The sequence below is a fragment of the Furipterus horrens genome, unplaced genomic scaffold, assembly GCF_987537825.1.
Source record: "Furipterus horrens unplaced genomic scaffold, mFurHor1.1.pri manual_scaffold_1, whole genome shotgun sequence".
NCBI lineage: Eukaryota > Metazoa > Chordata > Mammalia > Chiroptera > Furipteridae > Furipterus > Furipterus horrens.
Window position 1 is genome coordinate 132,979,078 of NW_028327171.1, and position 144,179 is coordinate 133,123,256.

A 144,179-nucleotide genomic window follows, 5' to 3' on the forward strand; every position below is an offset into this window, starting at 1 on the left:
GATAACAATGGTGAACTGAGAAGGTCCCTTGGGGGATATGATTCATGGTGAGTCAGGTGCATGTGGAGGCTTGATCCAGCCCTATTGTCTTCCGTCAATAGGTCTTCACCAGGCTCCAGCTGGAATAGCAGTGGAATTATGTGATGTGGATGTGATGGAAGGAAAGGCACTCAACACCAATGTTCTTTCATGATGCCTGGCAGCATCAGTTACCACTGTAATAACTGGCCCTGGGTCCGTGTGTGCTAGCTAACCAGACAGATGATGATGGCAGTTCAGATGGGCTGTGGTCTGGGATTGTTAATTGGTCTGTGGGTCCTAGGGAAGAAAATGTGGAAGAGGGGCCTAAAAGAGAAGGAGGGCATCATCACAGACTTTGTGCCCATCCCTGTTTGGTTCAGGGCACAGCCTTAACATGACCTGCCTCCCAGGTACCAGGTCCTTCCCATATATGATGACTAATCCTTTCTGGAGAAGGGCTAAATATCTATGGTGAGCTTCAGACCCCCGCCTGCAGAACTGCACTCCTGTGTCTTCTTCCTTACCCCATGCTGCCCTCCTTGCAGGAAGAGAAGTCCTCTATAGGAGAAAACAATGACTCTCTCTCCTTTTACTTTAGAAACATGTACCTCAGTGTTGGGCCTTCTGCGCTGGCTTTGATTCTCCTTCAGGTTCTATCCACATAGTGGCTTCTGGCAGCAGTAAGATTTTATCCTATCCTACTATCCTAATCAGAGAAGGAAAACTCTGACTCCAAAAAACCTCCGCTGCCTTGCGGCATACCTCTTCAGGGGAAAGGCTAAGGGAGTAAACCCCGACAGAAAATCCGGAGCCGGAGTCCCTAAGGCGGTTTGACGTTGTAGTCAACACCGGCAACTCCTGCGGCGCACCTGAAGCCAAGCTGTATTGACTCCGTCTTTCCCTTGGATCCTTCAGCTGCGAAGAGAGGGGGGGTCTGCTGCATGGGCAACAGCAGACCCTCCATATTACCCTGCCCAGGCTCTGTAGCTTCAGCGTCATCACAAGATGTCGATTCAACACGGGAGGAGACAGATACCATGTCACTCCCGAGTCGGACTGCACAGCCATTCTCGGCGGTGCAGATAGACTCTTGAGAAGCTACACCATCGTCTCTCGAGACGGACGGCTGCCGACGACGACTATCCTAATATCAGATTAATAGTTCCGCTTGATAAAAAAAGCTTCTATTTTTTGATAGTTCTAGCAGAAGCCCAGGGCTCAGGTTCATGGGTTCAAAGAGAGCCAGTCAGTGTGGTCAGGTGCTGACAGTGCTATGAGCATCAGGGGCCACTGCAGACTCCAGCAGCTCCCCTTGTACCGGCTAAATGGAGACAGGGTTGGGGAGGAGTGGCAGATGTGACTGTTTTTGTTACCTGGAGGAGGAATAATAGTTGACGGATATGAGAGATGTCCACTACTCTCACCTTGAGTGAGGAGGGGTCTGGGAGAGGCCAGAGCTTTTATTTTGGGAGCTAAGTCCCAGGGCTTAGTAGCGGTACCTGGCCCGCAGCCAGCAAGTTGCATGTTGAGTCCAGAACTGTAACCTCTGAAGTTTTACTCAGCTGCAGAGACGAGGTTTTGCAGGAGAGGTGTCAGTTTTGCCATTTCGAATGGCCTTGCCTCTGATAAAATCTTGATCTTGGGAGTACTTTTCCATTTTCTGGCCACAATAGGGCACCAGACAAAGCAAGTCTCAGACAAATATCTGTATTGTTTGTGGTGTGATTGTGACTTCCTGTCTTCCAATTCAGTTTGCTGCCTTGCTTTTCACTGTCTGGGTCATTTGATATTACATCTGGCACTTCCTGTTTTCTTTAAGTTTCTTACTCGAGTCATCCGACTATAGAAACCAGAGGTCAACTTCTTCATAAGTGTGCTGGCTTTAGTCACTTGTTTTGGTGTACTAATTGAGATTTGCGTAAGGAAAGCTGTCAGGTGTCTGCTGGTTTTCTCAGCTTCACATACTTCCCTATTTATGAGTTTTTGTTTTTCAGACATTGGGACTTTCTTGCCCTTGTGCAGACATGGTGGTGGTGGGGGATGGCCCCTCCGCCCCCAGCAATTCCATAGTGGTTCTGTCTCCCTGAACTAGAGCTCCAGAGCCCCATGGGTCCGGCTCTCAGAAGGAGTCTGCTGCAGGCACCACAAGAGTGGACCCCGCCTGATGCCTTTCTCTGTCTCCTTTCCCCAATCTGGGATTTCTCCACTTCAAAGAGGTTAGCTCTGATGAAATGCCTCTAGTCAGGCCAGCAAAAAAAGCTACTAAATGCAGATTTCCTTATTTTTGCCAAAGATGGAGAAATGCTTTAGTCACTTGACCTTTCTTTCCTCATAATGGCCTTTATATCAAGAAATAGAATATGAACGATATCACATACACAGTTCTCTGGCCCTCTGAGGAGAGGCAGCCTGCTGGTCTGAGCAGCACCAGACTTACCTTATTTCTGTTTTGGTCAAAATAGAGGAATAGATTCAGGGAATTTCCTAAGGTAATGTGGAGAGAGGATATTTTTTCTTCCCTAAAGGCAATGGCAGCTTTTAGGGGTTTGGGGAAAGTCTATAAAAACATTGAAACAAGCCCTAAGTCTTGATATCCCACCCTTTCTCTGTGTGAAGTCTTTGCCAGACAAGGGGGCGGTTGGTCAGGGCAGTTGTGAAGACTTGGAACGCCATCATGGGCAGTTCCACTATGTCTCTGAGGCCAGAGTTGGAGTTCATGATGACTCAATTCCTAGAGCAAGGGCCGCCCAGGGGCATAAGGGATGGAGGTGAAATCTTCTCTCACACTAACTTATCTCAGGCTCAGTGATCACTAGAACTGGGAAAACGTCTGGCCTCTGGTGTTTCTGCCAATACTGGCACAAGAGTGAGGTAAACCCCTCTGTCTCTGACTGCTCCCTTCCCTGTCTCTTCTCTGGGTGACGATGGAAGGGCAGGTTGGAAGTCTGTCCATCTGTGCAATTCTGCATGTGTGAGATGTGAGTGCTCAACAACCTGATGAACTCTGCCCTTTACATTCCTCCATCAAAACCGAGTGCTTCCATGAACTCACTGAAAGAGAGTCAATACTACTAGGTGTCATGACTTAAAACAAACAAATAAAAAACCCCAGCAAAATCCCAGACCAAAACAACCCTTATTTCTGTGTTCTGCTTTAAATGACCTCATTTCTTCTCTGAAGCCACCACACGAGGTTGGAAGGACAGGCGTCATTGGATGGGAGAGTCAGACGGAGAGGGAAGGGCTTCCAAGCCCAGGGTGGGTTTGGAACACTTGAGTTTCATCTTTGGTTGACCAATGAACAAAAGCAAATAAAAAACATCCTTTCACCTAGAAACACAAAAGACTATAATGTGACTGAGGTTGCTAGGGAAGCCATCGAAAGCAGAAGGAGCCATTGCAAAATCATTAATACCACTGGGGGGGGGGCAGGCACCTGGGGGTGGAACGGGAGCTGTCTCAGTCTCCCTAATTCCTGCTTGCACCTGTTCCTGCAGCTTTGGCAGAAATCAGCCAGGGGCTTTAGGAGTTTCTTTGGTGCCTGTAAGGAAGATAGCAGCTAACCATGGGCTGGACTCTGCCTCTGTATCCCTTCTGCTTCTTCCTTCTCCCCATCCCCAACCCCACACCAGGTCTGATCCCAGCCCCCTTTAGGAGGTCATCTGAGAAATACCTCTGAGTCTAAGAAGTCTTGTCTTCTGGATGTTCTGCTGAGCACTCTCTATAGCACAGCAGAGTGATTAAGGGCAAAACGACTCAAAGCCCTGCGTTCAAGTCTTGACTCCACCATTCTTACTTACTGAATGACTCAGGCTAAGTACTTAATCCCTTAAAGTCCCACTTGATTTATGAAACTAATGTTTTGTATGGATTTCTAAGAGTGTTTTGTACAGTACCTAGCAAGTAAGTACTCAATATAAGAAAGCTATTATTAGCATTCTGCTAGATAGATACAGTCCAATTTTTCCAATCCTATGTGAAATTCCAATAATTGCCACTTTTGATTATTAGGATAGTTTCAGTGCTATGATTTTTAAACATCTTCCCTTTCAAAAATATATGTGCCTCTAGCTTAGTATTACAGGGGAGCCTCCAAACGAGACAGACCTGGGTTCATGTTCTGGCTTACCCATTGATCTGCTGTGTGAGCTCACTACTCTGAGTCTGTTTTCTCATCTGAAAGCTGGGCCTAAGAGCAGCTCCTTCAGACTGTATTGTATTTATGAGACTTGTGGAAAAAGGGCTCAATGAATGGTCATCCTTATTCCCTTTCATTAAGTACCTATTATGTGCTTAGTGTTTTCATATCTGATTTCTCATTTTATCAACACAATAATCTTATGAGGTAGTTCTATTATTATTTCTAGTGTATATATAAGGAAAAACTGATGCTTAGAGAGGCTAAGGAACTTGAACTTGACTGAGGTCACATAGCTAAGAAGTGGTAGAAACTGGATCCTGCCACATTGCTTCTCATCTGAGTCCTATACAACACATGTTTTACCCCAACCCTGAGGATACTATCTCTTTTGCTTTTGGCATTTCCAGTATTCATTCTTCTCTGGGTGTATGGCTCTGTCCTCAGCGAGGATGTCCACAGGCTTCCTGCCCTCACCTCTATCACCTCTGCTTCTTTCCATCCTTGTCTTCCCTCATGAGCCTTAGGCATCATACGTTCTCAGTGCTAGTGGCTTGCCTAGCCCATGGCAGACCTTCCTCCAATGTGTGTAAAATTAGTAACTGATGAATATAAGGTGGTGACAGAGGGGGTTTAGGGTACAGGGCCACCCCACGCTGTCTGCCAGCCTCCATCTCTGTATTACCTGGCACAGATGAGCTGCTTGGGATGTCACAATGGTGTCTGTGGCCTGTGGATTCCACTTCCCCCTGAGTCATCAGCCTCTCTGCGTTCTCTTAGCTTATCTGTCTCTCATTGGCAGGATGGCCCAGGTCCAGTTCTGACATGGGGTCTCTCCCCTCCTGCCCCCTACCTGCATACCCTTTATATGGTTCTAACTCACTCAGATTCCAGGCCATACCAATTCTCCAGAACTCTGGGTCTGGGACCCTACTGCTGATCACAGCCACTGGCAAGCTTCCAGACATACATGCATTTGTTCATTCATTCATTTATTCATCCATTCAACCCCCCATTTATTCCCCCACTGATCTAGGTCCTATAGGTATCAAATAAAAAAGGCACTCACAATTAAGAGTAGAGTTTCCTAAACTTGGATTTGCCTTAGAATCACCTAGAACAGCTTTTACAAATACAGATTCCTAGGCCCCACCTGAGACCTACAGAGGCAGAATCACTGGGAACCTATATATTAAGGTGCTTGCAGCATGACTGAGGCACAGGCAGTCTGGAGAACCTTGGGTTTGGGAGTTCATGATGTAGCAGATGCCCTGAGAAGGCACAGTAACCAAGACAGGGCTGCTGGAGGGAGAAGTTCCCCTGTCTCATCTCTTGTTCTCTTAGTCCTGCAGCACTTACTGTTTCCTGGGGCCCTCGTATATAAAACTCCTGGCAAACACTCTGCTTCTGGGGACAGGGACAATGTCTGTTTTTCTCACTATTGTGGTCCAGTGCTTACAACAGAGCCTGCTATCTAGTATGGACCCAGTAAATATCTAAGAATGAATGAAAGACTGAATGAATGCATTCCTGATTCCCTTTAGATATGTGATGGGCCCATCAGCTCATTGTTTCCAGGATGCTGTGAGTGGATCTGTGTCTGGGAGGCAGATGGGGAGAGCACCATGCTGAGATGAGGGGCTCTCTTGGCTCTGTCACCCAGTAGGCCTCTGTCCAGGCTGGCCTCTGAGGAGAAAGCCAGCCCAAATCTCAGTCTGTGATCCTGCCAGGACAAAGGAGAGTGCTGGGACCAGAGTGTGCCTAGTCCTCTGGGAAGTGTGGAGTTTGCTAAAGAGAGATTGGTCTGGGCTGAGCTTTCGAGCAAAAGGCTGGCACAGGGTAGTCATTAAAATAGCAGTTGACCTCCTGGCAGCTGAAAGGAGGCCCCGTAGACCTCAGTCCTCCCCAGCCAGCCCCCTGGGACCCTCAGAGAGATGCCCATCCATCACTAGGGTCCCCTGAGAGGGCTGCAGGCGTTTGCTGTGAGTCAGTTATGGAGCTCTGTTTTCAGCACAGATCTTGTCAAATTCAAGCTGTCAACTGCACAGATCCTGAAAGCCTGTCACAGACCCCTGGGGACACACATGGGGCAGGTGACCTTGAAGGGGCTCTGCTGAGTGTGGGACTGTGGTGATAAGAGGGACAAATGAGAGGAAGCCACCTGGGCCAATAGCCCATTGTGCTAGTCCACACCCCCCGCCCCCGTGTTTGTCCTTGAGGGACGTCAGGCAGCTGAACTGAATCTGGTCCTCCCCCTTCGCCCTGGCCTGCCTCTCTCCCTTTGTGCCGCCACTCATGGGGAACACGAAGGAAGGCAGAACACGGAGCAGGTTATGGACATGGCCGGCTCTGCCAACTGGAAGCTGTGATCATGGGCAAGTTACTTAACCTCTCTGAATCTGTTTCCTCAGGCTGCAGTGAAGATTACACTGTTAAGCACAGGCCTGGCATGTAGTAGTTGCTGAACGATTATCAGCTATTCTTAGCATTTTTATGGAAGCACAAAGCAGCTTGGATTCCTTGCTGGTGTTCCTTCATTTCAGTAGCATTTTAACTCTGCTTGGACTTACGACACCTTGGTGCACATTTAAAGATGAATAAATGGAGGCGGAGCTGGGATTGGAGGCCAGGTGTCCAGTCTTGGTGTTCACAGGGTCTGATGGGAGACAGGGAATCCTGCCAGCCTCATGTGGACATAGCCACTCCAGCTTTCTTCAGAGGACCACATGCTGGGCTCCGGGTGGGCCTTTCTCCTGCTCTGTGGTGGAGGGCAGGATCTGGCCTGATGGATGGGCTCTCCTCAGGCCATGCCTAGGGCTGGGACTATTTCATCTGGGGCAATGGGGAGCTCTAGATCTGGGCCACAAGTTGAAAGCTAAACTCACATTAGGTAAAAAGAACCATCTGAACAGGCTGTGAAATATAAAGGTCAAGAGTAAACATGAACTCTGATGAATCTGGAGGCTGGGGAGGTGAGAGGAGGAGCAGCAAGACTGAGGAAAAGGAAACCTGCCTAAGACAAGGCTCAGCATGCATTGATGTCTGTGAGGAAGTCCTTTTGGATCTTCTGCAATGCCCTGTTTAAAGGGCCTCTAGTCTTCTGAGAAGGCTTCTCTGGGAAAAGCCAGAGTCCCTTTACCTCGAACCTGAGTTGAGTATTGGCTGCTGGAACTCATCCATGCTTTCCTACTCAGGAAGAAACATTTCTAGTTGAAGGATGCTAGATAGATATGGCAGGACTTCCAGACCCTCAGGCTGGCTCTTCACCAGCACTTATGAAGCACTGTTGGGTTAAGGTGAGTTATAAAAAGTTGCAGGACCAGAGCTGTTGGCCTGGCTCCTCCACTTCAGTGGAGGGTCCCTATCGCCTGCCAAGGTAACAGCTTGCAAGTGTCCCTCGAAAGGGCTGTTGTCCCTTGATCTTCCCCTGAGATCAGACAGGGCAGTTAGGGGAAGGGCAGTTAGAGCCAGGCTGTAACCTAGAGTGGCCTTGAATTGTGGGCAGTGGCAACTGTCATCCAGGAGAAGGGGTGGTGGGTGGACGGGTGAAGGGAGAGAGAGGCTAGTGGTGGCTGGGCAGTCAGCTGGTTATCACGAGTTATTTAAGGGCACCTCCTCCCTCTACAATTACTCAAAGGCACAAGCTGCATTTCCTATTGGCTCTTTAAGAAAGGCACATGCCTTGCAAAATATCAGGGCAGAGTGGAAACCCAGAGAGCATGACCAGATGCAACTCCCTCTGTGCTGATGGTCATATAACCTCCAGTGTAAGCCTGCAAGTGATGTGGCAGCTTGTTTGTGTGGGTGCCCCAGGTTACCCCAATCCCATCCACCTATGGGGCTTCCTAAACAGCACTGGGCTGCCTCTGCTTTGGAGCACATTAGTGACTGCAGACTGCTCATTTTCTCTCTCTCTCCAGGTGTCAAAGTTTCAGATTGGATTTGTGTTTCCCAAAGTGTAGTTTTGTACAATTGACAACACACAAGCTGAATTTAGGTAGTGTGAAGACAAACTATTTTATATATTTATCTTAATGCTTATTAGAATAAAATTTAATTGGCTTATCAAACTTATGATTTCATTTATTATTGCCTGGGAGAATGCTAAGTTTATTTAACTGAAAACAGTGAGTCAAATGGAAAGAAAAAAACTCAGGTAAATAGTAGTATAAGTTAGATCTGTCTACTGGAACTATAAAGGGAGCCAAAAATGTGAACTATAGAGGTAAATTAAAATTTTATATTAGTCACAAAAAGAAAAAGAAATAAGTGAAAGTAATTTTAATAATAGATACTTTATCTGATCTGATACATCTAAAATGTCATTTTGATTTGTAGTCAGTAGAAAAATTATTGAGATATTTTTATTCTTCATAATAACTCTTCAAAATCTGATGTGTGTTTTGTACTTACATCACATTTCAAGTTTGAGAATCACTGCTTGAAATCTCTTCCTACAGTATTTAGGCTACTCATGGCTTGGTGGAGAAGTCCAGGTTGGAATTTTGTAGGCCTTGTCATTTCAGACATAAGCACTAGAAGAGGAAGGAAGCATGGACTGTTTCCACCCCATGATCATGAGTAAACTAATTGGAAATGCTCCTGAAATTGTCACAAAGGACTGAGCATAAACCTAAAACTGCCTTAGAAGAAATACCAACTAAACTACAACCAAAGCAGGCATCAGCTCCTTGGGCCCTAATGACTATCATTTCCAAAAAAGCTCTCACTCTCATTCCCCATTTGTTATCCCTGCCATTTTATCCCCTGTAATGCTCTCCAGGGACCAATTAATATTATCTGAATGGAAGCATGACTCATAAGTGGAAATGAGCTTGTTCTGGATCGGATTTCAGTGTATGTGCGTAAGTATATCCGTGTGTGTGTTCATGTGTGTGCGTGCAAGCAACATTACATCAGAGGGAAAATTGCTTGTACCCAGAATCTTAGGTCTCATCAAGAAAGCCATCCTCCTACCCTAGTCCAGGAATAAATCCTTTGGGACTTATGGATTCCAGATGGAGAGGTAAAGTGAACTCAACTCACGTGAAGGAGGGAAACAGGAGAAGGATTCACAGGCCTGAATGCAATAAAAGGTAGGACAAGGATTGAAGAGAAAACAGTAGAATCCTTGAAGTAAAGGGGGAGGGAATTTAAATTCATTAAAGGTATATTCTGTGCCAGGCATTCAACATTTGTTACCTTTTAATGACCCTACACAGGAGATATTTGTAGTCTCACATAACAGACTAAGATAGCAGGTAGGTGGTAGAGATGGGGTCTGAATGATTAGAAGGCTGTCCAGAGCTAGTGTTTTTTTGAATGCCAAGTGCTTTCCCAAGATAGCAATTACTCAGCCTATTTCTGAGTTCACCATAAATTGCTTGACTTACTCCTTGTGATAAAAAGCTTAAGCAAGTAGATGAAGTTAAACTGTGTGTCTTTGTTGAAGATAGATTCCTACTCTAGATTTCTATGTCCCTAGAGGAGTCTGGCCCCTCCTTGCTAGCACTAGTTCCCACAGTGCCCTTGTGAAGGAGACCCTCTCAGTCTGGGCACAGCAGCATCATTAACTGGGTTCACACACACTGTATCAGCCAGGGACCCACTGGGAGGCAGATGGAACACTTAAAGGGATGATGTAGGACAGTTGAACCAATAAACAATTTATAGGGTTCTGGGGAGGGCTGAGCAACAGGCAAGGGATAGAGAAGCACCCAAGTGAAGCAATCAGCACTCTGGGCCTGGAAGAGCAAGCAGAAGAAGTGTTTCCTCAAACCCAAGGAGAACTGTAGTTCTGGGAGAAGGGCCCGGAGACAGGCGCTGTGAGTGTAAGTAGAGGCATGCAACTCCTACCAAAATAGCAGGGAGAGCAGAGAATCAGTCCCCCAACTTCTCTCCTTTCACCCTCTGATCTTGTGCCTTGGCAAATGGGACTCACCAGCATATGCCCAATACCTGTAGACTGGTGCCTGGCACATAGTACGGGCCAAATAAGTGTTGGCTGTTATTCCCATCTTTGGTAACTGGGTCCCCCTGCCTGGTGCTTGCCTGGGGCTGTTCTTCTAGAGAATGAATAGAGAGCTCTTGTCACTGTGCTGAAAACTAGTAACAAGTTGGTTTGGAGAAGTGGAATTTGCTGTTTGAGCATAGTATGGGTTTTCACTCCCATACTTGGCTGTGACCATATTCAAATTATGAAGGAAATTTTTGTTTGGTTAACTGCTTAGTTAAATGACTCTGAATTGGACTGTCTTTCTGCTAAAAAATGTGTAGACTGACCCTAGATCAGGAGGATTTGTGCATTGATTAAGAAATCAGGAGAGGATTTGTGCTGAATTTTCTGCATGTGACTTCTGACTGATGGATGCAATCAATTCAAATAGGAAACACCATGGGATGGAAAGGAGACCTGTTCTGCTGATTATTTTTCAATGGGACTCCCACCTCCGTCTAGCCCCTGAGCCAGTGTCCTCTCTTCTCTGCCCCACTCTGTTCTCAGTGGGGACTGGCTCCTGAGGGCTGCATTACCCAGATGTTCTTACCAGCTGGCTGCCAGTTGGGTTTAGCAAATAGGAGAATACATCAGAAGATTCAGGATGGGAAGAGAGAGAAGTTGGATTATTTCTCTGTTCTAAGTCTCAGGCAGTGGCTGCATCTTTTCATCACTACTATTCCCACTGGGCAGCTGTACTGCAAATTTCCAGGTCTTACCAGGCTCTGGTAGCACTGTTTCCTCCTTGAGTCCCTTCAGTCCTTCATATGGTTATGGTTTCCCACTGGTGGCTGGTCCCTGGTTGCCTCACCATCCTTGGTTTGTTCCCTCAGCCTGGTCCACACCTCTATCAGGAGTATTTTCATTAGAACCATCTGCGATGGTTTGCAGCTGCATACTTGCTGATTCTGACTTTATCATGGCCTCTTCTAATCAATTCCCACCTAGCAGGTGCTCAACCAAGAATCTTGAATGGAGTGGCTCTGTGGCATTTGGGTATCCCAGGGAGTGTGCCCTGTTTTCTTATGTAAATATGATGCTGTTTTTTATGTGTTAAATGTAGAGTAACTAGGCTCTAAAATTTACTTCAAAGATGAAGAAGGTATTCTATGGTAGATTCTAAGGCCAAGATATATTAGAAGTGATCTACAGTGTTGTGCAGGCCTTGTCATTCACAAGTCATCAAAAAGGTAGTGTGTTTTAGTGGTATTTAACCTTCAAAAGGTCAGAATAGTGAGGATGGATGCTTGCTACCTCTTGTGTTTACAGAATAATTCCAGACATTCAATGATTCTTGTACTTTATTCAGTTCTGTCCATTTTGGACTGGGGACTTCATCCCACTTTAGACCCCCATGGTGTCAAATAAGGGAAAGGAGAAATTAGGGTTCTGGTTTCTTAGCCCTTCATGATGCCATTGTGCAGCCATGACATACTATTCTATGCCTGTCTCTCTAGAGGCTTCCTTAGCTGTTGTCCTTAGCATTTGGCCTTACTTGAAGCAAAGCAAGCTGAAGGGAAAGTTAGCTTTGAAACTGTGGACCCATTGAGGTTAGAGTGGTTTCCTGTCCTCATTAAGAAGAATCATATCTGTCACGTTTGTTGATAGATGACTGCTCCTCCGAGTTTTGCCTGGTAAAAGAACATGGAGATGTATGGGATTCCCATACCCTCCAGTGCCCCCCCCAACCCCCCCGGAAATGAGCTATTCCCAGAAAGCTCCAGCGTCTTTAATATAGGAGACATATTTTGGTGCACATGCCTTGAAGTCAGTCCGTCAATCTGGCTTTGTTTAACTTCCCTGAGAAACAGTGCCATGGGAAGAACTGTTAAATGTTTCCATAACATGTTTTGAAAAGAAGCCACTAGAAGGAAAAAAATTTTGCCAAAAATAAGTCACTCACACATCATAGCGCTTTCGTTGTTGTTCATTATAAACAACTGAAAACCCCAAACCCTCAAACACAAGTGTGTCCCACATTGTACGCCTGACATGAGGAGTTTCATTTAGAAGGACACACACAGAACAACTTAGGGCACTCAGGGTTTGCAGTGGAGACTAATGATGGCCAAGAGCATGATGGTGGCAGGCTGAGTTACTGGAGCCTTGGTGCTCATTGCTCCCTCTTCCTGTCCGCTCAGCTGTCCCAACCTCAGTCTTGCTCTGTCTCTAGCTGCCAGCTGCAAACAACTGCCCTTGTTCTGAGGAAATAACTTGGACCCTTTCCCATCAGCTCCAATGTGTTTTGCTCTTGTCTACCTCTCTGATTTCATAGTTTTTACTCTGTCCCTTCTCTGGTCTCTTCTTTCAGCAACTTCTCGGCCTGTCCTTTTGGAATTCAATCTTCTGTTCTGATGCTCATCTGTGCTTGAGCCTTAAGTGAGAAATCCCTGCTCCAGTCCTGGGGTCTCTGGAACCTCAGCATCTGGGCTCATCCCCAGCCCCCTTGCTTCCCCCTGCCTCCACCAAGAGTGTGTGGAAAGAAAAGGCTTAGACTATTCTTGGCCTCAAAAACTATAACTGGTTCCCCATGATAAGGGAAATGCAAATTAAAACCATGAAATACCTTTCACATCTACCAGATTAACAAAAAATTAATTAAGTCTGATGACAACAGGGATGGTGAGATGTTGGCATAAGGGAACTCTGGTGGGAGTACAAATTGGTACCGTCACTTTGGAGGACAATCTGGCAATTTCAATTGAAATCAAACGTATGCTCTTGTTGTGAAATATTCATTCTGCTTGGAGAAACTATCTTATAGGTATACAGATTTGTGCGTGTGTATATACATATAGATGTATGCACACACATACATGCACACACATATATATGTACGTACATACACAACTGAATACTGCTCCTGCCGCAGATAAAATAAATATACTGAGTTGACTTTTTATCAACATGTACAAATTTCAAAACGACGTTGAGTGAAAAAACAAGTTGTTAAACAACATATGTGTGTGTTACACACACATATGTAATATATAGATGCAACTATATTAAAATGTAAACAATAGGGTTTTTAGTCAATATATTCATATTTGTTAAAATACAAAAATGTACATGGGGATGATATAAACCAACTTTAGATTAATGTTTACTTTTGAGGAAGGAGGAGAAAAGGAGGAATAAATGGAACTATATTTGGCATTTTAATTTCTTTGAAATGAAAGTGAAAGAAGGAGAGAGAGGTCTGAAGTAAGTCTGGTAAAATATGTTTAATGTTGGTAATGGGCTTATAAAGGTCTAGTTTGTTATTTTACCTACTCAGTATGATTGAATTGTTTCACATTTATAAATTTAAAACAATAAGAAAACTATTTCTGGACTTCTGGTCAAGATGGAGGTGTGGACAGACACACTGCATCTCCCTCCACAACTAAGAAGGAATACAACTACCTCAAAACTAGAGACAACCAGAAGTTCCAGGAAATCGAGCTGCATGGAAGTTCAACAAACAAAGATATAAAGAAGAAATACTTATCCAGACAGGTAGGAGGGGCGGAGCCAGGGTGGAGAGGACGCAGTGTGGTGGTAGCAGCTGTGGCAGCAGTGGCAGGCCCGTGGAAAGCACAGGCACATGTTTTAAAAAGTGGGGAGGGACACCTGGGGAGCATTCCCAGTTCCTGACCAGACCATGCAGCTCATGGTCCCAGCTCCAGAGAAAATTAAGCCTCATTGCTTCTGACTGTGCAGACCAGTGGGGGTTGGGGTGAAGAAGAAACTGCTGGTCTCTCAGTATAGTCCACTAGTTTAAAGGGCCCCCATGGTCCTAGAATGTCCGCAGAGCCACCCACTCTGGAAACAACGGCCAGGGCAACAACTAGAGAGGCGCCAGTTCCATACAAAATGAGAGAAGTGCCTGGAAAAGGGGTGAGTGCTGAGCAAGCAACATTGTTCTTTTCTGACCTCTCCCCCACATACAGCGCCACAACTTGGTGAAATAGTTCGCTCCCTACTGACTGGAAAACCTAAGGCTCTGCCCCTTACAACGTAACAGGAGCAACAGCCCTACCTAAGACACAGAGGCAAACAAACACAGGAGCCTGTCAAGATGAGGAGACAGAGAAGCATGGCCCAAAAGGGGGAATGGATCAAGGTTCCAGTGGGAGAACTAAGCAACGAGGAGATAGCCAACCTAACAAAGGAGGAGATTGCCAACCTAACAGATGAAGAGTTAAAAAAACTGGTGATAAAGATGATCACAGGCTTGACAGATATGCATAAGTATGACAAACATATAAGGGAAGAAGTAAAGGCTGTGCTAAGTGAAACTAAGAAAAATCCACACAAACCTATGGTGAAGGGAAGGAAACTGGGTTTCAAATCAATGATTTGGAACAGAAGGAGGAAAACAACAGTCAACTAGTACAGAATGAGGAAATAAGAATTGAAAAAAATGAGGAGAGGCTTAGGAGCGCCTGGGAAAACGTTAAACATGCCAACATCCAAACCATACAGGTGCCTGAAGGAGAAGAAGAAGAGCAAGAAATTGAAAACTTATGTGAGAAAATAATGAAGAAAAACTCCCCGTATTTGGTGAAGGAAATAGACATACAAGTCCAGGAAGCACAGAGAGTCCCAAGCAAGCTAGACCCAAAAAGGACCACACCAAGACACATCATAATTAAAATGCCAAGGGTGAAAGATAAAGAGAATCTTAAAAGTAGCAAGAGAAAAGCAGAGAGTTACCTACAAAGGGGTGCCTATAAGACTGTCAGCTGATTTCTCAAAAGAAACTTTGCAGGCAAGATGGGACTGGCAAGAAGTATTTAAGGTGGTGAAAAGCAGGGACTTACAACCAAGATTACTCTATCTAGCAAAGTTATAATTTAGAATGGAAGGGCAGATAAAGTGCTTCTCAGACAAGGTAAAACTAAAGGAGTTCATCATCACCAAGCTATTATTATATGAAATGTCAAAAGGAGTTACTTAAGAAAATCAAAATTATGAGCACTAAAATGGCAACAAATTCACAACTATCAACAACTGAATCTAAAAAATAAAAACAAAATCCAAATAAGCAAACCAGAATAGGAACAGAACCATAGGTATGAGGATCATTTGGAGGGTTATTAGTTGGGAGGGGGAAGGGGGAGAAATGGGGAAATGGTAGAAATGGGGAAATGGTGCAGGGATTAAGAAGCATAATTGGTTGGTACAAAATAGACAGGGGGAAGTTAAGAATAATATAGGAAAGGGTGAAGCCAAATAACATATATGCATGACCCATGGACATGAACTAAGGGGGTGGGATTGCTTGAGGGAAGGGGGGTAATGGGCAGAGGGGAGCAAAGGGGAAAAAACTGAAACTACTGTAACAACATAATTAATAAAATATACTTAAAAAAAAAAAAAAAAAAAAAAAGAAGCACAGGGTCTCTGCAAGCCAGGAAGGGTTCTCACTAAGACCTAATTGTGCTGATATGCTGATCTCTGACTTCCAGCTTCCAGAATGGTGAGAAATAAATTTCTGTTTAAGTAAAAAAAAAAAAAAAAAAAAAAAAAAAAATTCTTAGTCTTTTTAACTATTATTAAACCTAATATCCCTTATGCTATAATTGCATTTTAAGGAATCTAAGTCCAGTGACTATACTAAAAACCTTTTAATTATACCCTTTAAAACAATGGGTGGACAATACGTGAATTAATCCCAATAAATCTGTTAAAATATATATATGCAGAAAAGAAAAAAAAAAAGAAAACTATTTCTCAGTCTTACTGATGTCCTGCTTAATTGAAACCAATTTGAGGATTCATAGAAATAGACTTTAAAGTGGGAACAAGGCCTGTGAGAACATCTGGTTAACCTCTGTCTGGTTCCAGATTCTCCTATGACTAGTCTATGGCCCTGTGTGAACACATGCCCTGACTCAAATCTCTGACAACTGGAGCTTCCCCCAAATGAAACTCTTGGGAAGTTATTGCCTTCATTGCAATGGGCCTTCTGCTGGCTTCAGGTGAGAGTCACAGTTCCTCCCACCCTCAAGATTTCACCACAGTGGACTTGGGAGCTGCTAGGAATCAGGAGCCTGGGGCCAGCCTTGGAGGGGAATGAAGGAAGAAAGAGGAAGCTGAGGGGCTGGGGTCAACCCTCAGGCATTCCTCTTTGGAAAGGCTGGCTGTGAAGGGACTTGCCAGACCAGTCCTCCGAGAGGAGGAAGCCTGGCTCTCAGGGCAAAATTCCGTTGATGTACAGAAAACTGTGCCCTTCATTGCTGCTTTCTCAGGCCTCACTTCCCCAAACGCAGCACGTGCACAGCTGCAGTAGCCTGGCCTGAGCGCCCTGGGATCTCGGCTTGCTCTGAGTCGGTGACTCACAGGGACCCTCCAGGGTGCCCTCCTCTTCCCTGTCTTTTGTAAAATAAGCTGGGAAAGGAGGTCACATGCCTGATTCCCCTCTGCCTTGCCAGCCTTACAGAGACAGCCTGGTACTAAACAAAGCTTCTTCTGATTGTCCTGTGCCTTGTTAAAATGTAGCCAGTTTGACTGCGTGGTGGGCACACAGTGCAATATACACATCTTGTACCATAGACACGTACACTTGAAACCTTTAAAATCCTATTAACCAATGTCACCTTGATAAATTTAATTTAAAGAAGAGTAGCTAGACTCAAGGCCTGACTTACAGGCACAAATGGAAGCCAGTGACCACTTTAATTTTTCAGTACCATCATTTCCTTACTTTTGGTGAGCTGGGGTTTTTTAATTAAAAAAAATTTTTTTAAGAGAATGGTAAAGGATTTGGTTTAAAAAAAAATCAGCTGCCAGGATAAGTTCTGGAATTAGTTCAGACCTTTAACTTAATCTCTTTCATTCTAAATGTTTTAGAATGAGAAACTTGAGATTGCTGAGAACAGGGCACAGCAGCTGTGGTTCTTTCTCAGCAGAGATCTCAGTGAAGTAGGGAGAGAAGTGATGTGGGGGTGGCTGTAAGCTTGGCTGCTTGAATGTCCTCACCTTACCTGTTCTCTTGTTACAGGTTCACTTCCGTAGATCAGTGCTTGTCAAACCTGGTTGCATATAGGATCCCCAGGAGCTTTATATAACGGGAGCCCTACCCCAGGTGCACCTTAGACCCACTGAACCAGAATCTTTGCAAGCGGGACCTGCGCATCTACTTTATAAAACTCCCCTGGTGATTCTAAACAAGTCAAGTTTGAGAACCAATGCTATGCCTTGAAATATCAGAGAGGTGTTCTCAGGGCCCTGTGAAAAAGAGCAAATGTCAAAGGTTTTATGTTAATAATAACATTGAGGACACATGAGGGCTTGCCATTGGCCAGGCAGTGTCCCAAATGTTTTCTGTAGATTACCTAATTAAAATTTTAGAACAGCTCGTTGAGGTAGGTTATTCATTTCACAGAAGTTGAAAATGACTTACAAACAGGTTAAGGAACTTGCCCGAGGTGATGGAGCAGCAATGTGATTCCAGGGGCCCTGACTTCAGAGGTTGAACTAGGCACTGATCATATTTACTAAGGTGGAAATTTTCTCCCTCTCTCTCATTCTCTCCTTCTCTCTCTCTCTCTCTTTTCCCTTCTCTCTCTCTTCCCCCTCCTCTCTCTCTCTCTCTCTCTCTCTCTCTCGCTCTCTCTCTCTCTCACACACACACACACACACAATTTCAAAACACTTTTAATTGTGGTTTTTTTAAAGCTGGTCTTGCAAATCCATTTCTTTTTAGTTGATATCCAGAAATCTGAATCCTCTGAGCTTCCTGAGTATTTGTGTTTCACTGAGTGAGGCAAGGGAGGCATCCCCCCTAGTATTGGAGGGCAAAGGGTCAGAGTTGCTTTTATTGTTGCCCCTCAACTTAAAGGCGGAGAAGGCAGTGAGGAGAACACCCACATTACTTTAGGAGACCTGGAAAGTTGATGAAATTTCTTGTTTTTCAAGCCAGTGTGATGACGTAAGGAAAAGAACAAATGAGATCAGGGTTTATCTCAGTTTTTCCAACCCTGAGCTGTGTACTGTTGAGCAAGTCACTTCCTCTCTCTGGGCTTCTTCGTGTGAGAAAGAAGGAAATTGAACCAAGTGTTCATTAAAAGGCCTTACGTCTCTAACTGTGGTCCAAAAGATAAATATCGTCACAGCAGCCTTCCTGATTTCAAAGGTCTCAGCAGGCTGGTCTGTTGCCGTGGATCCATTTACTGCTGCCTGAGCATCCTATTTGCAGGGCCAGTTTTCCCCAAATATGGTGAGTGATGTAATAGGGAGCAATTTCCTTCAGACACTGGACAAGTCACTCAAGTAGGAACAGAGGGCCCAGAAATAATTGGAAAAGACACACTTTATTATGTAATGAAGAATTTGTATATAGATTTTAACTACATATGGATAAAAGTTGAAATAAAAAGAATATGTGTAGCGCTGGCTGGGGTGGCTCGATTGGAGCATACTCCCATAGATGGAAAAGTTGTGAGGTCGATTCCCGGTCAGGACACATACCTAGGCTGGGAGTTTGATTCTCAGTTGGGGTGCGTATGGGAGGCAACCAATCAATGTTTCTCACATCAATATTTCTCTCTCTTTCACATCGATGTTTCCCCCCTCTCTTTCTCTCTTCCCCTTCCACTCTCTAAAAAACAATGAAAAAATGTTCTCAGGTGAGGATAAAAAATATACTTGTGCAAAAAAAGTCAACCTCATGTTGGATTTCTGGATCCAAACTGGCTATGGTGGGACTGGACATGGTCGCAGTGAGGAGAACTGTGCTGCTACGTGGAGCTTTGGGGGAGAGGCCAGCTGTCTGTCCGAGCAGGGCACTCAACCTCGTGTGCCCTGACACTCGACTCAGGAGATCTGCTTTGAGGTCATCAGAAGTAACTGACAGTCTTGCCAGCTTGCAGTGAGAAATCTTTCTTCCCTTGCAAAGTTGCACCTGCCATTGGGGAAGAATCCTTTGCCTTGCCTAGAGGAGGTGGATTGGGACAGGAGAGATGGCTAGGTAAGCACAGGGTAAGGTCAAAGGCAGAAAGACAACCTCAGAGAACATTTTTCTCAGACCATGTTGTAGATATTGACTGCCCAGTGACCATTCCCACATTCCAACAGCACCCTAGTCCCCTTCTCAGGATTTTACTCTGTATCATGTTTAGGCTTTGGTCCAATACAAGCTCTCCTACCTTAAAAGTGAAAGGTTCCTCCTAATGGAGCCTTCTGCTTGCTCCATGGTATACGTTCTCCCTCAGGACTTTGCTTCATGAAGGGGACTAATGATTAGAGTTCGTGCTAGGGACAGCACTCAGGGGAGGCTGTTCAGTAGCTTCTGTGACCAAGACCTTCAGGAATGGCCAGGCCTCATCTGTTCCAAGCCTGGTCTGCCATCCCCTGGGTTGCGCCTCTGTACTTTTCTATTCTCCCTTCGAATAAAACATGCCTCCCCCCACCCTATTCTTCCCTGAAATAGCTCAGTGTCAGTTGCTGTGTTTGCAGTCAAAAACCTTGACAGACACAGGTCCTGGTCAGACCTGTGGAGCTCTCCTGGCCTCACGCAGGATACACAGCCCTAATGATGAGGCTCTGTCTGTCTACCTGTCTGTCTCTCCCCTGGAAGTCACCGGTAAACACTGCCAACCTCTGACCCTGAGCTCTTCCTTTCTCCGTGAACTCACCCTCTTTCTGTTTCTGCTTCTCCAGGTGGCAAACAAAGCAGGTGATTCGTTCTCCATCTGTTAGATCCAACTGTATTTCATTCCTGTCACCTTGAGAGGTGTCTTAGGTATTCCCAGACTTGGGGCACGCACCAGCAGAAACTCTTTTAGGTTATTTGTCCTTCTTTCTTTCAGTGTATTAGCTAGCTTCATCAATTGTGCACGAATTTCACCAACCTCACTTTCCAAGGGCAATGACATTTGCAGGTTCCTGTAAGCCACTTCACTTCTAATCTTTCTGTAACATCTAAATATTTAAGTTCATCTTGAAATGATTAATAGTCCTTTGGTAATTCTGTTTTCCATGCTTCCTGACTGTGCATAGCCTTTTCTGTTTAGGCTCATGCATAAGTATCGACTCTGTATTATACTATATGCTCTGAATGATAAGCTAGAAGATTCGAAAAGGCTGGTTTCTTGTCTATAAGGGTTTATAAACCTATTGTAGACATGAAATAATTATAGAGCAACCTATACTTTTGATATCCCCCACCCAACCAATGGTCTGTGACAATGGTTTTCAAAGCTCTAGCTGTTGTGTGATGCCTCCTGGGGGCTACCTGGGAGGTGAGGTGGTGAAGAGGGGGCCCACCTGTTGTTCTGCGGCTATCACTGGAACAGAGTTATCTGCCTTAAGATAAACATAATCATAAGTGCCAATTTTGCTAGCTTGCATGGAAGGCTCTTCCTTCCTTTGGAAAGAAGCTTGTCTCTGCCATTGTGGAAGAACCCTCTGTCCCAGCCCAGGGGAGGTGGATTGGAACTGAAAAGGTGGCTAAATGAGCATGGGTGGGGTCAGGTCAGAGGCAGAGGGACAGCCTCAGAGGACATTTCTTCAGACAAAGGTCTGAGGACTGCAGGATCCAATGTTTTTCCTGGTGTACAAGGCCCTTTGCATTCTTGCCACAGACTACAGATCCGGATCCCACGTCCTGCCACCCAAACCTCCAGGTATTTCCTGACTGTTGGATCTCTGTGTCACCCTTCCCTTCCATGTGCAGCTCTTTCAGCTTTTCATGAATCATCAGTACTCCAAAACTATAGCTCACCTCGATGGTAAACTCATCAAAGGTAGAAACCATGTCTCATCTGTATGGACCCCTAACAACTAAGTGAGGACCTGGCACATGTTTGTTGAATTAAGGACTGGATTTCACTTTGCCATCTGTAAGTGTAATCAGACTGGAGATGAATAAGGTCATTACTGGTTGGGGTGGGTTGGGAAGACTTCTTGAAAAAAAAAAAGTCAGGCTTCTATTAGGCCTTTGGGAAATGTGGCATATTTAGATTCATGGAAAAGAAGAAGGAGACCATTTCAGGCATGAGTGGCATTGCTGAGCAAAGACTCAAAGCTGGGTTTATGAGTGTCCTGTAGAGCAGTAAAGAGCTGCAGAAAAAAAAAAATCGATGAGGGAGCATTTAAAATACACCCATGCTGGGACCCCACTGCAGACCAAGTGAATCAAGAGCCTCTGGAGTGGGCCTGGGCCTCAGGACTTAAAGCTTCCCTGATGAGTCTAACATGCAACAGGGTAGAGGACAGTCCTGGGACTGTCACATCAGATACAAGGGGTATAAAGAGGGGTTAGGTTTGAAGAATGGAGACCCCTGATGCATCTCTTCCATTTTTGGCCAGAAATTTTGTACTTGAGCCAGTGAATATTAGGGTGCTTTCACCTACGGGAGCTTTTCATGTTTTGCAAACTAGTTTTTATGGCAGGTTAATCTGGTTCAGAATTAAACTGAGGGGAGTGGGAGGCTTGGAAAACCAGACAGCACTATGACACAAAGTTCTAGGCAAGAGGTCTGCTCCCAGGTGGAGGAGCAGAAAAGAGAAGATGAATCCAAGAGACATCGAACAGGAAGAATAAATGGAACATGATGAAAAGGAAAAGAGAACATATTTTCTAATTAGCTGTGGCGGCAACAATCTCTGTATACAAACAGTCCCAGAGTTCTGTAGAAGAGGAAGCAGGGAATGGTATTAAATCTCTATACCAACATTCCTCCCTCCCCCATAGTTTCTGATTATTAGGAGCCCTTTTCTTCGTTTGATCTTAACATCTGCTGAACTATCGTTACCTTCTATTTCCTTCATCCCTGAGGAACTTTCTGAAAGGGGAATCTACAACTGCTGTCCTCACTTCCTCATTACCCACACTCTCTAACTCCTACTATCTGTCATCTACCCTCAATCTCTCTTGATGGTTTCTGGTGGCCTCCCCAAAATTTAGTGACTTTTTTTTTTTTTTAACTTTTTCTACTACACCGGTTGGCTGCATTTCACTTTTCCTTAAAGCTTGACACTCCTGGCTTTGGTGCCACTGGACACTCCTGGTTTTCTTCCCACTACTCAGATGCTCTTTCTCTAACTAGCTTTTCCTCTCACACCTACGTTAGATTCCCTTTCTACATTTTCACTCTCTCAGCACCTCTCAAGTGTTCCCACGTTTCAATTTTTCATTTCCAACAGTCCGCAGGATATTGTCCACCAGTTGTCCCCTCTATACCCAATGCTCACTGCTATTGCCATCAGCAGTATTTGCAAAGTCCTTTATTGCTTAGCAAGTGCTTTACCTATACAGTGTTTCACTTGAGCTCCATTGTTCTCCCAACACTGCCTCTTTCATTCTGCTCTCCCCTGAATTTGACTCTTGACTTTGGTGCTTGCTAACTGAAGCCTCAGTTTCTTAATCTTTAAGATGTAATCTTTCATACCTGTATTGTTGGGGTGTTGTGAGCATTAAACAAGAAAACACACATAAAAATGCCCCACTTCTTTCTTGAAGGCAGAATCTCAGTTTTATTTTGTTATGTTTTCCTCACTAACCCCCAGAGGAAATACTCCTAAAATAATGGCATGAACAATTTCAAACACTAGAAAGAGAAATTGCCTAAGCAATGATTTGAGTAAATTTTGAGGAAGTGGCAAATTTCAACTGGACTAGGTCTGAGCTTATTTTTCCTTCTGAATACCTTTTCAAGAATCTGAGGGGAGCTATAGGTGTTTTGGGTGAGGTGTCTACTTTTTGGAAGGGTCTAATTTTTGACAAGATTTGCTCAGTGTGATGTACAAAGATAGCAATATGAGTGCCTTTGCTATTCATGGCCTTGAATGTCACGGCAAGGTCTGTCTTATCAAGGGGTATCAAGTGTTTGTCAGCCTCTGAGTTGGAAGAGGTGATGCAAAAGTTTTACTGTCTAAGCTAGTCTAAATATTTTTTGTCAATTTTGATTTATGAGTTGTTTTAGATCTTTGAACTGCTGAGCAACCCAATCCATAGCTTGCTACTTGGATTACTGCCTGTAAGTATTTGAGGGGCTGTAAAGTGATAAGATCCTATGGCATATGGGCAATAATCAGAGAGTCCCCATGACAGGGCTGCCAGAGACTTACTTGTAATATGATGTTCTAGCATAACTGCGAAAAATTACTTGGCCTTGAGAACTAAAATGCATGTAGGGTTATTCAGGAACTATGAACACCACATGGCCTTTCTTTAATGTATCATTCTTTATTTACCTTTTTCAACTGCCAATAGCGATTTGGAATATTGTAGTCAAAGGTTGTTGGACTTGGTTCCAGAACTACAAAGAGAGTGCCTGACTGTTTGTTTGAAATACTTTGGTAGACATTGTGAAGGTATTAGATCAAATGTGGTATGAAGTGAGGAAGTGGACTGTAAACACGCACGTATATATTTTGCTTCATGTATGGGAAAACAAAAGGCAGTTTTCTAAAAATGTTTTCACTAAGCTTAGTCACATTCTGTGATTATAGTTAGAACATCTTATTTTCACTATGTGGGTGGACTTCCAATAAAATAGATATGAATACTTGATATTGGTGACCAAGAGGCTACGGAACAAATAATGTCAGGATAAGCTGGAAACAACTTAAGTTCAGTTTCAGTAATCTTTGTATTCCTTGCATCGAGAAGTGAAATTTATTATTTCATCTCTTGAATCTGTGTGATCCTATGATTTGCTTACCCCCACTCCCCCCATAGGATGCTGTGGTCCTTGTATAGCTTTGGAGCTTAATTCTTGAGAGGCCTTATAGCTTCTGCTCTGTCTTCTTGGAATGCTGCCCTGAGTCAACCACATGAAGAGGCCACATGGAGCAGGGTTACACCATCCCAGCTGAGGCCTCCTGGACCCACCAGCTGAGAGCCAGCATCTACCTGCAGACATGGGAGGAAGGCTCTCTCAGGTCATCTGTGGCCATCCAGCCCCAGTCAAACTCCAGACAACTGAAGTCATGTGAGTGACCACAGGTGAGATCAGAGGAAGATTTGCCCAGCTAAACCCAGATCAGATCGCTAACCGAAAGAATCATGAGTAAATAAGAAAAAAATTTAAGGTCATTTTAAGCCACAAAATTTTGGGACTGTGTGTTATGTAGCAATAGATAACTGACACAGAGGAGAAAACAGGCAAATATTATTATCATTAAAAGTTAATTGAGAAATACTGCTTAAATATATTGGACAGTGACTAGTTAGATCCCAGAAGTTTAGAGCAGGAAGAGACTTCCGAAGTGATCCCTCTGATTCTTTTGACTCCTGACATCATTTTTAGGGATTCATGTTTTGCCATCCCCATGAGATGAGCTGCTCTTGGTGAGCTGGGGCCACGTTTTATGCTTCTTGGTATCCCCCCCAGAGTGCTCAAAGCCCAGGTCTTGAGCAAGTTCTCAGAAAATCTTTGTTGCTTTGAAGCTGGGTTATATGGGAATTAGCATGAAGGTCCTGCAGTGGGTTCCCAAGGGGGTGTGACCCAGGGCTTGTCAGATGATTATTGTCATTTGTAGTTTAGGTTTGCTAGGCATCTTACATTCTCTTTCTGGGGTGTGTTTTAGAGATAATCGGGTTTGCGTTGCCAGGAGTGGCATGGTTATGCACATTTGTAGGTTCAGACCCAGAAAGAAGGTCAGAGGGGATGGTTTTTACAACCACAGTTTGTGTCCCACTTATTTTTGATAACAGTAGACACTCTCACTGATGCCTTAGTCCAAACAAATGGACCAAGGTGTTCCTGCCATTGGTATCCATAAAGGACATGGAATTGGAACTCAAAAGTCTGGTCAGTTTAGAACTTGGAATCCTAGGCTTTGGGAACTTTCACTAGAGGGACCCAAACTGCAGGTTACTATGCCCAGTTAAGGAGAGTGTGACAGTTATTGGCCTGGGGGTTGGTCAATAGTAACTGTTCTTTGAAGACTCTTGCAAAGTGCTCTTAACTTTTTCAAGAACTTCCACAGCATTCAATTTTCACCTCAGTGCTGGGGAAAAGAAGAGGTTACCATATATTTCCAAGACAAGAAAATAGGGAAGCAAGTGGCAGTCCTGGGATTAATCCCCAGGCCTTCTGGCCATCAGTTCAAGTTTTCTCCTACAGACCAGATCATATCAATGACTGTTAAAAGGTGGCCTTGGGCCCCGTGATTCTATTACAAGCCTGGCCAATTGTGTTATACTACATTTGGGATTCTGATTCTGTACTTGTGGTAGACATGAGATGCACTGTCCAGATGTCTAGACCTTCCTTTAGGGTGAGGGATAATTCACCCAGCAGTGAGGGATGTGGTCAGCAAACAGCCTTTAGCACTCAGCTCCCTCAGGGTCGGCCTTAGAAGCTGAGAGCTGCCCCTCCTAAGCCAAACCCTTCCCAGGATAGTCAGTATATGATGACTGACCAAGGCAGGTTATACAAATCCAGCAGCTATTTTTGATTGATTTGTGACAGCTCTGATTAGCAGTATTTGATCTAGAACTTTCTGCCAGGTTGGCAGAGGCATGGCTAGGTCTGTGTCACTGTTTGTCTTCTCCCTCTGGCCAATCCTGCCTCTGCCCCCTTCCTTCCACAGGTGTGGGTTTCTAGTAAACATACTACTACCCCTTCCACTGTGTCTTAGCATCTGCCGCCAGAGACCCAACCTATGATAGTACCCTCTCTTTTCAATCCCATTTGACAGAGATCACTTTCAGGATTTGCAGAGAAGGGAAGCTGTAGACAGCCCACTGACATATTTTGAATAGCCCATGCAATGTTTACAAAAATGAGTCAACATAAAAATATTGGGAAGTCACATGTAAAATCTGAATTTCTAACTTTTATTTTAGAAAGTAGATGATCTGAACTTCTGGTGGAGGCACAGGTAGACACGCTTTGCTTCCTTGTGCAACCATAGAAAGAATTACAACCAGATCTCAAAACTAATAACACCCAGAACCATCAGAAAATGAGGCTGTATGGAAGTCTGACAACCAAGGATTTAAAGACACATTCATCCAGATGGGTAGGAAGAGTGGAGTCTCAGAGTTGGGCAGAGAGGCAGATTGGTGCAGTAAGGTGACAGCAGCAGTGGCAGTGGCAGAACAGATGGGAAGGATATCTTGGGAGCTAGAAATCCCAGCCCCAGGGCAGATCGCACAGACCAGGCTTCCAGCACCAAGAAGATAGACCCCCTTTACCTCTGGCTATAGAAGTCAGTGGGGGTTGAGGCAATGGAAGGAACTGCCAGATTTATGCTGCTTAAAGGGCCAGCACAGTCTTAGAATGTATGCAAACCCACCCACTCTGGGATTCACCACTGGGGCAGCAGCTGGAAGAGTGCCAGTCACACATGGGAAGGAGGTGAGGTGACTGGAAATGGGGCAAGCACCAGGCGAACCTCCAGAAGCCAGGTGGTGACATAGTCCACTCTCTGAGCCCCTGCCACACAGCCACAAAGTGGTGAAGTGGGTTGCCCCACCTTAGCAATTACCTAAGGCTCTGCCCCACACAATTTACAGGTGCCTTTTATACATAGGCCACTCTACCAAGACAGGGTGTAAAACATCTCTACCTAATACACAGAAACAAACACAGAGAGGCTGCTAAATTGAAGAGACAAAGAAATATGGCCCAAATGAAAGAACAGAACCAAATCCCAGAAAAAGAACTAAACAAAATGGAGATAGCCAAACTTATCAGATGCAGAGTTCAAAATACTGCTGTTCAGGGTGCTCAAAGAAATTATTGAGTATGGCAAAAAAAATAAAGGAAGAATTGAAGGTTAAACTAAGTGAAATAAAGAATAATCCACAGGAAACCAATAGAGAAGGGAAGGAAGCCAGGACTTAAACCACCAAAGTGGAACATAAGGAAGAGATAAACATTAGACAAGAACAAAAAGAAGAAACAAAATTCAAAAAGAACAAAACAAGGATAGGCTTAGGAACCTCTGGGACATCTCCAAACATGCCAACATCTGAATTACATGGGTACCAGAAGGAGAAAAGGAAAAGAAAGAAATCGAAAACTTATTTGAAAAAATAATAAAGGAAAACTTCCCACATTTGGTGAAGGAAATAGACATACAAGTCCAGGTAGCACAGAGAGTCCCAAATAAGTTGGACCCAAAGAGGACCACACCAAGACACATCATAATTAAAATGCCAAAGGTTCAAGATAAACAGAGAATCTCAAAAGCCACAAGAGAAAAGCAGAGAGTTACCTACAAAGGAGTTCCCATAAGACTCGGCTGGTTTCTCAAAAGACACTTTGTAGGCAAGAAGTATTCAAAGTGATGAAAAACAAGGACCTACAACCAAGATTACTCTAGCCAGCAAAGCTATCATTTATGATGGAAGGACAGATAAAATGCCTCCCAGACAAGGTAAAGCTAAAGAACTTCATCACCACCAAGCCATTATTACAGGAAATGTTAAGGGACTTATTTAAGAAAAAGAAGAAGATCAAAACCAGGAGCATTAAAAAGGCAACAAATCCACAACTATAACAACTGAATTAGGAAAGAAAAAACTATGTAAACAACCAGAACAGGAACAGAATCCTAGATATGGAGATCATTTGGAGGGTTATCAGCTGGGAGGGCGAAGGAGAGAATGGGGAAATGATGCAGGGAATAAGAAGCATAATTGGTAGGAACCAAATAGACAGGGGGATGTTAAGAATAATATAGGAAATAGGGACTTCCGGCCAAGATGGAGGCCTAGACAGATACGCTGGGTCTCTCTCCACAACTAAGAAGGAATACAACTACCTCAAAATTAGAGACAACCAGAAGTTCCAGATAATCAAGCTGCATGGAAGTCCAACAAACAAAGATATAAAGAAGAAATACTCATCCAGACAGGTAGGAGGGGCGGAGCCAGGGTGGAGAGGACACAGTGTGGTGGCGGCGACAGCAGCAGGCTGGCAGAAAGTGCAGTCACACATTTTTAAAAGTGGGGAGGGAAACCTGGGGAACCTTCCCAGCTCCTGACTGCGCAGCTCACAATCCCAGTGCCAGGGAAAATCAAGCCTCATTGCTTCTGATTGTGCAAACCAGTGGGGGTTGGGGTGGAGGAAGAAACTTCTGGTCTCTCAGAAGAGTCCACTTGTTTGAAGGGCCCCCACGGTCCTAGAACATCTGCAGACCCACCCACTCTGGGAACGATGGCCAGAGCAACAGCTAGACAGGTGCCAGTTTCATACAAAACTGGGAGAAGTGCCTGGAAAAGGCGCAAGTGTGAACCCATGGCCTTGTTCCCTCTCAGACCCCTCCCCCACATACACCACCACAACATGGTGAAATGGATCACCCAGACTGATGAATACCTAACGCTCCACCCCTTACAACATAAGAGGTACGACAGCTCTACCTAAGACTCAGAGGCAGACAAACACAGAAGCCTGTCAAGATGAGGAGACAGAGAAGTATGGCCTAAAAGGGAGAACAGATCAAGGTTCCAGTGGCAGAACTAAGCAATGAGGAGATAGCCAACCAACAGATGAGGAGGTCGCCAACCTAGCAGATCAGAATTCAAAACACTGGTGATAAAGATGCTCACAGACTTGATAGATATGCTTGAGTATGGCTAACGCATAAGGGAAGAAGTGAAGACTATGCTAAGTGAAACTAAGGAAAATCCACACAAAACCAATGGTGAAGGAAAGGAAACCGGGGTTCAAATCAACGATTTGGAATATAAGAAAGAAAAAAACAGTCAACCAGTACAGAATGAGGAAACGAGAATTGAACAAAAATTAGGAGAGGCTTAGGAACCTCTGAGACAATTTAAACATGCCAACATCCGAATCATAGGGGGTGCCAGAAGAGAAGAGGAAGAGCAAGAAATTGAAAGCTTATGTGAGAAAATAATGATGGAAAGCTTCCCAACTTTGGTGAAGGAAATAGATATACAAGTCCAGGAAGCACAGAGGGTCCCAAACAGGCTAGACCCAAAGAGGACCACACCAAGACACAAAATAATTAAAATACCAAAGGTGAAAGATAAAGAAAGAATCTTAAAAGCAGCAAGAGAAAAAGCAGAGAGTTACCTACAAAGGGGTGCCTATAATATTATCAGCTGATTTCTCAAAAGAAACTTTGCATGCAAGAAAGGACTGGCAAGAAGTATTCAAGGTAATGAAAAGCAAGGACCTACAACCAAGATTACTCTATCCAGCAAAGCTATAATTTAGAATGGAAGGGCAGATAAAGTGCTTCCCAGACAAGGTAAAGCTAAGAGTTCATTATCACAAAGCCATTATTATATGAAATGTTAAAGGAATTTATTTAAGAAAAAGAAGATCAAAACTATGAACACTAAAATGACAACAAACTCACAACTATCAACAACTGAATCTAAAAAATAAGAACAAAATCCAACTAAGCAAACCAGAGTAGGAACAAAATCATAGGTATAGGGATCATTTGGAGGGTTATCAGCTGGGATGGGGAAGGAGGAGAAATGGGGAAATGGTGCCGGGACTAAGAAGCATAATCAGTTGGTACAAAGTAGACAGGGGGAAGTTAAGAATAATATAGGAAAGGGTGAAGCCAAAGAACTTATATGCACGACCCATGGACATGAACTAAGAGGGCTGGGATTGCTGGGGAGAGGGGGATACTGGGCAGAGGAGAGCAAAGGGGAAAGATTGGGACTACTGTAACAACATAATCAATAAAATATACTTAAAAATAGAATAATGTAGGAAATGGAGAAGCCAAAGATCTTACATGGCTGACCCATGGACATGAACTAAGAGGAAGAATTGCTGGAAGAAAAGGGGGGTACCAGGTGGAGGGGACAAAAAAGGGGAAGAATTGGGACAATTGTAATAGCATAATCAATGAAATATACATTAAAAAAGGAAGTAGATGATCTGGGTACATCAGCCCTTTATTGTTGCCAGTATTGGTTTGGAGTTGAGCAGTGACTTCCTTCTTCAGAGAGCAGGATTCTGGCTTGTCACATTTCTCTGAGCTTCCTACTAACTAGTAGCTGTCTACTTTCATCATTTACTTTAACTTCCTGACCCCTCTGGACATCTATGTATTTTTCTTTCACAAAAATAAAGGGCTCAAGAGGTGGAAATCTTCCCCACTCCACCATTTCTTGCGCATCCTACATAGGCCTTTAATAATTGAATACCTCTTGGTTCAAGGCCAAAAGAGCCTTTTTCATGGACGCTGGGGTTTAGCTAAGTGGTCAGAGTTCCCACTGCTGGCCCAGGCTTGCCTTATCCTCTGCCACTTGCCGCCCCAGCAGAAGGCAATCTCAATGAGGTTCACTTCAGATACTGTTCACACCAAGAAAGCACATATATCTCTCTTTAAAAAGTCTAAATATATTTTTCCACTTTTAAAGACATGTTCAGTATTAAATATTTGAGAGAGATGCTCTTCAAAGGCAATTAACATTTTTCCAAAGATAAATATCTCTCTCAGTGTGCCCTTAGGTTCATAGTAGACCTCTCAAGCTAAAAGAACAGAATAGCCAGGAACTCCTCAAACAGGACCACCCTACCTCCTTCTTGTTACCTGTACTGCCTGTGGCCGGGCATCAAGGACTACCGATGGTCCCTTTGCCAGTCAAGTCTGCTCCCCACCACATTCCTCCCAAAATAAAAATCACCACTGCTTCTTAGAGGGATCATAATTATGAGACTCAATTATATAGCAAATCATACATATTATACACATAAAAGCCTTAATTATATAACAAATTGCTTTGAAATGATTGTTTAAATTATATTGGCAGGAATTGGGTATCTGAATATAATGAGTTTCATTGATTATAAAAGTGTCTTCTCTAAACTGATATAACTGCCTCTGTTTGTTGCTGCTCAAAATACCAGCCAGCTGGAAGACTTCAAAAACTTAGTTAGAACTGTATTCAGAGTATATAAAGGAATTGGCTCCCTCTGTAACTTCTATGCCTGGGTGATAAGGGTCCCTAGAATAGATCTTTGGCCCCAACACGAACCAGCTGCTTTGGCAGGGTTTCCTGTCAGGGCATGTGTGACTGGGAGGTCTGCAGTCTGGCAAGTCAGAAGATCTGCTTGGCTTGGGCAGCTTGGCTTGGGTGTCCTAGAGGTCCAGTCCTCTTTTTTTCCTCAACTGCTCAGCCCATCTGGCGAAGAAAGCCTATGTCTGTTTGTTGGGCTGTGCACTGTGCTGAACTGTCCATGGCTTTCCTGAGGCTTGGAGTGGTGGGTGCCAGGAGTGTGTTGGAGTGTCTGATTGTCCTGTGTGAATCATGACCATGGGGACTCATGGCAGGGGACAGGCTATGGTTTAAGACAGAGAATTAGGAGGGGTCCAGACCCCGCAGCCCTTGAACTGGCCACTCTCAAAGCCAGAGCACTTGGATGGACCAGCAGAAGGTCTTAGTAGCCAAATGTATTCAGATTTTACCAAGAGAGCCTCAAGGGAACTTTGATGAATAAGGGTTACACTTTTGGCCACTGTGGACTAGTTCAAGCATTGGCGAACTTCTTCTGTAAACGACCAGATGGTAAATATTTAGGCTTCGCAGACCATGGATTCTTCTGTCACTGCTGCTGCTGCTCCTGTTCTTCCTCCTTCTTCTTCATGATTTGAACAACACATTAAAAAATGTCAAAATCATTCTTAGCTCATGAGCAGTGAAAAAACAGGTTTCAGGCTGGATTTGGCCCCAAAGCAAAGATTGCCATCCCTGCTTCTCCTAATATATTTGGTGATAACTCAGCTACTGAGATCTCAGAGCTGGGTAGCCATTTTGGAAAAAGTAGACAAACACTGAAGAGTCTCATGGCCTTCTTGGATGCTTTGACAGATCTTCCAGTCGATGGTAACTTCTCCTGGCAATGCCAACAGCTCCTGCAGAAACTTCTTGGCAGTTAGCATTTACTATCTGGCATTGGTAAGGATCATTTCATGTGTTCCTGTGGGCCCATACTGTTCTTCTTCACCTCCTTCCCACTCAGTGACACATACTCTAAGAGCCCCTTGAGGACAGGAGAAGTAGACTATCAAACACTTCATCTCCTGCCCGCAACCAGTACAGTGTCTGCTACACAGCACTAAATAATGTGGTGACTGAGCCAATGCCTCTTGTACTCCTCTGGTGCCCATCTCTTTTTCTTTCCCCACAGGTGGAGAAGTTGAAGATATTTTGTCCCTGGTGGAGCTCTTGGTAACACAGGGCCACTTGAGTGTTTCCTAAAGCTACTCTCTTGGTTCTGAATGTTACTCTGCCTAAACCCTGCAGCAACCTTTGTGATCTGCTCACAAAGTGTGGAATGTGGCTGCCCTCTGGTTGGGAGAAAACCAAGAGCCCGTCTGAGCCAGACTGTGGTTCTGGGCTGGACCGACTCTGCAAACCTGCTGTCCTCAGATTTCTGGACTATTGAGAAAGAAGCAAGGAGTACTGTATAGTAGAATCAGAAGCCTGGACTGCTGCCTCCCAAGGCCATGTTTCTGGACTCAGGTGTAATATGATTGGCTTTGCCCTGTGCTTGTAGAAGTGTTTGCCTCTTAGCCTAGGGGTTCTCATTAAACTCAGAATATTTGGTTTCTTCCCAAGGTAATTTAAGGATTGGTTCCTCTCAAAGATTATCTTTTTAATATGACAAGATTGACAGAATGCTCTTGGGTGCTAGCAATAGAAGTCACTGACTCAATTGGCTTGAATAGTAAGAAACGTCATTATTTTACATAACAAGAAGTCCTGAAGTAGGGTTCTGTGGTGTTAGTTAAGTCATTAGGTCTAGCTAATGATTAAGGGCCATCCACAGTGTGTTGGCTTTGTATTTGCATCAGCTTTCCTCATGAGTGCAAGATGGCTACCATAGTCCCAGGTATCACATTGTCATGACAGTATCCAAGAGGAGCAAAAAGATGCATGTATTCTTTGGTTTACAAGGAAAATTCTTTTCGGAAGCTTCTTACTTATTTTCTCTCATATTTCTTTAGCCATAACCGTGTCCTATGCCCCTGTCTAAACACATCCCTGACATGGGCCATGATCCACCATAATAGGTTTAAACAAATCAATTCTAATCCTCTGAGGGTGGGGCCAGACTTCCTGGGAGCAAAAGATCCTGCTGAAGACTATAGCCACCTGCAGAATGTTAGGGTTCTGTGTGGAGGAAAAAGTGGGGAACATCCAAAATATCTAGTATAATCAAGACTTCCTTGAATCTTCCCCCCATGAGATGCTGAAAGACCCAGAGCCTCTTAAAGTTCTAAAAGAGAACTTTTAGAGAAGGCTGTTTGAAAAACACCTATAGCACTACCTTGAGTTATCTTCTCTTGCCCTATCCTGCTTTTACAGAAGAACTGTGTGTCTGTACAAGCCCACCCTGGCCCTTGGTAACATGACTTTGGAGATAGCTATGACAGGCACTGTTTATTGAGCACCTGTTATATGTCAGGCAGAGTGGGAGGACTTTATGGTTTCTAATCATATGGCTATACTGGAAGGGCTGCACGATTATCCCCATTTTACAGACTGGGAAACTGGAACCCAGAGGAGTTCAGCACAGTCTAGATATGGCTGAGTCAGGAGTCAGCAAGGACTTTTTGAGCACCTGCTTTGATCTAGGCACTGGACTAGGTGCTCAAGATGCAAAGAAGAATCAAATCTGGTCCCTGTCCTCAGAGAGGACACAATCTGCTCCTTTCTGCAGGGTCACCATGGAGAGTGTATGTCTCTTGTGCAGCCTGGAAGACAACTTTGAGATGAGGAGATTAGGCACTGTTGTGTGCCTTCTACCTGACGCTGTCCTGCCATGAAGGCAGGACAGGCCTGAAGCTTTGACGACTGTCATGATAAAGGGAGTAGGAGCATGGGCTTGATGCCAGACTGCCTGATTCAAGTCCCAGCTCTACCTCTTCCTGCTTACTGGTGATTACTCCACTCTGTGCCCACATGTTGGGCTGCTATGGGTTTAAATGAAAGAGACTGTAAAAACATGGAAGAGCTCAGTGAAAGTTAGCAGCTATTATTACAGGCTTCTATTGCTCTTAAATGTACTTTTCTTATCAAGTAAAGACAGTTAGTGGCCCAGCCTTACGCTGTCTACCCCCACTCCAGTCTTGCAGCATCTCACATCCTCCCCCAGATTTGGGCAGTGTTACAGGTTACAACATGGAGACAGCTCCAGATTGCACCTGACACTTTGAGGTGGTTGATATACACTCTTTAGTGTGAATGTCAAGCTCATTAGCCAACTCTCCCTGAAGCTTTAATTTCCTTCTTCAGCATTTGCAGAGGGAGGCGGTAGAACAGAAAATCAGCTCTTCTTTGCCTCTCTCCATGAACTGGCCCACCCTTGTCTTGCCCATGCTGTTTATAAATACAACCCACTGTGCTGAGAGTCCCAGAAGGAGAAGTAACAGAGTGGGCAGGGGAATCCTCCTGCTAGGCTCTTGTCTCTTGTCACAGGCTAGGGCTGGGGCACTGGGAAGTCCCTTAGTTTTGGTTTCCTCTCCTCTGAACTGGGGGCATCTTGTCAAGTCTGGAGTCTCGTCGAAAAATCCCCTGGGGGAGGAAACGGAGATGGGTGTCTGTGAGATATAGGGCGTCCCAGACCCACTGCCACGGCAGCTGGTGGTGAGGAATGTGCTCTGCAGCCACGCACAGAGCTCATCCATCTGGAAAATTTGCTGTGGTGAGGTTGGCTGCCCTAATTGATCTTTGGGCAATAATTAAGGCCCACAAAACCTTGCTGGGCTTTGTGGTGCAAGGTGCTGTTAAGAACAAGATAAAAGGTAGGGCCTTGATTGAATCTGGGAAACAAGACCCAGGAGGACATTTTTCTTTGTCATGGTGTCGTGGGAGAGAGGAGAGTCCCAGAGAAGGATGAAGATGGAAGGGCAGAGGAGAAAAGCGGGTTTTGAGTAGACAAGAGACCAGGAAGAAAAGCAAATCCTCTAGAATTCCCTGTGCTTTTCATTTTCTTTTTGTAGTAAAAAGACACACTGTGAAGGATGGGTGGCAGGTTTGGGGGTGACACCCACAGCACGCCCTTCTTTTTGTCTCTGTCTCCTCAGGTGAACAATTGGTCAGTTATTCTTGCAGTGAGAGTTTGTTCAGAGGGAAAGTCTGCGGCCTCAAGGACCCCAAGATTCAGGGTCTGTTCTTCCTTCCCCTTCTGCACAGGACTTTGCTTAAATATCTGCAAGGAGAGGGCTACTGGAGGAAGGCCTCTAATGAGTTGCTTCCCCTCTGGCCCTCAGGCTTTTTACTGAGAGTTTGCTCTCTTTTTACTGTCTGCCTTTGGCAAAGCCGGCTCTCAGGGCTGAAATCCAGCCGAGGAGATCTGATTTCTCAAAAGCCATTTTGATCTTTTTACTTCAAAGGGAGTCCTTTTCACCCTGAGCCCCAGTCTGGTTGCCCCACACCTGCCCCTTCAGGCTGCAGGTCTGGCTGGGGCCTGTGGTCTTGTCTGTACAGGCAGCGTGTGGAGCCCGGGATCCTGGCACTGGTGCTGCCTGAAACAGATTGGGAGGTAGCAGGATTTGTCCTGGTGTTGCAGGCCCCTGGCACTTGGAGGTGTCCTGCCTTTTTCTCCATCTGGCTCTACCCCATTTATCTTCCGATTCTCAAAATTCTCCTGCTCCCTGTCCTCACTCATCTTATCAAAACCTGCTCTGGTGACTGGAACTGATCTTAACATTGAGGGTCTCCTCCTTCAAAGAGCCTTTCCTGTTACTGCGACCTCACCCCCATTCTACCCAAGGTGAGTGCCCTTCCTCAGGGCTGCTGCTCTATCCTGTAGCGCTCTGTGACTTTGCCTATGCAGTTCCTATCATGTTTTGCATAATTATCTCTTTCCTGTTCATGACCCTCAAGAGATGCTGGGGACCTTGAAGAAAGGGGCTCTTATTCCTCTGCGTTGGTCCTAGCATCTAGCCCAGTGCCAAGCACACAGTAGGGGCTCAATATGTATCCAATGAGTTAGTAAATTCTTCCCTGCAACTCTTTCAAACTGCCATAAGATTTGACTGAGGTGGTCCAGGGGCAACCCAGCTTGATGCAAGGACAAGCAGGAGGGCAGGGAGTAGAGCAAGTGGCACTCTCCTCTCCTACCACTGGTAATTTCCAGACTCAGCCCTTCTTTGTCCACAGCAAGTTTGCTTTCACCTGGTTCAAACTGACATACACATATATTAAATTATGTATTATCTATATCATTTGTAATATACATGATACAAATTAAATATTCACATGACACATATCAATATATGCACTCATATATACATATACAAGTATTTCTGTCAAAAAGATTCTGTTTAAAAAGGAGTTTGAAAACCAAAACCATGAGGTTTTTAATTCATGTCTTCTCTCTCTTAGTAACATTTGCTTTTGAAGTTTTTACTAATTACCACTTAGTAATTAGCTTTTTCCCCATTTAAAGCATTTGGATTTGCTGAGTGGATGGACGCATGACTTTTTGAGTAGTGGCTTCTTTGGGGTGTACCTGTCACCCATCCCCACCTCCCATATCGCAATCCTGGCTAGTATTAAAGAATGAAGAAGGAATTGGATCATCGCAAGCCACAAAGCTGTTAATGTCATTTATCACTGAGGGCTTTGTTATCATTGCGGTTTTGCTCAGCACCAGGCCAGCGGGAGGCCGCTGCCGACCGGGTTGATATATGAGGGATGAGAACTCTACAGGCACAGGCAAAGTGCTCGCTTCTTCCGCAGCCTTGCTAGGTGGCAGCTGTTTGTGCCACTTGTCATCCTCCTTTCCTCTGAGTTGCTACCCCCTCCCCTCCGCATTCTGCTGGGCAGCACCTCCACCCCTCTACTTCCTAATGGTTGACTCCTCCTCCCACCAGGGGTTCCCTCTGGGCCTGCCCTTCCAGGTGCAGGAGCCTGAGCTCTGGTGCTTCATTCCTGATCAAAACCCTGATGACCTCTGTCCCATGGTGGGATAGTGGTCAGAGCATTGAAATGGGAGTCCAAGCACCTGATCTTGAGTAGAATTACTCACCAGTCATGAGAACCTGGGTTAGGGATATAGCCTTTGGAATCTCAGTTTCCTGCTGATAAACTAGAATAAGCACCTCAACCTTCCTTCCATGAGGTGAGGCTCATCTGAAACCCAAGGTCAGTCTCTCTCAGCTTTCTCTGCAATTAGAATCTCCTGGGAAGGTTTTAATATCCTGATTCTGACATTGAACCCCCAAACCAATTCAATCAAACTCTCTGGGACTGAGACTTAGACACTGTTTTTTTTTTTTTTTTTAAAGCTCCTCGGGTAATTCTAATATGCATTCAAGTTTGAGAACTACTGTTTAAGATCAAAGTATCATAGACACTCAAAATACAAATGAGTTGTAAACTTCTTTATAAAAAAATGCTTTCCCTCTGAAAACAAAAAATGTCTGCTAACTAATAATTCAGTGATTCTCAGTCCTAAATTGGTTCAGAATTTCTTTAAGAATCTCCTGGAAGTTGTATATTCATTTCCCCAGGAATGCACATACTCACAACATTTTTCATGTTCACATAATTTTGGATTATGACGCCACCTTCTTAGTGACAGTACCTGCAACCATATCCAAAATTGCACCGTTACACCCCTCCACACCCACACACATTTCCTTTCCACCTCGCTGTCAGCATGAGCATCCTCAAGTCACTCACAAGGGCAGTTTCTCAAAGTGTGGTTCCAGGTAACTTCAGACACCCAGGATGGTATCCAGGAATCTGCGTTTTCAGGGGCTCCCTAGCTTTCTTTTGAGCACTGAAGTCTGAGAGCCAGTGGGCGGGGCCCTGGATGCTGATTCAGAATGTGCAGGGACAAACCTGTCGCCATGCTCCCACCGCCTCGCTCCTCCAAACCCTGCCCTGCAGATGAGAATCCCTTTCCATCCTCATATCAGTGGTCCTGGGTAAAATTGCTAATGCTCCAGAGAAATCCTAGGTATTTTTCAAGTGACTTTAGCAGTGTGTGAGACTGGGACAGTCTCAGTAGCATGATTTGAGAGACTTGGATTAAGTTCCCTTATCTGAGGAAAAGGTCCTTCCCGCCCTTCCCCAGTTATATGACTTGGATTCCATCACGGCTCAGTCATTCCATTCTTCTCCTTGAGCTCCTCACTCACCTCTAATCTGACAAATAGCAGCAGCAGCAACAACAACAATAATAACAAAATACATGAACAGTGGACATATTTGATTCCATCTCCTTGTTCAAAGATTTCCTTTGGCTTCCTATCGCCTACAGGGGGAAGCATATCCCCATTTTTTGTTACCAAAACACACTTCAAGATCTGGCTCACCTTTCTGGCCTTAATTCCCATGGCTGTCAGTACGTACTCCAGCAGGACTGAACTTCATGTAATTCCTGGAGCATCATGTGCCATTTCGTTCCCTGGGGTATCCTCTTGGATTGCTCATACATCTCTTTACAGATGTCACTCATGGCCTCCAAACTCTCAAATGACTCAGAGCCAAGCCAAGTCCTCACATGGTCTCCAAGGCCCTACAAAATCTGTCCATCGCCCTCCTTACCTCCCTGCCCTCATCTGCTACTTCCCTGTGTTAGTTTCCCTGAGTATCTGTGACAAAGCACCACAAACTATGGCAGCCTAAAACAACAAAATTTTATTCTTTCATGGTTCCTGGGGCTAGAAGTCTGAGACCAAGGTGTTGGCAGGGCCATGGTGGTTGGTGCTATCTTTGGAACTCATTACCTTGCAGTTCAAGCACTGCAGTCTCTGCCTCTGTCATCACGTGGCTTCCCCACGTGTCTTCACATGGCCATCTCTTATGAGGACATCAGTCACACTGGATCAGGCCCCATCCTACTCCAGCAGGACCTCATCTTAATTAACTAATTACATCCGCAATGACTCTATTTCCAAATAAGGTCACATTCTGGGGCACTAGGGGTTGGGACTTCAAAATATCTTCTTTGGGGTCCATAATTCAACCTATGACCCCCTCCCATTTCTTTATTTTGTTTCAGTCACACTGAGCTAGATATACCAGATTTAATGCATAAAAATACAGAACACCCAGTTAAACCTGAATTTCAAATGAATAACAAAATAACTTTTTTACTATAAATATGTCCCAAATGTTGCATGGAATAATTTTTTAGTATAAGCATGCCTCATTCACTATTTGGGACATACTTGTGCAAAAAATGCATATATTTACTGCTTATCTGAAATTCAAATTTAACTGAACATTTCATATTTTACCTGGCAACCTGTACTCTGGTTGTTCCTTGAACACAACAAGCATGCTCCCACCTCTTAAAGCCTTTGTCTTGGCTGCTTCCTCTGCAGTGAGTTCCCTTTCCCTAGGTTTCTGTGCTGCTCATTCCCTGACTGTCTTCAGCAAGACCTTTCTGGGTACCCCTCTTTCATACACACCCAACAGGCCCTCAAATAATGTCATTGTATTCAACATCAATTGGTTATAATATTGATGAAATTCTTTAGAAACTTAACTCTTGTTTAGATCAATTAGCCTGTGGTAAAATAGGTTTTGTTAAACATCATTTTGCCGCAGTTCCAAGACCATATCAATGTTAAGTGAGGACTTACTGTACTTCCTAGCCTCTTTTCTTGTTTTAATTTTCCCCCTTCTTTTTTTTTTTTTTTCAGACTTTATTTATTTATTTTTAGAGAGAGGGGAAGGGAGGGAGAAAGATAGGGAAAGAAACATCAATGTGTGATTGCCTCTTGCACACCCCCAACTGGGGACCTGACCTGCCACCCAGGCATGTGCCCCGACTGGGAATTGAATCGGTGATGCTTTGGTTCACAGGCCGACGCTTAATCCACTGAACCAAACCAGCCAGAGCGCCCCCTTATTTCTTACCACTATTTAATAGGCTATATATCTTACGTGCTGGTTGTGTTCATTGTCTGTCACCTCAGTATACCCCTTGGCCACAGTCATTGATTGGTTCAGGGATAGGTATTGGACCTGAGGCAGTCTCATTGGAGCCAGCCCCAGAATTTCTGCTGAAACTACTAATACAGAGCACTGTCTTTTCACCAGCATTTCTGAGAAGAATAGAATGTCAGTCTAGAGTTGCTGATAGCCATCTTAACACCATAGAGGGAGAGTAAGGGGTCAGCTCCTGGCCCCAAACCTATATGTGATCTTTGAGGCCTGACCATAGGCTGTTACGAAGGCTTTATGTCAGCTCAGGCTGCTATAACAGAATACCACTGGCTGGGTTGCTTAAACAACAAACATTTATTTCTCACAGTTTGGGAGGCTGGGAAGTCCAAGATCAAGATGTCCGCCAGATTCTGCTCATGGAGAGGGTCTGCTTCTTGGCTTGCAGACAGCCACAACCTCCCTGTGTGCACACATGCCCCTTTTGTGTGTATACACTCATAGAAGAATAATCGCAGTGCCTCTTCCTCACATGAGGGCATTAATTCCATTATGGGGGCCCCACCCTCATGACCTAGTATAACCCTAATTACTTTCCAAAAGTCCTACCATCATATCCCATTATACTGGGGGTAAGGGCTTCAACATACGAATTTGGGGTGGGACACAAATATTCAATCTATAGCACTTTACCTGGAAGGCCTCACAGGGGAAAGCTGCCCTCTGCAAACCAGACTTGGTGTACTGTTGGCTCTGAAGAGAGTTGCAGTCCAGAAATCAGGCCCCCATGGCCAGCCATTCTCTTGTGCAGTCCTGGCCCAGGCATCCCCCTAAGAGGTCTCTTTATTGGGGGTGGAGGGCTTAGCTGAAATCTTTTTATGGGGGAAGTGGGGAACCTTGAAGTCACTTTTCCCCACTCAGATTCAGTACTCAGGACTTTCTGCTCCTAGGCATCCCCACTCCCTCTCAACCCAGATCCACAGAAAGGCAGTAGCCTATTGTTTGTGGCTCCCTCAGCAGGTAGATGATTCCCCCCATCTATTCTGACAATGAGACTGTCCTCAGATGCTGCTCCATGGGGAAAATGAAACATGGTGGCACCAGCACTTTAGCCTCTTCCATATACAGTACTATGGTAGTAAGTAAACAAAGGCTGAAATCTTACTTTCATTTTACATTGTTGTTTTAATTGACTACCTGGCAGCTCAGCTCTTGGCAAACAGTGTCATGAGTGTATGTTCATAATAAAGCCTTTCCTATAAGTCAGCTGGGCAACTGCGTGGCCAGCTATCTGCTGAGCAGGCTGGCACCAAGGAGTAGACAAGAGTTACACACAGCAACGATGCTATTCACCCAGCTTTTATTGAATGTAGGTTCCCTCAAAGTAGGACATCAACATATATTAATGTCCTACTCATACTCTAACAATCTAAGAGAAATACAACACACACACACACACACACACACACAGCAATCAGTGGGGGATAATGAACCCAAGTCCTAAAGTCTTAGTCTGTAGGTCTGAAAGACAGCAAAGTGGGCAAAGGAGTTGTCAGTGTCTTGCAAGGAAGGTTCTCTGGAGCCAGGTGGGCAGCAGGGCAGACAAAGTCCTTAGTCCAGTGGGCAGAGCCTTCAGCGGCCAATGCCAAGGGAGATCAGCATGGCATGGAGCAGCACTCTGGCGTGTGGAGCTCAGCTGTCTCAGTAGTGGTCTAGAGCCTGTCTCAGTTATACCTGGAAAGTGGTGTACTTTTGGTACCCCTGATGCCAAGTGGGGCATTTTTCCAGGACCCTGCTCTGCAGATGTGGCTATTCTGATCACATGTGCCGATATCTTAGGTGTGTCTGCTTGCCAGATGTGTCTGCTCTGACTTAGGGACTTTCCCTCCTGAACCAAAGTTCTGACTGACAGCCTTTTTGGTTGACATGAGTGACTTAATTTTGTTTTATATACTTTATGCTATCTTGATAGGACCAATGCCATTTAATTGGTCCTGATCTTCACAAAAAGTATTCTTGAGAACAGAGTCAACATGGAAGAAACAGAGCTGAGAGACAGAGACAAGGAAGGGGGTCGAGAGGGGAACTGGGTCTCTAGAATATCATCTGAACTCCCCTAAATCTAGCTGTGCTGGAAGCCAGTGTAATGTCTGGACCTTTTTGTATTTTTGTGTCACTGAGCCCTGTGTCAATTACATCCTCTCACTGACTCCCAGCAAATCCCAGGAACTCCTCCCCTGGGTTCTTGTTCCCCCTTGTCCTTGACTTCTTGGTGGTTCATATTACCCTATACTATTCTGCTTTTCAAGCCTGTCTCCCCAAGATACATCTGCTTTAGAAACCAGTGAGTGTAACTTTATTTAAAACCTCCATACCTTATACATGCCCTTATACAGAATCAGACAAAAAAGCTTGGTAGAATGAGGGCTGTTTATAATCACTCAATCTGGTAATTATAAGTAAGATGACAGCTCTTCTTAATATTGAAAAAAATCTACATTAAAAGTCATTTTAATTCCCTGAGGAAATAAAATCTGTATAAGGAAATCAAAATTGTATTAGTAGCTTTTACTGCATAATAAATTATCCCCAAACTCATTAACTTAGAACAACAAACATTTGTTATCTCAGTTTCTCAGGGTTTGGGATCCAGCTGCAGGCTAACTATCCTCTAACTCCAGATCTCTCACAAAGCTATCATTATGGAGTTGCTGAAGCTACAGTTGCTGAGGCCCAACTGGGAAATGATTTACCTGTAAGATCACTCGTGTGGCTGTTTGCAAGCCTCAGGCCCTCATTGGCTATTGGCTGGAGACATCAGTTTCTTGCCACATGGACTCTGCACAGGGCTGTTCATAATACGGCAGTTGACTTCCCTCAGAGAGAATGAGAGAGCCAGAGTGAGAGATCCAAGATGGAAGTCACGGTCTTTGTATAATCTAACCTCAGAAATGATACCCCAACACTGTCCCCATATTTTATTTCTTAGAAAGTAGCCAGTAGGTCAGATCCACTCAAGGGGAAGCTGTTATACAAGGGCTTGAACACCAAGGCAGCTCAGTTATCTTAAAGGTTGCCTATCACAGTCTATACCCTCTGACCCCCAATGGTTCACATCTGTCCCACATGTAAAATGCACACCTCCTATACCAAGGTCCCTAAAGTCCCATCTCATCATATCAGTTCAAAGTCCTGAACTGTATCTAAATCAATTTCAGGTGTGGATGATATATCTCATGGCTAGTACCTTAAATACAGATCCTCCTGCTCTAGACCTGTGGAGCTAAAGGGATTCATTATCTGGACTCCATCTACCCAACATTTCTCTTTAACAAGGTAGAAAATTGGAGGCATGAGTATTCTTTGGTTCACATAAATTCTGAAATCCATCCCAGCAAACATTGGCACTGCCTTGATTAGAGATCCCAAGGCTGGAGGCTAACTTTCCATGGCAATTGGTGCCACTCCCTAGGCTGTCGATTTTGGCCTCGTAGTCACTTTTCTTTTTCTTTTTATGGAAGAAGCACATTTTTGTAACTAAGCAGTTCTTTTAGACTGCTTCCTGCTGGTAGAATTATGGGGGTTGAAAAGCATCTCTATTCTATACCATTTCTGTTCCCCATAGTCTTAGTTGGCAATGTTTCTACAAATATAAGTCTTTTAAGAAACTTGTGGGTCTCCTGTGAATCTCTTTGTAGTTTACTCCATTAGGCAAAAGCCATACCTACAGATTTCTTTGATACAAGTCCCTTTTTCTGTTGCTGAGATGGCTGAGGCCCAACACCCTTAACTTCCTAGAGGCCCTGTAGTTTGACTGAGAGGCACACCCTTAATCTCTTGTGATATTATAAGAAACATGTATTTGGTCTTCATGCCCAGCTCCTGGCCAGAGCTCTTGCAATGTCCTAAGTGACAATAGCAATAGGAACATCTTTTGTTATATATATTTCTTGTCCCTAAAGTAGTTCCAGAGTGATGAAGGTAGAAGGAGCATCTTTCATTATTCATAACAAGCCCCTTTCAATCACACCTGAGTGCATGTTAATAGGTGACTTTTGCTTCCAAATATGGGGGTGGTGTTTGGCAGGGAAACCAGCTATATAATTAAAGGGTTGGAATTTTCAGCTCCAACTTCCAATCTAATGAACAATAGGGACCACTAATGAACAATAACTTAATCAACCATGCCTATGTAATGAAGCCTTATAAAAACCCTAACCAAAGGGTTTCAAAGCTAATGGCTTGGTGGTCAGGTGGAGGGGCTGGAAGGTGGTGCTCCCACAGAAGGCATGGGGGCTCCGTACCCCTTCCCGTATACCTTGCCTCTATCCATCTCTTCCATTCGGCTGTTCCTGAGTTGTATATTTTATAATAAATGGGTAATAGTAAGTAAAGTGTTTTCCCATGTTTTGTGAGTTATTATGGCAAATTATTGAACCTGAGGAAGGGGTTTTGGGAGCCCTCATTAATAGCTGGATGCTCAAAAGTACAGGTGACAGACATCTTGGACTTGCAACTGGTGTGTGAAGTTAAGGTGAATAGACAGTCCTGTGAGGCTGAGCCCTTAACCTGTAGGATCTACACTAACTCCAGGAAGTTAGTGTCAGAATGGAGTTAAATTGTAGGACACCCAGTCAGTGTCTTCTGAAAACTGGGAAATTGCTTGGTGTGAAAAATCCACACATCTGGTGTCAGAAGGGTTGTGAGTAGAGGAACACAGGAGTTTTTCTTTTTCTCTTTAAGGGGCCTTTTATGTGACTGTATAGATTCTTAGGCAATGCCTTTGATCTTTCTGAGGTCTTAACAACAAGTTTTATTTTCCCTCCCTCAGTTTTATCTGTATGTCCTGCTTCCCTGCCAGTGTTCTGGATTTGACATTTGCTTGGAAATCATTAATGCTAGCATTGTTTACTGTCTGGAGAGGCAGAATATTTTCAAAATTCTTTTTTCTTTTTTTTTTTTTTTACAGTGTTTCTCTTAATTTATTTCTTTACTCATGTATTTTACTATAAGCAGAAGAAGGGGCCAGCTGTCACCTTCACATTTTGGAAACAATTCTTATCTCAGTCACCCAGTTCATGAGGCATACTTTTTACTTTCCACATAACTGCAGCTAACAGTAGTACTAAACTTACTGACAGTTAACTACATAATAAAGTCTCTTTTCCTGTAATTTCTAACAGCATGTTCCTCCTTTCCTTCTCAGCCCTCATGAGCAGAGTCCCCAAAGTCAAGATTTCTAGTAACAGTCTGTTCAAGACTATTAGGTTTTCTCTAACATGCTCCTCAAATTCCTCCCAGCCTCTGCCCACTGCCAGGTCCCAAAGCCATTCCCACAGGTAGTTGTTACAGCAGCAGCCAAATCTATATTTGTCCCTTTTCTTATCTTACCTCTGGAGACAACTATTCTAATGTGCTTAAAGAGTATCATTTTGTTTGTGAGGAATTCTTACAAAACTATATTATTGTTTTTTTTTTCAGATTTAATGTGTTTTATTGATTAAATTATTACATTTGTGCCTATTTCCCTTCCCTCTGCTCCCCTCCACCCGGTGGCCCCCCTCCCTCCAGTTGTCCCCCCCTTTTAGATTATGTCCATTAGTTGTGCATACAGTTCCTCCCAACCTCTCTCCGTCTATTCCATTCCCTCCTACCTTGATCCCCAATTCCTATATCATCTCCCTCCCTTTCCCCATTCCCCCTCCCTGTTGACCTCCCCCCAATATGCTTCCCTTACCCACAGTTCCTCTTCCACTCTCGTTGCCTATTTAGTTTGCCTTTGTTTCATCTCCCTAGCTTCTGTTTTTTTTTAAACCAGTCCCTTTAACATCTCATATAACAGTGGTTTGGATCTAATGAACTCTTTCAGTTTTATTTTGTCCTGGAAACACTTTCTCTGTCCTTCTATTCTGAATGACAATTTCGCTGGATAGAGTATTCGTGGTTGTAGGTTTTGGATTTTCATTACTTTGAATATTTCTTGCCAGTCTCTTCTTGCCTGTAGGGTTTCCCTTGAGAAGTCAGCTGATAGTCTAATTGGGACCCCTTTGTACATAATTCTTTTCTTCTCTCTTGCTGCTTTTAAGATTCTCTCTTTATCTTTAATTTTTGACATTTTGATTATAATGTGTCTTGGAGTGGTTCTCCCTGGGTCCAGTCTCTTGGGAACTCTCCTTGCTTCCTGGACCTGCAGGTCTATTCCCTTCCCCAAGTCTGGGAAGTTCTCCTTTATTATATTTTCACTCAATTTTTCAAGTTCTAGTTCATCTTCCTCATTCTCTGACAAACCAATGATTCTTATGTTGGGCCTTTTATAGCTGTCCCAGAGGTTTCTGATCCTTTCATTGTTGCTTCCCATTTCCTCTCGCTGCATTGGTTGACTGCTTGTTCCTTCTCCATATTCCAGTTTGTTGAAATGAACTCTGGATTTTATTTCCTTTCCTTCTGTCTCGTATGCGGTTTTGTTCCTTTCGTTATGAAAGTTTTTCGCTTCTTTCATATCTTTTTCCTGCTCTTTTGTGAATTCTGTAAGCCACCTGATAACAATGGCCCAGAACTGAGCCTCTGAAAGGTTTCTTATCTATTCATCTGTCAGGTTCTCTATCTGCTGCCTGGTGAGTTGTGTTACTGGTATTTCTATAGTTGTCTGCCTCATTTTGACGGATGCGTTTTGTTTTCTTGGGCCGGCTGTCGGGGGCAGTGCCTGTGTACGCGTCACAAATCAGCGCCCGGCGCCTGTCCGCGACGTATTTCGCAACCCTGTGGTGCTTTCTTTGGGGGCGGGGGTCCAAGATGGATTCACACAGTTATTCAGCTAGGAGACCGGGATCCGTCCTCCCGCCCCCCTGGGCCTCACTGTTCAAGGCGATGCGGCGGCCGCTCTCCCCAGCGCCGGAGTCGCGCACCGCCAGGGGCTTGGCCGCCGGGATTCCTCGCCGGGGTCGCGCACCGCCAGGGGCTTGCGCAGCCGGGATTCCTCGCCGCCAGCCGCTCCGGGTGCGACCGCAAACAGCACTGCCCTCTTTAACTCTTACCTGCCCAAATGGCACCGCTGGTTTATAACTTCATATGTTGGACTTCCGTGTAGTTTTATTTTCTGGAATTTCTAGTTATCCTTTGTTTTGAAGTAGTTGTATTCCTCTCTAGTTGTAGAGGGAGACCTAGCATGTCCGTCTAAGCCTCCATCTTGGCCGGAAGTCCCCCTATATTATTGTTTTATGAGCATACATTTTTACTTTTCTAAATGGTATTATTTTATATATTTTATTCTGATTCTCACTCTTTTCAACCATCACTATGCTTTCAAGATCCATCCATGTTGTTATGTGGACATTGAGTCAATTGGTTCCAATGGTGTGTAGTAACCATGAGTTAAACTCTCCCTTCCACTACCACCCATATTTTCTTCTGTCTAGTCCCCTAGGGATGGGTGCCCAAATTATCTCTAACTCCATGATATCATCACAAATAATGATGCATGGGCATCCTAATTCATGGTCCATTATGAATCTGTGTGAGGATTTCTCTGGGATATACGTATACCAAGAAGAGGAATTGATGATGCATAGGTTACACAAATGATTAGTTTGACTAAGAAGTGCCAAATTCCTCACAGTAAGGCTGCATAGTCTTTCTTCACACCAGTTATAAATAAAACACCTGCATCTTACGTCTGGGCTGACACTCAGTATTATCATACAGTTAAAAAAAATGTAGTCTCATTGATATGTTCATATCTCATAAATATTTGATTTGTATTTTTCCTGACAATTGATGAGTTAGAGCATCTCTTCATATATTTTTGACTTCCTTCTTCCACAAACTACTTGCTCATCTCCTTGTTTGTATATTCTTTAAGATCAGAGACCAGGTATCTATATCTATCTATCTATCTATCTATCTATCTATATATATATATATACACACATTTTTGCATCCTTCACTGTTTCTAGAACACTGATGGATGTTGATTGATGATAGATGAGGTCAGTGTGGCTGTGTTATATGAGCTTCTGGATTTTGAGGACTACTTTCCCTCCACAGAGCCTGAGGTGTTTGCCCTTCATTCATTCAGATCACATTTATCAAATGACTACCCTATACCAAGTTTTCCTGTGCAACTCTCCCTCTGGAAAAACCCATATGACCTGTCAGTCAGTCTATCAAATGAACAGAAGAATGAAACTGGTCACAGGAGTCATTTGGAATCAGACAGACTCTAGTAACACTTTAAATGTCCTTTTATAGACTTTAACATTCTATGATCTTGGTTCTAACTTATTGACTGATTTTTCTTTCACTGTTGTTTTTAACTACCCTGTGTCTCAAGCAAGGCAAGACTCAAGGAATGTTGGCTATATCTTTGCACATTGACAGAAGACTCAATGCAGCATTTTGTTAAGTTTCTCAGCTTTCTAGGACCAATCTCACATCTTAATGAACAATGATTGTTGAAAAAATACCTTGGATTTCATAGTCAAAAAGTAAATGCTTCTGCTCATTGTATCCTATAAAGGTCACAAGTCCCAATGTGAAAACATTTGTTTACATTTGCAGAGAGAGGAAGTGTTTCTCAGCCCTGGCCTAACCAGTCCCACACCCACCTACCCCAAGGATGGGTTAAGAGCCCACTCTATAAAGTCTGGACTGAAACATCTCTATCCCAGCTGACCCTTGAATAGTGCACAGGTTGGGGTACTGACCTACTACACAGAGAAAAATGTGTTTACAGCTTTTGACTCTCCCCAAACTTAACTACTGTTGACCAGAAGTCTTACTGATAGCATTAACAATTGACTAAATGCATTTTGTATATTATATGTATTATATATTGTATTATTACAATAAAGTAAGCTAGAGAAAAGAAAATATTATTAAGAATATCATAAGGGAGAGAAAATACACTCACAGTATTTATTGAAAAAAATTCCACATATGAATTCAAATTGATATTGTTCAAGGGTCAACTGTATCTGTTTATTTGCTCTTCTCCCTCTAGATTAGAAATATATTGAGGACACAGGCTGTGTCCTACTCATTTATTTTACTATTCTTAGCAAAGCATTTGTCACATCATAAGTGTTTAATAAACATTTATTGAATGAATGAATGCAAGAAAGAATGTTTATTGAGCACCTACCTGCTGCACACTATGCCACATGCTTGAAATTTATAGATGAATAAGACACAATGTAGTGTGGAAAGCACACAGAGAAGAGGTACTGTGTTCTATGGGGAGATGAGCTTCAAATAAAGAAGAAAAGTCATTCTTTGCACTCACCTTTTTCATTTCTAAAAAAAAGTTCTGTCCTTGAATTCTGGATGTGACTTATATTTTAATTGCAAGAAATAAGCTTCTTTTCTCTGTGTGTATGTGTGTGAGAGGTGTGGCTTTGCCTGTGTCAGCCTCATTCTAGGCTGGAGTCGGTATAGGAAGGTCGAAGGCCTTTAGCTCACTATCCAAGGGGGCATGGTCAAATGCCTGGGCATCTGTGCAGCCGCAGCGCTCACAAACAGGTGAGCCTCCTCATAGTGGAGACTTAAACCCTTTGGTATGTGATCCCACAATTGGGAAAATCCTAGTTGCCTGAGAGTGAGCTTTCCAAGCTCCACCCCAAATCCACATCAAATTTCAACCTTTGGCTTGACCAAAGGGACCTGGGTCAAGTTCTGTCCAAAGGGCTGAGGTTTAAGGGAGACTTAGACAAGTAAGTTTGCTGTAACGTCTAGTTATTTACCACTTGGAAAACCTACCAGAGCTCTGTATGTACCTTATCTCACTTTGTATCAGACTCAGCAAGAAGGTTTTGACAGTGATTTCTAAAATGGCTAATAAGCATGGGACAGAGCTCAAAGTATGCTAGGTTTTATGTATTCCATGGAAATTGAAATACAAATTTCTTTGTTCTCATTTTAAAATATATTTCTTACCAAAGGTTTCCTTGTGAAGAATCACTTAATAGTTGCTATTTAAATGAAGCAAAACAAATTTGGGCATTGTTGAGCAAATCCCCAAAGAGAGTTCCTTCATTTTCATATCTATGGACCTTGAATAGTGGAGTCTGATGTGAAACAATCTTCATTAAATTTTTATCATTGATATTCTACAGGGCAGGGTTCTTCTATCCTTATTATCTTCATGAGCTTGAAACACTTGCTCAGTAAGTACAGTGTGGGCTTCAGTTAACTATGCAACTCTTGCCTTGACAGCCTTTTGAAAAAATTACCAGGCTAGTTTGCTTGTGAGCAATTGTTAACTCTATCTTTTATGTACCTAGCCACTTTTAGACAGGATCTAGTGCATGAGTTTCTTTTCTTTCTTTCTCGCCTGCCTTCCTTCCTTCCTTCCTTCCTTCCTTCCTTCCTTCCTTCCTTCCTTCCTTCCTTCCTTCCTTCCTTCCTCCTTCCCTCCTTCTTTCCTTCCTTCCTTCCTCTCTGTTTCTTTCTTCCTTTCTTCCTTCCTTTCTTTCTTTCTTTCTTTTTTTTCTTTTCTTTTGAAGAATTCTATGAGCTTTCCCATCATGAGCTAAATTTTGTAGTGTTATGTGAGCTTTTCCATTATAAGTCAAAATAGTCAAGAGCAGACAAATTGATGAATGTTACCACTAACAAGGATTGGGTGGTGTGAGGGGTTGGCAGACATTTTCTGTAAATGGCCAGTCAATATTTTACACTTTTTGAATTATATAGTCTCTGTCATAACTACTCACCTCTGCCTTCATAGTACAAATGCAGCTACACAATATGTAAATGAAAGGGCATGGCTGTGTTCCAATAAAACTTTATTTACAAAAACAGGCAACAGGCCAGATTCAGCCTGCAAACTGGAGTTTGCTGACCCTTGATCTAGAGATCTAGAGCAAGTGATAGAAACAAATAGCTTTGGCTATGAAAAATATCTGACCCACCCCATTGGCCTTTGAAACCCTTATTTCAGGTTGTCTCTTAGCATGCAGCATATGCTGGCCAGTTTTGTTTCTTGAACTTTAGGTTTACAGGTAGAATGTGGAGTTAGAATGAGAGTGTCTATGGAGGTATTCAATGACCAGAAACACTAAGTGGCACCCTGACCTCTTGTTTTCAAGGTGAAACTTCTTGGCCTGTCTTAGCTGGGCCACAATAATGGGCTGAATAAAAGAAGAGTCTGAAATAAAAGCCAGGTACTTCATGAAGGATCGGCGACTCCAGGGGGAGTGGGTTTGGTGTTTGGAAAGAAAAAATGGTTGTGTTTCTAGGAGTAGGCTAGGAACTTTATCTTTTACCAGCCAGAGATCAGCTAGAAAAGAGACTAATTTCTCCAAATTCTCTTGGGTGCAAGTTTGGTTCCAGTTTTGGAGAGGTCAGGGCAGAGCACCTAGGCTGGCGATTTGTATTTCATTGGCAAAGAAGATCCAGTAGCAGTTCTGGGATTCTCTTTGAACCTATTGACAGATGTGAACAATTCATTGTGATATGGACTCCTTAGAATATGCTAGCATTGCCGAGGCAACAATTCCACTGTCTGAATGTGATTTCAGAGGGTACCAAGCGAGACCTAAAAGAAAGGCAAGAGACTGAAGGTATCGTTCTCCTGGAAGACGGCCAATATGTACCTTAATGCATGGAGTGGATTTTGCAGCTTAGACCAGATTCTAAGACTGTGGTTATTTTCCTTCTGCCTAGAGGAGATCTGCAATCTTGTTCTTTGATCTATCATTTTTTTCAAGTCTGAGCAAACATAAGCCATCGCTGGCTTATGGTTCTGGTAGGCTCCCGAATGAGCAGCATCTGTTGGGTGGAGGAGTAGTTCGTGCTCAAGATGTTTTTAGAGGGCTGGCCCAGCACTGGTGTCAAGCCATCAATTAGACAGTGGATTTGGGGAAGCCAAGAGGCAGCGAGGAGACTGGTAATTACACACAATAGTATAGTTGACATCCAAGAGCAGGTGGCGGGAACAAGTGAAATTCCGGCCTCTGTCACTCAGGATTCATTTACGCTCTTGTGTTTAGGCCTAAGGGGATGCTCATTGATCTGGAAGAGACTGTCTATCTACACTGTTTTGTTTTGATAGGGATAATAAGAACATACCACACTTAATATAGAAGGATATTTTCCTTTCCTTTTAGTTGATTGAAAGTTGTTGTCACATCTTTAAAACCCATCGTTCTCTCTTTCTATCTGTGTAAATATACATATATAAATGTGCAATAGTGGGAAGATCAGGATCTATATCAATAGTATCAACTCAATATTTACTGATTCCATATAGCTGGCCCTTTGCTAAGGCCTTTGCAGCCCTCATATTTCCATTTCTTCAAAATTGCCTTCTTTTACGAAAGTACCATTTTTTCTGTTTCATAACTCTGGAGAGGTGAGTCCCCAAAATGATAGAAGACACACAAGTCCTGGCAGCAGGTTTGGTGAATTATCCTTCAGCTTCCCCAGTCCTGCTAGGTGTCTTCAATTTCGCTCAGAGCTGTGGTTCATTTCAGACCCCTTTGTCTTTAGTGTCCCCACTTCCCAGTGACCCAGGTTTGCTTTGGGCCTGCAGTGGGGGTGGGGGTGGGAAACTGTGGGTTGTGCTGGGTGCCTTTGCTTAGACCTGAGGGGGCTTCAGTTGAGGGGGTAACAGAGCAACACATAAGATTTTCAGTTTCTCAGCTCTCGAGCCATGTCAAGCACTTCTTATAATTTAGACCGCAATGTGCAGTTGATGTCCTGGATAGACATAGGTCTTGGCAGAAGCTGAGAGTACTTTCCAATTTCACTGAGGTTATAAAAATGACATTTTGGAACCCTGAGTATTTTCTTTTTCTTTTTTTTCACCCTTTTCTTTGAAGACCAAGTCCTTCGGCTTGAGATAATTTTTCACATGATAAGAAAAGGAAATGTATCAGAAACCCCAGAGGTGCTAATTATTTATGCCTTTCATGCTAACAACTTGAATTTCTATTCACTGGTTTATAGAATAGTAACTACTCTTCTCTCAAGATGCTGTGTGTGTGTGTGTGTGTGTGTGTGTGTGTGTGGAGGGGGGTCGTCTTTGCCAAAGTATCAAGATCAGACTTTTTAATGAGCAAGATTCACACACACACACACACACACACAAAAGTAAATTTACTTTTTATGAGGAAACAGGCCATTCCTCAAAAATTGTTAAAGACGCTGTCATCCAGGATATCCCTATCCTGTTGGTCTTATTTACAGATTTCATGAAAAATACATCATCATAACATTGATATATGGACCCTGTAGCATCCAATTTCTTGAAGGCTTCTGTACCTGATAAGGATGCTGGTCATGCTCTCATAAATGCAGGGGCAATAGAAATGAGACGATGCCCCATGGAATATAATATACACAGATGCTTTTCTAAAATATGCTCATATCCTTTGGAAATAAGGCAATTTGGCTCTCTACCTTGGCTCTGAATGAAATAATGTTCTGGGCGGGGGAGGTAGGTAATAAAAGCGACAATTGTGAAGTGTTACTGGCAATTTCTTCATTTTTACTGCAAGCTGGGCATACATTTGTCTTCATTGTCAAAGTGCTGGTGCTGTTTACAAGTCAGAGACAAGGAAAGCTTATTCAGTTCTCTTGGCTGGGAAAACACCATTTCCTCAACACAAATCCAAAACCATATCTTGAGTGGGAATTAGGCAACACATTGCTTTAGATTTGGTCAGATTTGGAAGGTTACTTTGGTACTTTCCCCACCTGCCTTGCAGTGTTGAAATACCTGGTGATCCTTTTTAGTAGAGTATGAAATCCAAACACGCATGGCCAGGTTTCAGTCAGCTGGTTACTGAGAACAGGTATGGAGTCCAGTCTTTGACAGCTTGGAAAATCTTTCTTAACCTTTCTCTTCTTTCATGGGAAACAAAAAGCGGGCACAATAATTTTGCAGGCAGAGTGACAGTTGGCTAACTCCTTTGCTATGGATAGTGATGCAGGTAGAAAAACTTTCTTCTGCATCCAGGTCTCCATCTGTTCCCAACCAATTTGATTGGCAGGATAAAACTCAGGACTGGGAGGTGCATTATTCTAAATGCCTCTCACACCTATTGGATGGAGAATAAGAAGGAACCTGTAATCCCTTCCTTGTGCTTTTGAGAAAAACCAGCCCAGCTCAGCCCTTTCAGTTGGAGGTATGTATTCAGGGGAACACAGCTGGAAGGCACGTGCACAAACACATACCTCAAAACAAATCTAAAGTGCAGAGATTTCAGAGGTGGGAGCAATGACTGATATCCAAGCTCAGTGCTTGCAAATCCTCAGCAACCAAACAGCAACCCTCTGTGTGCTCCTATCCTCATCTATCAACGGTCAACAAAGCAACTGTAGGTGATTTGGGCTGATGCCGCTGAGGCCTCTCAGATGGCCAGGCCCCTGTAAACTTATTCACTGCCTCATTAAAGCAATTTCAAAATCAATTCCGGATTTGACAAGCCGTCAGTACATTGTTGCTTCTCCGTAATAGGAGTGACATGTTAACAGCAATTAGACTTTTGCACATGCACGTCAGAGCCTGTTCAGCATATTCTTTATAAGAAGAGCCTAAAAAGCATTATTATAATCACCTAACCTGGGGTCATAGACACATGTACCATGATCTCTGTCTCCATTGGCAGTCCCCTCGGTGAAATTTTGCCTATTGTCTATAGAGATTAAAAGGAAGTGCTTACTCCAGATGCGATATTGGAAAATCAAAGGTCAGAGCAAAGCTTGTGGTTGCCTCCATGTTTTTTAATACAAGCTATAGAAGCAATCAGATTAGCATGAACAGATATTGCTCCTTCTAACAGATGGAGCAGGATTCTTATGCAAATGAGGGAGGACAGGCTACAGTCATTTGGTGGCAAAATTCAGGGAGCAGGGGTAGGGGTGCTGTTATCCCAACTTGGGTTGGCCAGCGCTTGGACAGGGAGAATGGCAAATACTAGACCCCAGTAGACAGAGGCTTATTAGTACTTTATCTCAAGGAAAACAAGCTCCTTCTTGAATAAAATCAGTCTATCCTATTTGAAATGGCCTTGTTTGTAGCCAGGTCTATTGGTTAATTAAAGTCATCAGTGGAAGCTGTTTTCTTCCCTGCTTTGGGTGCCCAGCAGAATCTACTGAAAAAGAGTATAATCTGATTTTCCCAAGACTCAACCAGCCAAATGAGATCCAAATAAGTCTCAATCCAAATAAGTCCCATTTATTTCAGGGTGGGGGATGTTACAAGAGTGAGTCTGTCAGGGGCCCACAAACAACTCCCTCTTGCTCTTCTCTTCTGATTTTGGCTCTGATGACTACCATTTGAGAGTGGTTTTATGCCTAGTGACCAGTGTGAATAAAGCTAACATCTTAAACCTTTGAGTAAGTGCTTTTATTATTCCCACTTTGAAGATGAAACAGGGGAGCAACAAGTTTCAGCCAGCTGCCTGGGATCTCATAGGTAGAATACAAAGGCAAATTTAGACAGTCTGGTTTCAGATCCCCCATGGTCAGTTGTTGCCCTAAGCTGACTCTTTGAGCAAAAGCTGATCTCCACCCAACAGGGCCTCCTCCCCAAGTGTCCAAGGTTGCAAGATCTTCAATGTCCCAAGTAAGTATTTGTTGACTGACTCATTGAATGAATGAATGTTGATTGACTTAATGATGGCCAAATTCATGCAAAGTTATGTAATATTTCAAATTTTCAGGCTCACGGGTTTATCCACACTGACCAGCCTATTGAAAATTGTAAACAACCCTCAATCCTGTAGTTTGTATTCCCCTTCCCTGCTTTAAGTTACTCTGTGACACTTATCACCCATGACATATGATGTATTTTGTTTGTCTATCTCTCTCATTAGAATACATGGCAAGAATTTTTCAATGTTTTGTTCACTGCCATTTCAGTGCTAAAACAGTGCCTGCAACAAATAGAGGTCTTTATAATTGTTAAATAAATGAAAATATGACATATTTCAGGCATAAATTGGATAGGGGATGTATCTCATCTTTGGTTCAAAAATATATCCATAGACCCATGTGCATTATTGATGAGAAAAATAGCATGAGAAAGCTAGGAGTGTTAGTGCTCTTCTTGTCCCCTTTGTCAGTTTCAGAAAAAGTTATTTGCTTTTGGTAACACCAGGCTGCCGAAGAACCAGAACTGAAACCCCTTGTCTGGGAGCTTTTCCAACCCCATGTCCCACATACGTAGTGGAACCAGCTTTTGGGATTTCCTTTCCCACTTAATGCTATATTAAAGATCTTCTCAGAAAGCCCCTAACTGATCCGATGTTGCTCCCACGCGCACACTGAGTTGCTTCCTGGTTGGCTTACTACAGGGACTTTAGAGGGTCCCTGTTGTTTTGTTGGATCAGGGTTTGCTAGCTTTTGAAACAAGCCTGCTCATTGCTGATTTCCCCCAGGCATTTGTTTTTGAAGCCAAGGCTTCAAAGGCAAGTAACATTTGAAATTCCTCAGCTATTCATCCTGTTGGAGAAGCTCAATGCAGACATTCAAGAAGCCATTTGTTGCTTTCACTGGGTTCAATAGTTAAGCAGGAAGCCACCATTTGGAGGAATAGCTGACACCCTACTTTGAGCAGTGGTCTCTGTAGAGGTTAATATTTTGATGTGAAGTTTTCCAGAGAGACATTTTAGGAAAAGAGTGTGGAAATTGCCTATGTTTGTGGCAGGGGAGAGGTGGTGTGTTTTTGTGTGTGTATATGTGTGTTTATAACTTTTTGGGATGATGAGTAGGCAAAAGGTTTGAGAAAAAAGCCCAGCGTTCCCAACAAGAACTAATAGAACAGCAGCTTTTGAAGTGTGGTCCAGGCATCTCTGGGGTTCCAGGAACCCTTTCAGAAGTTGTGTAAAGTAAAACCTATTTTCATAATAGTGCTAAGACATTATTTGCCTTTTCTGTCATCAGCATACTGGGGAGTTTCCAGAAGCTATCTGAGATGTGATAGTACAACAGAATGAATGAAAAAGCTGATATGAGAAACTAGCTGCCCCCCATTAGGCCGACATCAGAAAGAGCTGCTAAAATGTAAGACAGTGCCCCTCTTCTCACTTATTTCTTTTGAAAAATGTAGTTGCTTTCCATAAAATTACATTTTTATGTTAACATGTAATAGGCTTGTTGTTTTTAAATGGACTAATTAATATTTAAAACAATTTTTCAGTCTTAATTTCTAAAATCATAAAGATTGATTATGTATATATCCTACTATAAACAAAAGCTTTTGGATCCTCAAAGTTTTTTAAAAAGTAAAGAGGTACTGAGGTCAAATAGTTTGAGAACCACCATAGTAGATCTGTCAAAACTCAGTCTGAATAAAGCTACAAAGATCATGTGGAAGGATCCTTAAAGGATGATCTGATCCAGTCCTCTTGCTTGTGAAGACAGGTTAACTATTACCCCTTTTTATAGATGGAACAACTGAGATCCACAGAGTTTAGAGACCTCTTCAAAGTTCCATAGCTGTTGAGTACAGAGTAGGAGGGAGTAATGGCACTCAGGCAAGATGGAGACCCAAGTCTTATTCCTTCTGGAGCAGAGAGAGTTCCCCACTCCCTCACACTGCCAGGGACATGAATGGTTTATATTAAGAAAACGTAAGCTACAAACAGACAAATCTATCTTCTTTTTCTCTTTATCTTTGGCTGTTAAATTGATCTTTGATAAGTGTGTTAGTGAAGGAACTGAAAGTACTGGAAAGAACCATTTATTTACTTAGCTTGTAGGGTTTAGAAACTGTGGGCTGGAGGTGGTAATGTTGGCCATACTGGCTGTCATCCTCTTCAGGCTCAACTTGCAGAGTTCAGCTTCCAAGCTCACTGGCATGGCTGTTGGCAAACCTCAGGCTGTTCACTGGAGACATTAGCTTTCCACTGTGTGAACCTCTCCATAAAGCAGCTCACAACATGGCATCTGGCCTCCCTCAGAGTGAGCAAGTGAGTAAGAGGGGGCTGTTCAAGATGGAGACCATAATCTTCTTTCAACTTAAGTCTTGCCAGTGACATTCCACCTCTTTTGCCATACTCTAATTTTTAGACTCCTGTCACTAAGTCCAGACCTCATTCAAGAGGGAGGGGATTACCCATGGCTGTGAATACGAGGAGGCAAGATCCCTTGGGAGCCATCCGAAAGGTTGTCTACTAAAATTGCTAACCCACGCCATCTTCCGGCCAAGATGGAGGCATAGACAGACACGCTGCATCTCCCTCCACAAAAAGAAAAAATACAACTACCTCAAAACTAGAAAAGCCAGAATTTCCAGAAAGTCAAACTGCATGGAAGTCCAACAAACAAAGATATAAAGAAGAAATACTCTTCCAGACAGGTAGGAGGGGCGGAGCTGGGGTGGAGAGGATGCGGTACGGTGGTGGCAACAGTGGCAGCAGTGGCGGCAGCGGCACCGGTGGAAAGCACAGTTACACATTTTAAAATTTCAGGAGGGACACCTGGGGAGCATTCCCAGCTCCTCACCAGATCGTGCAGCTTATGGTCCCAGCACTGGGGAAAATCAAGCCTCATTGCTTCTGCCTGTGCAAACAAGTGGGGGTTAGGGCAGAGGAAGAAACTGCTGGTTCCTCAGTAGAGTCTGCTTGTTTAAAGGGTCCTCGTGGTCCTAGAATATCCACAGACCCTCTGGGAATGACAGCCAAGGCAACAGCTAGAGAGGCACCAGTCGAATACTGAAGTCAGAGAAGTGTCTGGAAAAGGGGCAAGTGCTGGGCAAGCGGCATTGTTTCCTTTCAGACCCCTCTGCAACACAAAGCGCCACAACGTGGTGAAATGGCTCGCCCTGTACTGATGAATTCCTAAAGCTCTGCCCCTTACAATGTAACAGGAGCAACAGCTCTACCTAAGACACAGAGGCAAACAAACACAGGAGCCTGTCAAGATGAGAAGACAGAGAAGTATGGCCCAAAAGAGGGGATGGATTAAGGTTCCATGGGAGAACTAAGTGATGAGGAGATGGCCAACCTAACAGACACGGAATTCCAAACACTGGTGATAAAGATGCTCACAGATTTGACAGATATGCTTGAGTAAGGCAAATGCATAAAACTAGAAGTGAAGGCTATGCTAAGTGAAATGAAGAAAAATCCACACAAAACCAATGGTGAAGGGAAGAAAACTGGGGTTCAAATCAATGATTTGGAACATAAGGAAGAAAAAACAGTCAACCAGTACAGAATGAGGAAACAAGAATTGAAAAAACTGAGGAGAGGCTTAGGAACCTCTGGGACAACTTTAAACGTGCCAACATCTGAATCATGGGGGTGCCAGAAAGAGAAGAGGAAGAGTAAGAAATTGAAAACTTATGTGTAAAAATAATGGAGGAAAACTTCCCAAATTTGGCGAAGGAAATAGACATACAAGTCCAGGAAGCATGAAGAGTCCCAGGCAAGCTGGACCCAGAGGAGACCACACCAAGACATATCATGACTAAAATGCCAAAGGTGAAAGATAAGGAGAGAATGCTAAAAGCCTCAAGAGAGAAGCGGGGAGTTGCTTACAAAGGGGTGCCTATAAGACTCTTAGCTGATTTCTCAAAAGACACTTTGCAGGCAAGAAGGGACTGGCAAGCAGTATTCAATGTGATGAAAAGGAAGGACCTACAACCAAGATTACTCTATCCATCAAAGCTATCATTTAGAATGGAAGGGCAGATGAAGTGCTTCCCAGAGAAGGTAAAGCTAAAGGAGTTCATCATCACCAAGACATTACTATATGAAATGTCAAAGGGACTTACTTAAGAAAAAGAAGATCAAAACTATGAACACTAAAATGACAACAAACTCACAACTATCAACAACTGAATCTAAAAAATAAAAACAAAATCCAACTAAGCAAACCAGAATAGGAACCAAACCATAGGTATGGGGATCATTTGGAGGGTTATCAGCTGGGAGGGGGAAGGAGGAGAAGTGGGGAAATGGTGCAGGAATCAAGAAGCATAATTGGTTGGTACAAAATAGACAGGGCGAAGTTAAGAATAATATAGGAAAGGGTGAAGCCAAAGAACTGATATGCATGACCCATGGACATGAACTAAGGGGGGTGGGATTGCTGGAGGGACGGGGGGTAATGGGCAGAGGGGAGCAAAGGGGAAAAAATTGGAACTATCGTAACAACATGATCAATAAAATATACTTAATAAAATAAAATAAAATCACTAAGCCTGACCTCTGATCCTCTCACTCTTCCAGTGTATCCAGAATGCCTTCCAAGTGTAGTAGCTTGTGTTCACTTTCTGTGGGACAGTCTAGTGTGGAGTTAGGAGCATGGACTCTGCAGCCTGTCTTTCTGGGTTTAAATACCAGCTCTACTACTTGATAGCTGTTGACTTGGGCAAATTACTCTGTCTCTCAGTTTCTCAATCATAAAATGGGAATGATAATAGTTGCTTCTTCATGGAGGTTGTTGTAAAGATTGAATTAATACATGATACAGAGTGCTTAAAACAGGGGCTGGAATGGAGTAAGCACCAAATGGGTACTTAGAATTATTACTACTATACACCAGGCACATTACACAAATCACTTTACTTGTTGCTAACAATATCCCTAAAAGTAGGTATTTCACACCATCTGACCAATGAAAAACTAAGGCTTAGAGAGTATAAGCTTCCTGCCCAAGATAGTATCACTGGTAAATGATGGAACTGGGGTTCTTGACCAAGCTTTTATACCCCCAATTCTGGCCTTCTACTCTGGTACATTGGGGAATGCACCAGGGAAAGAAAATGGCCATGTTAGAGTTCAGGGAAAATAAAATAAGAATGTACTTAATATACTATTGACATAATTATGAATTAAGAGGGAGGTATTTTTTTATTATCTCCATGGACATCAATGGGAAGTTTTTCTAGGACTAAATTTAATTTTGAAAATGAATGACTGGTAGCTAGACCCCAAAATTACCAGCCACTCAGACAATAATTGTTTACTATGTGATTTTTCCATCCTCTCCATGGTACCTACCTTGCAATGAAATGATCAATAGTTATCCTGAAAGTAGCAAGTATGCCCACAAAATCTGTGACCTGGAAAGTCAACCTTTGTAAGGTGGAGGGTTAAATGGTCTGGGAATGATCAGAGCCACCAAATCCACACCAATCAGAAGGTAAGGCTGCCTCTCGCCTTTGACACATCCATCCAAAGATCTCCAGATACATTCCCAGGCCGTGGACAGGCACCATCTGCAGTGCTTTCCACGTGTGAGCTGGAGCTGCCTGTGTCAGTGTCTCCTTCCAGGCTGAGAGCTTCTCCTTAAACACTAAGGGAAGGAGGTACTGCTCTCCAGATCCATCCAGTAAACATTCTATAATCCACTTCAGACCAGTGCATGATGAAGTGTGCCCATTTGTGGACCAGTGGCCCACTGAGTTGGTTGCTCTCAGCAGAGCTAGGCATGTTTCCTTGTGATTTCCTTTCAGGGGGAAACTTCAGGGAAGGCAACTGTCTGTGGATGGGCCTTGGAGAATTGGGGAGTGCCCACCTCCTCTATCATAGTGCAGGCAGACCATGCTGGAGAGAGGGTAGCCACTGCTTATCTCTATGTCCTCTCAAAAAAAAAAATTCATAATTACTAACTCAGGGATAAAGAAGAAGGGCAAGACTAGTTCCCCTCCCTTGAGAACTTGCATCTTTGCTTGTGAACAGTGATTGGGAATATCAGAGGGCCTGGAACATCCAGGAAAGGTCTAGTGGAAAGGGTAGGGTTTGAGCGAGGCCTGGAAGGCTTTAACTAGGTCAGGAAGGGAAAATATAAGCTCTTTAGCTTTCTAGGATATAGCCATAATCTTCCTGCTTGAGCCTCAGCTCCAAGAAGGCAGGTTAGTGTCCAGAAAGTAGACAAGCTTCAAAGTTAATTGGACATGGCTAAATATCCTGGATCTGCCACTCACTAGCTGTTGGAACCTAATGTAAGTCACTTCATCTCTTTGAAATTGCTTTTTCACACACAACAGGAATAATAAACTCTACAGAGAGTGATAGTATATAAAAATAAATGAACTTGCACATAGTAGGTGCTCAATAAACATTGGTTTCCTTCCTTTACACTGTCCCTTCAGATCCTCTGCTGGACCTCTTGGCTGCAGGCTCAGCCAAGCCAACCCCTGTCTCCACATCATCTTATGCCAATCTTAGTCTCTTGAAACCCTTCATCAAGACTGCCAGCAGATGCCACCTCCTCCACGCAGTCATCCTTAGTTCCTCCAGCCATAAGGGATCTCTCTTTTCTTCATACTCTCCTAGCCACTCTGTCAGGCACTCATTCCACTAACACTAGATATTTGCTACTAGAATTACTTGGGCATGTGTATGACTTACCTTCTTTGTCTCAGGGAATAAGCTCCTTGAGTGCATTGATTGTATCAGGCTTATCTGCCTAGAGCCACAATACTTAGCACGGTGTTCAGGAAATACTTGTTGCATGGCCAACTGAAGAAATCAAAAGAGGGCAGAAGGCAATCCTAGACAAGAACTCACAGCAAAAGCAGAGACGTGTAGACAGGTATGGCTGTGGTGTGGTCGGGGATACTACATTAGACTGGCTAGGAGTGAGAAGGTGTGAGTCAGGACAGTTAAAAACCTGGCAGCTTGGAAGCCTCAAGCCTTTGTTCCAATTGCTCTCCCCACTTGAGCACCACCACTCCCTTCATTGCTTTTGAGGCTGACTTGATGCAAATCTAAGTCTAGTTCACTTTAATGTACCTAACATTCAGACTGGAAACCGTTTCCCACAGAGCTAGTTATATCAGCTCTCTAAAGTAGAGGTGACTATATCTGGGTCACAGATTTAATTGGAACAGTCAACTCTAAGGGAAATACCCTCAGAGAGAGGTTGGGTGTGCCTCTCTCTGCCAATTAGGAAGCAGATTCTGGTTGCTCCCAGTCATATGTGTAGTGGTTAAGCCACTCAATACTCGCTCATTCATAGAATTAAGCTCAAGAGCGAGGAATGGAGCTGCCTGACACTCTGTCAAAGAGTTTGATGTCCTCTCCAATAACAGGGCACTTTGAGAAAAAAATTCTAAAGTAGACCTGAGACTACCAGAGTGGGAAAATGGGAGAGGAGTGGTTGGTAAACCACTTAAACTAGAACTGCAACAACTCGTCGTCGTCGTCGTAGGCAGCCGTCCGTCTCGAGAGACGATGGTGTAGCTTCTTAAGAGTCTATCTGCACCGCCAAGAATGGCTGTGCAGTCCGACTCGGGAGTGACACGGTATCTGTCTCCTCCCGTGTTGAATCGACATCTTGCGATGACGCTGGAGTGTCCTCTCCAGTGAAGCTGAAGCTACAGAGCCTGGGCAGGGTGATATGGAGGGTCTGGTGTTGCCCATGCAGCAGACCCCCCCTCTCTTCGCAGCTGAAGGATCCAAGGGAAAGACGGAGTCAATACAGCTTGGCTTCAGGTGCGCCGCAGGAGTTGCCCGTGTTGACTACAACGTCAAACCGCCTTAGGGACTCCGGCTCCGGATTTTCTGTCGGGGTTTACTCCCTTAGCCTTTCCCCTGAAGAGGTATGCCGCAAAGCAGCGGAGGTTTTTTGGAGTCAGAGTTTTCCTTCTAGTGTATGGGATTAGGGTACAGAGAACACATTTGAGTCGAGAATCATATTAAGAAGTACCTGGTTATTTGAAATCTTTCTTTGACTTTTTCCACAGGCTCATAGCATTTGCAGAAGTGATTTTAGTGATTCATGAAGGTACCAGGGCTGAGCATAGTAATATTTTTCATTTACTTTGTGCTTTTTTACATTTTAAAGTCCTTTACATACTTTTACTTCTCAAAACCAATTATATAAAGGAATTACTATCCCCATTTTAAAGATAAGGCCGTTGAGGTTCAGAGTCAAAACAAGTGAAGTGGTGAAACTTCCAATTGAGCGCTGCTTTCTCTGTTCCTCTCTCCCTCTCCTGGTTTGACTTAATGCAGGGAGATTGAAATGGAGGGACATCTGCTTAGATACTTCTGAGGGGATCTGTTTACATGACAGAAAGAACCCTCAGGGACACTGATCCCATCGGGAGAATGTTAGGAGCATCATTTATTCACCACTCAGCCCTGGAAATCTCCATGCCCTGCAGCCACAGGGACCACGGTGCATTCCCCAAGAAGTTCTGACGGTGGTGCTCCTGGTATGTTATGAAAACCTCAGGCACACATTTTCACACAACTGTCAGCAGGCCACAGAAGTTCCCCAAATCACTTGGTATCTTGTCAAATCTGTTCTGATTCTGTGTGGGTGGCTGGGTTTCATCAAGAGGGCACTGTAAGGAGCAACCCCAGAAGGGCTGAATTTGGATGGAGCAGGTCCCCAGGGCTTGCCATTGCTTTACAATCCCCTTTTTGAAATGCAAACACAATGCTGATGTATTACATATGCTTTTTTTATTTGCAGTCTTTGCTAGGATGAGATATCTTGAGATATGAGGCATTTTCTCTAAATGTGTGTACAACTCTGGGTTCTCAAATTCTGTGGAATAATGTGTAAGGGAGGAATCCACGGTGGGCTCTCCAGGTTCTTAAAACACACTTAAGAGGCTCTGTACTCACTAGGCATTGCCACTGGACTCAGTCACTTTCCTAATGATTTCTGTAATCAGTATGAAAGGGAGACAGATTGTAGTTTTACAAACTGCATAGAGAAGTTCGAAAAAAAATCTTTACTTGTCTTCAATTTTCATTTATTATCAAGTCCAAGCTTTCCAAAGAAGTTACTGGACTTGGCTAGTTTCATTAACTTAAAGAGAAAAAAATAATAAATAGCAGTTTTTCTTTCGTGCACAGAGTGGAGCTGCTGGTAGTTAGGGTCAGGGCCGCATGCTCTGCGGCTTTCCGAGACTAGCCAGATGGCTTCATAAACAGATTCCCTGGGTGGCAGGGGGGCAGAGGTGAAGACAGATAATAAAGATGGGGGTGTAAGTGAAAAGCTGGGAAATCTCTTAAAGACAGGAGTGAGAACAGGAAAGCAAGACATCTGACTTGGTGTTAAAGAAAGGCTAAGTAATGGGGCTACTGGTATCAGACTCTCTCTGCAGAGGACCTCAAGAGACGCATGTCTAAAGTTTCCATAAACCTCAGATAGATCGATCCTCTTGTATTTCTTCCCAACTTTCCAAAATGGTGTATATTACTCAAGAAAAACCACAAAACTTTGAACTGGTACTGCTTTGCCCAATTTAAGGTCAGATTTTGCATAGAAGATTCAGAGACAGGAAATACACTGATGTGAAATCAAGAGGGCATTGAAATAATACCACCATTTCCACAGTCTTCACACCAAAATATGCTTTGTCATTGGCAGGTTTTTTTTGTTTTTTTGATGGTTCGTTTGCAAGATGACTGCGGGACCTTAGCATTAGCAGTGAGCCTTCGTTATAAAATCCCACAGAGTGAAAGAAAAGGGAATTTTGCTGTGCAACCTGGAGTCTATTCTCAGGAGGCAGGAGAAAGGAGCTCTTGGCCGACTGGTCTCTTTGTATAGCAATTTGCACCATTAAACAAAATAGAACATTGTTTTCTTCTCTTACTGGGAGTGGTGTCAAAGTTCTCCAAAAGAAAGCACCACCATCTTCCCGTGCACTTTAGTAAACAGATTTTTGGGACAGCATCTTCACTGTGTGCTTTATAAAATTTTATGCCCATGAAGTTTTATTCTTATCTGACAATTCTTCCAAGTTGACTTGTTAAATTTTAAACTATTGGATTTTCATAATCCTTTTATAAGTGAATGTGCTCCCAACTGGTTATTACCCCTGAGGAAACTAGGAAGTGATCTGAAAAAGATAATAATTTATGATAATATAAAGAAGGACCAGTTGTTTCTCTTGGATTAAACAGTTCAAAGTTGAACTAGTCTAGGGACTTAAATTTCTAATCAGTAATACCCAGTGTTAAAACTTTCTGGGCCAGTTTTGCCATTGTTAGAACCTTCATTTAAAAAATAATAGAGTATCTTTCCTAAGAAGAATTAATTTAAATATATTAATTAACTATTTCACACAAGATTATTAAAATTTTAAATTATGATAATACTTATTAGCAGGTATATTCTGATTTCAAGTTGAAAAGTCAAAGATATTTCCATATTAAGTCAACATATCTATAAATTAGAACTAATGACATCATCACAGGAATGATAACATCAAGGTAATATTTATAAACAAGGTTACTTAAGAATTTTAGGGATCAAACTACTACTCCCAGAGATTTTCCACTCTATATCGAATCATATGTATTATAAGGCACCCACATTTCACGCAATGTAACGTGGTGCAGAGCAGGTGTAGGGGGGGCAAAATAGAAGAGAATATTCCCTACAAGCTTGGTTTGGGGGAAGGGGGAAGTGGACAATATGCTGATTAAGATACTTTGCATTACAATGTCAAGTTGATAGCTGTGCTGCTGCCCCTGGGCTAAAGGCCTAGGCGACCCTGAGACCTGAGAGCATTCAGGGACTGTGACATGGGAGGGGGGGGGGAGCCCCCGCAGTGGTGCAGGGGAGATTTTACTGCACCTGTGTGAGAGTCAGAGGGACAGATACTCCTCTGTGTCACAGGGAACTCTTGCCTTGACTGCAGATGGCAGCCGAAAGACAGTAAAAGATACGGGGGAACTGGCAAATGTAGCACATCATAGGAGGGGCTGGATATGAGGTCACATAGGACGTACTGGGCTGAGCATTTTAAATAAGAGTGGGCTGAGAGAGAAAGAAGAGTAGCTATGTGGTCTGAAAGGGTGTAGGACGGGTGCCCTGTTCACCATGAGGACTGGTGTGTCGGGAGCAGCCACGCAGTGTGGAAGGGTAGAACGGGGGATTCTGCCCTGCTGTCTACAGTGAGAGAGGAGCTACTTCTGCTTCTCTGAGGAATTCTGCCATTGGCCTGGTATAGTAAGGAAGGAGGTGTGCAGTCTGTAGTGAGGGAGATGCCATGTGGTCTGCAGTGAAGGAAGAAGCTATGCAGGAGGAAAGGGTGTAAGGAGAGAGCTGTTGGAGCTGCGCAGAGACCTGCCCAACTAAGCACGGATATGTGGGAGAAGCCCGGAATGCTGAACTGTGACTGGGAGCACAGAGATTTCTGCTTCTCTGAAGGATGTACACAGAAGCCACTCTCTTGGGATGTGTGCATCCCTTGACTCCACCATGACTAAGTATAACATGGCACATGTTTCCCTGAACTGCTACACGGAGGCTGAGAACAACATGCCCCAGATCCTGAAGGAGAGAGCTACTGCAAGAAGATATTGACTCTGAAACCCACAAGTGCACTTTCCAGAGGGGATGGAAAACTGTTTGTACGGCCAGCTTAAGAACAGATAAGGATATGGGGAACTTCTGGGTATGTTTTTGGATTATAGCCTGGTGAGGAGCAAAGGAAGTGATGGGTCTCATGGGAGAACAGGGCTCTGAGTGGGAGTGCTCTCAGTCCCCCTCCTCCTAAGTTTGGAATCATGCAAATAAAAACCTGTTTCCTTAAACACTAATTGTTGGGTCATGTATCAAGGTGACATGTGGACAGGCCTGGTTTGCTTGGTTATGATGACATACACGTATATACATACAACTTTATGAATTTTTATTAAGTGGATTTTAAAATTATATGGTTACTTATAACTTATTTGTAATTTACTGTAATTGCATGGACATGATTCATATATAATTAGAAATTCTTTAATTTTATTATTTTTTGATTAAAAAATTTTTAAGGTTTTTAATTTTCAGATTACAGTTTACATTCAATATTATTCTGTCTCACTTTCAGATGTACAGCATAGTGGTTAGACAATCATGTACTATGCAGAATGGTTTCCCCCACAACTCCAGATATTTCAAGTACCCACCTGGCCCCATACATAGTTATTATGATATTATTGACTATATTCTCTATGCTGTTAGAAATTATTTTGAAGTGAGAAAAATCTTACCTACAAATTCTTTTCAAATGTAACCACATTTTTATAAATATTATATTTAATGAGTAGTTACATTGTCATGTTTGTTATATTTGTAGGTATTGAATTAAATATTCATTAAATTTTATGATTTTATTTTTTTGTATTGTGAAATCCATATATTTCCCCTCAGTCCCTAACATTTTTATAGATTCTTGAGAAGCCTTGTGTTCATAGTGCCTGGTATTTATAATGTCCCTGTTTACAAAATCCTTTAAAGTTTAAAATATTTTTAAAAATGTATAGGACATTGAGCAAGTATCACTGTGTAATTGCAGCTTTCTGTCTCATGTCTTCAATAACTAGCTTACAAGGATTCAGGAACCAGGAGGTAAAAATTGGATTGTCTCTCTCACCAACAGTTCTGGTGATCTACTTGTGGAATTCATTCTTTTCATTCTTGAAAACTTAACCTCTGCTGGATGAGAAGTCCTGGTTTTGGTGAGACAGACTAGAGAAGTACCAGCAGGGGAACTAGTAAAAGTTCTACTGAATCTGAAGCTATGACTACCAGCCAGTTTAGACTCCTGATACTGATGGACCATATTTGCAGGAGTAATTGGCCTGATTATCATGATGAACTAGAATTGCTGATACACAATGGGGACAGGAAGGAGGATGTCTTAAATCAAAGTAATTCACTGGGGTGTGTCTAGGAGTTTCCAAAGCCCCGGGGAACTGTAAGTAAGCAAGTGCAGCAACCATAGTCCAAGAACAGTAAAGCAACCGAGGGTTCTGATTCTTTGAACAATATTTTGGTTGTATATGTTATTTCCTCCACTAGCAAGGGTTGTAATTTCTCACTTGCATTTCACTATAACCCAACTCCAATTTTTAATCTGGAGGCAATGAGTGGAAGTAAGGTGGTTTGAGGAATACAAGCATAAACTTATAAGGCATCTTCCTCAGGTAAGGTCCTATTGTTGTCTGCAGATTTATTTCTTCCAGTAAGGAAGAGGGAACCTCTTGCTAGAATGAAAATTTAAGGAAGTTCTGAGTATTTCAAATTCTTAAGCTTATCAACCCAAATGTCCCTATCCTGGTTTTATGAATCATAATCTTTCTTTTTTGTGTGTGTGTTTTTAAAATTAAATTTATTGGGGTAACATTGCTTAATGAAATTATATCGGTCTCAAGTGTACAATTCTGGTACGTCATCTGTATATTGCATTTTGTGTTTACCACCCCAAATCAAATCTTCTTCTGTCACCATATATTTGACCTCCTTTACTTTCTCTATTAGAATTGACTCTGTCAGAGAGACCAGTTGAGGCTGTGCATTCAATATCCTTTGTCATTCTGCTACCCCTATTATGAAATCCTGAGCATAATTTTCAGCAAAATTGTGAAGAGTAAGTCCTATTTCCCAGCTTAACCACTGCAGAGGAGGCATTTTCACTTGCACAGGATATCCTGAGATTGATAATTGACCAAGCAGAACCTCTCTTTATCTTTTTCAAAGTATCTAAAACCATTGACAAAATCTGTATAGCCCCATAATTCTTACAATTACCATTTCCCCTATAATTTAAGGGTTATTGCCACTGCCACATAAGCTCATGTTCACCTTCTACCTGTGCTTCATCCAAGGTACCACCAGTGAGAGTCTTAGGAATTGTGATGCTACTGCATGCCAGAGTTTATCACCACCTCATTGACTACCAGCAATGGAGTCTTTCTGAGCCATGAATGATCCAATTCCAAAAATCCATCCCAAGGGTCTGCTTTCTAGGGCCACTTCTGGTATCTGCTGTCTCAACCTATGTTTTTTCCAGAAGTGTGAACCTGAGAGAAAACTAACCTCTTACCAGATTATTTTAGGAAGTGACCTCAAGGTATTAAGAAGGGAGTAACAGGCAAGGAAGAGAAGTTAATTCAAGAGGGCATTGTTAAATTAACGAGTTGGTCATTTCTTTGGGAGACCTGGGCTTGATTCCAAGGGGGTGCCTCTGAGGAACTGTATAATACATGCCTCAGGAATGTCTGCTTAAGATACATGAGTCTCTTCCTTTCTCCATTAGTCAAGGTTTGTCCACTGGGGCCTTAACTCCTCACACTTCCAGGCTTGTACATCTGCTAGAAATATGTGGTGTCCCTTATGGCAGTGCAGCGAAGCCCTGGGGCAGCTGTGGCAAGGTGTTGTCAGGTCATTCCTGTACATGGCTATTGCCTCAGCATCGGCTCGAGTGAAAAGGTGAGCTGGGAGCACACATCATATCCTATCAGGACCCATTCAAGAACTTACCTGTTAATCCAAGATCCATTAATGTAAAATACCTATCAATGACACAGATCTTAGGCAGTGTGTAGTACTCTCTATATTTTTAAAGTATGTATGGAATGACGATCCCATTTTACATTCTTTAAAAAAAAATTTAAACCACAGAGATAATAAAATCTCATAAGAGAAAATTACTTGTATATTCCAAAGGAAAAAAAAAGTTAAAAAAATAAAATAAAATGAAGAAAAGGAAACTAGGGAAAAGCCAATACCCAGTGAATTTAGAAGTAAAATCTAATCTTGAATGACTAATTTGTCTCTAAAATACCTGACCCCAGTGCTCTGTGAAAACTGTTCCTTATCCTTCAGGTTGCAGGTTAAGGTTTGTTTCTCTTTTGTGGTTTCTCCAACTTCTTCCACCTTCTGCCACTCTGAAAGCCCCAACTCTCCCCACAGGGTCACTCCCTTTCTCATCTGCACTTTGTTCCAACATCTGTCACAGCAGCTCTTTGTTTGGCCTTCCTAATAGATCAGGGCTTCCTCATTTTCATCATCAATGCCTTTTCTAGCAACTCATATGAACCCAATTTCTGAATTTCACTCATTGACTCATTTAGCAGACGACCTTTCAGGGTCTGCTATGCACCAGGCACAGTGGGAGAGACACTGTGTTGTAAAATTCAGGTCCTGTCCTCAGTGGGAGGCAGAGAAATCTAGGGTGCAGGTCAGGAAGCAGCTGATCAGAAGTCTAACCCCCATTATAAAGCCTGAAATCCTAATTTCAGCTGTTGATGAGCCACGGAAATGGGTTCTATCAGAAGTGAAGACACAGACCAGCCAGGAGGCTGGTGACCTTCTCTCAGTGGTCTGAACATATACTTCCCAAAAGCTGCTGCCTGAGCCAAAGTAAGCCTGGGAGAGGGAAGAGGGAGATCCAGGGCCAAATCAGATTGCTAAAGCCCATGCAGTTGCATTCAGAAATAGGGAACTTGTTGATGCTCTCATCAGAACAATAGTTCCCTAGAATGAGAAGTAATTAAAGCAAGATCTGCATTGCCTGGCTCAACACACACAAACCTCTACTCTCTCCCACCTGTTGGCCTTCTTTTAGGTCAGACTCCACTCCCAGAATAAAGGTCACCAGGTGTCAATTGAACTTTTCTCTTTAAAGATGTGCTAACTAGGTCTTCCCGCTGGGCTGACCCACCAATGCCCTGTGAGTGCTTCAGAAAGAAACACCCTGGGAGGAAAGAGTGGTTCAAAGAGGTCACTGCTCACACACTGCGTATCAGTTCCCAGGTTGGTTTCATTTCTAGGCCAAGAGTTGAAACAGCTCAGACAAATGATTCGTGCTCCCTCAAAGTCAGGCCTCTTGGAACCTGTCTGAGGTTTCTGGTCAAGCATTTGGTAGCTTGTCTAGGCCTCACCTCCCTTGTGGTGGAGGGTTCTGTCAATATAGAAATTTTTATGAATTATTTTGAAAGCATCCAGATGTGTCCAGCTTGTCTATGAGGAGAGAATGGCTGTCTGATTTGTCACTTTTTTTTAAACTGAGGCAAATTCACATAAAATAAGATTAACCATTTTAAAATGTGGAATTCAGTGACATTTTATACATCCACAGTGTCATGCAACCACCACCTCTGTCCAGGTCCAAAACATTTTTGTCATCCCAAAAGGAAATCTCACACCCATCAAGCAGTCCCTCCCACTTCCCTCCTCCAGGCCCCGGCAACCCTCCCTTTGCCTTCTGTCTCTATGGTGTTATCTCTTCCAGATCTGTCCTGTAAAGGTGATCCTATAACATGTGACCTTGTGTGTCTTGTTTCTTTCATTTAGCATATTTTCACCCATGTTGTAGCATGAATCAGAACTTGGTTCCTTGTTATGGCTGAGTCCATCAGAAGTTTATACACATTTTACTTTTCCATTCACCTATCACTTTTATTTTTTGCCACCTCTTAAGGTCCTGGATGTCGAGGAGTCTGAAGCTGGGTGACTGGGGCCATTCTGTGTTCTTTGAAAGGAGAAGTAACTTGTAAAGGCAATGAAGAGAGGCCAAGGTGCCATTCTCTAAAGTTGATGCCTTCAGAGGAAACACACATTTAGCTAGCCAGGAATGTCTACTTCTGACTTTGTTGTTAAGGAAATGTGGCAGAGGTCTTTGCTATGTTTTTTTCTTGTTCAAGAGAAAGTACTCAGCTTGCATTCCTTAAGTGGGGCTACCTTGCCAGGTTAGATGGTTTCTTAATGCTCTGGAAGTGGACTTTTTTAACAGGATAAAAAGACTTCGGTGAACACAGTTTTCCAAATCTCTAAATATAAATACAGTGAGGCTCAGACAATGAGAGGAGACACACCTGCCTGGGGGTTGGTGGTTAGCTCTGGCTGTGCCCCATGCTTGGGAGCGGGGGCATGTCCACCTTATCTGTAACCCACCCTTTGTGCCAGCAGAGCTGAAGGCCAATGAAGACCAGAGAGCTGCTCTTTCTGTGACATGTTTCCTTACTTAGCTGCAAATTGCAACAGAAGAGATATGATAAAAGAAGAGGAACCTCAACAGAAAGGACTAAGTTGGGGATGAAAGTAAACAGTGGGTTTGCTGCACGGTGATAAGAAACCTGGTTGAGAAGGCAAACTGATACACCGTTAGACCTGGTTGAGAGGGAAGAAAACCTTCCATCTGTGTGTGTGTGTGTGTGTGTGTGTGTGTGTGTGTGTGTGTGTGTGTCGGGTGGGGGACCAGCCAGGGAAGGTGCCTCTTTGACTCTATCCCCAGAGGATGGAATCCTGGATATCGAGGCTGAATTTTAGTAGAAGATCTTTCTAGAAGAATTTTCCCCAGAGCCCATTTACCTGATTGAAGTATGTAGAGTAAAGCTGGAGCCTTCCCCACTAATAAAATGTGGTTGTTGGGAACCACAACTTTGTGGGGCCACAAGTGTTACATGAATCAGCTGTCACCTTCTCCATTTTAATATCACCTTGGGTTTAATTTACTGTTGATGCTTACCTTTGAGCTCCTGATGGGGTCTTAGCCCTTTTCTGGGACAGATGACAAACTCTAAGTCCTCCAGTGCTGAGTAGCATGATGGAAAAAAAAGGAGCAAAAAGCAGGAGGCTTGAGTTTTAACTCAGTTCTTGCCATAGGCAAGTCTTTTACCACATTCAATACTGTGATCTCTGAAATGAATGGGGATGCAGGATGTTTCCCAGTGCTCTGTGTGAATCCATTCTTGTTATTCACTGGTTGTGACTCCTGTAAATCATTTAAAGGAGGCTTTGATGTCCAGTGTTTTTAGCCTGCCCCCTGCACAAGGGCAGAGGAAGTTACTGGGCAAAGAAATGCAGGGAAGTTAAGGCTATGAAGTGGTAACAAGGCCTGAAGGCATCGGCGTTGCATTGGTGGTATATAGTTCCCTAGTGTGATACATTTAGAATGTTGTCAATTTTTACATGAAAAAGAACAGTCCAACTGAACAAATGTTTAATTTATTATTGTTGTTGTTATTTGGTATTTAGTGTTATTTTCCCACCCATGTGTCCTGAAGTGAAATTAATTGGCCAAAGAATATTTTAAAACTTGTAATGATTAGGACACTGGTTAAGTTTCTCAAAGTTAAGCCCCAAATACAGTGAGACTCCAAAAACATAGTGGCTCACCAAAGAAGGACGTTTACTTCTCTTTCACATAACAAAGCAGAGGTAAGCGGCCCAGGGACTGAGGAGGGACTCTGACCAACGTCTACTCCAACTGCCACCTCTGCTCCCGGTGGCTGCTCTGGCTCTCATCATGTCCTATCCCACAGGGGAAGAAAATGTCAAAAGGGCACAGGTGACTTCTTTAGTAGGGCAGGACCCAGAAGTGGCAGTTTTCTACTCACATCCCATTGGCAAGACTTAATTACACGGTCACATGGTGAGCTGCAAGAAGGCTATAACATGGAGTCCCTAGCATGGCTATGTGCCTAATTAAAATTCAGGAGCTTGTTTTATTGACTGGAGAATGATTATTAGGGGACAACCACATACTCTGCTGGGAGACCCATGCCAACTTATTTTCCCAAATGATTTGTGCTAAAGTGCAGTTTCACTGAAGCTGCATGGTTGTACCAGTTTAACAAACATTTACTATGGACCTTTTATTCTGTAAAATCTCCAGACACCATGGGGATAGTGATGCAGAAGGTACAGGAGACGGTTGTGAACACAGGAAACAGCTGGAGATGGATTAAGTCCTGAATTGAGTGGCTCTGACCCTGCATATCATGGAAAGGACTGGTGAAAGTTGGAAGAGGTGACTTCAGGTGGAGTTTACAGTGTGATGCAGCTCATGAACTCTTGACTGTCTCTGCCCTTAGGGCCAGGGGCCACTGGAGGAAGTTTTCACTTGACTCTCAATGCCATTCTAGCTAACTCTTTAACTTTTTACTAAACCTTTCCACTGCCAGCATGTAGTAAAATAGTAGGGGTTTGAAACGTACTTTCCTTTTCTGAATCTGTAGTGAAGTATTGCATGTCGTAAAGGGATCAAAGGGAGGCAGAGAAAGAGAACTCCTGAGTGCCAGGAGATGAAGGCTATTAGTTTGTTCAGGGATTGCAGGTCTTCCAATTGCTGAGGCCGTGTGCTTCTACCCTGCCACACAACAACTCTTGGGGGTAGTGAGGTTTCTAAAGATCTATTCATGGGCCCAGTGACTCAGTACCTTTAACCAGAAAAATATTCTCTCTGGGTCCTTTTCCTTCATTCCACTAGTTAGAGAAGAAAAGGACACTAGTGTAGTAACTGGGTGAATGGCTGAAATGAAATAATGAAATAATATAATTGATGGTGAAAGACTATGTGAAGCTGAAGTTCTGATATCAAAAACTTTGTCAAAATTGGGAAGAAGATACCCATTTTTGTCCCACCTCTCCTAAGAATTCCATCTCTTTGCCATTCTCCATCAGTGTCTCACAGTGGTCCACACCCTCTCTTCTCCAAAATGTGTTCCATTTGGCAGTATCTCATATTTTCTGTTTTTCACTTCTCACTTTCCTATCCCTACTATGGAAATATGTGTTCTGTTTTCTTATTCTAAGACAGTCTAAAGCCTGCCTTCTCTCTATTCCTCCATTTCTCCATTTCTTCATCCCTCCATCTACCCTGTAATCCAATCTGCCATTCTTCCCTCCTTCCTTCCCTCTCTGCTTCCCTCTCTCCCTCCCTCCCTCTCTTCTTTCTTTCCTTCTATCCATCCATTCAGGTAAGCAAATCTAACCTACAGTGTTAATGGCTTTAAACATCTCAATATTAAACCTTCTCTAGTTGAGGGAGTTTCTGGCATGATAACGGGCTAATGGGGCACATATTTGGGGAGGAATATATGGTGAACTTAGCTATCTCATATTTTCTGCTTAATCATAGTTATGGCAAGATAAAAGCAAATTTGAAGATGATTCTGCTCAGTTCACAGTCACCTCTGAATAATGTCTGTCATTATAGAATGTGAAGTAAACCTATAGCTGTGGCCACCAAGACTCCATTGCTGACAAGGCCCAGGTCTGTAGCAGGTGAGGAGGCCTCTGCAAGGCACCCACATAGGTTTTGTTGATGACCAATTTGGAGGGTTTCCATGATGGGGCTCTTTTTGTGGTCCTGTTACCACTTTCACTCTGATTAGCTTCATTCGGAAGAACTTTTGACAACCTTTCACAAACACAGGTCAGTGTGGGAAAACCAGTTCCTCTGTATGGGTCTGATCTAATCTTTTTGCATAGTGGCTGATGTTGGGAAAAAAATACACTCCTTCTCATGTCAAACATGTAGGACATGTCAGCTTACAGCCGCTCCCGATGCATCTTGGGTTTTATCCCTGGGGGCTCTCAGCATCTTAGGACAGCCAGATAAGAGGTGCCTGGATGGCTTAGGCCTTGATGCATCAGTCACTGCTAGGTTTGGTGCTACTTGGCTCTGGGTGTAATCAAACAATCTGTAGCTTGGTGGGGCATCCTGCTTGCTCTGGGTGACTCAGAGCTCCCAGGCAGCTGGTTGAAGTTTTGTTTATAGCAGTGCTGCCCACTCACTCCACACCCGCAACTCCCTGTAAACCACTCCACAGGTGCCCTGACTTCGGGTGCAAATAAAATTTTGTTCACTGTTGCTTCCTTTTCCATGTGTGTGTGTGTGTGTGTGTGTAAACTTATTTAACCAAAATTAAGCTGTGGGAGTCCATTAATGAAAGGTGTTCTATTATAAAATGATTGGCACTCTGGAAAGCACTTTGGAGAAGAGTGAGAAGATCAATATTACCTAAAAATAACATAGCAGAGCAAACATTACTTAGGGGATATAGGCTCTCAAGTATGAGATTTCCACCTGGGTAGTCAATGTTTGAATATGATGAAGAGTGTGTTGGGATCAGTGGTCTGGCAAATATTTGAGAAGTCTTAGGGAGACTCTAAATGTGTTTTTCAAAAAGAAAAACAGGCTCACCATGGCACACAAGCAGCCAGCCCGCGGCCCACCGGCATCCGGCCTGCGTGAGGGAGCACACTCACCCCTGGCTGAGGCCAAAGGAGGGTGAAGTGAACTAGAGGTGCTTTGTAAAAGTTTTAGATGCTGGCTCTAGAGAAAGAGCTGGGACAGCAGTGGGCTAGATCCCAGTGCAGAATCATCCCCAGTATTATGGGAGAAATCTCTTAAGCAGACTACTCCCCTCCAAGTGACATCAGCCAGAGGCAGCAGCTCAACAACTGTATACAAGAAGGTCACACCACAAAGGCAGAAAATAAAAGCAGGTTAATCTAAGAACATAAACAAACAAAAAAAGCCACCTAAAATGGGGAGAAGGAGAAACAACACCCCATCAAAAGGAAAGGAGTAATTTCCAGAAGGAGGGATAGATGAAATAGAAGCAAGCAAACTATCAGACATGGAATTCAAAGCAATGGTAATGAGGAACCTCAATGAGCTCAACAAACTCGGAGAAAATTACAACAAACTCCAGCGGAACTACGAAGAACTCCAGGGAAACTACAAAGAACTCCAGGGAAGCTATGGGAACTTACTGAGAACTACACCAGCATGAAAAGGACATAGAAACTATCAATAAGAGCCAGGAAGAAATGAAGAACACAATTTCTGAACTGAAGAACACAGTAGATAGGATCAAAAGCAGGCTAAATGAAGCAGAGTATTGGAACAGTGAGCTAGAGGACAACGTAGAAAAAAATCCCCAGACAGGGCAACAAAATAAAAAAAGGCTGAAAAAGAATGAACGGAGTTTAAGAGAGCTTCAGGACAACATGAAAGTAACAATATCTGCATCATAGGGATAGCAGAAGAAGAAGGGGAGCAAGGGATAGAAAATCTGTTTGAAAAAGTACTGACAGAAAACTTCCCAAACATGAGGAGAGAAAAAGTCTCACAAGTACAGGAAGCACAGAGGGTCCCAATGAAGACAAACCCAAGAAGGCCCACTCCAAGGCACATCATAATTAAAATGGCAACATTCAGAAGCAAAGATAGAATCCTAAAAGCAGCAAGAGAAAAACAGCAAATAACATACAAGGGAACTCAGATAAGGCTATCAGCTGATTTCTCAACAGAAACACTACAAGCCAGAAGGGAATGTCAAAAAATATTTCAAGCAATGAAAAACAAAGACATACAACCAAAACTACTCTGCCCAGCAGGGTTCTCTTTCAAAGTGGAAGGTGAAATAAGGAGTTTCCCAGAGAAAGGAAGACTAAAAGAATACACCTCCACCAAACCAGCATTGCAAGACATGCTAAAGGGCCTGCTTTAAGAAGAAGAAGAAAAAGAGAGCAGGAGAGGAATATAGGTACAAAGGAAAATGAATAAAAACCTGTCAATAATAACCTTAACTGTAAATGGATTAAATGCTCCAATCAAAAGACATAGGGTAGTGGAATGGATACGAAAACATGACCCACATATATGCTGTCTACAAGAAACCCACCTGAAAACAAAAGACCTACACAGAGTGAAAGTGAAGGGATGGAAAAAGTATTCCAAGCAAATGGACAAGAAAAGAAAACAACAACAACAAAAACTGGGGTAGCAGTACTTATAACAGACAAAACAGATTTCACAGCAAAGGCATAAAAAGAAAGAAAGAAGGACATTTCATAATACTTGAGGGAATAATCCATCAAGAAGATATAACCCTGGTAAACATATATGCATCCAATATAGGAGCACCCAAATATATAAGGAAAACCTTGGAAGACTACAAGAAGGATATTGACAGAAACACACTTATAATAGGGGACTTTAACACCCTATTGTCAACAATGGACAGATCTTCAAAGCAAAGAAACGCCAAGGATATTGAGGCATTGAACAGCACTCTAGATCAAATGGACTTAATTGATATATATAGACATTTTCACCCCAAAGAAGCAAAATACACATTCTTTTCAAGTGCACATTGAACATTCTCTAAGATAGACCACATTGTAGGATACAAAACAAGCCTCAACAAATTCAAGAAAATTGAAATTATATCAAGCATCTTAGATCACAGTAGCTTGAAACTGGAAATCAACCTCAAGGGAAAAACTCAAAGACATTCAAACTCATGAAGAATGAATAGCATGTTATTAAATAATGAATGGGTTAACAATGACATCAAGGGAGAAATAAAAGTTTCTGGAAACAAATGATAATGAACACACAACAGCCCAAAACCTATGGGACACAAAAAAAGCAGTCCTGAGACAAAAGTTCATAGCAATACAGGCCTACCTAAAAAGGATAGAAGAATCTCAAATAAAAGATCTAACCCTACAGCTAAAAGAACTAGAGGAACAACAACAAACAAAGCCCAGAGCGAGTAGAAGGAAGGAAGTCATCAAGATCAGAACAGAATTAAATGACATAGAGAATAAACAAACAATTCAAAAGATCAATAAAACCAGCAGCTGGTTCTTTGAAAAGATAAACAAAATCGACAAGCCTTTAGCCAGGCTCATCAAGAAAAAGAGAGGGGACCTAGATAAACAAAATCGGAAACGAAAGAGGAGAAATCACAACTGATACCACAGAAATACAAAGGACTATAAGAAATTACTACAAACAAGTGTACGGCAAGAAAGTTGACAACCTAGATGAAATGGAAAATTTCTAGAAACATATAGTCTTCCAAAACTGAATCAAGAAGAAGCAGAAAGCCTGAACAGACTGATAACAACTCATGAAATTGAAGCAGTAATCAAAAAACTTCTGGCACACAAAAGCCCTAGACCAGATGGCTTCACAGGAGAATTTCACAAAACATTCAGGGAAGAACTAATGCCTGTCCTTCTCAAACTACCCCAAAAAATCCAAGGAGAAGAAATACTCCCAAACTCTTTCTATGAAGCCAGTATTACCGTAATTCCAAAAACCAGATCAAGACACAACAAAGAAAGAAAAGTACAGGTCAATATCGCTGATGAATATAGATGCTAAAATCCTCAACAAAATATTGGCAAACTGGATCCAGTAACACATTTAAAAGATCAGACACCATGATCTAGCGGGATTCATCCCAGGGATGCATGGATGGTTTAATATTCGCAACTCAATAAACATAATACACCACCTAAACAAAATGAAAGACAAAAATTGCATGATCATATTAATAGATGCAGAAAAAGCATTTGATAAAATACAACACTCATTTATGAGTAAAACACTCAGCAAAGTGGGAATAGAGGGATCATACCTCAGAATAATAAAGGTCATATAGAGAAACCTGGAGCCAACATCATACTCAATAGGCAAAAACTAAAAGCATTCCCCCTGAGATCAGGAACAAGACAAGGATGTCCACTCTCTCCACTCCTATTCAACATAGTCTTGGATGTTCTATCCACAACAATCAGACAAGAAAAGGAAATAAACGGCATCTAAATTGGAAAAGAAGAAGTAAAACTGCCATTATTTGCAGATGACATAATAATGTACATAGAAAACCCTATGGACTCCACTAAAAAATTACTTGACCTAATAAGTGAATTTGGCAAAATAGCAGGGTACAAAGTCAATATTCAGAAATTGAAGGTATTTCTGTACACCAACAATAAAATATCAGAGATAGAAACTAGAAAAAAATCCCATTTACTATAGCAACAAGAAAAATAAAGTACCTAGGAATAAACTTAACCAAGGAGGTAACAGACCTGTACTCAGAAAAATATATAACACTGAAGAAAGAAATTAAGGAAGATACAAATAAATGGAAGCATATACCATGTTCATGGATGGGAATAATCAACATCATTAAAATGTCCATACTACTCAAAGCAATTTATAGATTCAATGAAATCCCTATTAAAATAACAGTGACATATTTCACAGAGCTAGAACAAATATTTCAAAAATGTATATGGAACCAAAAAAGACCCTGAATAGCCACTGCAATCTTGAGGAAGAAGAACACAGTAGGAGGAATCACAATATCTGATGTCAAACTATACGACAAAGCCACGGTAATCAAAACAGTCTGGTACTGGCAGAAGAACAGACATATAGATCAATGGAACAGAATAGAGAGACGGAAATAAACCCAGGTCTATATGGTCAACTAATATTTGACAAAGGAGGAAGGAACATCAAATGAAATGAAAATAGCCTCTTCAACAAATGGTGCTGGGAGAACTGGACAGGGACATGCAAAAAAATGAAACTAGACCACCAACTTACACCCTACACCAGAATAAATTCAAGATGGATCAAAGATTTAAATGTAAGCTGTGACACCATAAGAGTCCTAGAGAAAAACATAGGCAGGAAATTTTCAGATATCCCATGTAGCAATGTTTTTGCCAATATATCACCTAAGGCAAGGGAAATAAAAGAAAGAATAAATAAATGGAACTACATCAATCTGAAGGGCTTCTGCTCAGCAAAAGAAAACATCAGCAAGATGAAAAGGAAACCAACCATATGGGAAAACATATTTGCCAATGGTACCTCAGACAAGGGATTGATCTCCAAAATATAAAAAGAACTTATGCTTCTCAACACCAAGAAGACAGACAATCCAATTAAAAAATGGGCAAAGGACCTGAACAAACCGTTTTCCAAAGAGGACATACAGAGGGTCCATAGGTGTATGAAAGAATGTTCCACATCACTAGTCATCAGAGAGATGCAAATAAAAACCACAATGAGATACCACCTCATACCAGTCAGAATGGCCATCATCAACAAATCAACAAACAACGAGTGCTGGTGAGGATGTGGAGAAATGGGGACCCTGGTGCACTGTTGGTGGGAATGCAGACTGGTGCAGCCACTATGGAAAACAGTATGGAATTTCCTAAGAAAACTAAAAATGGAACTGCCTTTTGATCCAACAATTTCATTGCTAAGATTATACCCGAAGAATCCTGAAACACCAATTCAAAAGAACCTATTTATCCCTATATTTATAACAGCACTATTTACAATAGCCAAGTGCTAGAAACAGCCTAGGTGCTCATCTGTATTTGCGTGGATCAAAAAACTGTGGTACATTTACACAATGGAGTACTATGTAGCAGGAAGAAAGAAGGAACTCCTACCATTTGCGACAACATAGATAGAACTAGAGAGAATCATGCTTAGCAAAATAAGCCAGGCAATGAAAAACAAATACCATATGATATCGCCTAATACAGGAGACTAGTGAACAACACAAACAGATGAGCAAAATTGAACCAGAAGCATGTAATAAACAAGGAGCAGACTAACAGTTACCAGGGGGGAGGGGGTCAGGGGGTGGGGAGAAGTGAGGTAAGAAGGGGACGGGTCTAGTTAAGGAACTAGTATAAATGACCCATGGACATGGACAACGGGGTGGGGATTGGCTGTGAAAGAAGGGGTGGACTGGGTGGAGGGGGAGCAATGGGAGGAAAAGTGGAACAACTGTAATATGAAAACAATAAATAAATAATTAAAAAAGATTAACAACAACAACAAAAAAGAAAACAACCAAAAACTACAGTTAAAGCTTTTCAAAAATGAAGTGCAAGTATTTCAAGAGAAGACCAGAAACCAAAAATGCAGAGCATTTGGTTAATTTGTGGAGATATCTGAGGTCACAGGAGTGGTGTGATGACTATGTGTGCTTCTGGAGGGAGGGAGGGAGGGAGAGAGAGAACAGGGACACTGTGCAGGCTTCTAGACCAGGGAGGCTAATGAGCAGCCATTCTTCATCTTTAAGCCTGGTCCTTCCACTTGTCGCTTGAGAAGTTTTGTGAAAATGGATGGAAAGCACAGTGGGTTGTTACCCAGATAAGATCAATTTAATAGTCTGAGTTTACTCTCCATCTCTGTCATGTGAGCTAATTAACCTGCAGACTAGTGAAATACAACTGGCAGCTAATTGGACCATTGTTGGAGCAGTGCATACCCTTGGTACCCTTTACAAATTGCTGAGATAGGGCTCTCTGGATGGCTCCAGGGATGAGGGGAAACTGGCTCAGCTGCAATTGTGGCAGGATGTCAACTCTCAGGCTTCCAAAATGGCTGTGCATTGTCAGGGAAGGTGAGCAAGTGGAAGAGGGAATGAAAGGAAAACCCCAGATTAAGAAAGGGGAAGAAGAGGTAAAGAAGGAGAAAGGGAAGGAGGGAAGAGGGAAGGAGGAAGAAGGATAGAGAGAGAGAGAGAGAGAGAGAGAGAGAGAGAGAGAGAGAGAGAGAGACATGAGAATAAGGACAGGGAAGGAGAGAATATAATACTTCTTTCAGGCGCTGCTTTTGATTTTTGACAATAAATATTAAAGGGGTCATGCACCCAGGCCAGCTTTCCCCAAAATGTATTCAAAAGAGAACTCATGTTTTATATGGTATTAACGGGTGTTTTATGGCAGAATTATTTTATTTTATTTTATTTTTTAATGGAGGAGAGATGTCCTATGGTCTAGTCCTTTTGGGAAATGTTTGGTTCAGCTTTTTTATGTGCAACGCTTCTCAGAGCTTTCAATAAACTAAAGTGAATTATGGGGCTCCTTAGATTATTTTATTGGGGAATTATTTAGTCAAGGACCATATCCTGGGACAAGCCGTCTGAGAAATGGAGTTTTTGAAATAATGATCCAGGCAACACTGGGCCACTTCCATGCTGGTTCTACCTTTAAGTTGGACAAAGCCCTGTTATAATCCTTTGATGAAAGCACAAAAGCTACCTGCCAGGGCATGCTTCAGAGCCAGTTCTCATGAAACCAACACTCCATTCATTCATTTATTGATGTACCCATTCATTCAAACTCCATCCTGTTTTCTTTTGTGCCTTTGCTTCTGGCCCTGTGCACTTCTCTGTTCTCAGACTTAGAAAACATGTGTGGCTCCCATCCCTGCAGAGTTGCTAACATCCTGATCTCTTCTCTGACATTTGACATTCAGTGCTGCTGTACAGTCTCTGATACACTGTTTGGCTTTGCCTTCTCCTCTGAACTCACCATCTCCAATTATTTTCAAGGTCAAGACCCTGGCCTCATATAACTTACCTCTTGCTCAGTTTTTTTTCAGCAAGAATAAGCATGAAACCCTCATCAGTTCTTCTTGCTCTTAAGAGTGTGGATTTGAGTGCTATTCATCCTCTGAACCTCTTCCAGCATCTTAGATGCTCTGAGAGTTGTTTTTTCTTGTGCAACCCAAACGTGTTTCCCAATTGATGAGTAAGTTACTCCCTCTTGTTTTTCTGCAAGGGCAATGGATTATGAAGGGATGTTAGTGCTGAAATGGGCAGGCCTTTCTTTGCTGCTTGCTAACTCTGCATTCCTTTTTCTGGGAGGCTACAGTTCCCACCCAGGTGCAGTCCCTCAGATGCCCTGTGAGGGCCTCCACTGCAGGTGGAGGGGAGCCAGCAAAATCCTGTCTGGCCCTATTCTTACCTCCCCATGCTATTTAAGTGGTCACTATGCCTAGAATCCCCATCTAGGAGAGAAATCCTGGCAGAGACATGGCATCACAGGAAGGTGTCCAGTGGAGACAATCCTATCATGCAAGACTGTGAGATGTTGCCCCAAAGTCGTACTGTTGTGTTGATTCATTGCTTCTCACATGCTATGGAAGATGTGTGAACACATGGCAGGAAACTTGCTGCTTCCCAGAAGCTCAGGGTAAACAAATAAAGAAACTGAAGTACTGAAGAGTCCTTTACACGCCATCCATGAAGTCTGGGAGAGGCTAGACAGAGTAATTAACCACTATTAGCAGCTTCTTAGATCCATTTTCTTTCACTTTCTGCAAATGTGGTTCCCACCAACCAGTGGGAATAATCAGGAACATACAATGTAGGGGAACACATGCATCTTTCTGTCTCCAAAATTAGTAGGAAAAATAGGCATTTTTGAAGGGAGGTCACGAAGAAGTTAAGTTTTTGGAAGGCTAGTTTACTTTTACCAAAAATGAAATTTCTACTTGCTCATTATAAACATTTTGGAAAATACAGAAATGTAGGAAGAAGGAAGATTTTTCTATGAAGATAAATGGGGAAAACTTCATTGGTGTTAACAACCAAGATAGTTGTATTTTTCTTGAGTGATTGCTTGATTTTTACCCACAAATATAGTAGATCTTGTATTTAATCATATCTCCAACTTTACACAATTTTCTCGGAAACTGCAATGTTCATTCATGGAATAACTAAGTATTCATTGAACAATGTTCATTGAATGCCTACCATGTGCCAGGAACTCTGCTGGGCCTTGAGGATATATTTGTGAGCAAAACAGATGTGGGGCTGCCCTAGATACACACCACTGCTAGGTGGTGTGAGCTGATGGGTGTTGACAGTTATTAATCCGACTCATTGAGTGTGTAGCTAGCATTGTGTTAGCACTTTGTGTATGTGCCAGGAAAATTTAATTCCTTCTATGTACGTGTGTTCTCTCAGAGATTTTCCCTCTCCCCATTCCAAGGGACTAGCCCACAATGGTTCCTATTGCCTGTGGGTGAGGTTTGTGTTGCCAGAGGACACCTTTTCTCCTTTTGTGGAGGTCTCTTGGCATAATCTCTTGCAGGACCTTGTGGCTGGCATTCCAGAGGAGGAGGGGAGGGAGAAGCATGGCTGGAGAAGAGAGAGGTGGGAACTAAGAAAGTCAACAGCTTCTGCAGAACTGAGAAGGGGACAGAAGGAGATGACTGAGAGTGGTGAGAATCTGTGTCCTTCTCCCTGAAGGGAATTGAAGGAAAAAAGCTGGTGACACGGCAAGGAGAGGACTCCAGGTGTCTGTGTTCCCAGAAACAGCAAAGGTTATCATACCCCTTGTACAATAGAGTGACTAAGGCACCCAACTCAAGGAACCATGAAGGTGCTGATAGTGGGCATCTGCTTGCTGACTAGTGTAGAGCGATGACTGTGGAAGTCTCAGTATTTTGTGAATCATGACATCTTTAGGGCCTTTATATAACTGATTTAAGGTACTTTGGTCACATACCAGTCTTAAATTCTCTTTGCAACATAACCATAGGTAGCATAAATTACTACCAGATTTGAAAAAAGTAAAATTCAAATCAAGTGTCATCACACAGCAATCATTGAATTAGTGTTTGTTAGCAAGTGGACTACACACTCTTCCTATTACCTACTCTTAGTCACCCGGCAAAGCCCCAGTTCTATCTTAGATGCTTTGACCACCACCTTGTATGTACGAGTCGCTTGATACAGATTTAATAGTACACCAGAGGCAGGATTATAGTCCCTTTATAAATGAGCTCAGGCATCCAGAATTTTCTAGCTCAATAGCTCAATATGGGATTATTTATAGATCAAGTCTATGTGCCATCTCTATGTGTCCAGATTAAAGGCTTGGCTAGTTTTTCATACTCAGTTCATGCAAAGATGGAGACTATCTCTCAAGTGTATTAGTCAGTTCTCATGATAGACCAATGAGAGCCTCTTCCTAGTATTTTTATGCAGACTAGTATGCCACCAACATTACCAGCTGTATTAGTTTCTTGTGGCTGCTGTAAGAAATTACCATACATATGATGACCTAAAGCAACAGAAATTTAGTCTCTTATAATTCTGGAGGCCAGAAGTATAAAATTAAAGTGCTGAGAAGACCGAACTCCCTCTAGAGCAGTGGTTCTCAACCTTCCTAATGCCACAACCTTTTAATACAGTTCCTCATGTTGTGGTGACCCCCAACCATAAAATTATTTTTTGTTGCTACTTCATAACTGTAATTTTGCTACTGTTAAGAATCGTAATGTAAATATCTGATATGCAGGATGCATTTTCATTGTTACAAATTGAACATAATTAAAGCATAGTGATTAATCACAAAAACAATATGTAATTATATGTGTGTTTTCCGATGGTCTTAGGCGACCCCTGTGAAAGGGTCGTTTGACCCCCAAAGGTGTCGCGACCCACAGGTTGCGAACTGCTGCTCTAGAGACTTTGGGGCACAATCTGTTCATTGACTCATCCAACATCTGGTGGCTGCTGGCATTCCTTGTCTGTGGCCCCATTACTCCAATTTCTGATTCTATCTTGACATTGACTCCCTTGCTTCTGTCTGTATAATCTCTCCCAGCCTCTCTCTTATAAGGACAGTTGCCATTGGATTTAGGGTCTATCTGGATAATCTTTTTATCTCAAGATCTTTAATTACATCTGCAAAGTTTATTTGTCCAAATAAAATCATTTTCACAGGTACTGGGGATTCACACATGGACATATTTTTGGGATCATCATTCAGCCTACTGCATCAATGAAACTCCTTTCTCATATTTAGTATGCTCTATAGCAAATCTACTGTTTCTCACAATGTAGATAACAGATGAATGAGAAGTAGCTACCTCTGGAGTGTGGCCTTTCTGATATGTGCTAGCTGACCACCCCTAGAGTGTGACTTCATGATATAGCAAGTGGTGGCCCCTAGAATGCAGTTTAAACTCTGAACACATGTTTATATTACACCATCTAAAGTGGGAGTATTTGAAAGTAAATTATGACACCAAACAGGAGAAAACCCTAATAATGCTTACGATTGAATTTACCACTAACCTTGAAATGGGGGTTCAAAGGAAATATTTCTTGAATCCAAGATTATGCTGGAAAATTCCTGCAATTACATACATTATCATAGTTAATTCTCACAGCAACACTAAGGTAAAAATGATTATAGGCATTTTATAGTTAAGGGCACTGAGGTTAAGAGATACTAAAATTATCACACTGATAGAGGGTGTGCGTAAGTCTTTACTAGATTTCTGACTGACTCTAAGTCAGATCCACTTATTACATAGCTAGACTGCCTCTCTCAGAAAGTCCAACCCATCTAGAAATATCTGCCCCTGCCCAAGCTCCAGTGGTACTTGCCATTCTAGTGGTACTTGTAATTCCATTCACTTAGGCTAAATTCCCATGGGAGAGAGAACAATAATGAAGAAGGAGACAGAGGAAGAGGAGTATAAAGATAAGAGTGAGGGCAGGAGAGAGGTGGGGGTTCAGAAGAAATCCTCCAATTACCTTTTAAAGAAGAGAGTTGAGGAAGTGGAGTGATGTTTTAGTCAGTTCAAGCTGCTATAACAAAGTCCTATAGGCTGGGGAAGTGGCTTATATAAGATAGAAATTCAATTCTCGCAGTCCTGGAAGCTGCAAGGATGAGATCAATGTTCCTGTGTGCTTGGGTTCTGGCAGACTGCTCATTGTATCTTGACATGTGGAGAGTGGAGGAAGGAAGTCAACTCTCTCACAGTTTATAAGGGCACTAATCCCATTCCTCAGGGTTCCACCCCATAACCTTATCTAATCCCAATTACTTTCCAAAGAATTCACTTCTTGATACCATGACATTGAGGGGTAGGATCCCAACATATAGCTTTTGGGGGAACATAAACATATAGTACATAACAAATGACTAAGAGTTTCTCTGGATCTTCTGCCAACCAGTGGGGTGGCAGACCCTATAGGTCTTGAGGGTATCAGAAGAGTAAGGACAGGTACTACTGGGGATGCAGAGCAGTCCCTCACTGGGTGTGTCCTGGCTGCCTCTAAAGCTGGAATGACTTGCCCCATTGGTCCCACAATCCTTCCCTGGCTGTCTACCACCTTATGATCCTATTAAACTTGTTGCAAACTTTTGAAGCTTATGCTGATTGACTTATCATGTATGTGATAGATTGCATTATTGGCCTTGATTTTTTCCTTTTTCCTTTTTTCTATACCCATTGCTACATGGGTTTGCAGTTTCTCTCCCTACAAGCACAACATCTCTTCATCCCATTGATATTGGCTTTGGCCATGAGAGTTGCTTTGGGCAATGGAATGTTATCAGATGTGATGTGATCAAAGGCTTGAAACATGCTTACACAATTGAATTTATGTTCTTGCACTTCAGCATATTGCCATGAAAACATAATCCAGCTAGTCCACTGCTCCAAGGTGGATTAGAGAGACATCAAAATGACATGGATCCAACCTTCTAGGAGTTAGAAACCCAGCCAAGCTGAGCCCAACCTAGGTCAGCTGATCCCTAGCTAACCCACAGATATATAAGTAAGAAAAAGCAATCATTGTTTTAAGTACTTTATTTTGTGATGGTTTGTCATATAGCAATATTGTGGTAAAAACTGACTGGTTGGTTCTGTCTCTGTAATTGTCATATCTACCACTTCCCACCACTGTCTGTACCATTACTGCTGCATTACTCTTTTGGGGTGCCAGCAGCACTGGTAGGAGTTAGAGCCCTGGGTATTACAATGCTTCTCATCATAGAGCTGGATTGCTGAGGGGCACTATGCAGAGCTGAGCCCTTCATAGCAGGGGACCCCCTTCCCATCTTGCACCATGCTGTCATCATCCCCTCCTACAATCTCTCAAGGGGGGTCCCATCCTCTGCCTGAAGCCAGGTTTCTGAAGGGGCTTCTGCAGATCTAGAAAGCGCCCTCACTCTGTAGACTCAGCATCTGCCCAGCTGGTTATAGACATGGATGTTTTCAACTTGACTTGAACCAGCCAGTTTAAGTTGACCCCATCCTTTCTACCTCTCTAACTGCCCACATCTAAGCCTTGGCTTTGAGCATTCTTGAGGGGAATGGCATCTTGGCAGAGAAGCTTTTTGGAGACAGAGAAGAGAACTGTCAATCTAAATCCCTGCAACTTCCACAATGGGCTGCCTGCCAGGCTGGATACCACTGTTTTCTCCAGATATGGGATTATGGGTTTTTTTTAAAAATAATTATTGTTCTCCTATGTGTTTTCTAAACTCCACAAATTGGGTATTTTCTTGAATCTGAAAAACAATAAATGCTGATGAAATCAATGGAACACTGCCCCCACATCTCTGAGTGAAGCCCTGCAGGGTCAGGTGAGTTGGGAGGGGCAGAGTAGCTAGAAGAGTAGCTCTGCCAGTGGCCGGGGACAGTGCCCAGTGCTGTTAGCAGCAGCAGCTGGTGACGGGGGAGTCCAGCCCCGTCTGTCACTTGGCACTGGCTTCCACTCAGGGTCAGTGCTCAGAACCTTAGCTGGGAAGCTTGCAAAACAAAAACAAAACAAAAGAAAACAAACAAACAAACAAACCAACCCTGTTAAAAAGGTGTAGGGGACGGGAAAACCGGTGAGGGAACCTGGCTGGATCAGCATGAATCCATCTACACTACAGGAGTTTCTTGTTTTGTGGGGTAAGTGGGTTCTGAAAAATAATAAGGATCACAAGTCTAAATCAAAAAGCCATTTTACATGTGCCAGGAATGTTTCCTGAATAAAAGATTCCTACTGTGAAGCCCTGGGTAAAGTGAATTATCCCTCTCCATTTATCTTTGGCATAAATCTTGATTTTTCACTTAGAGTGTTCTGGCTTTCCATTAGGGACCAGATGATAGGTGCTCTGAAGAAAGCATATCCTGGGACTTGTGTGGAGGGGTAATGGTCCAAGTTGTCCTCTTTACTTGGGAGGACAGCCTGGCCCCGTTTTAAGTCCCAGTCCTGGTGCTAACACATTATATCTTTTGCAGGTCCTGTTCTTCTTTCCTGAAATGCTCTTTCCTGAAATGGCTCCCTCCCTCCCATACTTGGAGCTTGGGCTTAACTACCACACAGCTTCTTAGAGAGGCCTTCCTTGTCATCCCATTTAAAGTTGTGGTTCTTCACTACCCTCTCTTTCCTTTGCCTACTTGATCTTTCTCTGCAATACTTATTACCTTTTGCCATATTGTATATTGTCCTGATTTGTTTCCTGTCTGTGTCTCTCACTGCCATGTCGACCCCATGGGGCCAGGAAGGTGGGTCGTTTTGTTTCCTGCTGTATTCCTGGTGCCTGGCATAGTGCCCGGCAGAGTCTGGGCCTCCATAAGTACTTGTTGAATGAGTGAATGAAGATGTTGGGCATTTTACCTAATGTTTCTGCTTGTCTAAAACCAAATGAGTGAGGTGGCAACTGACCCTCAGCCTGAGAATGGGGAGGCGGTGGCGGTCGGTGGGGTGGGGTGGGGCGACCTTTCGGAGCAGCTCTCCTCTGCCTTGGGGGTGGCTGCTCTGCTGCTCTAGCCAACTCTTGTCTCAGGGAAGCTTGCCCAGTATTGCCAGAGTGTAAGGTTGTTTTTTAAAAGAAAAGTCAGAAAGTGAAATTTTAAAAAAAGTGAAATCACCTGATTTTGAATTGTTGGTAACCAAGTCATATTTTTCCGAAAACTGCGCAGTTTAGGCAAAACACATCTGTGAGTCAGGTCTGAGAGGTGGGTACCAGGATGGGGTCTCTAGACTAGATATTCTCCAAATTTTATCCTAGTTGACCCTACCCTACCCCATCTTACCCTATTCTGCCCTTTACCCTACCCTATCCTACCCCACCCTACCCTACCCTACCCTATCCTACCCTACCCTATTCTAATATTCTGTACTTCCGTTAAATTGTTTCCATTTTTCCCATTGCAGTGGAAAGCATATAGACTAATTAAACTCAAACCAAATTATTTGACTTAAGTGGTAGAGACTAGGCCATAATAATTGTCTCCCTAACCTGATAGGAGAAAGTTTGCTCTCTAGAAAACCACTGGCTGCCTTTTCAATTACAAAGAGGAAATCAACAAACAATGGGAAAAGATTGGTTCAAGGAGCAAGGCAACGGGCTCCCATCACGTTATTTTCCAGGTTTATAGGACTGGAAAGATTTCCTCCGTGTAAGACAGTAACTCCACTGGGCCCTGGCGCTGGGTTTCTTGGGTCACTTGGAAGGAAAAAAAGCACCCGTTTCCCACTCCATCACTCTAAAATGTCATTTTCTGCAATGCATTTTATTCTCACATAATGATTTCCACCCTTTGGTTGCTATTAATAATCCTTAATGCATATGTTTGATAAGTTGTGAAATATCCCAGGGAGTCCACCAGGATCTGCAAAGGACTGTGACGAAAGGATGGCTGGAAGAAACAGAAAATGTCCAACAAATGAAATCTCTCTAATGACCTCCAATTCCAGGACCACTGTGATGAATGATGGTCTTCTGCCAATTACATAGGTTGTATTCGGGCTCCTTCCTGCTGCAGAATGAGTTATTTTATGACTGTGCTATGATATACAATATAGAAATGTGGGCCTTGGGACTAATAAGTTGCTGGACAGAGTCAGACAACAAGAGGTGAGAGAGAGAAGGCAGGGATGTTGGCATGTGTTCATACAGAGGCAAAAAGCGTATTGGGGGAAAGGGAGGGGAGAAGGCATGGGAGGCAAGAAAAAGTAGTCATTGTGGTAGGGAGATGATTGCTATGAAGGGGGACAAAGAGTCTGATTTTAGACTCACAAAGACCTGGGTTTCAGCATCAGCTCCATCTCTTACCAGCTGTATATGCCTATAGGCAAGTTACTCCAGCTCTTTGAGATTCAGTTTCATCATCTATAAAATGAAGCAAGTAAAGCCTTACTCCCAGGGTTGATGTGAAAACCAAATGAAATAACATGTGTGTGGTATCAGGTACAGCACAGGGACTCAACACTGGCCATGCCACCCAAGATCGTAGGCCTCAGACTCTTGTTAAAAAATGGTAGATGGTATTGAACTGGACTAAGGGTACAAACTCAAATGCTTACAAGAATTGTGACAGATAACGTCAATAAGTGAAGGCAGCTAGGTATAAAAACTGCTGCAGACTGAAAAATGGAGTGAGGGCTGGCAGTTCTCTTGTGTGTTCTTAGATGTTCAGCATTTTCCAGAAAAATCCCAACTCTGGTGTTAAGGTAAAACCTCCTGATTTACAAATGTGGGCATCTAAGTCCTCTCTTATTTCTGCCACCAATGTGTAAACAAGTCAAACAACACTTAGGTCATTTCCAACTCATGGGCCATCATTTTGCAGCCTCTAAACAGAAGGATTGTAGAAGGATTGTTTATCAGGCCCTGAGTAAGTAATTCTGGGTTCAGATGACCACAGAGAATGTAATTTTGACTTGGCACCCAAGCTGTGCCTGATCTATTTTAAAAGTAGAACTACCATAGGATCCTTCTATGTAGAATGCTTTAGGAGGTTGGGCTAGAACCAACATGGTGGCCAAAGTGGTCTCTATACCTTGAACTAGTTTGAGACGAAGGTCATTTTTTACCTCTTTAAAACAACCTTCTGCTGTGGGCTGCCTGGTAATGGAACTGACAGAGGTTTGGAGCCTGAGGGAGACATAATTGTTGCCTTCCTCATTTTTGTTAAATCTGCTTTAGGCTAGCTGGTTGGCAGTGGTTCTTCCAGACTGGCTTGAGATTTGAACCTCTTCAAACCAAGTTTTCTTACTTGCATCAGGCAATTTTCCTTGTTATTTTAAAAGCAAGTTGGTAAAGCTTTCAAATCACTTGCTAAATTTGACCAGTTATATTTACATCTATGGTGATTTGTTTACCTTTTTTTCCCTTTTTTCAATCCCTTGAACTTCTCTATTTGGACTCTTTCTGGACATCTGTGTGCATGACAATACCTGAATTCACCCTAATGGCTTCCCCCAATAACATGCAGTGAGGACCTGAAGGTCCAGTCCTGTGGGGTATTATCAGTCAAGTAAGATCTGATTGGGAACAGTGGGAGTAATCAGCTTAACCATTCTGTGGTCAACTCAATAATTTTCTTTTCAAAATTCTCTCTTCTTAAAATTTAAAAGCTATAGACCAGTAAGAATATAAAATAAAAATAATTTATAACTGTAGTCCTCAGTGATAACTGTCCCTTCTATTTTGGTGAACATCCTTCTAATCATTTTGGGGAGAACTATTTCACATATATATTTACGAAAATGAACTCACACTGGACATAGTTGTTCTATGAGTTTTTTATTTAACAATATCTCATGAATATATTTCATAAATATTTTTTCTCATGAACATTTAAACATTCTTTAATGGGATTTTTTACATTGGTTATGCCATAATGTATTTAATCTTTTATTTTAGATATTTATATTGTTTCCATTATTTTTTATTGCAAGCAATGCTGTGATGTATAGCCTAGGGCTAAATATTTGTATACATCAGTGATCATAATTTTAGACCAAATTTCCTGAAGTGAAGTCAATGGTTTGCCAATAAACTATTTGCCAATAAACTGCTGGGATTGGCATAGAAGTGCAGTGAAGCAGTGTGGGAGGCACTTAACCAAGTGTTTACCATTTAGGAATGTTTGTTATAGGCTATACATTGGGGATGTTGGGCACAACAAGGCTACCTGGAATCCTCAAATTTGAGGATTGAGATAGTTTGAGTCAGTTTGAGACAGTCAAAATTCAATAAATAGAGGCTATGCTGTTAAAGTAATTCTGCTAAATTAATTTCTGTTTAGTGATTGTGGTGGCCAGCAGAACAAAAGTCATGTTACAATGTCAAATATAGATTTTGCCTGATAGTTTTACATGTATGGTTGGAAGGAAAAAACAGGAGAAGCTATCTGTTACAGGAGTAAGCGCTAGAAGATTTAATGCTCAGAAGGATGAATTGGTCACATATATGGTCAAAATTCTAGCCTGTGTTTTGCAACTTTAGAATCATAATTTAGGATCCATAAATTTAAGATGTCAGTAATTTAATTAAAAAAATAAAATCTCTCCTGAAGTGGTGGTGAATTCTGGTCCTACTTATCACTTTGTTGGATTGTGTTTTTTTGGCATCTTCCAAACTTGAAGCACTGTTTGCTTTCTATGCCCTTTTCTTCTTCCATGTGTGGTGATGTAATACGTAATTTAGTAAGTGAGTTGCTGGTTAGACCCTTGGGACATTTAATAAAAATGGATAAGTTAAATTAACAATTAGTCCAGGTCTCCCACTGGTAGGTTTTAAACCTACAGAGGAATGAGTGTGGGAGTTGATAGTAACCTTTAAATGTATCTTCAATACTTTTCAAAGTATATATCTGTATCTATGTAGATCTACATACCTACCTACCTACCTACCTATTTTTGAGTGTACTTTCTACTCCTCTTCTCATCTTGAACTTTCAGGAGAATATAGGGATTGTGAGCTAATGACAGGCTGGTAGATTCTGAAGCCAGGCAGGCCCACCTCTGAGTCCTGCTTTGCTGTCTCCTGGTTGTGGGACCTTGGATCAGTCATTTAATTTCTCTGAGCCTCAGCTTCTTTATTTGTAAAATGAATATTTCATTAGTTTCTTTATTGTAATAAATGAAACTGACTCGTTAACTTTAGCCAGAAAAAGGTTTATAAGAAAGCTACTGGATAGCTCATGAAATGTAAGAAAGACCTAAACCACAAGTCTTGGGAAGGGCTGGCTCAGGGATTCAGCCCAGAGTACCTGCTCTCAGCCCTAACCTGTCTCCACTCAAGTTAGGTTTCCAGGAGGAGTAACCTCATTGGCTGGGATTGAGTCACATTTCCTCCTTTGATCCCTTCCTCTCCCCAGGGGCATGGTATTGGTCATTTGATTGGCAATTCCACTAGAGTCATGTGAAATGAGGTAGGGCACATCCTCAATATCAAATGGGGAGTATTACCAGAAGGAGGGGAATTGTGTGCACATACATGTACCCAGAATAGCACCTCGCAGCTCTTAGAAAGACTCCAGATACTGTACATGGCACATGGTGTGTGCTCAGTAAACAATAGCTACTGTGGTTATTGTTGCTGTCAGAAGGCCAAGATTACCCATTGTTTTAGTATGAGAGAATAAGAATTGTTATTTTCTTTTTAGTCCAGTGCATTCTCTTTACACCACATGTGACTAAAATGCAGATTTTCTGAGCTCCTTCTCAGACTGACAGGACCAGAATCTCTGTGGGTAAGGGTTTTCTGACCTCTTCCTGTTTAAAAAGCAACCCACGTGATTCCTTTGGGCACCATATTTTGAGACCCGCAGCCCTTGGCGATTATGTAGAATAGTTTGAGTGTTCAAGAAGCATGTTGGAAGGAGAGATTTTTTTTCTTCCACCACAGCTGCGGAATATGTGCTGAAGGAGTAAAACAACCTGATAAGTCAGATTGGCCCATAGCTGTAGTTTTGATCCTGACTGCACACTGACAACATACCCAGGACCCAGCCCAGAGAGCATGGGCATGACTAGTTCCCAGCAGTGACCAATACTTTCAGTACACACCCGGTCCAGGAGATACAGACTCCTACATCCTCTGGAAGACAGCTAAGGATGTGTAGAACTTTGGGGTTTCAGAGTATTTTTTCTTTGATTACCCCATTTTATATTCATGGCAACCCAGTCCTCAGGCAGGTGGGGGTAGGTAGTAATTTGTTCCCAATTTTGGAGATGAAGGAAAGAAACTGACCCCTCAGGAAGATTCATTGACTAGTGATTCCACCAAAGTTACACAGCTTAGAAAAGGCAGGACCAAAACTCACGTGTTTTCTTCTGGTTCCAGGCTCATAGCTCTATCGATGTCCCTCTTGAAGACTGCAACATTCAAATTCTCCAAGGTATCTCAGTTACAATTTCAAGGAAACCTAAAGGTGAGCCATAATCTCTTCACAAGAGAGCTATGTAAAAAACATCCTTTGGGGCCTTAAGCACTTTCTGGGAGGTCTTTTAAGTCATTTTCTGTCCCTCATGCTTTGCCTTAGCTACCAGTTCTGAATGCTGTGCCTTCTGGGGTTAGAGGAGTGAGGGCTGTGATCACAATGCAGCTTCCCTGCCAACATCCTGTGGGGAGGGCTCATCTTCCAAGGAACATTCCCAAATGAGCTGTCAACTCTGCTACAATAGGAGTCTGCCTTCCATTTCCTCCCAACCCCCATACAGCATTGGGCAGAGGACAACCAGGAAATAGTTGATGGTTAGTCATCGACACAGAATGAGTTTTCTCACCTTCTGACTTCCCCAGCTGCCCCTTGACTACTTTTTTTTCTATCCTAACCTGAGGACATTTTTCATTGCAGAGAGAGAGAGAGAGAGAGAGAGAGAGAGAGAGAGAGAGAGAGAGAGAGCAAGAGAGAGCTTGTCTCCTGTACATGCTCCAACTGGAGATCAAACCCGCAACCTAGGTATGTGTCTTGACCAGGAAAGAAATCCAAAACCTTTTGGTGTACAGGGTGACGCTCCAACCAATTGAGCCACACCAGCCAGGGCTCCTTGACTACTTTTTTGAGCTTATTTTTTATTATAAAACTAATCTATAGTCACCAAAGGACAGAAGTACAGAAAAGAAGTACAGGAAAAAACAAACAAACAAAAAACACTTGTAATAATGACAAGTATTTATTATAAACACTAGGTACCTGATAAACTTTGTTTTATGTAATCTACATAGCAGTCAACCCTACATATGAGGACTCTGAGAACCTGGGCTGTTACCCACCATCCATCTTGCCATACAAAACCACCAGAATAACACAACCTTCAAAACTTGGGGCACTTTCTTTTGGCCTCTTTCCTGTGTTTGCACCTATGCAAACTCTTGATGTCAAGTCAAGCCCTGAAGGAGACAGGTGTTTCATACCTCTGGGTCTTTGCTCTGCTGGGCTTGACATCAAGAATAGTTGTTCGGACCATCTGGTTATTTTTGGCTTTGCTATCAAGGCACAGTGCATAGGCAACTTCTCTGTTATGGGCTGAATTGCGTCTCCCCAAAGTTCATATGTTGAAGCCTTAACCCGCATTAAGTACCTCAGAATGTGACTGTTTTGGAGATAAGATCTTTAAAGAGGTGACTAAGTTAAAATGAAGCTGTTAAGACGGGCCCTAATCCAAGCTAACTCGTGTGCTTGTAAGAAGAGGAAAGTTGAATATATTGTGCATGGAGATGCCACAGATGCACCCACGCAGAGAAAAGGCCATGTGAGGACACAGCGAGGAGACAGTCATCTGCAAGCCAAGGACAGAGGCCTCCGAAGAAGCAAACCCCGCTGACACATTGCTCTTGGACCCCAGCCACCAGAATTGTGAGGAAATAAATTACAGTTGTTTAAGTCATGCTACCTGCAGTGTTTTGTTATGGCAGCCCTAGCAAACTAATATGCTCTGTAAAGACTTTCCTGACACCAGTTCTATCCCCTCCAGGAAGAACTAACTTTCTTTCTCTGGTCTTCTCACCAGGTCCCCTTTTACTGAACTGCTTTCCTGCTCATCATCCCTGCTGGAGTCAAGTTCCTTGAGGGCCAGGCCTGGCTCATTCCCACAATTCTATCATCTAGCCCAGTGCTGAGCGTAACCCCAGCTTGGGGAAAATAAATAAATGAATGATGAACAACCTGCTACTTTAACTCTTGCCTGATGTCTTGGGCTCCAGTGAGGGGTCCAACAACTGCTTGTGGGTAAATTGATTGTTCCTGGAAATTCAGAGGTGTTGAGGGACTCCAGAGAAGGAGAGAAGTCAGGCAAATGGGCAGGACCCAGGGAGTGGTGGTCACCCAGCTCCCCACCTGGTGCATTTCCTCCTGCTGGCTCACATGCCTTGGAACAATCCTGTGCTTCGCAGCCTCCCAGCCTGGGCCTTGGCATTCAGCCCTCTTTTCAGTCTGTTGGGCACTTAATCACATACAGAAGATGAGAATTCCCCGAGGCCTCGTTGTGTGGTCTTCTCCTCAAAGTCTGTTTCCCTACCGCAATTCCTGGAAGTCCCTTTGGAAGGTCTGACAGACGGGTCTTCCTTTCCCACCCCTCCAGCTGGACAGGCTTATGGAACAGAAGGCATTTTCTGGGAACATACTAGGGAGGAGGAACAAGGAAGAGAGACAAAGGCCTAAGCTGGGGCTTTCTATGCCCTGTACTTGCTGCCCAAGCAGGCCTCTTAGCTGCCTCCACATTGGTCTGCTGGTTATAGTGGAAGCAAAAGAGATTTGCTAACAGTGCAGCATTTACACATAAGTGGGCCCGCCCTGGGATTCAGCGCTGATGGCAGAAAGCCTCTTTGCATAAGGAAACCCTCTGGAGGGAACTATTCTAAGTGAGAAAGAAGCCAGGCAGACAAGCCTGGCCTAGGATCAAAGCTACAGGCCTCAGAGGGTGGGCTGAGTGGAGGACAGCCTGGATCTAAGTCCTGGGTCAGAGCCATGAACAAAGCAGTGGGGATCAGGGCAGGCTTGGCATGACACAGCGGGAGCGCAGCATCCTCCTTGTCCACTCTCAGGACCTGGCCCCTTGGGCACCCTGGGGGCGCCTGTAGCTCTGAGAAGTTAGAAGTTGGTAGCATGTAGTGGCCTAGGCCAACTTCTTCAGCAGGCTCAGTGCCTGGGGCCCAGAACATTTGTAAGGAGGCCACAGTAACACTTTACTTTATTTTAAAATCAGAAGAAAAAAAAAAAAATTTATGGCACAAAAGATTACATGTTATATGATTCCATTTATAGGAAATGTCCAGAGCATGCAAATCCAAAGAGACAGAAGGTAGATTAGTGGTTGCCAGGGGCTGGGGAGTGACTGTTAATGGGTTCAGGGTCTCTTTGGGGGTGATTAAAAATGTTTTTGGAAGTAGTGGTGAAGGTTGCAAAACCTTGTGAACGTACTAAAAACCACTGGATTATATGCTTTAAAATGGTCTTTTTTATGGCATATGAATTATATCTCAATAAAGTATTTATTTATTTAAGGGCAAGGGCATCAGGGACAAAGGAAAAAGAAAGAAAATCAAGAATAATAGTATAAGCCTGGCCGGGTAGTTCAGTAGGTTAGAGCATTGTCCCAACACGCCAAGGTTGCAGGTTCAGTCCCCAGTCAGGGCACATGTAAGAATCAATCAATGAATGCATAAATGAGCGGAACAACAAATCAGTGTTTCTCTTTCTCTCTCTCTCTCAAATTAATCAAGAAAAAAAGAACAATTGTATAATATATAATCTTTAACCAAATGACCAAGAAATGTGTTTAAACAGAAAAAAATGAGATGAAGTTAGATACAACTGAAATTGGAAAACAGGTTTTGTCTGGTCTATAAAGTCTGCTGTTGGCGTTTTGGAATGCTGAGCTAAGGAGAATTCTGAAGCTGCATTTTAGACTCAAAAGGAACAACAGCATGATCAATTAGTGATGCCTATTCTGGGCCCAGGAGGCGAAGGAGGAGGCATAGGTGGCAGGTATTTGCTGATCCTGCTTGCATGATTTCTGTCATTTCTTCCGACTTTTACAATCCCAGACCTGAGACCCACATGGAAAGGGAAGGGAAATGTGGGCTGAAGAGATCTGGTTTAGAAGAGGAGGGAGACAAATAAAGCTGAAGATTTTTTACATTTAATGTTGACCTTACTTCATCCACATCTGCCAGTCACCTGCATTTCTTTGCTGCACCACCTTCATTCTTTAACAGTCAACTTACCTGAGAACCTACTGTAAGTAACAGTCCCCATGGACAACTCTTCACCAGCCGCATGCAGGTCAGCAGTCATAGCATCTCTCCCCAGCTCTGTTCCCCCCAATTTTCTCCACGACAGATAATGGTCTTTGATGCAAAGGATTGAGACAAACGCCTGCTGGTACAGACCCTATCATTAAAATATGTGCATTGTAAGAATATGTGCATCTTAGCACTCTTCTCTTTTCTCCAGTGGGGTTTAGCAATTAACATGCCCCCTCACTTTTCAAAGAGTGTGTCAAGAGACTCCACTCTGGGCAGTAAAGAAAAGTACATTTGTCACTGAAATGACAGCCACAGCAGCCAAAGCCAATTTTACCCAGTGGCAGCGGAGCTGGTCTTATCCCTTCTGGGAAAAATAATATTAGAGGTTCTGTTTACAAATATGCACTTTTGGCTGATTTCTCTCACTGCCCAGCAATTTTTCAACAGGACAGCTTTCTTGGAAACACTGTACTTGGGCAAAAGATGATAAAATGTGGTATCCAGAGAGATGCCTGGGGCTCTCTTTGTTTATCCATAACCAGTATAATTGTAATTGGGCTTAGACTCTTAAAGGTCATCTTCCTGTAACCTAGTCGCCCCAGGTGCAGGTCTGTAAGGAGGCTTTCTGGTTAAGTAATCAGGTCTAAAAGCGCTCCTCCGCCTCTTCACCAGCGTCCCAAAGGGCCACCCTCTAGGTTAGATTTACACAAATAATGACCTTTATACAAACAAATCTTGAACTCACTGACCCCCAGGAACCTTTCTAGAAAGAGTCAAATGTGTGAGGCTCATTTCCTCCACCCCTTTGCTAATTTCAAGCTAAACCCACTAGGCTTTCCCTCCCTGGCTCTCAAATAGTTAGGCACTACTAGAATGCCTAATGAGATCAGAAAGTGATTAGCTGTCAGTCCACAAGTGAAATTGATCAGTGATGGTTTCAGGCTAAGCAAAGAAAATGTCCCCAATGACAGTCCACAGATTTTTTCTGATCCTATTTGTGCTCCTTTTTATCATCTATGACATTTTTTAGAGCTTAATGTCTCCACCAGATTGCCTACAGTGCCTCATGGCAGGTGCTGTCACATGGCCACAAAGACCAAAGTGATGATTATCAGGGTGAAGGCACAACATTCAGAGTTTGCAAGCAAGATGGTTTTGTTTAAGAACCAAATACTCCCCTTGCAGGAGGCCGCATGGTGTGGTGGGAGAAGCCAGATACAAACTTAGGTGTGATTCCTTGGGTCTTATTCTCTTATGCTGTGTGACTTCAGTAAACCACTTGCCTTCTCTGTTCCTACATCTGTGAAACAGGAAGGCCTCCTTTGCAGGAAGCATATCTAACAGTGTCCAGATGAATAAAGAAAAGGAGGCTGAATTTCAGAAATTACCAATTATTACTAATTTCATTTTTAAAAGCCACCCTAGCCTGATGTTAAAATAAGGACACTTTGAATTCAGTAACTCTTATTTCTATGGCTCTCACTTACACCTACCATTTCAGGACCCACAGCTTAGCAGAGCCCTCTGGAATGGCTGCTGGAAGCCCCCAGGAGATGCACTTGTTTTCTCTCAGAAAAGCCTGGTCAGCCACATTGCCCCTCTGCCATTTGATGCACTGCTCTACCCAGCCTGTGATGCTTGTGGATCTGCCTCAAGTGACCACCTCCCAGTGGGACAGTCAGCTCACACCTCAGCACAGTAGCTGAAGGCTTTGTTGGTCTCTTTTTCCACTTCAAAATGTATATTAAAAATTATATTTTATGACACTTGGTAAAAGATGATTATCATCCAGGTTGAATTAAAAATTAAAACGTTTCTTTAACTCTAAAAGTTCTTTATTTTTTGAGGTGAATTCACATAAAATTAGCAACTTGAAAGTGTATACTTTATGGGCATTTAGTACATCCACAAAGTTGTACAACCATCGTCTGTCTGGTTCCAAAACATTTTCATCAGTCTCAAAGGAGATCTTGTAACCCATGAAACAGCCAGTCCTAATGTCTTCTGTCAGTTAGCATAACATCAGCAAGGTTTCCCCATGTTGTGGCATCTGTCAGCACTTCATTCCTGTTTATAGCTATTATTCCATTGGATGAATAGACCACATTTTATTTATTCATTGGTTGATGGGCTTTGGGTTGTTTTCACTTTTTGGTCATTACAAATAATGTTGCTATGAACATTTGTGTACAAGTTTCCGTCTAGAAATTTATTTTTATTTCTCTTGGGTATATATATAGGCATTGAATTGCTGAGTCATATGTGACTCTAAGATTAACTTTTTGAGGAACTGCCACTATTTTCCAAAGCAGCTGCACCGTTTTACATTCCCATCAGCAGTGTATGAATTCCGATTTCCCAATATTCTTGCCAACACATGTTATTGCCTGTCTTTTTATTGTAGCCATCATAGCAGGTGTGAAATGGCATCCATCTCATTTTAAGGCTGAATGAGTTGAAGACCAAAGAATTGGTGTAACCTGTATAGCCTCATGTGTTTCAGAGTTAGGCCCTGGACAGCAAACCTCTTTAATTCCCAATGTGATTGATGCTTGTCCCCAAAAACCAAACGTCCCTTTGTAATGGGATAGGTCAGACCAGGGGTCCCTGGAAAACATGTCCAGGGATGCACCCCAAATCCTGTAAAAAGGTAGGGGGCTGGAAGGGCCCCAATGGGGCAGAAGGCACAGTGCCTAAGGCACATTGAAGGCGGATTAACATAGTTTGCGCCTTCCCGAAGGGAGGGGCTGTGGAAGGAGTCTGCTGCCATGGGCAAACTATAACCAAAGACAATGTGGTGGGATGGGAAGCACAGACAGCACCTATGTGAGCTGTGGGGGCCAGATGACCCACACTGTATGAACAGATGCTTGTGTGCCTGCGCATGGCCGGGAAAATTTTGCCATTATTAAAAATGGCAGCTGAAAGAGGGGCAAAGACATGGGGGAGCTGACAAAAATTGAAGACACTGATGCACCATAGGAAAATATGGGTACTCCCACTGGCTTCCTGCACACGTTGGATTTGGAGGGCTTCTTAAAAGCAAAGACATGGAAAGGACCACTCTCTTGATATGGTTGTGTGGTACAGACAAGTGACTCTTGATTTGAGGGTTTGGGACTCTCTGGCTTTGGAGCTTGGTGCAAGCTCTCTCTCTTGGCTTTTGGCATTTGGATGTCTGGGCCTCTGGCCGTGCTCCCCCATTGATGGGAGTACTTGTGGGACTAGGCAGATGCTGGGCTCACTGGGGGCTTAGATCCCACGTGGATGGGAGCGCACTCCTGGAGGCAGGGTCCCACACTGCGGCGTGTGCTTTCCTGGCCCCCAGCCTCTGGGAAACTATGATCCGGTGCAGCGTGGCACTCAGTTCCTGGACCACCACATGGAGACTGAGAGCAGCGTACCCCAGATCCTGAAGGAGAGAGCTGCTGTGAGAGGACGGTGACTCTGAAACCCACAAGGGCACATTCCAGAGAGGATGGAGAACTGTTTGCGTGACCGGCTTAAGGACAGGTAAGGAAATGGGGAACTTCTGGGCATGGTTTTGGCTTGTAGTGTTTTGGGGAGCAAGAGAAGTTCTGGGTCTCATTGGAGAGAAGAGCTCTCCGCACCCCAAATTTGAAACACTGTTAATAAAAACCCATTTCCTTCAACACAATTAGTTGGGTCATACATAAGGGCAACAAGTGGCAGAATCCCAGTCTTCACAGTTACACTTTTTCTTCAACATTAAAAGAAAAGCAAAGCCAGACTAGTATAGTGATGCTAGAATGGAACTCACTAAGAGTGGGGAACAGTAACAGTGGGCTTCAGGTGGAGGGTGGGTGCTTTTCCTACCCATCCAGCAGTCTGGCTGGGAATTTGTCCAGGCCCTTGCCAGACTAACTTTACTTTCTGAACTTTTCTTTGATGGGAGAGAGTTTTAGCAATGACATGGCTGCTTCACCTACATATTTATTGAAAACCTATCAGTAGTGGTCATAGTTTTACACACTGGAGGCACAGAGATAAATAGATACAGTGGAGCCCCACATATTTACATATTACCTCTCTATTATTCTGTTGAGTCTTAACAATTGAGGTAGATGCAGGGTGTGAAGGGAATAAGGATAAGGGACACCAACCCAGACTGGAAAAGGGGAACAAGAGCTGAATATTGAAGGACTCAGAGTGATGGTGGGAAGCTTGCCAGGCTTGCTCTGTGCACTGAAGTAGGGGATGTGTGCAAGAACTTGTTTGGGTGGGTGAGAATATCTGGAGAGTCAAGTGGTAGAACATTCAACAGCTCAGGGCTCAGGTTTCTTGGCCTGTTCTGAGAAACCTGTCTTGGGGGTAGGCTAATCAGCTTTCTGGGCAACACAGCACATATAATCCAAGCCAAGGAGTTTTGCACAAGTGGTCAGAGGAGGAGTGAGAACGGCAGCCATCAGCTAGCTGAGCATATAAAATTTGTAGCCACTCAGCAAGTTCTGCCTGGGAGTGTATACAGTATGGAAAGTACTGAGGAATCAGGCCGGCTTTGCTGGTCACACCTCCCCCACACAGTGTGATGCTTGTTTTCACTTATGAAGAAAATAGTAAGTAGGTACCCAAATGACCATACGAGAAAAACATGCGTAGATTAATCTTTTCCATCTTAGTTTGTGTAAAGTGCCTCTTTTTTCTTTTTATATTTGCCTTTGGCTATGTAGTTTCTGCCCAGGCAGGCCTCAGCAGAACTGTGAAACAGGTGAGGTTTCCTCCTCACGCCTATTGCAAGCTATTGTAAACCTCCCTGCTAATGACCTGGATCAGACAGTGATTCATTAGGTGCATGTGCCTCAGGTGCTGGTGCTGTTTACTTTAAAGTCAAATACATTATTCAGTTTAAATTTTGGTTTGAAAATCCTTTACTCTCCAAAGTTTGTTTCCAGTGCTTTGAGCCAGAAGAAATATCTGCCATGTTAGTTTTGAGGGTCTCTCTCTCTCTCTCTCTATTTTATTTTTAAAAAAATTTTAATGAATAGCCCATCCATCTGCTGACCAGTGGTAAAGGCACATAAATATGAATGTAGTCTGAAGCAAGTTTTAGCTGATAATCATAATTAGTCATTTCTATGGTAAGAATCTATCAGGCTCACGACTATGTATATACCTAGGAACATGAAGGAGCAGCAATTTGATTGTTAAGAGGGTAGAGAGTAGAGACCTGTGTGAAACTCAAAAAAAAAAAAATCCCCTGAATATATATTTATTGATTTCTTAGAGAGAGGAAAAGAGAAACATTGCTATGATAGAGAAACATTAATCGGTTGCCTCCAGTATGCTAGCCAACCTAGGATTGAACCCACAACCTAGGTATATGCCGTGACCAGGAATTGAACCTTTTGGTGTATGGGATGATGCTCCAACCAACTGAGCCACCTAGCCAGGGCTATGTGAAACTTTAGAAAAATTACTTATATAGTATAATGCTGAACAATGAAGAAATGATATTTTTCTTAAGACATTTTTAGTTACATTTTAAATAAAATTGATGAAATGGCAATTGTCTATATCACAGAACTTTACCATTTTTAGAAATTGAGATTGCTGGGTGGGTGCCACAGGCTCTAAACCATCCATAGCATCGCTGTCGTGGAAGAAGAATTGTTCATTTTCCTTTGGAGAATGAATATGACTTTCTTCTGGTTTGAAATAAGGTCTGATCTCCAGTATATTAGGAAATAGACATACGTATGAACCTAGTCTCTCTCTATTTTCCTCCAGAGAAGAAACAACTTGTCGAAGGGTCCTAAAGGGGGCACTAGCATCTTTGTTTCTCTTTCTCACCAGTGCCAGGTCACGGGCAACAGCATGTGGAAGACTGGAAGGAGGGCCTAGAGGAGACCATAGGAATGAAGTCCATTAGGGAGGAGAATGTGCAGGGCTGTGTCTTGGGGCCCTGAAGTGGGATGAGGGAGAGGAAGGGTGCTGGGGTGAACACTAGAACAAGCATGAGTAGTGGTATAGAAGTGAGGGTGAGGGGTGAGGGAGATCCGGAGCTTAGTGTTCAACCCTCCCTCTCTCCCCCTAAGCACCAATTCTTTCCCTCAGCATTTAAAAAATAAGCATGCTAGAGACTGTGTTGTAAGAGATGCTTAAGCTAAGGATCCTGTACATTCAGAGCCTGCAGTAGGTCAGGCTTGAGATGTCTTGGAAGCACAACATCTGGTCTGAGGAGAGGGTATGCAGACCACAAGACTTACCTGTTGATTTCGGGCAGTGTGGGATGGTATAACAGGTGCCTGTGTTCACAAGAGCTTTGCTTCTGCTCACACCTCTCTCTTTTCCTGGAATTTTCTTGCCTCCACAAATACCTGCTAGTTTTCCAAATTCAATGGGACCATCACTGTACTGTGAAAATTTCCTGACACCATAGATAGGTCACAATACTCCTAATTCCATGTTATGTCCCTGCCTCCTGTGTGTAGATGGTGAGAGCCTCAAAGTCTGAGGTCACACCTTACTCATTTCATGTACCCGCTGTCCAGCACAAAGAAGATGCTCAGCTAGTGCTCTTGAATGAATGAATGAATAAACCTCAGATTGTGGATTTTGTTTCTTTTATTTTTATTTTTTTATTTTTTAAAGTATATTTTATAGATTATATTGTTATAATAGTTCCAATTTTTTCCCCTTTGCTCCCCTCCACCCAGCAGCCCCCTCCCCCAGCAATCCCACCCCAAGTCCATGCCCATGGGTCATACATACAAGCTTTCCTGCTTCACCCTTTCATATATTCTTCTTCTTCTTTTTTTAAAATACTGATTAATTAATTATTTTAACAATAAAAAATAACAATCCCTCCCTCTCAGACTTAAGACCCTTTATAATCTTATAAAGGACAATGGGCAAAGGTCTTGAGCTCCTCTAGCTGCTTCAAGCTGGACATGATCATGGTCCTACCTACCCTTGGGTCCAGAAATCCCTAATAAGAGTGAGGGTGTGGAGGGGAAGGTGGCCTTCCCACATGGGGAAGGATCGTGCAGACTCCAGGTCAGTTGGCTGTCCCCAGACAATGGCGTGCTTGGTTTAACAGGCTGGCATCCTTGCTGTATTCTGGGGGCAACAGGTTTGGCAACAGGGTTAAAAGACATCATTCAATTCATAACCGCTAGATAACAGAAGGCAGGGATTAATTTTTCAATGTCCCACATTAGGGAAAAAAAGGGCTTCTTTGGAGGAAGGTGTGCCAGGCACATCTCACTTGTCCAAAACCCTTTTGCTCATTATACTTAGTTTGGGCTGAGGGAAATACTTTAGGTTTCCCCCCTTTTCAGACCTCTGGCCCTTTCTATCCAAGCCATTAGGATAGAAAAGAGAAACCAGTATTAAAGTGAAGCACACAGACCACCCCATACTTCACCAACCCAACCACTTAGTTCAGCCAAACCGCTGAGTCTCAGGAGGCAGCGCTGCAGACAGGATTAAGTGAGGCCTATGTGTACAGACAATCACTCAGGTAATGAGATCATAGGCTTATGCCCTTTGAAAACAGAAAACACATGTTAATTTATGTAACATAACCCACAAACAAGTCTCTAAATCTGTAAGACTGTCTTATTGGAAAGACATCCAGTTGCAAGGCATCTGACATTCTTCTTGCCTGTAAATTAAACATCTTTGATGATACCATAGACATAGTTTAACTTTCAAATGAAAACATATTTTAAATGAAAAGAAACTTTAAAGACGGTTAGCTGCACTACTTTACAGTCTGCCACTGATCATTGTGATTTTCCTTGAATAACAATTTTTCTCCCTAAGATTACCCTCCTTGTCATTAAAGGGACTGCATTAAATCCATTTTTAATTTATCCTGTTCATTTGCATAAACACAACAAGAGCAGCAAATGATCACTTATGATCTTTAGTTCTGCTTTGCTGGAACTTATGCAAGGAACATTTAGGGTGACCTTCAGTCTGCCCTTCAGGGCACAGAGGCTGAGTCACATACCTGGTAGATTTTGTTTCTTAAGCAGCAGTTAAGGTCATTCTCTTCCTGGCCTGCAGGCACCCTGAATCACACCCAGCCACCTACTTTAGCCAGAGACACCCATGGAGAGGACCTGAAAACCTTCAGGATATACAAGTATTTGGTCTATTATTATTATTATTATTGTGTGTGTTTTATTAATTATGCTGCTACAGTTGTCCCAATTCCTTTGCTTCCCTCCACCCAGCTCTGCCTCTTCCTCCATCCTACCCCCCTTTAGTTCATGTCCATGGTTCATGCATATAAGTTCCTTGACTTTACCCTTTCCTGTACTATTCTTAACATCCCCATCTATTCTGCACTCTCCTACTATGCTTCTTAATTCCTGCACCATTTCCCTCCTTCTCTCCTCTTCCCCCTCCCAGCCGACATCCCACCACCTGTTTCCCGTACCTATGATTCTGTTTCCACTCTGGTTGTCTGCTTAGTTTGTTTTTTCTTTTATTTATTTAGATTCTGTTGTTGATAGTTGTGAGTTTGTTGTTATTTTAATGTTCATAATTTTGATCTTCTTTTTGTTAAATAAGTCCCTTTAACATTTCATATAATAATGGCTTGATGAGGATGAACTCCTTTAGCTTTACCTTGTCTGGGAAGCACTTCATCTGCCCTTCCATTCTAAATGATAGCTTTGCTGGGTAGAGTAATCTTGGTTGTAGGTACTTGCTTTTCATCACATTGAATACTTGTTGCCAGCCCATTCTTGCCTGCAAAGTTTCTTTTGAGAAATCAGCTAATAGTCTTATGGAAACTCCTTTGTAGGTAACTCTTCTCTCTTTATGCTTTTAACATTCTCTCTTTATCCTTAATCTTTAGCATTTTAATTATGATGTGCCTTGTTGTGGTCCTCCCTGGGTCTAGTTTGTTTGGGAGTCTCTGTGCTTCCTGGACCTTTATGTCTATTTCTTCTCCAGATTAGGGAAGTTTTCCTTCATTATTTTTTCACATAATTTTTCAATTTCTTGCTCTTCCTTTTCTCCTTCTGGTACCCATATGATTTGAATGTTGCCACATTTAAAGTTATCCCAGAAGTTTGTAAGTCTCTCCTCATTTTTTTTCAATTCTATTTTGCTCTTTCTGTACTGGTTGAATGTTTATTTCTTCCTTATGTTCCAATTTGTTTATCTGAACCCTGATTTCCTTTCCTTCACCACTAGTTTCATGTGGATTTTCCTTAATTTCACTTAGTATAGCCTTCATTTCTTCCCAGTCCTGCTTAATTTTTTCTGTCAAATCTGTGAGCATCTTTATCACCACTTTAAACTGCACATCTGTTAGGTTCGCTGTCTCCTCATCTGTTAGGTTTGCTATTAACTTATTGCTTCGTTCTCCCACTGGAACCTTGATCTGTGCCCTCCTTTGGGCCATACTTCTCTGTCTCCTCATCTTGACAGCTTTCTGTTTGCTTCTGTGATTTAGGTAGAGCTGTTATAAGGTATTCATTAGTGCTGGTGACCTGTTTGACCACATTGCGGCGCTGTATGTGGGGGAGAGGTCTGAGAAGGAGCAGTGCCGGTTGCTGCCACTTTTCCAGGCACTTCTCCCCCTTTCCGTACTAAGCCAGCTGCCTCCTTTGTGAGACTGGCAGTTTATTTCTCTGCCCCAACCCCACTGGCTTTCACAGTCAGAAGCAATGAGGCTGTGTTTTCCCTGGCGCTGGAACCGAGTGCTGTGAGGTCTGGTCTGGGTCTGGGATCAGTCTGGTTTGGCGCTGGAATTGCTTCCCAGGCTAAAAATGCAGGACTTTGCTTTTGGCCGCAGCTATAGTCCCAGTGCCACTGTCGCTGTCATCAGCCCTGCCACTGCTGCCAAGCTCCGCCCCTGCAGCCCCACAGCCCTGCACCTCCTGCTCTCTGTCCCAGCTCCACCCCTCCTACCTTTCTGGCTGAGTATTTCTTCTTTATTTCCTTGTTGAATTTTTATGTAGTTTGATTTTCTGGATCTTCTGTTTTTGTTTTTTTAGTTTTAAAGTGGTTGTAAATTCTTTCTTAGTTGTGAGGGAGATGTAGCATGTGCTTATGCCTCCATCTTGGGCAGAAGTCACATTAGTTTTCCTGGTCTATTATTTTTGATCGCTGCTGTTATCATCAACTTATGATGGGCACCCCAAGCTGTAACCTACTGTCAGAGACTATAAAATCCCTGGAGAATGTTCAGTAATGTGCACTGAGCCAAGGTGATAAACGGTATATTTAAGGAATGGCATTAAAGGAATAAAATTAAAATTAAATTGGAGGCAAAAACAAAATCAAAGAACTAGTTATCAGAAACTCAGTAGCTTATAGCAACACAAATTTATCTTCTGACAATTTTGGAGGTCTGAAGACCGACACAGGTGTATAGGGGCTAAAATCAAGATGTGGCTAGGGTGTGTTCCTTTTGAAGGCTCTAGGGAAGACTGTTTCCTCACCTTTCCCCACTTCTTGCAGCCACCCACAGAGCTTACTCATGGCTTCTTTTTCTTCCTGTTGCTTCTTCCAGCAATAGTGGGCCCAGTTATTTTCATAATACCATTTTCCTGGTTATTTTCTCTCTTCTGAATTCCTCTTTCACTTATGAAGACCCGTGTGGTTACATTGGGCCCACCCCAAATACAAGATAATTTCCCCATGACAAAGTCAGCTGATTAGCAACCTCAGTTCCTTCCACAACCTAAATGCCTTTTCACTATGTAACCTAACATACTCACGGATTCTGAAGGGTAAGATGTAAACATCTTTGCAGGGTGAGGAAGGAAGGCACATTATTCTGCCTACCACAGCCTGTAATAGATTTCAAATCTCAAATATGGAATCTTTTGGTTACTTACCTAGTTTAGTCTGGGCTACTATAACAAAATACCATAGACTAGGTGGCAAGAGAAATTTATTTCTTACATGTCTGGAGGCTGGACCAAGATCAAGGCCCTGGTGGACCTTGTTCATTGCTATGTCCTCACATGGTGCAAGGGGCTAGGGGGCTCTGTGGGGTCTCTTTTATAAGAGCACTAATCCCATTCATGAAGCCTCTACTTTCCAGACCTAATCACCTTCCAAAGGCCCTTTCTCCTAAAACCATCACACTGGAGTTTAGTTTTCAACATATGAATTTTGTGGGGACACAACATTCAGACCATAGCACTACACTAACTCCCTTTCATCCCTTTGAAATACTGAGAGTTCACTGCTTAAGGATTTACTAGTCAAGCCAAACACCAATATTTGGTCCAGAAAGATCCAGGGAGATGCTGTGTTGATCCCTTCTCCACAAATGTGGGAGCAACTGAGGCATGCAAGGCCCTGGCTTCTCTCTGGTTCTGAATCACCACCCCAAGGATATACTGGACCACACACGAGCCATTCCTGGGTTGAAATGACTGTTGATAATGATAGACATGTGGCAGCCACTCTTTTGTATATATCATCTCAATTACTACCATCACTGAAGGGTAAGTATTATCATCCCCAGGTTCCAGTGGGGAAATTGGGGGGTGGGTCAGATTGAGTAGCCTGCCCCAGGGCACTCAGGTGGCACAGCTTTGCTCAGAGCCTGGGCTTATCTGAGCTCGTTTCATTTATGCTCAGCTCTGAGGAGAGCATTTCTCTTAAAAGTCCCCCCAAATCGTTTCTGTGAGTCCTTAGGGGAGAGGCTGCACATTGGAATTACCTGGTGTGCTTTTAAATAATGCCAATAATGCCAATGGCATGCTTCAAACTAATTGCATCAGAATATTTGGGAGTGGAGCTTGGATATATATGTTCCCCTAGAGAAGGCTGTGTGTGTTCTCTGTGTTCTCTGTGCCCTTGACCTCTGTCCAGACCTAGTCCCTCATGTTCTGTGACTAAAGAGGAAGAGTTGGGCAGGTGGGCTTTCTCTAATTCCCTTGGGGCTGCATATCTTCCCCCCCACCCCCACCCCTTGCTAGCTGCAGGCTTTTTTGCTTCAGGCTCTGGATTAGAGGGAGCATCTCTAAGTGCCTTTGCACCCTGTCCTGACTTAGCTGAGGCACGTAGATGCCTTTCCCTGACCATCCGTGTTTGACCAGGTGAGCTGGGACATGGAGAAGCAGCCCCATCAGGTCCAGGAGTAATGTCTGCACTTCAGAGGAATAAAAGTATTTATTTTCATTCCCTCACTCCCCTTTCCCTCATTGATTTTTATGGTGGAATAAGTGCTCAGTACTAGCAGAAAATAGTAATTTGTAAAGAGAGTGATTTAGGTTTCTCCCCTGACTTCATGTTGGTTTAGTAAATCCACATAATACTTTAGAGTGGAAATACCTTGAATGCTCGCCCAGAATGGCAGACATGTGCTGTTTCTGTAAAGAGCACGCAATTGTGGTGGAGTGTAGCTGAATTTTAGCCCTATTTCTGTCACAAATTTGCTGTCTGACTTCAGGAAGATGATCTGCATTCTATGCCTTCACCACAAAAGTGCTGACCCTCGGAGAGCGGCAGGATGCATTTGGGGATTCTTCAACTTTCTAGACCAGATGGTATGTTAATATAGAAAAAAAAATTATTGTTTATGAAACACTTCAAAAAGTACAGAAGGTTAGAGGAAATAATAAAACAGACCTTTATGTACCCATCACAAAGTTTAAACAATGTTTATTTTTTTTGCTATGCGTCCTTTAGCTATTGCCCCATTGAATCTTTTTTTCCCTTTTCCCTCCTTCCCCAACAGTCACTCTTCACTTGAACTTGATGTATGTTGTTCTCATGAATGGCTTTATATCTTAACTGTAACATATGTACCTATAAATGATCACACTATGATTGTTTCATGTTTTTATATTAGCTGCATATTCCTTTTTTCTTTGTTTTTTCTTCTTGAGACTTGAGAAATCCTTCCTTGTCCTAGATTTATAAAAGATAGTTTCCTATTTTTATTTTAAAGGTTTTACAGTTTTATTTTCCACATTTATGTCTTTAATCCACTTAAAATTAGTTTTTGTGAAGGTGTAAGGGAGGAACCTAATTTTATTTCTTTCATCATTTATCAGTAATTCCTCCTTTCCCTATTGATTTATAACATCCCTTGTATCATATGTCTGGCTCATGTATATGTGGATCCTATAATGCTCTGTATTCAGGTCTATTAATCACGTATCTATTTCTATACATTACTACATTGTTGTAATTACTATAACTTCATAAGTTTTTAATTATTATTTTTTACTAAGGTATAATATATGTACATGAAATTCACCCTATCGAAGTGCAAAATATAGTATATTCATAAAGCTGTACAATCATCTTCATTATCTAATTCCAGAACCCTTTTATCACCCCCAGAAGAAACCATATGCTCATTAGCAGTCACTCCCTGCTTCCCTCCTCCACTGCTTCTCCCTAGCTCTTGACAACCACTAATCTACCTTCTGTCTCTATAGAGTTGCCTATTCTGGACATTTCATATAAATGGAATCATATAATATGTAGTCTTTTGAGTTTGGCTTCTTTTACTTAGCATTTTTCAAATTTCATCCGTGTGGTAGCACATATCAGTATCCCATTCTTTGTTTGGCTGGGTAATACTCCATTGTGTGGATATACAGTTGTTTCCCAGTATTCACAGTGCTTGGTTGCAGGACCCCTCTGCATAGCAAAATTTGTGGGTGCTCAAGTCCCTTATATAAAATGGCTGTTGTATTTGCATACAGCCTATGCACATCCTCCTATATACCTTAAATATTCTCTAGATTGCTTGATACAATATAAATGATTTGTAAATACTTGTTATACTACAATGTTTAGATAATAATGACAAGAAAAAAAGTCTGTATATGTTCAATACAGACACAACCATCACAGTCTTAACTACATAGGACATGTCAACAATAATGTAACAATATTTTTCCAAATATTTTTGATCTATTGTTGGTTGAATCTGTGGATGTGGAATCTGAAAATAGAGGTTTGCAGTGGACTGACTGTATCATTTGTTTACTAATTCATCAGTTGATGAACATTTGAGTTGTTTTCACTTTTTAAAAAAATATGTTTTATTGATTATGCTGTTACAGTTGTCCCAATTCCTTTTCCCTATGCTCCCCTCCACCCAGTGACCCTCCCTCCAGTGTTCCCTCCCTTAGTCCATGCCCATTAGTTGTGCATATAGTTCTTCTCAACATCTTCCTGTCTACTCCATTCCCTCCTACTATGCTTCTTATTTCCTGCATCATCTCCCTTCCTTTCCCCCTTCCCCATCCCTTCTGACCTCCCCCCAATATGCTCCCCATACCTATAATTTTTTTTCCACTCTCGTCGCCTACTTAGTTTGCCTTTGTTTTGGTTCCCTAGCTTCTGTTGTTAGTTGTTCTGATACAGTTTTCATCTTAATGTTCATAATTTTGATCCTCCTTCTTCTAAACAAGTCCCTTTAATATCTCATATAACAGTGGTTGGGATCTAATGAACTCCTTCAGTTTCACTTTGTCCTGGAAGCACTTTCTCTGCCCTTCTATTCTGAATGACAGCTTCGCTGGGTAGAGTAATTGTTGTTGTAGGTTTTTGCTTTTCATTACTTTGAATATTTCTTGCCAGTCCCTTCTTGCCTACAGAGTCTCCTTTGAGAAATCAGCTGATAGTCTAATTGGGATCCCTTTGTGCATAATTCTCTTCTTCTGTCTTGCTGCTTTTAAGACTTTCTCTTTATCCTTAATTTTTGACATTTTGATTCTAATGTGTCAGTGTGGTTCTCCCTGGGTCCAATTTATTTGGAACTCTCTGTGCTTCCTGGACCTGTAAGTCTATTTCCTTCCCCAAGTTAGGGAAGTTCTGCTTCGTTATTTTTTCACATAATTTTTCAATTTCTAGTTCTTTTTCTTCACCCTCTGACAACCCTATAATTTGAATATTCACTCTCTTATAGTTGTCCCGACGGTTTCTGAGCTTCTCCTCATTTTCCTCACTTTTTGTTTCCTCTTTCTGCATTGGTTGACTGTTTGTTCCTTCCCTATGTTCCGATTTGTTGATTTGATTCCTGGTTTTCCTTCCCTCATCACTTGTTTTGTATGTGTTTTTGTTCATTTCAGCAGGACTGGCCTTCATTCCTTCCCCATCTTGATTAAGTTCCACTGTTATTTCTGTAAGCTGTCTTATAACTATAGCTCTGAATTGAGCCTCAGAAAGATTATGTATCTATTTGTCCATTAATTCATGTATTTGATTTCTGGTCAGCTGCATGATTGGGATCCCTATCATTAACCCTGCCATCCTAGCATTTTTTTGCTTCCTGGGCTGGGCTGTCACACCTCCTACACTATAGGGGGCAGAGCCCTGTGCACTCATCACTACTGGGCAACCCTTCTCATGACACTGTGGCGCTTTGCATGGGGGCGGGGGTCCAAGATGGATTCCTGCCATTCTCTCTCCTCTGACAGACCGGGAGCCTCCTCCTCCATCCCCACACCCTTTGGGCCTCACGGTCCAAGGTAATGGGGGTCTGCCTTCCCTAGTGTTGGAATCACAAGCTGACAGGTTTGGTCTGCAGCTAGGGGTGCTCCCAGACGCTTCTTGCCTCCCCTTAAATACAGGCGTCTGTGCTTACTGCAGTCCCGCCACCTGTTGCTGCAGCTGCCACCGCCGTGGGCACAGCTTGACCTCTCTGCCTCGGCTTCGCCCCTCCTACCCGTCTGGACAAGCACCACTTATTTATAACTTCATATGCTGGACTTACATGTAGCTTTATTTTCTGGAACTTCTGGTTATTTTTGGTTTTATGGTAGTTGTAGTCCTTCTTGGTTGTGGAGGGAGATGGAGCGTGTCAGTCTAGGCTCCATCTTGGCTGAAAGTTGTTTTCACTTTTGGGGTATTATGAGTAATACCACTATGAACATTCCAGTACAAGTTTTTGTGTGGACGTACATTTTCATTTCTCTAGGAGTGGTATTACTGGGTCAAATGGCAATTCTATGTTTAGCATTTCATGGGACCACCAAACTATTTTCTAAAGTGGCTCCACCATTTACAGTTCTACCATTAATATACGAAGGTTCCAATTTCTCTACATCCTCACCAACACACTGTTGTCTCTGTTATTATAGTCATCCTATTTGATATGACATTGTATCTCATTGTGGATTTGATTGATATTCCATGACTGATGATGTTCAGCATCTTTTCATATCTTTATTGGCCATATGCATGTCGTTTGGAGGAATGTCTATTCAAATCCTTTGTCTCATTATGTGTTTCAATATCTAGTAGATGACCCCTTCCTTTTACTTCTTTAAAATTGCCTTGCCATTCCTGGCTCTTCACTCTTTCATATGAATTTAATATGAGCTTGTCCCACATAAAAATTCATTGCGATTAATAATGGAATTTGAATGTATAGATTAATTTGGAAAAATTGATTTTGAAAATATCTGTAAACATGGCAAATACCAGTAGTTGCCTCAGTTTCCAGACAAGTTCTGAAATGTCTATGTCCAAATTATTACAGGGAGAGACAGAGTGAGACAGGGAGAGAGAGAGAGAGAGAGAGAGAGAGAGAGAGAGAGAGAGAGAGAGAGAGAGAGAGAGATTAAACTATCATTATTTGAGACTCTGTTATATTCAGTCAAATACATATCCCAAATAATAAAATGGTATATCTCTCCATTTACTTAATTGATTTACATATATTCTTAAATATTTAAAACATAATTTTGTTCATAAAGGCTTTCATATTGCTTGTTAGATATATTTCTATGTTCTTTATAGTTTTTGTTGCTATTGTTATATGCATCTTTTTCAAAATCACATTTTTTGTATGCTTGCTGCTAGTGGCTAAGAACATTGTTGATTTTGTGTATTGTTTGCATACTAGCAACTTTACTGAATGTTCTTACTAGTTTTATCAGTTTGTTTATAGACCTTTTTGACCTTTTTATGCTGCTTAACATTATCTCAAAAATTATGTCTTTTTTTCTGCTTAATTCTTACATTTTAATATTTCTTTTTCTTGTTTTATTGCTCTGATGAACATTGAAGATATAAGTTTGTACAGAAGCAATAATAGTTGACATCCTTTTATATTTCTCACTTTTTAAAGGATAAATTATGACTTTTCACTATTAACATGCATGCTATTTGTTTTTGAATGATATTTTTATCTAGTTAAAAGAATTTTCTTTTACTTATTCTATGAATTTTTCCTCAAAAGTGGGAATTTAATTTTATTATATGACTTTTTGCTTCTATAACTTTTGTTTCCTCATTTAATTTATTGTTGTGTGAATGACATCAAAAGATTTGTAACATTAACCTTCTTAGGATAAAATATACAGTCAAGATTTTAAAAAATATTGCTAAACTAATATTGTCAATAGTTTAAAATTTTCTCCATGTTCCTGTGTTGTGAGATAGGCCTATGATTTATTTATTATTATTAATCATCATTATTATTATTTTATTGTTGACACTATTACTGATAGGCCTATGGATTTTAATCCCACACTGTCCTGCCTGTGTTTGGTATCAGGGATAAGCCACTGTAATGGAATGAGTGGGGAACATTTCCTCTTTTTCTGTTCTGTGAAACAATTTGAATAAGGTTGAAAATATCTGTTCCTTTGGTGTTTGATAATTCTTACCCATGGAATCATTTGAGGTTGGGGACTTTGTGGGTATATTTATTTATGTATGTGTGTGCCTGTGTGCAAATAATTTTAAATTAAGTTATTGATCCATTTATTTACTGATTATAGGACTATTCAAGTTTAAACATCTTTTTGGACAGTTTTGGTAAATTATATTTTTCTAATGTTATGTATCTTTAATCTAAATATTTAAATGTTGTCCATTGCATTGTTATTCATAGAATTTTCTTCCAATTTATGAAAACTTTTCTCTGCATTTCTAATTTGTTTCCTTTCTAAATGAACAAAAAAAGATTTTATTTATTTATTTTTAGAGAGAGGGGAAGGGAAGGAGTTAGAGAGGGAGAGAAACATCATTTTGTGAGAGATTGCTTGCCTCTCACATGCCCCCAACTGGGGACCTGGCCCGCAGCCCACGCATGTGCCCTGACTAGGAATCGAACTACCCATCTTTTGGTTTATAGGCCAGTGCTCAATCCACTGAGTCACAGGAGCCAGGGTTCTAAATTTCTTTATTGATGGTTTATGTGTTTGTAGGCAATTTGTGAATCAATTGTGTTTTCTTAACCAATCTTGTCAGGTATTTGTTTATTTTACTCAGTCATTTTCCAGATAATAACTTTTTGTTTTATTGATTTTTCTATGGTTCTCTTTTCTATTTTATTAATTTATTTATTGACTTTTAGAATTTTTTTTTATTACCCAGTTTTTGATGAAATGGCATTTACTCTTGTACTTTTTCAACTTTTTAAGTTGGATGCTTAGCTCACTAATGTTGAGTCTTTTTTAAGTTCTATTATAAGCATTATGTAAAATTTCCTTTAAGCGCTGCATAAGCTGCATCCCCACATCTTGATACATGCTATTTTCATTTACTTTCAGTGCAAAATATTTTCTACTATTTATTCAATTCTCTCATTGACCCATAAATTATTACCAAACACAGGTTACCCTTTTTGTTATAGGGTTTTTATTGTTATTGTATTATGATAAGAGGGCATGGTTTTGTGATATTTGTTGTTTGATATTTGTTAAGGGGACTGTGAGCCCTAACACTGTCTATTCTCTCATTCTTAGGTATAGGGATCTATAAATGTCTTAGATCAAGTTTGTTAATCACACTCTTTAAAACTGCTGTAGGTTGCCTGTTATACTTTTCTAAAGGTTTATTTTTTATTAGCTATTTATTTTATATACTACATTAAAAAATTTTTTTCAGATTGTAATTGTATTATCTCAAGTTCTTGTATTTATGGTGTGTTTCATCTTTTGTTTATGGCAGATAATTCCTTGTGGATTTTGAAAATTTTAATTGGGAGCTTATTTTAAGTTAAGTTTTCTCTTCCATGATCCTTGTGGCATTAATGGTTCAGCTTTTTACAGGAGCCTCAGAATTATCACTGGCTCATGACCAATTTTTGTGCTAATTTCTTAATTGAGGAATTTCTAGAAAATATGGGAAAATTTGAACCCCAGGTCTGCCTGAGATTTCTATTTCCTAAAGGAGATGTTTTTGCTCATCTAGAATTCAGAGACAGACAAGACTTCTTGTTTATCTGTGCTACTAGGTTTTGTATCTTTTCAGAGAGTTTATCACTTTTCTTGATTAAAAGAGAGAGCAAGTGGGGCTTTCAAGAGAGGATGTTCCTGTCTTCATTCTCTCTTCTTTCTCTCTCTGTTCAAATATAAAGATACCTTATGGGGAAAAATACAGATGACTTAGTTGGCATTCCTTGTTTAAGATAAATAATTATATTGATTAAAAACCTTTATTCCTGTAAAAAGAAGCAGTTATTCTGCAGCAGATGCCAGGAGGCTCAGAGGTTTTCTCATAATAGACAGGAGGAATAATGTAGCCATAAGAATTACAATTTCAGTGTCTCCAAGTGTCAAGCATTGTCTTGGTGCTAGGAATCCAAAGATAGAAGAAGGTGGTCTTTGCCTTTGAGGAGTTCACATAGACTAGTAGAGACAAATGAATTCTAGGGAATTAAAGAAATGGTACAAGCAATTAAAATTTTTTTGATGAATTATTCTTCATCCAAATTAAAAACTTTTGCTCTTCAAAAGACACTTACGAGGATGAAGAGACACACCACAAATTGGCTAGGACATGGAGAAACTGACTCTCATACACTGCTGGGGAGAATGTGAAATGGTACAACCACTTTGGAAAACATTTTGGCAGGTTGTTAAATAAGTATACATACTCCTAACATATATCTGCCATTTTACTCCTAGGTATTCACCCAAGAGAAAAGAGAATATATTTCCACATGCACATTTGAATATGAATGTTCATAGATGATTTATTTTAATAGTCCCAAACTGGAAACAACTCAAATATCCATTGACAGATGAATGGATAAATCAAATACTATTCAGCAATAAAAATGGTTGAACTACTTATTGACACACACAAGATGAATGAATTCCTAAATAGTTATGCTGAGTATGAAGGAAGGTAGACCAAAAAACAAACAAACAAACAAACAAAAATATGCTATATGAGTCTATTAAGTAAAACTCTAGAAAATGCAAACTAATCTATAGTGATGAGACAGGATAGTAAGAAGCTAGGAAAATTCCTTGGCAAGTGGAACGGGGAAACAGAGAGCTGAATAAAATGGCTAAGCAATGAACAGCTAGATACAGAAGCTTACTCCCCTAGAGATAACATCTAAGTGTCTGACATATTTCAACTCCAGGTCCAGAAAAGCAGCAAAACCAGGTGGACAATGCCAGGACCAGCTGCAATGACTAATGACCCCCTCCCCTGGCACTGGCCAATCAGTAAAGACCAGGACCCCAGAAGAGTACCCTGGAAAACTGATGAATGAGACTTCCCATAAAATTTCCACTTGCAAGAGAGATAAAAACTCAAGACACAGGGCCCAGTGAGTGCACTCTGGGGAGCAGCCTGAATCATTCTCTTTCCCTTCTTCTTCCCTTACTTCTCCCCCACGAGACATGAATCTCCTAAACTTTAAGGGTCCCCACGAGACTTGCAACCAGGGGAGCAATGATGGCAGCAGCTCATCCCAGGTGAATTGCCAGAACCTGTTCCCAAGGCCCCTTTTCTCTGACTTCCCAGTGAGCTAAGGCAGCCCAGCCTAGGCTCCCCTGATTCTTCTGTGCTAAGCCCTTCCTTGTTTCACTGTCCCCAGCTTTAATAAATGCATCTTCATAGTCACATGGACTCATGTTTTGAAATTTTTCCTACATAAAGTTGAGAACCCACACACTACCAGCTGGCCCTGGGCAGACACACTCAGGGTCAGGCCCCCTGTTTGGTAACAGTGGTAGAAAACAGATCAGTTTGTCTAGGGATAGAGTTGAGGAGGTAAGGGAGAAGAATGACAGAGAATCATATAGAAACTTTTAGGGGTTGTGAATTTGTTTATTATCTTGATTGTGGTATATACCTATGTTGAAACTTATCAGATTGTTCACTTTAAATATGTGCAGTTTACTATAGGTCTATTATACTTCAGTGAAGTTTCTTAAAATGGAATAATAGAAAGGTGCCTTGGGAGAGGTACATTCAGGATGTTATCAATAGACAGTACATGGGAGAGTTCCTAGTTGACATTATCTGGAGGTCAGGGGACAGGGAATACCTAACCTGAGATTTGGACTTTGAGTCCATGTTATTCAGGGAAAGGGGGTGAAGAAAGGCAGGCAGGTTGGAGAGCTCTCCATTTTGAGGCTTTATCAATGCAAATCCTCCAAAACATAACTGTGTGGTGTATTTAGAGACCTACAAGAACTTGGCATGATTGAAACATGGCATGCCCATGAAGATGAAGACAGAGGAAGAGAGGAGAGCTGGGTAATGACTCTCATATTTCTTTCCAGCTCTGAGTTTATGAAATTCTCATTATAATATGCCACTTGTGTAACCACCTTGTCCAAGCACCCCCATCTTTGAATACTAAATGGGGTCACATCTCCATTTATGTGTAAATTACAATGGTATCATTCTCCCCCACTTACCCAAAGTATACCTGTTATTCTGGGGTTTCTCCAAATGGGCTTTCGTGTATATGCTCACAAAATAGTCTGCTCTTATGGTCTTTGACCAGATACAGGTGAAGGGGGTCGTCCTCTCCTTCAGATCTCCCAGGGCGTCGAGGTTGGAGGTGGTGGGAGACAGATGCAGGTCCCATTTCATCTTCGTGCAATTCAGTTTTTCTTCTTGACTGACAGTCCAGCTGATCTATAGAAACTACAAATTTAACAGCAGGTACAGAGGCAACCACCACCCAGAGCTGTGTGAGGTCCAACCTATTAATAAATGCCTTACTCCGTATCACTCACAGTGGTTCTGCTTCTCTGATTGAACCTGACTAAAACAGGTCTCCCACCCAACTCTGTGCTACCAGGACCCAGGAGCAGCTCTGCTTTGCCAAAACCTCTGTAAAGGCCTCTTATGAAAGTTAACTGTCCAATGTCTGACTATTACCTTTACAAAGACTCAAATTGCAGGGCTTATTGGGGGAGAGGTGCCCACACAAACCTTCCATTTTCCTCTCTTCTCCCAGCCCTTACCCCAACCAAATGCCTTATTCCTCTCCAGTTAATAAAAACAAATCCCCCTGCACTTGCACAGGTGTGAACAGATGTTCCATGTGGGCATGAGTGCTGGTGAGGGCTTGCCCCACCAGCTGCCTCAGGGCCCTGCCCAGACAGCCCCGAGTGCTTTGCAACATGATGAACTTCTCCCTTTGTCTCTGATTCTTCTGTTGAAAGAGTCCCAGCAACTTGACCCTGTTCTCATATGTCTTTGTTTGCACTCATTTCTTTTCCATGCTGCTTTGCCAGAATTCTGGGATGGATTACAAAGCATCCATGAAGATCCAGCTGACTGAAGAAGCAGAGTCGTTTCATGGCTTTTGAATGCCACACAACACTATTCCTGGTAAACCTGAATCTACGGACCCCACAGAAAATGAGGAAAGTCTAAGGATAGAAGAGGATGCTCTAGACCTGGGTTATCAGAGGCCCTGAGCTTGACTTATCTTGCGTAAGTGCACCAGATTCTGGGCAAGTCCCTTTCTGCCCTCCCTCTGTAAAGAAGGTCCTGTATGCTTACAATATTCCCTTCTTACTGATCTCACTGGACATTGTGAATATGATGGAGAGAGCATGCCCTGAGGCCTAAAAAGCTGTGCTACTTGGTGCAGTCATTTCTCAGCCTGCCTGGTCATCGGAATTCACTCAGTTGGGTCACTATTCCTACATATTGTTAGAAACCAACCCAGCTTTCCAGCCCCACCCCCTCCTCCCCAAGATTTCACCCAGTAGGCTGATCTCTGACATGGAATCTGTACTTCAAAAATAAATAAATAAATAAATAAATAAATAAATAAATAAATAAATAAATAAACAGCTCTGCAGTTTATTCTAATGATAAACCAAGTTTGGAAACAACTGATCTAAAAAGGGCCTCACAAAGTTTAGGGGTTCTGTCTCGAAGTCCAAGGAAAATGGAAGCAATTATCCATATAATTCCAGCATAAAAACGCATTTTCATTAGAATTATGTAAATTATGAGTAACTGTTCTAGAGACATTTGGGTGGAAAGCATACTGGTGAAGCAAAAATTTTCTCACTTGTTTCAATTCAGACCAAGCCTCTGAGAAAAATGACAGTGGGGGGGGGGTGAGTGAGAGGGAAGAATTGCATTTTCTGAACAGTTTTACTCTCATTGTGGCCACCATATATTCTGGATGTGCTGGGAGTCTCTTCTTTTTATATATAGTTATTGCTACTTAGAGTTCACACACCATGAATTTCTAAAGATCAGCAGACTCAGCAACCTTCAGAAAAAAACCCAGAATTTTAAGAAATTGAATTTATTGGGGTGGCATTAGTAATAAAATGATACAGGTTTCAGGTATGCAATACTACAGTATGAAAGGATGCTCACCATCTCTAGTGATCAGAAAGAGGCATAATGAGATATCATCTCACACCTATCAGAATGGCCATCATCAATAAATCAACAAACAACAAGTGCTGGTGAGGATGTGGAGAAAAGGGAACCCCTGGGTACTATTGGTGGGAATGCAGACTGGTGCGACCACCATGGAAAGCAGTATGGAGAGACCTCAAGAAATTAAAAATGGATCTGCCTTTTGACCCAGAGATCTATTTCTGGGAATGTATCCTAAGAAATCCAGAACACTAATTTGAAAGACTATATGGACCCCTATGTTCATTGCAGTGTTATTTATAACACCCGGGATATGGAAACAGCCCAAGTGCCCATCAGTTGATGAGTGGATAAAACAGCTGTGGTATATGTACACAGTGGATACGAACTGCATACTCAGCTGTAAAAAAGAAGGAAATTTTACTCTTTGCAACAGCATGGATGAACCTGTAGAGTGTTATACTAAGTGAAATAAGCCAGTCAGAGAAAGACAAGATTTCATTTAAATGTGGAATCTAATGAACAAAAGAAACTAAGGCATCAGATTTTTAGAATGCTTGTTCTCTACCTGCCCAGCAGAAAACATTGACCATGAATTCCTAACAACTGTCCTGCCATCTTTGCTTTTCTACTTTCTGAATGAAGAAGGTAACTGCTTGATTATTAAGGTAGAGCCCACCAATTCCTTAAAAAAGAAAGGAATTCATTCTTGGCTTGGTTTTAGTTTTTTCGGGTCAGCCCTTAGGCAATATATTGAGCCAAGTTTTGAGAAGTTTGGAGAGAAGGCCTTAAAAAAAGAGGTATGCTACCTAAGGCCAGAAAGAGAGGCAGAAAGAGGGGACAGATGAGTCTTACTTTGGGAGCAGAGGTTCTTGAAGTGTGACCCCTGCACCAGCAGCTTCAAGATCTTGTTAAAATTCACATTATTGGGCCCCAGCCCAGATCTACTGAATCAGAGACTCTGGGGTAGAGCCCAGAAATCTGAGTTTTCAGATGATTCTGTGGCAGGCTCTTGTTAGAAGACCACTGTGCTGGGGAATAGGAGCCATCCCTGGACATATGCGGCATAGATGGCATTCAGTATCCATTTGGTTCACCATTGAAGTCATTCCTCTTCAGTTCCCTCTCCCTGTGCAATTTACTCAATGAACAACAAGCATTTATGAAGTGACTGCTATGGGCGAGCCACTGTTTCAGGTGATGTGAACATAAGGGTGTGTCTGAGCAAGGGCTCAGGAATTTACATTTCTAACAATTTTTTAGGCACTGCTGGTCTGGGGACTGTATTTGGGGAACCCAGGTTTAGAGACAAGACCAGCAGGCTCAGATGCATTTGTGGTTTCCAATGGACGGTGCAGTTCAGGCTTTTTGGGATCCATGTGTCAGTGAGACCTGATTCTGGACCCCTCCTGCCTCCTCCTGTGGGCACTCAGGAGACATGTTTATTTGAACTGAACTCCAGTCCATTATAAAGAGATTAAAATAACATGCTGTGACTTCACCACTCAAAGGTTAGGCAATTCAAAAGCCAAATCGGACAAGTGATTATTAAAAGGCCTCAGAGAAAATCGCCAATAGTCATGGAAATTTTGGCCATACATAAAAAGACCTGCTTCCCGCTCCGCATCAGCTGAACCCGATCAATATCACTTGCATGCAGCACATCCACCTCTTGTTTAATTTACTATTTATAAGTTTGGTTGGTCCAATGAATCTAAGCAATTCTAATGCAAAGAATAAATAAGCAGAACAGCAAATCAAACTGGATTTGTGGGCACAATTAAACAGTAAGAAATCTTGGTTGTGGGGGCAGAACTCTAATTGCAGATTAAAATACAAATGTCTGCTTGTACGTTGCAAACACTCTCTATATCTGCTGATCGTAAACAGCCCCACTGATTGATCTCCTAGTCAGCATTGCTTGGGAAGGTAAGAGCTGGGTTTTGCTTTGCAAAGTCTCTCAGTCTTACAGAGAGAAGGGGTGAGGCCAGTTAGTGTGGGAGCAAATATTCAAAGCTTTGGGGTCAGGCAAAACTGGCCCCTAAATCCTTTATACCTTGTGGGAATTTATTTGATCCCTCTGGCTCTCATTTCTTCACCTGTAAATTTGGAACAGTGCGACCTACTTCGTGGAGTGGTTTTTAAGGATCAAATGATAAAAGGTAGGTAGACACATAGTAGGTTCTTAATATCTAAGCTCCCAGTTGCAGGAGGCTGGGCCAGCAGAGGCAATGAGGTGAAGTGCTACACTTACAGTCTTGTGCTCGGGCCTTCTCTTCCCACTTAATGCTGCTCTGGGTTAAAAGGCGAGTAGATGAGCCTCCGGAGCAGGCTCCCTCAGGGCTATAAAAGTTCTGTTACGCCCAGGGCAGCAGAAATGTTGACCTAGAGCATCAGCATCAGATGATCATGCTGGAGAACCAAACATGAGACTACTGCAGAATTGACAGAAGCGGCCTCTGCAGACTTGGCTGTAATAAGACGAGCTTAAATTTTTCAGGGGATACCCCATGTATATGGTAGGTCTGTGCTCTCTACAGTCACTGGGTTTGTCAGATGTATTCCCCCTGGAAAACTGGCTGAGTTTGTTTGGTGATGAAGCAATTAGGAGGAAGGAGTCTTTGGGCTCAAGGAGGGTGGGCCTCAGGGGCTGCTGCTGTGGTGACATGGAGGGTCCGTGGATGGGAGAGCAAGGAAAAGGGATGCCTAGAAGAGTGGAGAGGCTGGATGTGGGGCACTGGAGACTGAATAGCTAATTTTTCTGAAGAAAGATCCCTCTGGGTGAGTCCTACTGTGAAACGGTTTTCATGAATCATGGGTCAGTTCTCCCACCACATGGCCCTATTGCCTAGAGAGTTCATAATTGAATGTGAGAATCTGGTAGACGAAAAAGTCATCCCAGTGGTCATGTGATGAATGTGTACAGGAAAGAGTTGAGGCCATGGGGTAGGGTTGGGTCCTGAGTTTGAATCCAGATCTGTGACTTCAAGCTGAGTAGCTTTGGGTTAGTTATGTAATTGGTCTGTGACTCAGGTCTTACTGTAAAGTGGGATTAATAATATACCTATCTCACAGGCTTGTTGTAAGGATTAACAGAGGTAATGCAAGGAAGCCTTCAGCAGAATGCCTGGTTTATGGCAAACACTAAGTATTAACTGGTGTTACGATAAAGAGCTTTTCTCGTTAGAGCCTTTTGTATAGGCTTTTAGGTGCGTGACCTTGAACAGGTCACTTGTTCTTTTTGAGACTCAGTTGCTTCAGCTGTTTAAAAACAGAAATAGGCCCCGGGACCTGCAGGTGGGGCTGTGGTCAGAGGAACTGCTGTACGTTCTGGCTGTGTTCAAACAAAGCCGTTCAGTAGGAGAACAAGTCGGCAGTGTGATGCGTGAATTGGTGCACGTGGGGAGGCAGGAAGGGGTCTGAAGTTCATCAGAAGTTTGTTTGGAAAGAAACACATCTTCCATTTTGACTGAGAGGAACCAGGGAGGGGATGTGGCGTAGCACACGAAAGGCAGTTTGGCTGACGAAACTTCGTGGTTGTATTTCTCAAACCGCTGGCGCAGGTCCAGATTTGCAGCATGGGCTGCATTTGCCACCTGTCACGTATGTCCTCGCTTGACTTCGGGTTAAACCGCTGAGGCAGCCACAGCAGCTGGGGCCTGGGAAGCAGCCTTATCATTATATGGACCCCCTTTCCAGATTTTGCCAATTTTCATTTATTAAATTATCGTATGTTTATTAGTATGTTCTAGGTGCAGGGAGTTAAGCAATGAGCAAAACACATACAAGCCTTGCTCTCAGAGAACTTTCAGTCTTGTAGGAGACAAAGGCACTAGACAAATAGTAGACCACATACATGTATAATTAAGATTTGTTGCCACAAACTAAAAGTTCGGAGTGGCACGAGACTGTACAATAGGCTAAAGCCCAGTTTAGATTGGGGATTCAGCAATGAGAATAAATGAAATGGAAGTGAGTTCAGATGAAAGAGAAATAGGCATTGACTGGAGTGGAGACTGGCTTTTATTTATATTTTAAACACAAATGTCCTTTTCACTAACAGGCATTGACCTTGGGAAAAGCAGCTCCCCTGCTTCCTGATACGTACTATTGTCCTCTGAATGCGCACACTTTGCGCTTCCTCCACACAACTCGTTTACCTCCCTCCTTCAGTCACTGCTGACCGGATGCATCTGAACTTTAGGCTCAGCTCTAGCCCCACCTGTACAAAGCCTTCTGAACGCTTCTGCTCTCCAGGTGTGTCTGGTTTGCTCTTTCCACCTTGATTCTACTTGGTGATGTGGCATATTGTTTAGCTGTCCTGTGTTACATCTGTGTGTTAGTTTGTGTGGCACACCTCTGTGAAGGCATAGGCGGCATGTCCTCAGTGAGAATATTGATGAGGCTGGGGAATATTAGAGCTAAATGAGCCATTTTAGAGGTGGGCAAAAGTAGGTTAGTAATAATAATGATGATAATAATAAATAACGTAATAATTAGTAAATAATAATGCGAGAACAAACTCTGTGTTTTATGTACTCACAACCGTGAACTCCCTTTTGCCCACCCCTGTAGATCTTATCCTCCAAACCGCTCATCCTGAATAAAGTGAAATGGAAACCTGGAGAAGTTAAAGGACATTCCAAGTCCCTGGATGCGTATAAAGGACTTTGATCGTGTCTTGTTATTTTATATTTTGCGTTTATCAGGATGCTTGGTCCAGAGTCAGAATTCAACACTTATTTTCTCACCGTTTGTTTATTCCTCTAGGTGGACCATGTATGCACTGTTTCACATCCTGCCTTTACTCACTTCCAGCATTGGGTGTACCAGGTGGCATCATGGAGCTCTTCTGAGTGACTTGATTATCTTATTTGTCAAATGGGTATAGTAATTTAAACAAACAAACATTTATTAAACACTTACTCTATGTCAAAAACCTGGCAAAGCTTTGGGGACAGAAAGCTGGTAAGATAGAACTGGTCCCTTATTTAGGGGAGCACACAGTGGTAAAAGTTGGTCAAGAGCAGTTACAATAGAGCAAAAAATATCTGTAATAAAGGGATGTGCAGCATATGGAAACACAGAACATACCAACTGATTTTGCTTGAGAGAATCTGGGAAGTTCATTAATACCTTCTCTGCTCACTCCAACTTTGTGTTGAACAAGATAATGCAGTGGAAATGGAGTAGAAACTAGAAAGGACTATCTATGAACACACCATCCAAGTGGATGGTATTGTGATTTAGGAAACTCTGAAGAGAGGTCAAAGAAGAAAATGATGACTGGGTAGAGAAGGGGAACAGTCATCCTTTCGGATGAACCAGTAAATTTTACACAGAGAATGTTTAGATCCACGGCTATGGAAATACCAGAGCTATAGCCACCCGGCTTGTAAACTGAGCTTTTTGTTACAGGAATGATCAAACCTGTTCCTTCTCTTAGGGCAGCTGAAAGCTGTCTATGAACTAGGGGCCCACTGGAAGATGATGGCTGGGAGGACCTGTGATAGAAGAGCAGGCAGGACATTCGGGGGCAACTGACAAGCAATGGCTCGCTTGTCTGAGCTATGAGCCCTGAAGGGCTGCTGGTGAGAGATTCACTTCTCTTTTCTAGACCCCTTAATCCTGGAATCATGGAGATTTGAATAGTGTGTTGTTTTGAAATAAGTAGTTTGCAAACATGAGCAACTGTCATAATGAAAGCACAATGTTCAGGGACTTATTCTTCAGTTAGGATTCACAAGCATGGGTCGAAGGACATTGCCCAAAACAAAATAATATGTGTAGTGAAAGTCTGACATTATCCCAAAAGGCATTCTTAAACAAACAAACAAACAAACAAACAAACAAATAAACCATAGTGTTAATTTGTGTGATGCATTTGACATTCGGTTCTGTCCAAAACTCAGGAGGGGCATACAACAAGGAGCTGAGAGGGAAAAGTGACCACAGGGCACCCTCTGGTGGTGAGGCAGACCCACTACAGTTCATGGCCCAAGTCCTTGTCCCTGTAGGAAGGAAAACTGGACATCTCAGGTTTTTTAGTGCCCCACATGTAGAGGAGCATCTGTCTGTTGAGAGAATGTTCTGAGGATCTTCTTGCTGGGCTCTGAGGCAATAAAACAAGAAAGCACTGTGAAGTCTTCCATAAATGGCTCATTATCAGAGTAAAAATGATGCAGGAACAGCCCCACTATAAATCACTGTGATAAATAGCTGCCTATGCCAGAGCTAGGGGCCCTCTGTTTTCTACAACATTATCTGCTTCCTTCTTTGCTTCCTCCACTTTGCTGACATTAACCAGCAAGGGGTATTCTTTCTTTGAAGTTGAATCTGTGTTACAGCGCTGTTGAAACAGCAGTAACTGAGGTATCACCCCCCCCCCCAAAAAAAGAACATTATGGCTCTCCTCTTTATGGTTTTGTGAGCCTTGTACAGATGGAAAGAAGAAGGTTAGAAAGGAGATAATTCAAATGACATGTTGTCCTCTCACCCCAGGAGAGACTCCTGTGATACTGATCAATAAACAGATGTCTCGTAGCCATTGGCATAAGTCCTTTGAGTGACAAAGGGCCTGTGATTTCTGGGATTGTGACTGGAGTCATCTTTAACTTGGTGCTACCTCACCTGCAGCACCACAAAAATGAGTACAACCAGCACCTCAAGGCAGCCAATTTTAGTCCCTGCCTAAGGCTGACAGGCACCCCAGGCCAGACGAAGATGACCGCCCTGGCAATTATCAGGACTGACTTTCTAAAGTTCGTGCCTGGACCTCCTTGGCTATCCATATGATCTTTCAGGCTCATATTTGTGTGTCGTGACACAATAGCAAAGCCAGGTAGCAAAGCATAGTGTCTGACAACTGCTACTTGGCAAATAACTGGGGCAGACCTGCAGTCACTGCAGCAGAAGTTTGAGACAACAGTACTGGGGCACTGCAGCTTGGAGCTGTGGCCTCAGGTTTTGCCTGCCTGTGCTGTAGCCTTTAGATTCTTTTTCACCTAGTGAGTCTCAAAATCATTCTTTGGTGATGGACGGATAGAATGCACAGTGGCCAATAGTGGATTTACTCTCATACAAGCTTTGTTTTCACCACCCCTAGACCCTCTGAGCAGTGCTGGATGAGTTGGAGCGGGGGGCAGAAGGGAAGGTGGGGATAGAATGACTCCTGATGGTGGTCCTCCACAGCAGAGACACGGCCGAGCAGTCCCCGGGCCCCAGAGAGCTCTGAGTCTGGCTCCACCTCAGTTGGACAGAGCCACTTCTAGCGCATTTTGCTCAGGCCCTGTGACTCGTTTGGGGCAGAGAAGCAGGGGTGAACTCATGCACAGAAGGTGACCTCCAGTTGCAAGGACACCCCAGAGGGAATCAACCAAACCAACATTTTTGACTTTTTTATTTTTAACAACTAACCCAATCCAAATAGTTTGAACACTGAAGTCATTTTCACACAATATACTTTTAACCAAAACATACAAATCCAATGTCAATAGTTACCACATCATTGCAAAATCATTTTTATAACCACTTAAATTTTTAAATTTTAATATTTTAGTATTCAAACAACTCCTATCCATTATATACTGAAAATCACTATGTCAGAACACTTGTTTATAGCTTCAAGGCCTCCCAGAATTACCAAAAGGGAACACGAGGAAGTGATCCAGCAGGAGTGTATTGGTAGGTCCTCAGGGAATTTTTCCACTGCACTTCTGAAGAACACTGCATCACCGTGAAAAGTTCTTTCCCTGGAAATCCTTAGGAAAATCTCTTACTGAGGAAGTGGTCAATGTCTAAGGATGTGTGGGACTCTTGGGCAGAGTATGTTGAGTGAGCTGGTCTGTGCTGTAATCTGTTGTAAACATTTGATTATCTCTAGGCATTAGACCACGAGGTAAAGTTGCTAGACAGCTCCAGATAACAACTATTTCCTTTAACTGTCTGATAAAGATCACCCAGTGGGTGGATTACTCATGTTGATGACTCTGGATGCTACCATTCAGCTGGGCTCCTGGTCCACATCCAGCAAGTCATGGGACTTCCTGGGATACTTTGAAACTATGTGACTTGATCAGCAAGAAGAGATTCTCTTTTGATGTCAAAACTTTAGGTTGACAGAGTATTCCAAATTACTCTTCTAGGTTTGTCAGAGGTGAGGCCCAGACTGAGAATCCAGGGATGAATGTATTGGCAATCCCACATCATCTCATTTAAGAAAGCCCAGGGTTTCAGCTCTGAGGGTAAAGCACAGACTTGTATTGCTCTTATTTGGGACATTTCATTGATTAACTCAACAAATAATTATTGAACACTTACTACATATCAGGCAGTGGGGACATGAGAGTAAATAATAATTTGAATTTATCATCTCAGATATTTTGTTTTAAATGTTTACCAAAGTAATGGCATAGAAGAGACTGTGATGGCAAGCATCAGTCTTTTACTTGGTCATTAACCCTCCCCAGCCCCTGCTTTAATCTATTGTATTTATGATTTAATTCTTCTGGTGGTTACCTCCTTACAATATATTATACCTCTGTTTCTTAATTTATGAACATTAGATAATATTTTTTAACTCCCAATGTGGAAAATGAAGATTTAGCTCATTGACTTATATCACACCTACTTACTTTCACCTCTCTTCTTCCTCCTTCCCCTCAAGATTTGATAATTATTATTGTCAAGATTTTATTATATGCTTCCTTCTTACTTCAAACTAATAAAGAGGGTCTTTAAGATCACAACTCAGAAAAAGTGGGAGTCTCTACCAGGAAGAGAGATGTGCATAAATTTTCTCTCTTGGGTGCCAAATTTCTCTGAGTGTCCTTTTTGTGAATGTCGCTGGTGGTCACTCACTGAGGTCCAGATTCTAGATCTATAGCTCTCACTTCATCTCTGTTGTGCAGGCTGATATATGATTTAGACTCCTTGCCTGAGCGTGTACACATTGACTTAGGTTCTTGCCAATAACATAGGACCAGAGCTTCCCCTGATGTGTATCACGTCCACTGATATCACCTTTTCTTCATAAGTTTAGACAGGTTGTGCCTTGTTTTTGGGAATGAGGACTGCAGGCTTCTCAACTCCAAGAACTCAAACTCTCAAACTCTTCCAAATGGTTTCCTTCCTGCCTCTTTCACTCCTTCACCTTTAACTAAGCCATGCTCTCTTGTCCTCCAGCTGTTGACTTTTCTCCCAGTTCCAGGAAGGCCAAGAGGCTGTTATCTCTGGTGCCTATTTGATCAGTGGTGGGTCTGTGATGCTATAAATAATTGGATTTCCTCGAGAGGTGTGAGGTTGCTTCCCCAACATCCATTGCAGCCCAGGTTAATGGGCCAGTAAATGATTTAGAAAAGGACAACAGACCCACCTGTGGACACGGAGACATGAGAAGAAGTTGCTGGGGATTTCTTGGAAAGGTAACTTTAGTCCTACAAATAGGGAGAGAAGATGTTTCTGTATCCTCTGGACCTGTCACTCTGGATGTGATTTCTGCTGCAGCCATCTGCAACCAGGATGAATATGAAGCCAACTTTGAGGCCGGCCAAAGAGACAGATGGAGAGAAACTGGGTCCTTGATGATGTCACTGAGCCATTGAATTAAGCAACCCTCAAGTCTACCCCTATTCTGGCCCTCTAGACTTCTGTCATGTGAGAGAATACATTTCCATATTGTGAAAGCCAACTTGAGTCAAGGTTTTTGAAGTCAAAATGACTGATATGTTTTCTGAAGCCATTTCTGGAATCAGTGTGAAAGGGAGCCCTGATAGATTAGCTATGTCTGTCAGATGGATGGATGTACATTCACCGGCCTGTGCCCTTCTTGTGCTTGTTCCATTCTTATGGCCTTCTCTCTTCCCCAGTGTGGGGGTTTAAAAATCCATCCAGGATGTAAGCAGCAACACAGCACCCTGCAGCCTATTGGAAGCACCAGATGGGTGGTGCTGGCAAGATCTCACGTGAGGCTGATCTGGCTGATGCATGTGCCACCCCATTCAAGGGCGTAGTTGTCTGATTTGAAAGGCTAGACTACTGTCCCCTTTGTCTGGCCCTCACTGATCTGTGAACATTCTTCCAGAAGCTGTAAGCTTGGTCAGAGAGGATACCCTTTGAGAGAATGAGCTGTCCTGCTGTCAAGGGTACACAGGCCCTATACTGATGGCCCAAAGAAACAGCTTTTGAGTTCCTCTGCCAACATTTTCCTATGAGCCTCTCTTAATTTCTGGTGTCCTCAATGCATTTTCTAGGTATATAAACAAGAAGTATAAGAAGTTGAGCAGAAACAGTGGGGATAAAATTTCTCAGGTTTCTAATTTTTTGTTTAATTTGGAAATAAGATGCAGAGGCTCAACCGTGTTGCCTGTAAATTCAACCACGCATACAAATGAACAGTGTACACAGATGTGCATGGCGTATGGAAGAGTTCATGGTGCTCCTCAGAAATAGACTCATACTTTTTTTTCCTGTTTGCTAATTGATTAAAAAATAGGTATGTATTGCAAAGTTCATTTATTGATCAGGAGAAGAGTGAAAAGAATAGCTTCTTTAATTAAAACCGATTGGAGCTGTAAAAGTTTAATTAATTGGATGCATGTCACTTCGTTTCCATGTTATGTTGTGCACGGTGCTGTTTTCATAATTAACATTTTGTGTTGGGGTGGCTGGTGTCTCTCTAATTAACAGTGATGTATGGGCCTGCTGAGAAGGCAGAGTGAGTGGAAAGAGAAGCCCACAGTCCCCATTCCCTGTGGCCTGTTTCTTGCCATTTTATTATCCTTTGTTCAATTAAATGAGTTTTTGGTGGATCTTCCCAGAGACTGCTGTTTATTTGTTTCCTACTGTTTCTTCATCAGACGACAGGGAGGCTGGCACTTCCAGAGATTGCAGGATGAAGATGCCCACCAGGCGGGGGAGAGTCACTCCAACTGCTCTGTCCTCTGAATTCCCCACACATTCACTGTAGTCATTCCCCATTGGCTGACCAACACGTGCCACCTTAGCAGGACAAATTTTACTGATGATCCACTCTGGGCAATTTGAGTCCAGACTGTAGCTTCTTATTAGACATGCAACCTTGGGGAAATTATCAAGTTCTCTGTGCTTCAGGTTATAAAATAAGAATACCTACAACACCTGTTGTGAGAATTAAATGGATTGTATAAATGAGGTCCTATTGTAGATTATAACTACTAACTGACCTCTTCCTTGTGTCCTGTTCCTGAAATACTCTAGTTTGGAAACAGAATTCATTTTTCTAAAACAGAAAGTTGATTATATGAATGCTCTGCTGAGGCCCTTAAATGCATCCTATTCCCCAGAAGATGTTTCAGCTCTGCCATACAGGAATTCTAACCCCTGCACAAACTTGCCCCCATGTCCGTGGCTAGTCTCTTCTCCTATGGCTGCCCCCCTTTCCTCTGCCCTTCCAACACTGCACACATACTCCACCCCCCAAATCATTCTTACACCTGAATACAGTATACTCTTTTTCTCTTCTGCCCAGAAGGCTCCTTTTCTAAAAACAAACAAACAAACAAACAAACAAACAAACAAACAAAAAACCAGAAACCTCAAAAAACAAAAATCCTTCCTTTTTTTTTTTTTCACTTTCAGCTCAAATAAAGCCATCTGTCCTCCAACAGAATTGTTTTTGTTTGAAGTCTCTTCGTGACTAGATAGGAAGTTCCCGCAGGCAGCGGCTGTGTCTTGGTCATCATTATATTGCAGTGCCTAGAAAGAAGCAGCCTTTTTTAAAAAAAAATAATTTATTTGTTTGTTTGTTTATTTATTTTTAGAGAGAGGGGAAAAGAGAAAGAGAGGGAGAGAAACATCGCTGTGTGGTTGCCTCTTACTTGCGCCCCCAACTGGGGACCTGATGTGCAACCTAGTTATGTGTCCTGACTGGGAATCGAACCAGCGACACTTGGTTTGCAGGCCGATGCTCAATCCACTGAGCCACACCAGCCAGGGAGGAAGCAACCTTTTAATAAAAGGTGCTTGAATGATGGATAGAAAGAACAAAAGTTTTCTTCCTGTAGCATTTCTATTTAATAACTGCTTCCCATAGCACTGCTGGCTCCACTTGGGCAGGGAACATTTCTGTTTTGTTCTACTTGCTCCCTGTTGCCTGGTACATGGCAGACGCTCAATAAATAAATAAAATTGGTACATTGTCTGGTCTGTATACCTCAGAGGTTTTTTGTGAGGGCAAATTGATGATGAATATAAAATTTCTTAAGGTTTAAAAATGATTGGCAAGATTATTTATCATAGAACAAAGTTGCAATTGATATTATTGCCATGATGCTTTTTATTATTCCTGGAAGGTATGCTCTTCCTTTTTGGAGTAGATTCCTGAGTAACATGACCTCTGGGTCCTTCTGCATATTATCATCACAACTGGAAATGGTATTGAGTGTAGACCAAGTGTTGTCCCCATAATCCTTAGAGAGGATCCTGAAGCCTTTGCTCCCCAATACTGCAACTGAGTTCCCTGCAAGCCTTATTCTCTCTTTAAAAAAATTACATAACTCTCTGGTTTTCCTAATATGCTATTCCCCTAGCTTAGAGACATGTATAATAAGTAATATATTCTGGTAATTTTAGAAAATCATTTCATTTCCAGGCACTTGCATAGAGTCTAATCAATATTTATATTTGTTCAAGGGATTTCTTCTTTTTTTCCATTAAGAGATGTTTCTACTTTTCTTTGTATGAATGTTTGACCTTGTATCAAATAACAAGTCTTTCCACTAGTGTAAAACCCACCAAACAAAACCCAGAGATGAAGATTGTCACAATGCCCCTTCTCAGTAATTAGGAAGCAAATGCTTACAGAAAACAAGGTCTGATCCCATGTTCCATTTTTGCTAACTCCTCACATTTGAATATAATTCAGAAAATTGGGTTATGGACTAGGTCTGTTAGCTTCAGCCCAATGCCAGTGCAATTGCTATTTGCAATATTTATAGTGCCAGGAGCTGGAAATTCTAAAAAAAAACAAAAACAAAAAGAAAACCAAAAACAAGGCAATTCAAAATAACCTTGGATTGGCATGAGTAACTTGTTTCAGAGGCCCTCCTCCTCCACACCAAAATTTAATATTAATTAAAATGTCAGGCCCTGAACTATTTCCCCAGGTATATCTTGAATCTGATAGGGAAAAAAAAAAAAAAAAAAAAAAAAAGAATGCTGGCCTTGGGGAGTTTAGTTGGATATGAGGTATGGGGGTGAAGGCCCTGGGTGTCTCGGCTCCAGGGTCTAGGGTGGCTTTGTCACTGGTTGGCTGTGTGACAAGGAAAGTCACTCAGCTTTTCTGAGAGTCAATTTCCTTGTCAGTTGAATGAAGAGACCAGCTCAGTGATTCCGGCGTGTTTGTGGCGGCGAGTCCACAAGCACAGTTATCGTGTTCCTACCTCGTGCCGGCACACGAAGGAGATTCGCTGGCCAAGGTGCCCATGCATCACATGGGGGTGCTCAGCCCTCAGTCCCAAAGCACAGCCTCTGTTGCCATGTGACGGGCTTGGGTCAAAGTTATCTTTTCCTGTGTGTGTGTGTCAAGGCTGAGTCACCAGTTCAGGCTCCTACTTCACGAGGGATCAGTTTCCCCTATCCTGGTTTTCTTCCCTGCTGACTGACCTCAACTCAATGCAGAATATAAAACTTCTAAAAACATTGTTGAAGAAGAAGAGGAAGAGGGTAGAGATTAGCCCTCTCCTCCCTGAAGTACCTTGACCCTGCTCTCCAGCTGGGCATGGTGTTGGGTTCTAGGGCCACAAGAGGAAGTGGTGGCCAGCTCCACAAAAGTTCCTTTCAGGACAGTGGAATGAAGAGAGTCCCTCTCATTCCAACTCATAACTCGAGGTTTTGTGCTGTGCTGCTCAGAAAGTGGAGGCAGCTTTTCTAACCGAAACAAGTTCTGTTAGCCTCACCAGGCAAAAAGGAATAGGAGTTAGGAAAGCTTCAAGACACGTTGCAGGAGCAGAAAAAAACCTAGGGAGCAGCTGAATGGTGCAGACCTGGGGCGCTAAGCTCAGACACCACCTGTTACCCTGTTACAGGGTCTTAAACTCTGGTGAGTGCCAAAGTCACCCATAGGGCTTGTTCCAACACAACTTCATTGTGCCTCATCCAGTAGGTCTGGGTGGAGCCCAAGAACTTGCTTTTCTGACAAGTTTCAAGGTAATACTGATTCTGTTTTTCATGCCATTGTGCTAAGGAGAGTGGCTTGAAAGGAGTACAATCTTTTCTCCCCCCTGGGTTTTATTTATTTAGTCATCTCCTCCTAATTACTTCAGAGAGGATTCAAGATTGGGGAAGAGGGCTTCAGCATCACCCACGCTCCCAGACGGCAAGACCTTCAGCGCATGTGCAGTAAAGCATGGTCACCGTGCCCTGGGAAGGTGTGGACTGTGGGCTCTGAGTTCCAGGGACCCCAACCTTGTGCAGTCAAGGTAATGGAGTGATAGATGCTTCCCTAAGCCAGAGAGAGCAAGCAGCAGCCACACAGGTTGTGAATCATGGTTCAGGATTTCTTCTCTTATAACCAAGAGACCAGAGGTCTATTCCCTCAGCCTGCTCCCACCATAGGTCACAGATCATCAGCACTCTGGGTACCTGAAAGGGTTTAACCAGAGTGAAGCAAACAGTGACAGAGGCCATGGCAGCGGGCTGGGGCTGCCTCCATTTGCACTCTGTTTCCTAGCACAGTTTGAGGGAGATGGGCAACAGCTTTGGTGAGGCCCAGAGTCCCTGCAGGGGTGAGTCCCGACAGCCAGGGAGTGGGCAGTGGGCTGAGGAGAAGTAAAGGTGGGGCACGCCATCATTCACTGATGAACCAAGCCTAGAGCCCACCTCCCCGGGGCCAAGATAAGCTGAGAGCTGAGCCCTCCTGGCGCATCCTGGCAGCGGGAGAAGGGCCATAGGTGGAGAACCTGTACTTTTTCCAAGGAGGACCAGTGCAGAGCCAATGCCTTGGGAGCCTTCCTGTTGTTTCAGCTGCTCCCCTGCCCTGTTTGAATGTCTGGGATTTCAATTCCAAGTTAGGGTGGCCAGAGTGTGACCACCATGCAGTACTCATCTGGATTAGTTGAGGGCTGCCCAACTACTTCTCCTGAGAGGCAGAAGTTTCTTTGCATTTGGGGACAAACTTCAGTGAGCTGCTGAATATTCAGAAGCATGACTGCTGCCACTTGAAGCTATTATTCAGGAACTCATGGCCCAACCTGTGGCCATGCCTGCCACAAGAAAACTTTAAGGCTTCAGGCCATGGTGCTCTGGACCCTTGGCCACACTGTCGGCATGGATAGTTTCCGTGAATGCTGGCCATGGGCACATGTGTTTGTACTTTGGGTGGCTGGAGAAGAGGCTGCATCCACACTTGGCACACATGGAGATCCCAGATTGAAGTGATTTGGTAAGCCTTGTCCCCAAAGAAGCTGTAGAGTGACCACTGGACTATGATGCTTCCAACAGATCTGAGACCACTGACTAATGACCTCCCTGCCTGCACCTGACCCCCATGTCCTGAGGCCCTCTAGTACCATCTTAATGAGTATAACAGTGGCTCAATCATCCTCTTCCTTGGAATAATAATAAGCCAAGACAAAAGCCCTGGATGTACTGAATACAACAAAAAGCTCTACAGCAGTGAGACAGACATTAGAATGGTACATATTTCTCAATGTGGTTCACAAACCATCTTCATCAGAGCCACCTAGGACCCTGCTACTTAAAATGTGGTTTCCAGACCAGCTGCATTAGCATCAACTAGGTGTTGGTTAGAAATGCAGAATCTCAGGCCCCACTCCAGACCTACTGAACCAGAACCTGTTTTTAAACAAGATCGCTGGAGATTTGTAGGCACATTATAGGTTGCGCAGCATTGGTCTAGGAGTTTCTCAGAAGTGGCTCTAGAGTGAATGTTGTTGAGGCTGAGGTTAGGGAGGTGGGATATGCCATTATAAGGCAGAATTGTTGCACACTAGCTCAGCCTAGGTATTTGGGTGGGTGTGACCATGGGTAGGGACTTTGCCAGAGACAGTGGCTCAAGCCTGTGCAGAGCATACATTCCTGGAAACAATGCCTACAGGAAGGTAGGGTGATTTTAATATGTCGTCGTCGTCGTCGGCAGCCGTCCGTCTCAAGAGACGATGGTGTAGCTTCTTCAGAGTCTATCTGCACCGCCGAGAATGGCTGTGCAGTCCGACTCGGGAGTGACACGGTATCTGTCTCCTCCCGTGTTGAATCGACATCTTGCGATGACGCTGGAGTGTCCTCTCCAGTGAAGCTGAAGCTACAGAGCCTGGGCAGGGTGATATGGAGGGTCTGCTGTTGCCCATGCAGCACACCCCCCCTCTCTTCGCAGCTGAAGGGTCCAAGGGAAAGACGGAGTCGATACAGCTTGGGTTCAGGTGCGCCGCAGGAGTTGCCGGTGTTGACTACAACGTCAAACCGCCTTAGGGACTCCGGCTCCGGATTTTCTGTCGGGGTTTACTCCCTTAGCCTTTCCCCTGAAGAGGTATGCCGCAAGGCAGCGGAGGTTTTTTGGAGTCAGAGTTTTCCTTCTCTGATGTGCCCTGACTGGAAGATCGAACCAGCGACACTTAGCTCGCAGGCCGACGCTCAATCCACTGAGCTAAACCAGCCAGGATTTTAATATGTAGTCTGTCAGTTTTGACAGTGTCTTTTTGAAGATCAATATGCAGTATATGTTTTAGTTTCTGTATGACAGAGGAGTATGGAAGGTTTGAGAATCATCATGGCTAAAAGGACGGAACCAGAAATGGAAGAAGAGGTCTCAGGTCAGGCTCCTGAACTGTAGATGTATAGCTCAATTGGAGTTGCCCTATATCATATTTATTAGGGCTTAGGAGGTGACTGAAATGAGAAAATGTGGCAAGGTCTTACTTTCTGCCAAGCATCACTAATAGTACTTCTTCCAAAAGGCATAGAACAGTTTTTTAAATGTCTTTATTGAGATAAAATCACCATGGAAGTTACTTACTTCAAGTATACAATTTAGTTGTATTTAGTATATTTGCAGAGTTATGCAACTATCACCACAATCTAAGTTTAGTACATTTTCATCCCCCCAACCCATATCCATATCCACCAGCAATTACTCCCTGTCACTCTTTCTCCCACCAGCCTCAGGCAATCACTAATCTACTTTCCACCTATATAGATTTGCCTATGCTGGACATTTCATGTAAGTGAAATCATGTAGTAGGAGGTCTTTTGTAACTGACCTCTTCCACTTAGCATATGTTTTCAAGGTTCATCCATGTTACAGTGTATATGAATACTTCATTTCTTTCTATAATAGTCCATTGTATAGATATATTACCTTTTGTTTATTCATTCATCAGGAGATAGACATTTGGGTTCTTTTCACTATTTGGCTATTGTGCATAAAACTGCTATAAACATTCATGTGCAAGTTTTTGTGTAGACCTATGTTTTCATTTCTCTTGGCTATATATATAGGAGTGAAATTGCTGGGTCATGTGTTAACTCTGTTTAACCTTTTGACAAACTGCCAGACTGTTTTATGAAGTGGCTGCAATATTTTACATTCTCATCAGCAGTGCATGAGGGTTCCAATTCTTCCACATCCTTACCACTCCTTGTAATTGTCTGTCTTTTTATCCTAGTCATCCTAGTTGGTGTTGGTATCTCATTGTGGTTTTGATTTGCATTGCTCTAGTGTCTAATATGTTGAATAAGGCAGTTCTTGTCCTCAAGGGGCTCTCAGTCTCATCTTACGGGACACCCCTAAGTCCAGCAACAATGTTTCTGCACTTGTTTATCTGCCCACCTGCCCAACATGCCCAAACCTCACAGATGGGGATATTTAATTCCTACTATAGGAGGCCCAGTCCTCCCCTAAAATCTTAGACTTCAGAGAGAATGCCATATGGAACGTAGAACCTCAATAGCAATAACCTCTGCATCAAATTACGTCACCGACACACTTCTTCTGGCTCCATTCCAAGGGTGCAGAAGCCCCAGGTTCTTGTTTGGCCCTCCTTGCCCAGGTCCTAACCTTGTATCACATGTTCGGCACCTGTCCACTGCCTTTCTCTGGGACCTAACTCCTGCCTTAAAACTCAGGCTCTCTAGCTGGTTTACTTTACGTGTTGACAGATCTCAACTCCCTCTTTTGCTCAGCTTGCCCCTCTTGTCTGTGTGGAATGGACCTAGGACATGAGGTCCCTCCAGGAGTACCTGCCCAGCTCCTATCCTCTTGGCCCCATATCAGGAACTCACCCTGGCTCTGATCCAAGTGTTTCACCTCCTGAGCCAGTTTCCCTTCCTTCCAACATTATCAACATCTTTTAGATACGCTGTGATGATTAAAGGTCTTTTGAGCCTCAGAACTGAAAACACAACCCAAAGAGAATTCTTATGTGGCTGAAAAGCTCAGGCGGGTTCTTGCTTGGCCATGGCTTGATTAAGAGACTTATATGGAGTTTCTCACTCATCATGGCTTGGTGCTTCTCTTTTGTGATGATTCATTTTTAGGTTATTCCTTGTGGTAGCAAGAGGTGGTTCCAACTGCTCCAGGTCTTGTATCTTCTCAGTTTCATCTCTTATGGGAAAGCATGAAAATCTCTTATCCTAAAGTTTCAGGGAGGCTCACCAAATCTGATGGGGTCATATATTCACCCGTGGCCCAATCCCTGCAGCTGGAGTGGGGATTTGATTCACTGACGGGTTTGGGCATGGATCTTACGTTCAGCCTTTGGATTTGAGAGTCAGGAGGGTGCATTCACAGATGGAGGAAGGCTTTGAAACCCACAGTTCCCCTGGATTAGTTCAGCAGGGGTGAAGGGTCTTGTGTGTCTTTCAAATGTGTGTGACGTAAACTTTTACCAGTTGGGCAATTGAATCAAAATCACCACTGCGAACAATGGAGCCTGAGACAGTTTTCTGAGGTCACTATGTGCAGCCTCCAGATTCTTTGGAAGGCCCGACTCCTCAAAGAGCAGGCCCAGCAGAAGGAGAACTTGGGAAAATGCTTCCCGTATCTACTCCTTTCCCTGCCCTGTTTCGGTGACTGCTCAGGTCTTCTGTCTTTCAGACCCCACTGTGCTTCCTCTGCCCTGTTAGTCTTCTGGCTTTCTTTGGGTCTGACAGCTGCAACCCCATCCCCAGCCCCCATGTTTGTACCCTCTGTCAGACTTACATGTCCAGGGTCCTAGGCCTTCTGTAGTTCTGATCTCTGCCACTCTGGCAATCTTAACAGTAGTTCTGGGGAAAAGAGCACATACACTGCAGACCTTTCCCAGAGAGAGCTTGAATTTCATTGAAGTCCTGGCTCAATGTTCTAAGACAGGCAGGTTAATTGGGTTTAGTCCTCCTGTTTCCTTCCTTTCTTTGCATAGATTATACAGAGTGTATAGAAGCCGTGACAAGAACCCTTTCCCAGGCCGGCCCTGAGTGTTCTGTGCTGTGAGGTGTGTTGTAAGGATGGAGCACGCACTTCTCATCTGTGGGGTTTCAGGCTCTGCTCCTGGACATTCCATCTTTCATCACTTCTGGAGAACTATTAATTTATCTCTCTTTTTCCTCTAAACTTTTTAAAGGAGTAGTTCTAACTTCAAAAATTACAGAAGCATGAAGGGTAGGAGTCTCCAACCTCTCTGTCCCCCATCTGTCCAATTCTTCACTCCTCACTAAAGAGGATGGAGGGTCGAGTCAGCTTCTCCAGATGGCTGCTCAGAGGGCTCATCTCCATTTATTGAACAGTCCACTTTTCTCCACTATCTGAGTGGGTATCATATTTCTGGACTTTGTATTCTGTGCCACTGTCTGTCTATGTGCCCACATCACTGAGAGTCAAGGGCAGGCAGCAGCTCTTCAGGCCTCGGGAAAGGTGCACGTGTCTCCCCTTCATCACCCTGTCCCGGACTTCAGTTTCCCTCCTCCTTTCAGGCCTAATGCTGACACTAATAATAACATTCTTCAGAGTGACATCTGCAGTAGATACTGTTATTCCCATTTTATAGGTAAAGAAAATAAGGAACAGAGAGGTTGAAGTAACTTACTCATGGTCACATAGCTGGTAGGTGGAAGGGTAATGGGAATCCTGGGATGGATACCCCATTGCCATGCTATCCATATCATTTTTCAGAATATTATTATAATGAGTCCTAATAACTACAGTTTATTGAGAACTGACTGCTAGGCATTGTGTTGAATACCTTGAGGACTTTGCATATAGTGTCTCAGTGAACTTACTCTCCATAATTGCCCTACAAGGTTCACTTGGTCATCATTTTGTACACGTGGGAAACTGAGGGTCAGAGGCTTTTCTAAATTGCTAAAGGCTACTGGGTTAGTATGTGCTGCTCCATTTTCAATTTACAATCAAGAATTCTTCCTTACTTTTTTATATCATGTCCTTTATCAACCACCAGCCCTAAAGCAGTTTCCAAAGATGCACAGGAGGGAAGGGCTCCTTACAGCTTCCTCCCTTATCTGAGCTCCTGAGGCAGCCCCATTCCCCTCATGTTTTGATTCCTTATGCTGTGGAATTCTCTCAAACAATGTAAACTCTCACCTCAGGGTCTTTGTCTTTCTAAGGCAATTAAGTGTTAATGTTGAGAGAGCTGATCAGGAGACACACGTTACTTAGAAAGAAAAAGAAGAAAAACCAGTGAGTTGGTTAATGGGGAATCTTAAAACCCGAACAGGGAAACTCAGTCCTGATGGAACAGGAGTGAGGAGCCCCAGAATTTTGAGTGCAGAAATAAGACACAAAAATGGTGTTTAAGGAAAAGTTAGTCACAGCTTACATGCACTCTATAATCTCTGCAAAGAAAGGAAAGAAACAAGACAACTAAACC

General features: G+C 42.7%; 2 long non-coding RNA genes across 3 annotated transcripts; both read left to right on the forward strand.

The window, feature by feature from the left end:
* The first annotated feature begins 9,092 nt into the window (after window positions 1-9,092).
* LOC150021944 (uncharacterized) lies at window positions 9,093-97,718 on the forward strand. 2 transcript variants are annotated; one of them, XR_016509135.1, is made up of 4 exons: window positions 9,093-9,255; window positions 95,896-95,983; window positions 97,242-97,411; window positions 97,566-97,718. It is a non-coding gene; the product is annotated as an uncharacterized LOC150021944 (long non-coding RNA). The 2 variants fall into 2 exon arrangements; XR_016509134.1 differs by lacking the exon at window positions 9,093-9,255 and adding an exon at window positions 9,909-9,990.
* LOC150021945 (uncharacterized) lies at window positions 22,194-32,656 on the forward strand. The gene is made up of 2 exons (XR_016509133.1): window positions 22,194-24,093; window positions 32,231-32,656. It is a non-coding gene; the product is annotated as an uncharacterized LOC150021945 (long non-coding RNA).
* Window positions 97,719-144,179: the final 46,461 nt, after the last annotated feature.